Source organism: Peromyscus leucopus, chromosome 6, assembly GCF_004664715.2.
Source record: "Peromyscus leucopus breed LL Stock chromosome 6, UCI_PerLeu_2.1, whole genome shotgun sequence".
Lineage (NCBI taxonomy): Eukaryota > Metazoa > Chordata > Mammalia > Rodentia > Cricetidae > Peromyscus > Peromyscus leucopus.
In genome coordinates, this window is record NC_051068.1 from 64,242,445 (window position 1) to 64,386,623 (window position 144,179).

Consider the following 144,179-nt stretch of genomic DNA (forward strand, 5'->3'; position numbering starts at 1 on the left):
AAAGTAGAACTCTTATGACACATAGCCTTTTATGCTACTTTACCTGAAGCATTTCCCACCTGCTCTTGAATGATACTCTTTTCTTTCCTTTCTTTTTTTGGTTATGATTTTCTCTAAATCATATGTTACAAACTCTAGCTGCTATGATAATGCAGCTGAGGTCCACATTATTTTTCTTTTAATCCATGATGTTTAATGTAGTCATGAGGAATTCCTTAACAACCTTTCTTAGAATTTTTGTTTCTTCTCTGTAGTTGAGCACAATCATCCTGTAGCTATGTGGTGATGTCTAAGCCTTCCACTAGAATCTTCATTGATGTGCAAGCTTAGAAATAGATTCTCCTAAGGACATGGGTCACCCCATTGGAACCTGAACTCTGAGGCAGACTGAGGTAAGTGTGTCCACGTGACCTTGAGAAACCTTTCACTGTCTCACATTCTTTGATTTTAGTCTCCTTGTTCCAAAAGGTTTAGCAACTGGGAGAAGCCAGAACCTGATCCCTGATTTCCACAATGGTAGTTATGCATGGCTCAGCTTAGGACTTCTAGGATGATGTGGCTGTGATGTCAGCTACTCCACACTTCTGCCTCTATGCAGGACAACACCCAGGTCTTCAGCTGACCTCTTGTACACAGACAGATGGGTATCAGTAGTATGCTATCTAGTAGAAGAATAGTGTCAGCCTAAAATGTGAGCTCTGGAGACTTAGGCTGCAAGACAACATAAATGTTTTGACCAAAATTTGTTGACATTCTGAAGGTTTCAGTTTTCAGAAATGGGGGGTGATTTGGGGGAAATGCTGGGGGGTGGGAGGAGGGAGGACAGGGGAATCTGTGGTTGGTACGTAAAATGAATAGAAAATCTCTTAATGAAAAAGTAAAAAAAAAGATATTTCTCTTTTATAAGACCATATTTTATTTATCCTGGAATATCCTGAAAACTCTAATCAGAAGTAATTCAAATAAAAAATGTTCATTTCTCTGCAACACATAGGCTGAATCAAGAGAATTCAATGCTGTTTTCTGAGATGTTTGTTCTTGTCTACTTGTTAACAATTACACATGATGCATCAATACTCCCAAAGTATAAAATCTATAAATCACTTAACTTTAAATAACATCTTTTAAAATAATTCTATTTGATGTTGCTGGTAGTATAATTTTAATGTATAGATGACATGAAAAACATTCAAAACTCTCATTATTTTAAACTTTTTTAGAAGAATTCTTAAAAATGATAAAACATATTACAAAATCATTATGCTTTCCCCACCTCTTTCTTTTTCTTTCTCTCTCTCATTTCTCTCTCTTTCTCTTCCAATGTGTGTGTGTGTGCATGTGTGTGTGTATGCTCTTGTATGTAATCCAGGTAACAACTTTGAGTGGTTCACTTCCTTATTCTACTTTTATCAATAAATAGGTCATAAAAACTAAAAATAAACTGTGAAGCTTTAAATAAAACTTCACCCTAGATCAAGTTGATTCAACACACATGGACAAAACTTCACAATCACCAGATACAAAGTGTACTTTATTCTCAGTAGCCATGAGAACCCTCTTAAAAATAGATCACATTTTGACCATAAAAAATTTTAAAACATGATAGGATTAAAATAATTTTTATCTTATCAGACCAGAAATCAATAGTAATGAAAAAATAAGAAGCCATATAAAGCAATAAACTCTAAATGACTAGTGTGTGATAGAATAATTAAGGAAAAATTTTAATTCCTAAAATCAAAAACAAATATGAATACAAGAAATGCAATGTTTTTTTCTAAGTTTTCATTTTAATTGAGAATAATTTTTTGCAGAATATATTCTGATCAAGTTCCCTCCTCTTCCAGATACTCCCAGATACTCCCCACCTCCCCAGCCTTCCAATTTTATGACTTCTTTCTCTCTTTCTCTCTTTAGAAATGAAACAGGCAAATAAAAAACAAACCAGAATAAAACTTAATAAAAAAATAGGAAAAGGAAAAACACTAGAAATGCATATATATGTAGAGATCCCAACATTTACTCAGACTCAAAACTCGTGTAAAACAATATTGCAAACTATAATATATAAGCAAAAGACGACAATATATAAACAAAAGACCATTAAGGTAAAAAAAACAAAAACAAACAAACAAACAAACAACTAAAACACTGTGAGACAAAAGATTTCCAAAAATACCATTGAGCTCAGTGCTGGTGATTATCTATTGCTGGGCATGCAGCCTGCCCTTAAGTGTGATTTGTATATCCTATGATACTCCATTGGAGAAAATCAATTTTTCCTTTTCCAGCAACTGATGCTTAGAGAGGGCTCCTGGGAAAAAGATGGGGACTTGGTCTGTTGGGTCCACCCAACAAATAGGAGCGCTGGTGACAATGTTCTGAGCAGAAAGACCCTGATCAGGTAGAAAAATTCTTATTGGATGAACAAAAGCCTAATACCAGCATTCCTTGGGAATCTGATAAAACACATTTCTGTTTACTAGAAACCTCATTTCATCTGCCCTCAAAGGTCAGCTACCTCAGGCAAGGGCAGCTAGTGCCTGGCTAATCCACATTTCCTTCTTTCTTCACAAGAACTCTTCTGCTGCCACTGGTGTTTGCAAACAGCAGAGACCACTACATTCTAGATTAGTCACTCCTCAGATGTTATCAGAACATTTTTTTGTGTCATTGACAATGGTTAATTCAGTGCATCACAACTGATCAAAGTTCAGAGAATAAGTGCCAGCATATTGATCAGCCAATAATGATATATCTATGTCACACCCATCCCAAAACACATGGAATATTACAGAGGAGGTTGTGAAAAGATTGTAAGAGTCATAGGTCAAGCAAGATCAAAGCAAAACATTGTCTTCTGGATGTGACAAGACTGGTTCATTCATAAGTCACAGCAGCTGTGATTGCCTGCATGCTGAGTAGATGTAGACAGTTAATCACTCCTGGTATAAGGGACTCAGTTTTATATAAGTGTGTGGCCACTCCTAGGTGGGCCGTGCTCCAGAGAAGGTCTCTACACTCAGCAGTTTATGGGCAGCACAGACATTCTTAGTTATAAAACAAAACCAAAAGGAGGGCTTGAATTTGGAAAAAGACATACAAGATATCTTGTAGGTCTTAGTAGGAGGAAAAGGGGTGAATATCAACAAACTACAGGACAACATGTAAGAAAATTAATGAATTAATAAATATTTTATTAAAACATTGAGAATGGAGCACATTAAATAAATAGTTTACCATGATGGTTGGTATGATTTCATGGATGCAAGCATGGTTGAGCAATTACTAATCAGTAAATGCAATAGAGTATATGAATATACCTAGGGACAGGAACGTGATAATCATCTCCATTGGTTCCAAAATGATGTTGAGAAAAATCAAACATCATGCATGATTAAAGCACTGAAGAAACTAGGGTTAGAAAGGTTATATCAAACATGACCTTATTGGGAGAATGTACAATTATTTCCTTTATAATTGGGACTGAAACAAGGGTGTCCACTTTCTTCATTCTTAAAATCTTAGCTAGAGCTCTGGGAGAAAAAGACAGAAAAGGGATGCAGGCAGAAAAGAAAGAAGACAAATTATCTCTGTGAGCAGACAGTAGTATTTCTATATGTGAAATGCCCTAAAATTCTACCAGAAAAAAAAATCTTAGCTACAATGTTCAGCAATGTGGCAGGCTACAAAATCAATCTTCCAAGTTCAGTCACATTTCTGTAAGCCAACACTGGAAATCCAGACAGAGAAATGAAGAAAAGTCACATTAAAGGTAGCATAAAAAAGAGAAAACCTTGGAAAAACAGGAGCAAGGAGGTTAAAGAGTTCCACAATGAAAACTGAAGAAAGAAATTTGAAAACACAATAAAAGATGGGAACGTATGTTTTCACATATAGGTAGATTTAATATTATGAAAATAACTATATTGCATAAAGAAATCTCAAAATTCAGTTCAATCTTTATCAAATACAATACAATAGTAATTTTTACAGAAATATAAAATGCAATCTTAAAACTTACATGGTACTTGAGTTTTGTAATTAAATCCTACTTCTCTTTGAACTATTGAGAAGCTAATAAAGATTTTACTTTGATGGAAAAAAAAATAAAGAGCTCATGCCAGCAGAAGAAAAAAACAACCAAACACAGAAAGTACAATGTCAAAAGCATCAAAATACTAACTTTCAAGTATATTCCAAAACAGAATTATTATATTAAATAGCAAAAACTGTTGCATACTGCCAGAAAATAGATGTGTACACCAGTAAAATAGACTTCAGGACCCAGAGATAAACCTACACAGATGCAGCCACAAGATCTTTAATGAAAGTATCACTAAAATATTGAATAGGAGAGCACCCCTTCAGTGCTAGTGCTGAGAAAGCTGGATATCATCATACACAGGAAAAAACTCAATCTATTTCTCTCACCCAGTGTAAAATCAACTCAAATGGGTCAAAGACTCAAACCTAAGTCTGACATCTACTTGAGACAATCAAGGATAAAAGACTTCAGGGTATAAGAAGGAATAAGTACTTCCTAAAATGCTCTTCATTTTTTGGGAAAGAGAATTGTGAAGATTTCCAAGACCTTGAAAAGTTCATTCTCAGGAAAGGTAAGAATCAGTAAAGAGACAACTTGCAGAATGGGAGATAATTGTGGAGAACTATATATTTGATGTTTAATAGGTACCTAGACTAAACAAAGAAGTAAAACGTTAGCATAAAAATCATGCAAATAATGAAAGGGAAATGAAATGAGCTGCCAGTATACAAAAGAGAAGTGTCCAGCAATATATGGAAAATATTTATTTTTATTAGCTATCAGGGTAATGGAAATGAAACTGACACTGAGATTCCAGCTCACAGCAGACATCGTGGCCACCATCAAAAACACCTGTGGAAAATAATGATGGTGAGGATGTTGGAGAAAAGGAACCTCAAAATTGAAACTAGAATTACCTTGGGATCTAGCTCCAACAATTCCAGGTACATGCCCGAAGTCATCAAGTCAGCATCCCACAGAGACCCCTACAGACTGACATGTGTCACTGCATTGTTGAAAACAGCCACCATATAGAACCAACCTAGATGACCATCACATGTGGACAAAGAAATGTGGTGTGCGTGATCAATGGAATTGTACTGAGTTCTAATGAGTAAGTTAAGTCATTTACAGTTGAAGGTATGAACCTAGCCATAACATTATGTTAAAATCATCAGACACAGAAGGAAAGGTATTGTCCATTTCCTATCATTTATGGATTATAGAATGAAATACCAGTGCATGCTCATAACATGTAATATGCATCATATGTTGCATACTTGAAATCTTCTATCAGTTCAATGGTGATTTCTACAACATGTAATGAATTTTATTAAAATTATGTTCATCAGTCATTTCATGTAAATGTTATAGGAGGGCAATTCTGTTTTACAATTTATTCATATAACATGTGACAAGTTCTCAGCCATATTCACAGTGAGTACATTATTTCTTGAGGCATGCACCTCTAAATATTTTTGAAAGAATAATTAAACTTTACATTTAAATTAATGAATTTTATTGTGTTTAATTCATATATAGCACTGGGATTAAAGTGTGATAAGACATTTTTCTAGCATATTTATATACATATGTGTATATAAACTTAAGCAGGAGGTAGACAGGATGAATGAGAGCATCTGGGGGTCACTCCAGTGTGAAGTAACAGTGGGACAATGATGAAAAAGCCTGTTTCCTACAATGACAGAGGACAGCCTTAGAGACTTGAAGGAGACCACAGTTCAATGAAGCCATTGTCTGAGTTCCATTGCAGAGACTTAATTTGAAAAACAATTCACAGAAGTATGGAGAGGCACATGCAAAGATGGCCACACATCCACTCTGAATACTGGTCTCATCAGTGTCAAGATTTCAGCAGTCACCAGCAGAGGGGAAGGAATGAGACCACTGTCATTGGTCAGCTGTATGGAAGTTCCCACATTATAACAACTCAGTTATAGCCACAAAGTAAAGTGATGGAAACTGTGTAACTCCTGCAGTTGAGAGTCGAATTTTGTCTGAGAAAGAGTAACAGAAAATGAAATTGAAGACAAGAGACTGACTGATTGGCTGATTGTCCTTGTTTAATCTAAGTATTGAATCTTCGACCTTCTAATGAGTGTCTAATAGTGAACATTCACCTTGACACTGGATTTGTCCCCAGGTTATATTATTGTGAGGAGTGACTGTCATTTCTAAGTTATCAAGTCTGGATATTATTGAAAGAACCACCTTAGTTCTTCCAGATGCAGTGGAACAGTTGGTACAAAGTCATAGGAAACACAGATGCATCTAGGAGGGGACAAGAACTGTGAGTGCCACTCTCTGTGTGCAGGAAAAGATGACTAAGGGAGAGGATGAGGATGGTGCTGAGAAGATGAGCAAGAGTCTGGTCAGGACTGGTTGGCAAGGCTTTTTATTTGTAACAAAGAGGTAGAGGGACATTGTCATGTGGTGAGTGGAATGCAGAGCCTTTCACAGGAGATTTCAGCATCTCGAGGGCAGGACAAGGAGGGATTCAGGAGGAGAGAGAGCAGCTGCATGGACAGTCTTCTGAGCATGCCTTCCTCCTGCAACACTTGTCTGAAGTCTTCCTCACCAGGTCAGCAACAGCCACCAGACTGTTGGCTACTGCCACAGCTGCTGCCACCACTGCTGCCACAGCATCCACTGCTGCTGCCACTGCTGCCACAGCAGCCACTGCTGCCACCACTGCTACAGCATCCAGAGCTCTGGTGTCTGTGTCGGAGAGATCTGCGGGGCCTGTGGTGGCTCAGGCAGCAGCCACCACCCCCAGAGCTGCAGCAGCCCCCAGAACTGGAGCCACAGCCTCCCCCAGAGCTGGAGCCACAGCAGCCCCCAGATCCCAGGCTACAGCAGGAAGTCACAGGGGGGCACTTGGGAGGACACTTGGGGGACACTTGGGGGGACACTTTGGTGTCTGGCACTTGGGAGGGCACTTGGGGGCACACTTGGGAGGGGGTTGGCACTGCTGCTGGCTCTGCTGGCAGGACATCTCGGCCTGTGGGTGTTCAGAAGCTGCAAGAGAATCCCACACATGTCACACAACAGACACTGTGGCCACCTGACACATTCTGCCCACCCCCAAATTTCACCGATAATCAAGGCAACATCATTTACACTGTCATACCATGTTCATCATGAATTTAGAAACTTAGAAATCCATGCCAGTGAGATAATTATTGTCATCTGGTATCCAGCCACACTGAATGAATATCTAGTGACCTTGTAAAACATCTGTTGGTCTTAGTCCTTTTACATGTGTCCGTACATGGATTATTTCAGAGAAAAGTGGTTGTAATGGAAAAGATTAACCATTACTCGAAGCTGTTTTTAGTTTAAGGTCAGTATTCCAAAGCACCTTGTATGTCACTGAGGGAGTAAGCTGAGCCTCTGACAGAAAAATATGTAAACTCTCTCAGGCTGCCTTGGAACAGTAGGGCCTATTGTGAGGTCAGAGTTCAGAGGTATCCAAATCATCAACTGCTCAGCTAAGGGTGACAAGGTCAGTATCAGCCTTGTGGTGTCCTATTGATCTAAGTAGTGTGTGAACAGATCCCAGAACCAGGAATCTCTTTCTTTCCACAGTCAAAGGAAGAGACTGCTGTTCATTCCTGACTGGAAGTCTTCTTAGGAAATGAGGGGAAGCAACTCCTCCCTGAAACCTGTCCAGATGCATATACTTCTCATTGCTCACTCTCTTTTCTTGAGGGTTCCTAAACACTGAAGTTACTATGTACTCTCCAGAGCCAGAATGCCCCAAGCACTCCAGTGTCTCTCAGAACTGTGGCTTCTGTATGTCCATGTTGTCATTGTCTCACACCTCTCTCTTCTCACATTTAATGATCTACCAATATGTGCTCTAGTCCCCCCTCCAGATCTAGACTAGCAACCCCTCTGGAAAAGTCTCTGCCCTTGTCTCCCATGCACACTTACCAAGGTGAATGGCAGCTCAGGATCTGTGGGTATCTCTGGAGGTGAGTGGATGGAGTTGCCCTGTGCTTCAACCCTTTTATTCTGATCCTGGGCTCTGCCTCAGCCTGTCAGATAGTGTCTGGACAGGGAGGCCCTGCCTCCTGACACCACATGCTCATGTGACAGGTGATGACCAGGTGTTCCTCAGCCAGCTCTCCTCCATGACGCCAAGCATGCTGCATGTATCTTAGACAATGGCTTAGGAATGAAGGGAGGAAGTGGATTCCTGGATCCTTAACCCTGACATACCTCCAGAGTACCTGAATGGGAACCAATCATTTCTCCATCTTTTTAAATTTCTATTCCTTCTTAATGTGATACATGCAGCATGTGGCCCATATTGAGCTAGTATAACCTTGAATTTCTTCCATGTTTGCTTCAATCTCTGCATTTTCCCAACTGTGCCTATGTAAGTCCAATTTAAACATCTACACCAGTAAAATCCTGCATGAGAGATGCAGGACAACAACAAAATATGTTGAGGTGTGTTTCTGAATGTCTGTTTAGGCTGTGTCATTACCCAGTTTTACTAAGACAATATAATATTAGGGATAATGTAAGACAGTTATGAAAAAAAAAACAACATCAACTGATCACATAGAATATTCACATAAGCCACCTGTGCAAACTGCTAAATACAGAGTGAGGATGCTTTTCTTTAATCACAGTACTTGAGAAAAGGCTCATCAGTGAATAATGCATGCTGTTCTTATAGAGGATTTCAGTTTAATTTTAGCACCTAAATGGGGCATCTTACCACCACCTTCAGAGAACCTAACACCTTCTTCTTAAATCCAAAGTTGTATGTAGTAATGTACACAAATACACACAGAAACATGCACGGATACACACAGATATTCAACCACACACACAATTTAAGATAAAAATATAATCTTTAAAAATAGCAATTGAAAGAAGAAAAAGTGGTTCAGTAAACTAAATGTATGAAAATGTCCCAAGGAAGCCCAATATTTGTCAAAATTTATATGCATTAATAATTACACACAGTCAGTTGTGTCCCAAGAGAGTGGACATCCTTATTTTATCAGTTTGTTTACATTTGTCTCAGTATATATTTTTATATCATATATTTCATGTAATTCTTATTCAGGAATATGCCACCTTTTTTTACTGTTTCAATATTGCTGGATATTCTGTACAAGCCAGCACATCTCTTTCATGAAAATGGCATGCTATTAGTAGTGAGGTAAGATGGCACATTAGTAAGGAGAAAATCAGGAAGAAGCTTCACGTGAGGTCAAGGGAATGATATATTTCACCTATAAAATAAAAGGAACAGAGTCAGTCTACTCCTAAATGTGCCACAGAGGAATAATGGCTATATCTCTGACTGACAAAGGAAGGTTATTTAACATAGAATTACTCCTTAGTAATTCACAAAAATGTGTTTCTGTGGTCATTAGACCTCTGTTCTCTCTGTATGCCTGGTTTTCATTTATATTCTACATGTTCATAGAATATATATGAACATATTATTTAGAAATTTTTCTTTTTTTCAGATTTAGTAGAAGTAGTTGTGATTTATCATAGATGGATATGGTTGTAAAGAGTCATGATGTAAGATTACCCTAAATCTACAAAGATCAGTGAGATGAGGCAAAGAAATATACAAACTAAATTGGCAAAAACTCTTCCCCTAAATGCTGGTGGGCTCTGGAATTTCCAAGCCTTGGGAATAACATGAGCCTGGGACACAAGAACATGATAAACACTAAGAAAATAAGGTAGATAAACAGATGTATTTATAATTGTATAGAGTGTCTTCATATAGTGAGATGCACTTGCCCCTGTCTTCGGTCACATATTTTCATCTATCTATCATTTGTCTCCATTTCTTTTAAAAAATACATTTAACATTTACACATATCCAAAGTTATAATTCAATATGGCCCATAAATCCCATTGGTCTTTCATTTACTATGTTGCAGCATCAGATCCATACACTCACAATGATACCTACTACAAAGTCATTAGTAAAGACTTGTTCAGGATTGTATACCACTTAACAGAAGTAGAAATTCATATGACAAACAGCCTTTTAGCTACTTTTCCTGAAGTATATCCCACCTGCTCTCAAATTTGTTCTTAGATGAATGGTGTTATCTTCTTTTCTTTGGTTATGGTTTTCTCTAAATTATATGTTACAAACTGTAGCTGCTATGATAATGCACCTGAGGTCCACATTATTTTTTTAATCCATGATGTTTAATATAGTCATGAGGAATTCCTTAAAAACCTTTCTTAGGATTTGTGTTTCTCCTCAGCAGTTGAGCACAATCATTCTGTAGCTGTGTGGTGATGCCTAAGCCTTCCACTAGAATCTTCATTGATGTGCAAGCTTAGAAATAGATTCTCCTAAGGACGGGTCACCCCAGTGGAACCTGAACTCTGAGGCAGACTGAGGTAAGTGTGTCCACGTGACCTCAAAAATTCTTTCACTGTCTCACCTGCTTTGATTTTAGTCTCCTCCTCAGTTGTTCCAAAAGGTTTAGCAACAGGGAGAGGCCAGAACCAGATCCCTGATTTCCACAATGGTAGTTATGCATGGCTCAGCTTAGGACTTCTAGGATGATGTGGCTGTGATGTCAGCTACTCCACACTTCTGCCTCTATGCAGGGCAACACCTCAGCTGAGCACCTGTGCTATAGCTGTGTATGAGTGTCATGCTCGCTGGGGGAAGACTAGAGTCAGCCTTGACTGTGAGCTCTGGACACTTAGGCTGCAAGACAATATGAATATATTGACCAAAATCTGTTGACATTCTGAGGGTTTCAGTTGTCAGATATTTCTCTTTTATAAGCCATATTTTCCTTATCCTGGAATATAAGAGAACACTAAAAATTCTAATCAGAAATATTTCAAATAAAAAAAGTTTTTTCTCTGCACCTCAGAGGCTGAATCAAGAAAATTCAATGTTGCTTTTGAGATATTCATTCTTGTCTACTTATTTAACAATTGCACATGACACATATACTCTCAAAGTATAAAGTCTATAAATCACTTAATTTTAATTAACATCTTATTACATAATACTTTTTGAGTGTTAGTGGTATAATTTTAATATATAGATGACATATAGTAAAACAATTCAAAACTCTCATTATTTTAAACTGTTTTTTCCCTTGTTCTCTCCCCTATCGCCCACCCCCTCCCCGCCTTTCCCCCATCCCAGCACCCATTTCCATCTCCTCCAGGGCAAAGAATTCCCTAAGCATTGAGTTCAACCTGGTAGATTCAGTCCAGGCAGGTCCAGTCCCCTCCTCCCAGGATGAGCCAAGTGTCCCTGTAAAAGCCCCAAGTTGATTAGCTTGATCTGTTTGGGAGGCATCCAGGCAGTGGGACTGTGTCCTGTACTCAGTGCATGACTTGACTATTTTAAACTCTTTTAGAAAGAAATCTTCAAAAAAAATACTAAAACATGGTACACAATTAATAAAATTTTACCATCTATATCTCTCTCCCCATATGTGTGAATGTGCATGTGCGTGTGCGTGTGTGTGTGTGTGTGTGTGATTTTATGTGTAATCCAGATGTCAACTTTGAGAGGTTCACTTCTCTCTATATATATACTTTTATCAGTAGATAGCCTATAAAAACTAAAAATAAACAATGAACTGTCTAAGAAAAACTTCACCATAGGTCAAATGGATTCAAAACACATGGAAAAAACTTCACAATTACCAGAAGCAAAGTGTTTTTCATCTTCAGTAACTATGAGAACTCTCTTTAAAACATCACATTTTGACCATAAAAAATCTTAACAAACATGAGAGCATTAAAATAATTTTCCCTTATCAGACTAGAAATCATTAGTAATGACAAATAAGGAAACATATGAAAGCTTTTGAGACTAAACAATAAACACTCCAATGACTAGTGTATGATAGAATAATTCAAGAAGGAAATTGTTTAAATTACTAAAATCAAATACGGATACCACAAAGACAGTATATTTCTTAGCTTTCATTTTAATTGAGAATAATTTTTTTTACAGAATATATTCTGATCATGTTTATTCCTGCTTCATATACTCCCAGAGACTCCTCATCTCCTAACTCTTCCAGTTTTATGACTTTTTCCCTCTCTCTTTAGAAATGAAGCAGGCAAACAAAAAACAAACAAATGAGAATAAACTAAGTAAACATATTGAAAAAAGTAAAAACACTAGAATTGCTTGTACATGTAGAGACACCAACATTTGCACAAATGCAGAACTCAAATAAACTGAATATCAGAAACCATAATGTATAAGAAAAGACGACTGAGATTTTAAAAAAAGCCTGACTACAGCATTGGGAGATAAAAATTTTCCAAAAATACCTTTTATTTCATTGATGTAATAGTTATCGACTGCTGGGCATGCGGCCTGCCCTTAAGTGAGGTTTGTATATACAGTGATACTCCATGGCAGAAAACAAATTTTTCCTTTGCTGGCAGTTGATGCTTAGAGATGGATCCTGGGAGGAGGATGGCGGCTTGGCCTGTTAGATCCAAAGGGGAGTGCTGGTGACAATGTGCTGAACCGGAGGACAATGACTAGATAGAATAATTTTTATTGAGTGAAGAAAAGCCTATATCCAGCTTTCCATGGGAATCTGATAAAGCACATTTCTGTTTACCAGACACCTCATTTAATCAGCTCTCAAAGGTCAGCTACCTCAGGGGAAGGGCATCTAGTTCCTGGCCAATCCACACAACACACTCATATTTTCTTCTTGCTTCACAAAGATCTATATTCTGCTGTCCCTGGGATTTGCAGATTCCAGAGACTACTATACTCTAGAGCAGTCAGTCCTCACACTGTATCATAACAATAATTACTTTGTGCCATCAACAATGTTTAATGCAGTGCATCACAACTGATCAAAGTTCAGAGGACAAGTATTGATCAGCCAAGAATGAAACATCTATGTCACACCCCTCCCAAGACACATGGATCATTGCAGAGGAGGTTGTTAAAAGATTGTAAGAGTCAGAGGTGAGGTGAGACCAAAGCAAAACAGAATTGGTTCATTCATAAAAATCACAGCAGCTGTGGTTGCTTTCAAAGTGAATACATATGAATAATTGATGGCATCTGATATAATAGATTCAGTTTTCTGTAAGTATGTGGCCATTCCTTGGCTGGCCTTGCTCCAGAGTCTCCACACTCAGGTGTTTATGGGCGGCACAGATGGGACTTTCCTAGGTATAAAAACAAAACCAAGAAGAGGACTTGAATTGGGAAGAAGACAAGGAAGTGTATCTTACAGGTCTTATTAAGAGGAAAAGGTGTGAATATCATTAAACTACAGGATATTGTGTTAGAAAATTAATAAATTAATAAATATATTATTAAATCATTGAAAATGGAGCACACTAAATAAAGTTTACAATGGTGGTTGGTATGATTTCATAGATACTAGGATGGTTGAGTAATTAATTACTAATCAGTAAATGCAATAAAATATATTAATAGACTTAGGGACAAGAATGTGATAACCATCTGTATTGGTGTCCAAATGGCATACAGAAAAATCAAACATCATTCATGATTAAAGCCCTGAAGAAACTAGGAATAGAAAAGATATGTCAAATATAACCTAAATGGAGTGAACATAAAACTGCTTCCATTTTAATTGGTACCAAGACAAGGGTATCCATTTTGTGCATTCTTAAAATCTTAGCTGGAGCACTGTGAGAGAAAGACAGAATAGGAATGCAAACAGAAAAGGAAGAAGACAAATTATCTGTGTTTTCAGACAGTAGTATCCTAAATATTAAACACCCTAAAATTCTACCAGAAAAATATCTTACATACAATGTTCAGCAAAGTGGAGGGCTACAAAGTCAATATTTCAAGTTAAGTGGCATTTTTGTAAGCCAACAATGAAAGTACTAAAAAATAAACAAATAACAGCAAAACATCCCATTCATGGTAGCATTTTTTTAAAAGAAAACTTTGGAATACACAGGAGCCAGGAAGTAAGTGTTCCAAAATGAAAACTGTATAAAATTGAAGAAAGAAATTTGAAAAAACAAAAGATGAGAAAAATCTCCCATTCTCATAACTAGGTAGATTTTATATTTTAAAAATAACTGCATTACAAAGAGCAATCTCCAAGTTCCATTCAACCCCTTATCAAATACAATAAAATATGAATTTTTACTGAAATAGAAAAATGTACATGATATTTAGAAGAACACAACCTGCAAGATAATAATAAAATACAGAAAAGACAATGTCAAGAGCATCAAAATATCTACTAAAATTATATTTCAGAACAAAATTATTATATTAAATTGCAAAGAGTGCTATGTATTGCCAGAAAATAGATGTGCACACCAGTAAATTAGACTTCAGGACCCAGAGATGAACCTACACAGATACAGCCACGTGGTCTTTGATGACAGTGTCACTAACACACACTGGATAAGAGTGTGCCCCTCAGTCAATGGTGCTGAGAGCGCTGGATGTCCTCACACACAAGAACAACTAGATCCACTCATCTTATCCTGCACAACATCAGCTCAAATGTCCCAAGTCTAAGTCTCACAACTACTCCAGACCATCAAGGAGAAAAGACTTCAAGGTAAAGGAAGCTGAAAGGACTTTCTAAAATGATCTTCATTTTTGGGAAATGAATTATGTACATATACATGACTTGAAAAGTGCATACTCTATGCCTTCCAATGGGAGGCCTTGCCTTCTTGTGGCGAGTGTAGGGAGTGAGCCTTGGATTCTAAGGGAGAGGCTGGGGAGATGGAAGAAAGTAAGAGGAGAATCTTTGGTGTGTAAAATGAATGAAAAAAATTTCTTAATAAGAATAAAAGAAAAGTGCATATTCAAAAATTTAAGAGTCAATAAACAGCTTACAGGAGGAGAGAAAAATATGGAACACTATACATTTGTTGGAGAATTAATACCTAGAAGACATAAAGAATTAAAACATTACCAGAAAAACCATGCAATTAATAAGAGAAATGAAATGAACAGCCAGTGCCTGAAAGAGAAACGTTCAGCAATGTATGGAAAATATTTATTTTTATTAGCTATCACAGTGACGGAAATGAAACTGATACTGAGATTCAGCTCACAGTAGACATCATGGCCACCATCAAAAGCACCTGTGAAAAATAATGCTAGTGAGGATGTTGGAGAAAATGAAGCCCAAAACTAAAACTAGAATTACCTTGGGATCTAGCTCCAACAATTCCAGGTACATGCTCAAAGTCATCAAAGTCAGAATCCCACAAAGGCCTCTATAGACGGACATGTGTCATTGCATAGTTGATAACAGCCACCATATAGAACCAAGCTAGATGACCATCACAAGTGGACAAAGAAATGTGGTGTGCATGATCAATGAAACTGTATTCATTTGTAAAAATTAGTTAAGTCCTTTGCAGGAGAATAAATGTACTCAGCTATCAGGTCAAGTTAAAAATTTATACACAGAAAGACAAATATTGCACATTTCCTGTCACATATGAAGTTTAGAATGCATAAATATGTAATATGCATTATACTATTCTAACCTGAGATTTTCAACCAGTTCACTGGTGCTACCACATATAATTTAAATTATTGAAAATAAGTTCACCACATTTTCATTTATATATATTAGGGAGGCTCTGCTGTTTATATATTGTTCATATAGCATGGGAATAGGTCTCAATAATGTTCAGTGTGCACATTTCAATTTGCAACATATAATTCTAAATGTTTTTCCAAATAATGATATTTTACATGTAAATTAATGAAAATTATTGTGTATAATTTATAAATAGATTGGTATTTAAATGTTATGACATTTTCAAGCATATTTATACACATATGTGTATATAAACTTAAGCAGGAGGTGGACAGGGTGAATGAGAGCACTCCAGTGTGAAGTAACAGTGGGACAATGATGACAAAGCCTGTTTCCTACAATGACAGAGGACAGTCTTAGGGACCTGAAGGAGACCAGAGTTCAATGAAACCATTGTCTTAGTTCCAGTGCAGAGACTTGATTTGAAAAACAAATCACAGAAGTATGGAGAGGCATATGCAAAGATGGCCACACATCCACTCTAGAATACTGATCTCATCAGTGTCAAGATTTCAGCAGCCATCAGCAGAGGGGAAGGAATGAGACCACTGTCATTGGTCAGCTGTATGGAAGTTCCCACATTAAAACAACTCAGTTATAGCCACAAAATAAAGTGATGGAAACTATGTAACTCCTGCAGTTGAGGGTCAAATTTTGTCTGAGAAATGGTAACAAAAAAATGAAGTTGAGCCGGGCAGTGGTGGCACACACCTTTAATCCCAGCATTCGGGAGACAAAGGCAGGCAGATCTCTGTGAGTTTGAGTCTAGCCTGGGCTACCAAGTGAGCTCCAGGAAAGGTGCAAAGCTACGCAGAGAAACCCTGTCTCGAAATCCCCCCCCCCAAAAAAAAATGAAGTTGAAGAGAAGAGACTGACTGATGTACTGATTGTCCTTGTTTAATCTGAGTATTGAATCTTCGAACTTTTAAAGAATGTCTAAAGGTGAACATTCACCTTGACACTGGATTTGTCCCCAGGTTTTATTATTGTGAGGAGTGACTGTCATTTCTAAGTTATCAAGTCTGGTTACTATTGAAAAGGCCACCTTAGTTCTTACAGATGCAGTGGAACAGTTGGTACAAAGTCATAGGAAACACAGATGCGTCTAGGAGGGGACAAGAGCTGTGAGTGCCACTCTCTGTGTGCAGGAAAAGATGACTAAGGGAGAGGATGAGGATGGTGCTGAGAAGATAAACAAGAGTCTGGTCAGGACTGGTTGGCAAGGCTTTTTTATTTGTAACAAAGAGGTAGAGGGACATTGTCATCTGGTGAGTGGAATGCAGAGCCTTTCATAGGAGACTTCATCATCTTCAAGGGCAGGGAAAGGAGGGATTCAGGAAGAGAGAGAGCAGCTGCATGGGCAGTCTTCTGGACATGGCTTCCTCCTGCAACAATTGCCTGAAGACTTCCTCACCAGGTCAGCAACAGCCACCAGACTGTTGGCTACTGCCACAGCTGCTGCCACCACTGCTGCCACAGCATCCACTGCTGCTGCCACAGCATCCACTGCTGCCACCACTGCTACAGCAGCCACTGCTGCCACCACTGCTACAGCATCCAGAGCTCTGGTGTCTGTGTCGGAGAGATCTGCGGGGCCTGTGGTGGCTCAGGCAGCAGCCACCACCCCCAGAGCTGCAGCAGCCCCCAGAGCTGGAGCCACAGCCTCCCCCAGAGCTGGAGCCACAGCAGCCCCCAGAACCCAGGCTACAGCAGGAAGACACAGGGGGGCACTTGGGAGGACACTTGGGAGGACACTTGGGGGGACACTTTGGTGTCTGGCACTTGGGAGGGCACTTGGGGGCACACTTGGGAGGGGGCTGGCACTGTTGCTGGCTCTGCTGGCAGGACATCTCGGCCTGTGGGTGTTCAGAAGCTGCAAGAGAATGCCACACATGTCACACAACAGACACTGTGGCCACCTGACACATTCTGCCTACCCCAAAATTTCACTGATAATCAAGGCAACATCATTTACACTGTCATACCATGTTCATCATGAATTTAGAAACTTAGAAATCCGTGCCAATGAGGTACGTATTGTCCCCTGGTATCCAGCCACACTGAATGAATATCTAGTGACCTTGTAAAACATCTGTTGGTCTTAGTACTTCTACATGTGCCAGTACATTGATTATTTCAGAGATAAGTGGTTGTAATGGAAAGATTAACCATGACTTGAAGCTGTTTTTAGTTTAAGGTCAGTATTCCAAAGTACCTTGTATGTCACTGAGGGAGTAAGCTGAGCCTCTGACAGAAAAATATGTAAGCCCTCTCAAGGCTGACTTGGAACAGTAGGGCCTATTGTGAGGTCAGAGTTCAGAGGTATCCAAATCATCAACTGCTCAGCTAAGGGTGACAAGGTCAGTATCAGCCTTGTGGTGTCCTATTGATCTAAGTAGTGTGTGAACAGATCCCAGAACCAGGAATCTCTCTCTTTCTTTCCACAGTCAAAGGAAGAGACTGCTGTTCATTCCTGACTGGAAGTCTTCTTAGGAAATGAGGAGAACTAACTCCTCCCTGAAACCTGTCCAGATGCATATACTTCTCATTGCTCACTCTCTTTTCTTGAGGGTTCCTAAACACTGAAGTTACTATGTACTCTCCAGAGCCAGAATGTCCCAAGCATTCCATTTTCTCTCAGAACTGTTACTTCTGTATGTCCATGTTGTCATTGTCTCACACCTCACTTTTCACCACATTCAATATACCAATATGTCCTCTAGGCAGGAAGACCCCTCCCAGTCCCCTCTCCAGATCTAAAATAGCAACACCTCTGGAAAAGTCTTTGCTCTTGTCTCCCATGCACACTTACCAAGATGATGGGCAGCTCAGGATCTGTGGGTATCTCTGGAGGTAAGTGGATGGAGGTGCCCTGTGCTTCAACCCTTTTATTCTGATCCTGGGCTCTGCCTCAGCCTATCAGACAGTGTCTGGACAGGGGAGGCCCCGCCTCCTGACACCCACAAGGTCATGTGGCAGCTGATGACCAGATGTTCCTCACCAACCTTCCTCCATGAGGCCAGGCATGCTGCATCTCTCTTAGACCATAGCTTAGGCATGAAGGGAGGAAGTGGATTCCTGGATCCTTAACCCTGGCATACCTGCAGAGTACCTGCCTGGGTACCAGTCACTTCCCTGTCTTTTTTCTTTTCTGTTCCTTCTTAATTTTGTATGTACAGCATGTAGCCCATATTGAGCTAACAAAACCTCGACATTTCTTCCGTAATTGCTTCAATACTTGCACTTTTCCAACTGTGCCTATGTAAGTCCATTTTAAACATCTACACCAGTAAAATCCTGCATGATGGATTTGGAACACCACCAAAACTTGAGTTGTGTTGAATGTCTGTTTAGGCTGTGTCCGTTTCCATATTTACTAAGATAGTGCAATATTAAGAATAATGTAAGACTGTTATGAAAATAAAACATCATCAAATGATCACATAACCTGTATGTAACACATCTGTGCAAATTGCTAAATACAGATGAGGATGCTTTTCTTTAATCATAGCAATTGGGAGAACACTCATCAGTGAACAATGTATGCTATTCTTAAAGAGGATCTGAGTTTGGTTTTAGCACCTAAGTGGGGCAGCTCACAACCACTGTAACTCCAGCTTCAGAGCATCTAACACCCTCATCTTACCTCTTACCAAAGGTACATGCAGTCATGTACACATACCCACACACAGAGATACACACAGATACACACACAGACACCACAGTTTAAGATAAAATTATTACCTTTTAAAATAGCAATTGAAAGATAGAGGCTCAATAAATAAAATGTATGAAAATGTCACAAGGAAGCCCAATATTTGTCAAATTTATATACATTAATAATTGTACAGAGGTGATAGTGTCCAGAGAGAGTGGACATCCTTATTTTATCTGTTTCTTTATATTTGTCTCAGTATACATTTTCATATCATATATTTCATGAATTTTCAGGTAATCCTTATTCAGGAATATACTACCTTTTCTTTACTGTTTCAATATTGCTGGATATTCTGAACAAGCAAGCACATCTCCTTCATGAAAACTGCATGCTACCACTAGTGTGGTCAGATGGCATATTAGTAAGGAGAAAATCAGAAAGAGGGCTCATTGAGTTCAAGGGAAGTGACAAAGACATATACAAACTAAATTGGCAAAATCTCTTCTTCTTAAATACTGGTGAACTCTGGAATTTCAAGCCCTGGGAATATCATGAGCTTGGGACACAAGAGCAGGGTGAGCACCAAGAAAATATGATAGAGAAACAGGGCTATTTATAATTGTTTAGAGACTATTCCTATATATAGTTGTGTAAGTCCTTGTCTCCTGTCATATATTTTCATCTATCATTTGTCCCCATGTCTTTTTAAAAATACATGTAATATTTACACATACCTGAGGGTATAACTCTATATGGCCCCTAAAGCCCATTGGTCTTTCATTTACTATGTTTCAGGGTCAGATCCATAGAAGACCCTAACACTCTCAATGATACCTACCACAAAGTCATTAGCAAAGACTTGTTCAGGAATGTATACCACTTAACAGAAGTAGAAAGTCTTACGATGCACAGCCTTAGCTAAAAGGCTTTACCTGAAGCATTTCCCACCGGCTCTCAAATTTGTTCTCAGATCAATGATGGTATTTTCTTTCTTTCTTTCTTTTTTTTGGTTAAGATTTTCTCTAAGTTATATGTTTATGAATTTTAGCTGCTATGATAATGCAGCTGAGGTCCACATTATTTTTCTTTTAAACTATGATGTTTAATGTAGTCATAAGGAATTCCTTAACAACCTGTCTTAGGGTTTGAGTTTTCCTTCAGTAGTTGAACACTCATTCTGTAGCTATTTGTTGATGCCTATGCCTTTCACTGGAATCTTCATTGATGTGCAAGCTTAGAAATAGACACTCCTAAGGACTTGGCTCACCCCAATGGAACCTGAACTCTGAGGCAGACTGAGGTAAATAGTCTCCTCCTCAGTTGTTCCGAAAGGCTTAGCAACTGGGAGAGGTCAGGACACGATCCATGATTTCCACAATGGTAGTTATGCATGGCTCAGTTTAGGACTTGTAGGATGATGTGGCTGTGACTCCAGCTACTCCACACTTCTGCCCTTTTGCAGGGTAACTCCCAGGTCCTCAGCTGAGCACCTGTGCATAGTTGTGTATGAGTGCCATTCTCGCTGGGGGAAGACTAGAGTCAGCCTTGACTGTGAGCTCTGGAAACTTAGGCTGCAAGACAATATGAATATTTTGACCAAATGCTGTTGACATTCTAAGGGTTTCAGTTGTCAGAGATTTTTCTTTTATAAGACCATATTTTCCTTATCCTAGAATATAAGAAAACACTGAAAACTCTAACCAGAAGTAATTAAAATAAAAAAATAATGTTTTCTCCACACCCCGGAGTCCAAATCAAGAAAATTCAATGCTGTTTTTTAGGATGTTCATTCTTGTCTGTTTCTTTTTTTTTTCAGTCTTTTTTTTCTTTTATTTTACAATACTATTCAGTTCTACATTACTATTCAGTTCTACATAACAGCCACAGATTCCCTTGTTCTCCCCCTTCCTGCCCCTCCCCTTCCCCCTAGCCCACCCCCTATTCCCACCACCTCCAGATCAAGGACACTCCCGAGGATTGAGATCGACAAGGTTGGATAAAGCACAGGGACAAATAGCCGAACGAATGGAAACACATGAACTATGAACCAAAGGCTGAGGGGCCCCCAACTGGATCTTGTCTACCTGTTTAACAATTACACATGATATATAAATACTCTCAAGTTATAAAGTCTGTAAATCACTTAATTTTAATTACTTTCTTATTAAAGAATACTATCTGATTGTTGTTAGTGGTATAATTTTACTATATAGATGACATGTAATAAAACCATTCAAAACTCATTATTTTAAACTCTTTTAAAAAAATTCTTCAAAAAATTATAAAACATATTACACAAATAGTAACATTTTTCACTTCTCTATCTCTCTCCTCATATGTGTGTATGGGCGTGTGTGTGTGTGTGTGTGTGTGTGTGTGTGTGTGTATGTGTGTGTGTGCATCTCTGTGTGTATGTATATATGTTATGCTTTTGTGTGTAATCTAGATGTCAACTTTAAGTGGTTCACTTCCATATTCTACTTTTATCAATAGATAGGTCATAAAAACTAAAAATAAACAATGAACTTCCAAAGAAAAACTTCACCCTAGGTCAAGTGGATTCAACACACATGGATGAAACTTCAAAATTACCAGATGCAAAGTGTACTTCACCCTCTGTAGCCATGAGAACTCTCTTAAAAATAGATCACATTTTGACTGTAAAAGTCCTAACAAATATGAAAGAATTAAAATAATTCTCTCTTTATCAGACTAGAAACCATTAGGAATGACAAATAAGAAAAGAAACCATATAAAAACTATTGAGACTAAAAAATATACTCTTTAGTGACTAGTGTGTGATAGAATAATTCAGGAAGGACATTGTTTAAATTCCTAAAAAATCAAATAAAAACAAATATGTATGCAACAAAGGCAATGCTTTTTTTCTTAGCTTTTGTTTTAATAGGAATAATTATTTTTACAGAATATATTCTGATCATGTTTCCTCTTCCTTTATATACTCCCAGATACCCTTACCTCCTCACCCTTCCAATTCTATGACTTCTTTCTCTCTCTCTCTTTAGAAATGAAGCAGGCAAACAAAAACAAATCAGAATAAACCAAATAAACAAATAGACAAAAGGGGAAAACACTAGAAATGCATGTGTATGTAGAGACATTAACATTTGCACAAACACAGAACTCATAAACAAAATATTGAAAGCCATAATGTATAAGCAAAGGACCACCGAGGTTTAAAAAAAATCCTGACTACAGCATTGTGAGACAAAAAATTTTCAAAAATACCATTGATTTTGTTGATAGTTATCTACTGCTGGGCATGCAGCCTGCCCTTAAGTGTGGTTTGTAAATACAGTGATACTCCATTGGAGAAAACCATTCTTTCTTTTGCTGGCAGTCGATGCTTGGAGATGGATCCTGGGAAAAGGATGGGGACTTGGCCTGTTAGATACAAAGTGTTTCCCCAAAAGAGGAGTGATGGTAACAATATTCTAAACAGGAGGACAATGAACAGGCAGAATAATTCTTATGGGGTGAACATAATCTTATATCTAGCATTCCTTGGGAATCTGATAAAGCACATTTCTGTTTACCAGACGACACCTCATTTAATCAGTTCTCAAAAGTCAGCTACCTCAAGGCAAGGACATCTAGTTCCTGGCCAATCTACACCCACACACTTTCATATTTCCTTCTTGCTTCACAAAGATCTATATTCCACTGTCCCTGGGGGTTTGCAAATTGCAGGGACTACTACACTCTAGAGCAGTCAGTCCTCACACTTTATCATAACAATAATTATTTTGTGCCATCGACAATGGTTAATGCAGTGCATCACAACTGATCAAAGTTCAGAGAACAAGTATCAGCATATTGATCAGCCAACAATGAGATAATCTATGTCACACACCTCCAAAGACACATGGATCATTGCAGAGGAGGTTGTGAAAAGACTATAAGTTTCAGAGGTGAGGTGAGACCAAAGCAAAACAGGATTGGTTCACTCATAAAAATCACAGCAGCTGTGGTTGCCTACAAAATGAATACATATGAACAATTGGTGGCTTCTGGTATAAGAGACTCAGTTTTCTATAAGTATGTGGCCACTCCTCGGCTGGCCTTGCTCCAGGGGATGTCTCCACACTCAGGTGTTTATGGGCAGCACAGATGGGACTTTCTTGGTTATAAAACAAAACCAAGAAGAGGACTTGAATTGGGAAGAAGACAAGGAAGTGTATCTTACAGGTCTTATTAGTAGGAAAAGGTGTGAATATCCTCAAACTACAGGACATTGTGTTAAAAAAATTAATGAATTGATAAATATTTTATTAAAACATTAAAAATTAAGCACATTAAAGAAATAGATTACCAGGGTGCTTGGTATGATTTCATAGATATTAGAATGGTTGAGTAATTACTGATCAGTAAATGCAATTAAGTATATGAATAGAGTTTGTGACAGGAATGTGATAGACCATCTCCATTGGTGCCAAAATAGCATACAGAAAAATCAAACATCATTCATGATTAAATCCCTGAAGAATCTAGGAATAAAAAAGATATAGCCAACTTAACATAATGGAGTAAAAACAAAATTACTTCCTTTATAATTGGTACCAAGGCAAGGGTGCCCACTTTCTGCATTCTTAAAATCTTAGCTAGAGCACTGTCAGATAAAGGCAAAATAGAAATGCAATCAGAAAAGGAAGAAGACAAATTATCTGTGTTTGCAAACAGTAGTATCCTAAATGTGAAATGCCCTAAAATTCTACCAGAAAAAAAAAAAAAAACCTTAGATAAAATGATCAGCTAAATGGCAGGCTACAAAATCAATATTTCAAGTTCAGTAGCATTTTTGTAAGCCAAAAAAGTACAAAAGTAAAAAGTCCCATTCAAGATAGCCTTAAAAAAAAGAAAGCCTTGAAATAAACAGGAGCAAGGAAGTAAAAGAGTTCCACAATGAAAACTGTATAAACTGAAGAAAGAATTTTGAAAAAACAAAAGATAGGCAGACCACTCATTCTCACATATAGATAGATTTAATGTTGTAAAAACAACTGCCTTACAGAAAGCAATCTCCAAGTTCAATGCAACCCTTATCAAATACAATAAAATATGAATTTTTACTGAAATAGAAAAATGTACATGGTATTTAAAAGACCACACATGAGTAAAATAATAAAATATGGAAAGGACAATGTCAAAAGCATCAAAATATCTACTAAAATTATATTTCAGAACAAAATTATTATATTACATTGCAAAGACTGCTGCATACAGCCAGAAAATAGATGTGTACACCAGTGAATTAGACTTCAGGACCCAGAGATAAACCTACACAGATACATCCATGTGGTCTTTGATGACAGTGTCACTAACACACACTGGATAAGAGTGTGTCCCTCAGTAAATGGTGCTGAGAGTGCTGGATATGCTCACACACAAGAAACAACTAGATCCACTCATCTTACCCTGCCCAACATCAGCTCAAATGAGTTCAAGTCCCAAATCTAAGTCTCACAACTACTCTATACCATCATGGAGAAAAGACTTCAGGGTAAAGGAAGCTGCAAGAATTTTCTAAATGATCTTCATTTTTGGGAAAGAGAATTGTGGAGGTTTATGACATTGAAAAGTGTATACTTCAAAAGGTAAGAGTTAGTAAATAGATAGTTTACAGGATGAGAGAAATATGTGGAAAACTATACATTTGTTGGGGGAATTAATACCTAGAAAACAAAAAGAATTAAAATATTCCCAGAAAAATCATTCAATTAATAAGACGAGAAATGAAATGAACAGCCAGTGCTAGAAAGAGTAATGTCTAGCAATATATGAAAAATATTTATTTTTATTAGCCATCAGAGTGATGGAAATGAAACTGATACTGAGATTCAGCTCACAGCAGACATTGTGGCCATCATCAAAAACACTTGTGGCAAATAATGCTGGTGAAAATGTTAGTGAAAAAGAATCTGAAAACTAAAACTAGAATTATCTTGGGATCTAGCTCCAACAATTCCAGGTACACGCCTAAAGTCTTCAAAGTCAGAATCCCACAGAGACCCCTACAGATGGACATGTCACTGCATTGTTGATAACAGCCACCATATAGAACCAACCTAGATGATCATCACATGTGGACAAAGAGATGTGGTGTGCGTGATCAATGGAATTGTATTCATTTGTAAAAATTAGTTAAGTCCTTTGCAGGAGAATGGATGGACTCAGCTATCAGGTCAAGTTAAAAACTCAGATACAGAAAGACAAATATTGCACATTTTTCTATCACACATGAAGTTTAGAGTAAAATAGACGAGCATACACATAAATGTATAGTATGCATTATACTTTTCTAACTTGAAATTTTCAACCAGTTCAGTGGTGCTTTCTACCACATAAAATTTAATTTATTGAAAATATGGTCACCACATTATATATTACAGTGAGGCTCTGCTGTTTATATATTGTCCATATAGCAAGTGAATAGGTCTTCATAATGTTCAGTGTGCATATTACACTTTGCGGCATACAACCCTAAATATTTTACCAAATAATGAACTTTTACATGTGAATTAATGAATTTTATTGTGTTTAATTCATATATAGCACTGGGATTAAAATGTTATAAGATATTTTTCAAACATATTTATATACATATGTGGATATAAATTTAAGCAGGAGGAAGACAGGATGAATGAGAGCATCTGGGGGTCACTCCAGTGTGAAGAAACAGTGGTACAATGATGACAAAGCCTGTTTCCTACAATGACAGAGGACAGCATTAGAGACCTGAAGGAGACCACAGTTCAATGAAGTCATTGTCTTAGTTCCACTGCAGAGACTTAATTTGAAAAGCAAATCACAGAAGTATGGAGAGGCACATACAAAGATGGCCACACATCCACTCTAGAATACTGGTCTCATCAGTGTCAAGATTTCAGCAGCCACCAGCAGAGGGGAAGGAATGAGACCACTGTCATTGGTCAGCTGTATGGGAGTTCCCACATTATAACAACTCAGTTACAGCTGCAAAATAAAGTGATGGAAACTATGTAAGTTCTTGCAGTTGTAGGTCAAATTTTGTCTGAGAAAGAGTAACAAAAAATGAAGTTGAAGAGAAGAGACTGACTGATATACTGAATATCCTTCTTTAATCAGAATATTGAATCTTCATCCTTTTTTAAATTTAATTTTATTTTATTTTACAATATAATTTAATTCTACATATCAGCCACCGATTCCTTTATTCTCCCCCCTCTAACCTCTTCCCTTCCCCTCAGCCCACCCCTCATTCCCTTTTAATCTAGGGCAAAGACTCCCCCGAGGATTGAGATAAACCTAGTAGACCCAGTCCAGGCAGGTCCAGTCCCCTCTTCCCAGGCTGAGCCAAGCATCACTGCATAAGCCCCAGGTTTCAAACAGCCAACTCATGCAATGAGCACAGGACCCGGTCCCACTGCCTGGATGCCTCCCAAACAGATCAAGCCAATCAACTGTCTCACCTATTCAGAGGGCCTGATACAGTTGGGGGCCCCTCAGCCATTGGTTCATAGTTCATGTGTTTCCATTCGTTTGGCTATTTGTCCCTGTGCTTTATCCAACCTTGGTCTCAACAATTCTCACTCATATAAACCCTCCTCTTTCTCCCTAAAGCTCTACCCGGGGCCTAGCCGTGGATCTCTGCATCCAGATCCCTCGGTCATTGGATGGAGTTTTTAGCACAACAATTAGGGTATTTGGCCATCCTATCACCAGTGTAGGTCAGTTCTGGCTTTCTCTCCACCATTGCCAGCAGTCTATTGTGCAGGTATCTTTGTGGATTTCTGTGGGCCTCTCTAGCACTTTGCTTCTTCCTATTCTCATGTGGTCTTCATTTACCATGGTCTCCTATTCCTTGTTCTCCCTCTCTGTTCTTGATCCAGCTGGGATCTCCCGCTCCCCCAAGCTCTCTTTCCCTCGACCCTCGCCTTTCATTACCCCCACTCATGTCCAGGCTGTTCATGTAGATCTCATCCTTTCCTCGTCATTGGGCAATTCCCGTGTCTTTCTTGGGGTCCTGTTTTCCAGGTAGCCTCCCTGGTGTTGTGCATAGCAGTCCAGTCATCCTTGCTCCACATCTAGTATCCTCCAATGAGTGAGTACATACCATATTTGTCTTTCTGAGTCTGGGTTACCTCACTCAGGATGATTTTTTTCTAGATCCATCCATTTGCCTGCAAACCTCATGATGTCATTGTTTTTCTCTGCTGAGTAGTATTCCATTGTGTATATGTACCACATTTTATTTATCCTTCTTCAGTTGAAGGGCATCTAGGTTGTTTCCAGGTTTTGGCTATTACAAACAATGCTGATAAGAACATAGCTGAGCAAGTGCCCTTATGGTATGACTGAGCATTCCTTGGGTATATGCCCAAGAGTGGTATAGCTAGATCTTGAGGTAGATTGATTCCCAATTTTCTAAGAAAATGCCATATGATTTCCAAAGTGGTTGTACAAGCTTGCATTCCCACCAGCAGTGGAGGAGAGTTCCCCTAGTTCCACATCCTCTCCAGCATAAAGTGTCTTCAGTGTTTTTGATCTTAGCCATTCTGACAGGCGTAAGGTGGTATCTCAGAGTTGTTTTGATTTGCATTTCCCTGATGATTAGGGATGTTGAGCAATTCCTTAAATGTCTTTCAGCCATTTGAATTTCCTCTGTTGAGAATTGTGTTTAGTTGTATAGCCCAATTCTTAACTGGACTGTTGGTATTCTCCTTCTTCTATCCCAAGTCTTAATTGGACTGTTGGGCATTTTGATGTCTAATTTCTTGAGTTCCTTATATATTCTGGATATCAGTCCTTTGTCAGATGTGGGGTTGGTGAGGACCTTTTCCCATTCTGTAGGCTGTCGCTTTGCCTTGTTGACTGTATCCTTCGCTCTACAAAAGCTTCTCAGTTTCAAGAGGTCCCATTGATTGATTGTTTCTCTCAGTGTCTGAGCTACTGGTGTTATATTTAGGAAGTGATCTCCTATGCCAATGCGTTCAAGACTACTTCCTACTTTTTCTTCTATCAGGTTCAGAGTAGCTGGGTTTATGTTGAAGTCTTTGATCCACTTGGACTTAAGTTTTGTGCATGGTGATAGATATGGATCTATTTGCAGCCTTCTACATGTTGATATCCAGTTATGCCAGCACCATTCGTTGAAGATGCTTTCTTTTTTCCATTGTAAACTTTTGGTTTCTTTGTCAAAAATTATATGTTTATAGGTGTGTGGGTTAATGTCAGGGTCTTCAATTCGATTCCATTGGTCTATATGTCAGTTTTTATGCCAGTACCAAGCTGTTATTATTACTGAAGCTCTATAGTAGAGCTTGAAGTCAGGGATTGTGATGCCTCCAGAGGTTGTTTTATTGTACAGGATTCTTTTGGCTATCCTGGGTTTTTTGTTTTTCCATATGAAGTTGAATATTATTCTTTCCAGGTCTGTGAAGAATTGTGTTGGTATTTTGATGGGGATTGCTTTGAATTTGTAGGTTGCTTTTGGTAAAATTGCCATTTTTACAATGTTAGTCCTGCCTATCCATGAGCATGGGAGATCTTTCCATTTTCTGACATCTTCTTTAATTTCTTTTTTCAGGGATTTACAATTCTTGTCATATAGGTCCTTCACTTGCTTGGTTAGTGTTACCCCAAAGCATTTTATATCATTTGTGGCCATTGTAAAGGGTGATGTATCTCTGATTTCCTTCTCAGCCTGTTTATCAATTGTATATAGGAGGGCTACTGATTTTTTTGAGTTGATCTTGTATTCTGCTATGTTGCTGAATTTGTTTATACGCTGTATCAGTTCCTTGGTTGAATTTTTGTGGTCACTCAAGTATACTATCATGTCATCTGCAAATAGGGAAAGCTTGACTTCTTCCTTTCCAATTTGTATCCCCTTAATCTCCTTCTGTTTTCTTATTGCTCTGGCTAGAACTTCAAGTACTATATTGAATAAGTATGGGGAGAGCGAACAGCCTTGCCTCGTTCCTGATTTTAGTGGAATAGCTTTGAGTTTCTCTCCATTTAATTTGCTGTTGGCTGTTGGCTTGCTGTAAATTGCCTTTATTATGTTTAGGTATGTTCCCTGTATTCCAGATTGCTCCAAGACCTTTATCATGAAGGGGTGTTGGATTTTGTAAAATGTCTTTTCTCCATCTAGTGAGATGATCATGTGGTTTTTTTCTTTGAGTTTGTTTATATGATGTATTACATTGACAGACTTTCGTATGTTGAACCACCCTTGAATCCCTGGGATAAAGCCTACTTGATCATGGTGGATAATTGTTTTGATGTGTTCTTGGAGTCTGTTTGCCAGTATTTAATTGAGTATTTTTGCATCCATGTTCATGAGGAAGTTTGGTCTGTAGTTCTCTTTCTTTGTTGTATCCTTGTTTGGTTTAGGAATCAGGGTAATTGTAGCTTCATAGAAGGAGTTTGGTAATGTTCCTTCTGTTTCTATTGTGTGGAACAATTTAGAGAGTATTGGTATTAACTCTTCTTTGATGATCTGGTAGAATTCTGTGCTGAAGCCATCTGGTCCTGGGCTTTTTTTTTTTTTTTTTTTTTTTTTTTTGGTTGGGAGACTTTTAATGACTGTTTCTATTTCCTTAGGGGTTATTGAACTATTTAAATAGTTTATTTGGTCTTGATTTAGCTTAGGTATGTGGTACCTATCCAGAAAATTATCCATTTCTTTTAGATTTTCCAGTTTTGTGGACTAGAGGTTTTTGAAGTATGACCTGATAATTCTCTGGATTTCCTCAATGTCTGTTGTTATGTCCCCCTTTTCATCTCTGATTTTGTTAATTTGAATGCTCTCTCTCTGTCTTTTGGTTAGTTTGGATAAGGGCTTGTCTATCTTGTTGATTTTCTCAAAGAACCAACTCTTTGTTTCATTAGTTATTTGTATTGTTCTCCTTGTTTCTATTTTATTGATTTCACCTCTCACTTTGATAATTTCCTGGTGTCTATTCTTCCTGGGAGACTTTGCTTCTTCTTGTCCTAGGGCTTTCAGGTGTGCTGTTAAGTCACTAGTGTGAGATTTCTCCAACTTCTTTATGTGGGCATTTAGTGCTATGAATTTCCCTCTTAGCACTGCTTTCATAGTGTCCCATTAGTTTGGGTATGTGGTGTCTTCATTTTTGTTGATCTCTAGGAAGTCTTTAATTTCTTTCATTATTTCTTCCTTAACCCATTGGTGATTCACTTGAGCATTATTCAGTTTCCATGAGATTGTAGGTTTTCTGTCCCAGCCAGCAGGGTCTTCAGCAGAGACCCTAGAAGGGGGAATGGTGAATGAAGGCACAAGAGACACAAAGAATTAACAGCAAGAAAATATTCTGATAAAGCTGCAAAATTTTATTTTTCTCAGGTGGGTTTTATAGTAAGCAGACCAAAAAACTTTCTCTGGGGAAAGATCAGGGGACTGTTGAGTTGACAAGCAACTCAACCAAGCAACCTAACCACAAAACATTTTTACTAATGGTCACTGTAGCAGAAAGATAAGGAAATGTTAAGTTATTTTCTAATAAATCAGGACTTGTCCAGGCATGTCAAAAGTTTCTGGTTAGTGGCTCAATACTGGACAACAGAAACTTAACTCAGGCAGGCAATATGGCATGGCTCTTAAAATTGCCCTCGGCAGTTTTCTGTAGATTTTGTTGTTGAAATCTAACTTTTTAAACCATGGTGGTCTGATAGAACACAGGAGGTTATTCCAATTGTTTTGTATCTGTTGAGATTTGCTTTGTGGCCAAGTATGTGGTCGATTTTAGAGAAGGTTCCATAGGGTGCTGAGAAGAAGGTATATTCTTTCTTGTTAGGATGGAATGTTCTGTAGATATCGATTAAGTCCATTTGAGTCATGACATCAGTTAAGTCCTTTATTTCTCTGTTAAGTTTCGATTTGGGAGATCTCTCCAGTGGTGAAAGTGGGGTGTTGAAGTCTGCCACTATTAATGTGTGGGGACTTATATGTGGCTTAAGCTTTAGTAATGTTTCTTTTACATATGTTGGTGCCCTTGTGTTTGGGGCATAAATGTTCAGAATTGAAACTTCATCTTGGTGGATCTTTCCTGTGATGAGTATGTAATGCCCTTCTTGATCTCTTTTGATTGATTTTACTTTGAAGTCTATTTTGCTGGACATCAGGATGGCTACACCCTCTTGTTTCTTAAGACCATTTGATTGGAAAGTCTTTTCCCAGCCTTTTATTCTTAGGTAGTGTCTGTCTTTGAATTTGAGGTGTGTTTCTTGTATGCAGCAGAAAGATGGGTCCTGCTTTCGTATCCATTCTGTAAGCCTGGGTCTTTTTATGGTGAATTGAGTCCATTGACATTAAGGAATATTAATGACCAATGATTGTTCATCCCTGTTATTTTTTGGTGGTAGTGTGTGTGTGTACTTCTCTTCTTTGGGGTTTATTGCTGTGGCTTTATCTATTGCCTGTGTTTTTGAGGGTGTATCTGACTTCCTTAGGTTGGAATTTTTCTTCTAGTGCTTTCTGTAGGGCTGGGTTTGTGGGTAAGTATTGTTTACATCTGGCTTTGTGTTGGAATGTCTTGTTCATTCTGTCTATGATGATTGAAAGTTTTTCTGGGTATATTAGTCTAGGCTGGCATCCATGGTCTCTTAGTGTCTGCATTACAACTGTCCAGGTCTTTCTGGTTTTCAAAGTCTCCTTTGAGAAGACTCCTTTGGATGTTATTTTGATGGGTTTGCCTTTATAAGTCACTTGGGTTTTTCCTTTGCTGCTCTTAATATTCCTTCTTTATTCTCTACATTTAGTTGTTTAATTATTATGTGACAAGGGGACTTTTTTGGAGGGCTAGTCTGTTTGGTGTTCTATAGGCTTCTTGTATCTTCATAGGCATTTCCTTCTTTAAGTTGGGAAAGTTTTCTTCTATGATCTTGTTGAATATACTTTCTGTGCCTTTGAGTTGGTATTCTTCTCCTTCTTCTATCCCTATTATTCATAGGTTTGGTCTTTTCATGGTGTCCCAAATTTCTTGGACATTTTGGGTCATGACTTTGTTGGCTTTAGTGTTTTCTGTGACTGATGAATCTATTTCTTCTACCGTATCTTCAACGCCAGAGATCCTCTCTTCCATCTCTTGCATTCTGTTGGTTATACTTGCATCTGAAGTTCCCATTCGTTTACTCAGATTTTCTATTTCTAGCATTCCCTCTGTTTGTGTCTTCTTCATTTTTTCTATTTCCCTTTTCAGGTCTTGGACTGTTTCCTTCATCTGTTTCATTGCTTTTTCATGATTTTCTTTCAGGGCTTTATTGTTTTCTTCCAGGACTTTATTGTTTTCTTCTAATTTATTTGTCCTTTCCTCTACTTTTTTATAGCATTCTTCCCATTTTTTGTTTGTCTTTTCCTCTATATAAGCTTCTACCTTCTTCATGATGTTATGCATAAGGCTGTTTTCTTCTGCTTCTTTCAATTTTTGATGTTCAGGTCTAGATGTTGGAGGAGGGCTAGGTTCTGGTGATGCTGTATTGCTCTTCATTTTGTTGTATGTACTTCTGCCTTGATGTCTGCCCATCTCCTTGTGGTTCATTCTTGGTCTTATCAGTGCACTTGGTCCAGAAAGAGCTGACAGATTCAGGAAGTCTCTCTCTCTTGTCCAGATGGGAGCTCTCTTCTCCAGATGGGAGCTCTTGTCCAGACAGGAAGTCCGGGGCAGGATGGGAGCTGGGGGCTAGTCTCTAAGTCTCAAGAAGTGGCTGGGGTCTAGAGTGATGATGGGCGTGGGGGCAGGGCATGGAAATTGCAGGGTCTGCCAGGGGTCTTGTAGAAGGGGAGCCTTCCCAGTAGGGGTGGGGGTAGAAGGGATCCTGCCCGGTGGCCAGAACCTGGGGCCCAGTTGTGAAGGTCTTCCCCGGAGTGGCTGGTGCCCAGGGATGGGATCTAGGCTGAGCCCAGGCACTCAGCTCTTGTCCAGATGGGAAGTCTGGGGCAGGATGGGAATCTTCATCCTTCTAATGATGTCTAATAGTGAACATTCACCTTTAACCCCCTTGACACTGGGTTTGTCCCCAGGTTTTATTATTGTGAGGAGTGACTGCCATTTCTAAATTCTCACATCAGGTTACAATTAAAAAGACCAACTTAGTTCTTACAGATGCAGTGGAACAGTTGGTACAAAGTCATAGGAAACACATCCATGTGTAGGAGGGGACAAGAGCTATGAGTGCCACTCTCTGTGTGCAGGAAAAGATGACTAAGGGAGAGGATGAGGATGGTGCTGAGAAGATGAGCAAGAGTCTGGTCAGGACTGGTTGGCAAGGCTTTTTTATTTGTAACCAAGAGGTAGAGGGACATTGTCATCTGGTGAGTGTAATGCAGAGCCTTTCTCAGGAGATTTTAGCATCTCTGAAGGCAGGACAAGGAGGGATTCAGGAAGAGAGAGAGCAGCTGCATGGGCAGTCTGCTGAGCATGCCTTCCTCCTGCAACACTTGTCTGGAGTCTTCCTCACCAGGTCAGCAACAGCCACCAGACTGTTGGCTACTGCCACAGCTGCTGCCGCCACTGCTGCCACAGCATCCACTGCTGCTGCCACTGCTACAGCATCCACTGCTGCCACCACTGCTACAGCATCCAGAGCTGTGATGATGGCGATGGAGAGATCTGCGGGGCCTGTGGTGGCTCAGGCAGCAGCCACCACCCCCAGAGCTGCAGCAGCCCCCAGAACTGGAGCCACAGCCTCCCCCAGAGCTGGAGCCACAGCAGCCCCCAGAACCCAGGCTACAGCAGGAAGACACAGGGGGGCACTTAGGAGGACACTTTGGGGGACACTTGGGGGGACACTTTGGTGTCTGACACTTGGGAGGGCACTTGGGGGCACACTTGGGAGGGGGCTGGCACTGTTGCTGGCTCTGCTGGCAGGACATCTCAGCCTGTGGGTGTTCAGAAGCTGCAAGAGATTCACACACCTGTCAGAATCACTCATGTCAAAACACCATCCACAGTCCTCTCATTTGTAACATACTCATGTCATCACAGTGTGTTTTTCATGAATTCAGAACCTCAGAAACCCATGCAAGGGAGACACTAATGGTCCCCTGGTATCCAGCAGCACAGAATGAATACCTAGACACTGTAAAATTTCTTCTGGTTCCCGTCCTCATACACATGCCAGGACATTGATTGTTTAAGGGAAATATAATTGTCAAAGGACAGAGTATTCATGGCTCTTTGCTGTCTTTAGTTTAAGGTCAGTATTCCAAAGCACCTTCTATGCCACTGAGGGAGTAAGCTGAGCAACTGACAGAAAAATATGTAAACCCTCTCAAGACTGCCGTAGAACTGTAGGGCCTGTTGTGAGTTCAGAGTTCACAGGTATCCAAATCATCACCTGCTCAAGCTAAGGGTGACTAGGTCAGTGTCGGCCTGGTGGTGTCAGGTTCATCAGAGACGTGTGTGAACAGATCTCTGAACTAGGGGGCTCTAGTTTCCCAAGTCAAAGTGACAGCCTGTTGCCCTTTCCTGACTGGAAGTCTTAGGAAATGAAGTCAAGCATTTTCTTCACAGGCCACCTCCCCCTGAAACCAGCCCAAATGAACACAGTTCCCTGTGCTTAGTGTCCCGTCCTGAGGGTTCCTATACACTGAAGGTACATTGTTCTCTCCAGAAATCCCCAAGCATTCCAATGTCTCCAGAACTGTAACTTGTGTGTTTCAATGTCGTCATTGCCTCACCCCTCACTCTTCACCACATTCAATGATCTAATTATATGTCCCCTAGGCAGAGACACCCTTCCCAGTCCCCTCTCCAGCTCTAGACTGGAAACTTCTCTCAAAAAGTCTCTGCTCTTTGCCGGGCGTTGGTGGCACACGCCTTTAATCCCAGCACTCGGGAGGCAGAACCAGGCAGATATCTGTGAGTTCAAGGCCAGCCTGGGCTACCAAGTGAGCTCCAGGAAAGGCACAAAGCTACACAGAGAAACCCGGTCTCAAAAAAAAAACAAAAACAAAAACAAAAACAAAAACAAAAACAAAACAAAACAAAAAGTCTCTGCTCTTGCCTCCCATGCCCACTTACCAAAGTGACAGGCTGCTCAGGATCTGTGGGTATCTCTGGAGGTGAATGGATGGAAGTGCCCTGTGCTTTGGCTCTTTTATTCTGATCCTGGCTCTGCCTCAGTCTGTCAGATAGCATCTGGACAGGGGAGGCCCTGCCTCCTGACACCCACATGGTCATGTGACAGGTGATGACCAGATGTTCCTCACCAACCTTCCTCCATGAGGCCAGGCATGCTCCATCTCTCTTAGACCATGGCTTAGGCATGAAGAGAGGAAGTGGATTCCTGGATCCTTAACCCTGGCATACCTCCAGAGTACCTGAATGGAAAACAGTCACTTCTCCATCTTTTTTTCTTTTCTGTTCCTTCTTAATGTGATATGTGAAGTATATAGACCACATCAAGGTAGTAAAATTTGAAGTTTCTTCCAAACCCTCTTCCCTCTCTGCACTTTCCCAACTGTGCCTGTGTTAGTCCAGCTTAAACATCTACACCAGTAATATCCTACAGGATAGATCCCCAACAGTGCCAAGATTTGTTGCGGTGTGGTTCTGAAAGTCTGTTTATGCTGTGTCATTTTTCATTTTAACTAAGGCAGTACAATATTGAGGATAATGCAAGACTGTTATGAAAATAAATGAAATATCAAATGATTATGTAGACTGTTCACAAAAGACACATGCAAACTTCTAAATACAAGGTGAAAATACTGCTCTTTGAACATAGCAAGTGAGAGCTGGCACATGCGTGAAGAATGCATCCTGCTCTTGTAGAGGATCCAAGTTTGGGTCCTAGAACTAAGTGGAGCAGCTCACAACCACCTGTAACTCCAGCTTCAGAGCATCTAACACCCTCTTCTTACCTCCGAAGGTACATGCAGTCACGTATACATACCCACACAGAGACAAACACAGAGAGATACACAAGATATAAAGACATACACAGACACACAATTTAAAATAACAATATCATCTTAAAAAGGCAATTTGAAAGAAGATAAAGAGATTCAATGAATAATATTAATGAAAAGAAAGCCCAATTATGGCCAAATTTATATGCATTAATAATTACAGAGGTGATTGTGTCCAGAGAGTGTGGACATCCTTATTTTATTGTTTATTCACATTTGTCTCAGTACATATTTTTATATCATGTATTTCATGAATTTACATGTAATCCTCATTTAGGAACATACTAACTGTTCTTTACTATTTCAATATTGCTGGATGCTCTGTAGAAGCCAGCACATCTCTGTCATGAAAACTGAGGTCAGATGGCACATTAATAAGAAGAAAATCAGGAAAAAGGTTCACATGACATTGAGGGAATGATATTGTTCACCTATAAGAAATGAAGAATAGAGTCAGTCTATTTTTGCATATGAAACAAAGGGCTGATGGGCCATATGCCTGACTGAAGAAGACAGTTTATTTAAAAAAAGAATAACTCCATAGTAATTCAGAAGAATGTGTTTTTGTGGCCATTAGATCTCTGTTCTCTCTATGTGACTGATTTCACTTATATTCTACATGTCCATAGGATATATATAAACATATTATTTAGAACTTTTTTCTTTTCAAGATTTAGTAGAAATAGCTGCGGTTGATCAAGAAAGATATGGTTGTAAAGAGTTGTGTTTTAAGATTATACTAAATCTGAAAAAAAAAGTCAGTGAGAAGAGGCAAAGAAATATACAAACCAAATTGACAAAAATCACTTCTCCTTAAATGCTGGTGGACTCTTGACTTTCTAAATCTTGAAAATAATATGAGGTTGGGACACAGGAGCAAGGTGAGCAAAAAAAATATGGTAGAAAAACATGGGTACTTATAAACATATAAAGAGTTCAATATAGAGAGATGTGTACCTGTCTGTCTTCTGTCATTTATTTTCATCTATCATCTGTCTCCAAGTCTTCTTCAAAATGCATCTAATATTTAACATTCCCATTGATCTTCCATTTACTATGTTGCAGCATAAGACCCATAGAAGACTGTAACACTCCCAATGATAACTACTCCAAATCCATTTGCAAAGACTTACTCAGAACTGTATAACACTTAACAGAAGTAGAAAATCTTACGACACACAGCCTTTTGTGCTACATTGTCTGACATTTCCCACCTGCTCTCAAATTTGTTTTTAGGTGAATGATGATTTTTCTGTTGGTTACGATTTTTCTCAAAATTATATGTTACAAACTTTAGCTGCATTGATAATGCAACTGAAGTCCACATTATTTTTTTTTAATCCATGATGTTTAATGTAGTCATGAGGAATTCCTTAACAACCTTTCTTAGAATTTGTATTTTTCTTCAGTAGTTGAGCACAATCATCCTATAGCTATTTGGTGATGCCTAAGCCTTTCACTGGAATCTTCAATGATGTGTAAGCTTGAATATAGATACTCCTAAGGACTTGGCTCACCCCAATGGAACCTGAACTCTGAAGCAGACAGAGGTAAGTGTGTCCACATGACCTCAAGAAATCTTTTACTGTCTCACATGCTTTGATTTTATTCTCCTCCTCAGTTGTTCCAAAAGGTTTAGCAACAGGGCGAGGTCAGAACCTGATCCCTGATTTCCACAATGGTAGTTAAGCATGACTCTGCTTGGGACTTCTAGGATGATGTGGGTGTGATGTCAGCTCCTCCATACTTCTGCCCCTCTGCAGGGCAACACCCAGGTTGTGAGCTGACCTTTTATACACAGAGAGGTGTGCATGAGTAGCATGCTGTCCAGTAGAAGACTGCAAGACAATATGAACATTTTGACGACATTCTGAGGGTTTTGATTGTCAGATATTTTTCTTTTATAAGGCCATATAAGAAAATATAAAAAAAAACACTGAAAATTCTAGTCACAAGTAATTCAAATAAAAAAAAAGTTCTTTTCTCTGCACATCAGATGCTGAATCATGAGAATTCAACGTTGTTTTATGAGATGTTCATTCTTGTCTACCTGTTTAACAACTACACATGATGCATCAACTCTCTCAAAGTATAATGTCCACAAATCACTTAATTTTAATTAACATTTTTAAATAATACTATTTGATTATTGCTAGTGGTATAATTTTAATATATAGATGTAGTAAACATTCAAAACTCTCATTATTTTATAGTAATTTTTGAAGAATTCCTCAAAAACTGATAAAATATATTACACAAATAATAATGCTTATTGCATCTCTCTCTGTCTCTCTCCTTATATGGTGTATGTATATGTGTTTGTGAGTGTGTGTATGTATATGTGTGTGTGTGTGTGTGTGCTTTTGTGTGTAATCCATGTGTCAAATGTTGAGTGGTTTCTTCAATATTCCTCTTTTGTCAATGGATAGGTCATGAAAACTAAAAATAAACAATGAAGCTTCAAAGTAAAACTTCACTATGGGTAAAGTTGATTCAACACACATGGACAAAACTTCATAATCACCAGATGCAAAGTGAACTTATTTTTGTAGCCATGAAAACCCTAAAAAATAGATCACATTTTGACCATAATATGACCATAAATCTTAACAAATATGAAAACATTAAAATATTTTTCCTTATCAGACCAGAAATCAATAGTAATGAAAAAAATAAGAAGCCATATAGGTATAATTGAGACTAAACAATAAACTCTGAATGCCTGATGTGTCATGGAATAAATCAGGGAGGAAAATTTTAAATTTCTTAAATCAAATATGCATACAACAAAGGTAATGTTTTTTCTTCACTTTCATTTTAATTGAGATTAATTTTTTCATAGAATATATTCTGATCAGGTTCCCTCCTCCTTCATATATTCCAGATACTCCCTACCTCCTCACCCTTCCAATTCTATGACTTCTTTCTCTCTTTCTTTAGAAAAGAAATAGGAAATAAGAAAAACAAACAAAAACAAAAAAACAAATAAAACAAAATAAAAAACAGGAAAACAGGAAAAACATACGTTGAGACTGGTTACCTCATACATCATAGCAGCTGTTGTTGCCTGCAAGCTGAGTAGATGTAGACAGTCACTGACTTCTCGTATAAAAGACTCTTTTTTCTGCAAGTGTGTGGCCACTCCTAGGCTGGCCTTGCTCTAGAGAAGGTCTCCACACTCAGGAGATTATAGGCAGCACAGATTTTCTTTGTTATGAAACAAAATCAAGAAGAGAACTTGAATTTGGAAGAAGACATAAAAAGGTATCCTGTAGGTCTTACTAGGATGAATAAGCAGCAACTATCATCACACTATAGTAAATCATGTAATAAAAATAATGAATTAATAAATATTTTATTAAAACATTGAAAATGGTGTACATTAAAGAAATAGTTTACCCTGGTGGTTGGTATGATTTCATGGATGCAAGGATGGCTGAGCTATAACTAATTAGTACATGCAATAGAGTATGTGAATAGACCTAGGGACAGGAATGTGATAATCATCTCCATTGGTGCCAAAATGGCATGCAGAAATGTCAAGTACTATTCATGATTAAATCCTTGAAGAAACTAGGAATAGAAAAAGATATATCAAACTTTATCTAAATGGGGTGAGCATAAAATTATTTCCTTTATAATTGGGACCAAGACAAGGGTGTCCACTTTCTCCATTCTTAAAATCTTAGCTAGAGCTCTGGGAGAGAAAGACAGAAAAGGAGGGCAAGCAGAAAAGGAAGAACACAATTATCTCTGTGCAGACAGTAGTATCTTATATGTGAAATGCCATAAAATTAACCAAAAAATAAAAATGAAAAATAAAAACTTAGGTACAATGTTCAGCAAAGTGTCAGGCTACAAAATCAATCTTCCAAGTTCAGTCACATTTCTGTGAGCCAACATTGAAAGTCTTAACAGAGAAAGAAGGATAAAATCCATTTATGGCAGAATAAAAAGAAAAGAAAACCTTGGAATAAAGAGAAGCAAGGAAGAAAGAGTTCCACAATGAAAACTTTATAAAACTGAAGAAAGAAATTTGAAAAAGCAATGGAAGATAGGAACACCTATTTTTACATTATTAGTAGATTTAATATTATGAAAATAATTATCTTACAGAACACAACCTCAAAATTCAATTCAAAACTTACCAAATACAATACAATAGAAACTTTTACTGAAATATAAAATGCAATCTTAATATGTACATGATATTTAAAAGACCACACACCAGCAAAAATTGTCAAGCACAGAAAGGAAAATGTCAAAAGTATCAAATATGTACTGAAATTATATTTCAGAACAAAATTATTATATTAAATAGCAAAAAAAAAAAAAAACTGGTGCATACTGCCAGAAAATAGTTACATACTCCAGTAAAATAAACTTCAGGACCCAGAGATAAACCTACACAGATCCAGCCATGCAATTTTTGATGAAAGTGTCACTAACGCACATTGAAGAAGAGAGTTCCTTATCTATAAATGGTGTTAAGATAGCTGGATATGCTCATACAGAAAAAAAAAAAACTAGATCCATTTCTCTTAGCCTATACAAAATTAACTCAAATGAGTCAAAGTCAGAAGCTAAGACAGACAACTACTCAAGACAAACAAGGAGAAAAGATTCAGGGTATAAAAAGTGGCAAGGACTTTCTAAAAGGATCTTCATTCTCAGGAAAGAGAATTGTGAAGATTTACATGACCTTGAAAAGTGAATACTCAAAAAGTTGAGAGTCAGTAAATATCCACCTTACAGGATGAGAGAAAAATTTGGAGAACCATACATTTGTTAGTGAATTAATCACTACAAGATAAAAAGAAATAAAAATTTACCATAAAAATCATGCAATTAACAAAAGGAAAAATAAAAAAGTCAGTACTCAAAAGAGAAATGAAAAGCAATATAAGGAAAATATTTATGTTGTAGCCATCAGGTAAGTGGAAATGAAATTTATTGAAATTGTAGCACATTGAAGTAAGTCATCAAGGCCAGTGTCAGGAGGAACAATGGTAACTAATGTTGTTGAGGATTGTGGAAAAAGGAAACTCAAAGCTAAAAGGAGAATTATATTAGGATTCAGCTACACCATTTTCAGGTCTACATCCAAAGTCTCAAAGTGAGCATCCAACAGAGACACCTACAGACTGGTATGTGTCACTACATTGTTGATAACAGCCCCCATATAGAACCAGCCTAGATGACCATCACATGTGGACAAAGAAAATATGGTGTGCATGATCAATGGATTTGCATTGAGTCCTAATGAAAAGTTAAGTCCTTTGTAGTTGAATATATGAACCCAGCCGTAACATCGTCCTAAAATCATTAGACACAGAAGGAAAAGTTTTGCCCATTTTCATCATTTATGGAGTTTAGATCAAAATACCTGTACACATGCATAAATGTTTAATGTGGATTATACTCTTCTAAACTAAAATCTTCTATCAGCTCGATGGTTCTTTCTACTACATGTAATTAATTTTATTGAAATTATGTTCATCTGCTTTTTCATTTATATTTGTTATAGGCGGGTTATTCTGTTTTATACATTGTTCAAAGAGTAAGTGAAAATATCAAAACAACATTCAATATGTACACTACTCTTTGTGGCATACATCCCTAAATATTTTTGCAAGAATAACTGAACTTTACATTTAAATTAAAGAATTTTATTGTATTTACATTATATATATATATATATATATATATATATATATATCACTGGGATTTAAATATTAATGGACATTTTCAAATAATTTACATGTGTATATAAACTTAAAGCACGAGGTGAACAGGGTGAATGAGTGCATTTGGGGGGCAACCTGAGTGTTGTGGGACAGTGATGACAAAGCCTGTTTCCTACAGTGAGAGAGGACAGTGTTAGAAACCTGAAGGAGACCACAGTTCAATGAAACCATTGTCTTAGTGCCACTGCAGAAACTTGATTTGAAAAGCAAATCACAAACGTATGGAGAGGCACATGCAAAGATGGCCACATATCCACTCTTTTTTTTTTTTTTTCCGAGACAGAGATCTGCCTGCCTCTGTCTCTCGAGTCCTGGGATTAAAGGCATGCACTACCACTGCCTGGCCACACATCCACTCTTGAATACTGATTTAATCATTGTCAAGATTTCAGCAGCCACCAGCAGAGGGGAAGGAATGAGACCACTGTCATTGGTCAGCTGTATGGAAGTTCCCACATTATTATAATTCAGTTACAGCAGCAAAATAAAGTGATAGAAACAAAGCAAGTTCCTGCAGTTCTAGGTCAAGTTTTGTCTGAGAAAGAGTAACAAAAAATGAAATTGAAGAGAAGAGACTGACTGATGTGCTGATTGTCCTTGTTTAATCAGAATATTGAATCTTCATCTTTCTAATGATGTCTAATAGTGAACATTCACCTTCAACCCCCTTGAAAATGGGTTTTTTCCCAGGTTTTATTATTGTGAGGAGTGACTGTCATTTCTAAGCTATCAAGTCTGGTTACTATTGAAAGGACCACCTTAGTTCTTACAGATGCAGTGGAACAGTTGGTACAAAGTCATAGGAAACACAGATGCATTTAGGAGGGGACAAGAGCTGTGAGTGTCACTCTCTGTGTGCAGGAAAAGATGACTAAGGGAGAGGATGAGGATGGTGCTGAGAAGATGAGCAAGAGTCTGGTCAAGACTGGTTGGCAAGGCTTTTTTATTTGTAACAAAGGGGTAGAGGGACAATGTCATGTGGTGAGTGGAATGGAGAGCCTTTCATAGGGGACTTCATCATCTTCAAGGGCACGACAAGGAGGGATTCAGGAGGAGAGAGAGCAGCTGCATGGGCAGTCTGCTGAACATGGCTTCCTCCTGCAACACTTGTCTGAAGTCTTCCTCACCAGGTCAGCAACAGCCACCAGACTGTTGGCTACTGCCACAGCTGCTGCCACCACTGCTGCCACAGCATCCACTGCTGCTGCCACTGCTGCCACAGCATCCACCACTGCCACCACTGCTACAGCATCCACTGCTGCCACCACTGCTACAGCATCCAGAGCTCTGGTGTCTGTGGCGGAGAGATCTTCGGGGCCTGTGGTGGCTCAGGCAGCAGCCACCACCCCCAGAGCTGCAGCAGCCCCCAGAACTGGAGCCACAGCCTCCCCCAGAGCTGGAGCCACAGCAGCCCCCAGATCCCAGGCTACAGCAGGAAGACACAGGGGGGCACTTGGGAGGACACTTGGGGGGACACTTAGGGGGACACTTTGGTGTCTGGCACTTGGGAGGGCACTTGGGGGCACACTTGGGAGGGGGTTGACACTGTTGCTGGCTCTGCTGGTAGGACATCTCGGCCTGTGGATGTTCAGAAGCTGCAAGAGAATCACACACCTGTCAGAATCACTCATGTCCAAACACCATTCACAGTCCTCTCATTTGTAACATACTCATGTCATCACAGTGTGTTCTTCATGAATTCAGAACCTCAGAAACCCATGCAAGGGAGACACTAATGTTTCCCTGGTATCCAGCAGCACTGGATGAATACCTAGTGACACTGTAAAATTTCTTCTGGTTCTCATCCTCATACTCATGCCAGGACATTGATTGTTTAAGGGAAAAGTGGTTGTCAAAGGGCAGAGTATTCATGGCTCTTAGCTCTCTTTAGTTTAAGGTCAGTATTCCAAAGCACCTTCTATGCCACTGAGGGAGTAAGCTGAGCACCCGACAGAAAAATATGTAAACCTTCTCAAGACTGCCGTGGAACTTTAAGGCCTGTTGTGAGTTCAGAGTTCAGATGTATCCAAATCATCACCTGCTCAGGCTAAGTGTGACAAGGTCAGTGTCGGCCTGGTGGTGTCCTGTTCATCAGAGAGGTGTGTGAACAGATCTCTACACTAGGGCGCTCTAGTTTCCAAAGTCAAAGTGACAGCCTGTTGCCCTTTCCTGACTGGAAGTCTTCGGAAATGAAGTCAAGCATTTTCTTCACAGGCCACCTCCTCTTGAAACCAGCCCAAATGAACACAGTTCCCAGTGCTTAGTGCCCCGTCCTGAGGGTTCCTATACACTGAAGTTATATTGTTCTCTCTAGAATTCCCCAAGCATTCCAATGTCTCCAGAACTGTAACTTGTGTGTTTCGATGTCACCATTGCCTCACCCCTCAGTCTTCACTATATTTAATGACCTAATTATATGTCCCCTAGGCAGAGAGACCCTTCCCAGTCCCCTCTCCAGCTCTAGACTGGAAACCTCCCTCAAAAAGTCTCTGCTCTTGTCTCCCATGCACACTTACCAAGATGACAGGCAGCTCAGGATATGTGGGTATCTCTGGAGGTGAATGAATGGAAGTGCCCTGTGCCTTGGATCTTTTATTCTGATCCTGGGCTCTGCCTCAGCCTGTCAGACACTCTCTGGACAGGGGAGGCCCTGCCTCCTGACACCCACATGGTCATGTGACAGTGATGACCAGATGTTCCTCACCAACCTTCCTCCATGAGTCCAGGCATGCTGCATCTCTCTTAGACCATGGCTTAGGCATGAAGGGAGGAAGTGGATTCCTGGATCCTTAACCCTGGCATACCTGCAGTGTACCTGAATGGGAACCAGTCATTTCTCCATCTTTTTTCTTTTCTGTTCCTTCTTAATGTGATATGTGAAGTATATAGACCACATCAAGGTAGTAAAATTTGAAGTTTCTTCCAAACCCTCTTCCCTCTCTGCACTTTCCCAACTGTGCCTGTGTTAGTCCAGCTTAAACATCTACACCAGTAATATCCTACAGGATAGATCCCCAACAGTGCCAAGATTTGTTGCGGTGTGGTTCTGAAAGTCTGTTTATGCTGTGTCATTTTTCATTTTAACTAAGGCAGTACAATATTAAGGATATTGCAAGACTGTTATGAAAATAAATGAAACATCAAATATTATGTCGACTTTTCACAAAAGACACATGCAAACTTCTAAATACAAGGTGAAAATATTGCTCTTTGAACATAGCAAGTGAGAGCTGGCACATCCTTGAAGAATGTATCCTGCTCTTGTAGAGGATTCGAGTTTGGATCCTAGAACTAAGTGGGGCAGCTCACAACCACCTGTAACTCCAGCTTCAGAGCATCTAACTCCCTCTTCTTACCTCCAAAGGTACATGCAGTCAGGTACACATACCCACACAGAGACACACACAGAGAGATACACAAGATATAAAGACATACACAGACACACAATTTAAAATAACAATATCATCTTTAAAAAGGCAATTTGAAAGAAGATAAAGAGATTCAATGATTCATATTAATGAAAAGAAAGCCCAATATTGGCCAAATTTATATGCATTAATAATTACAGAGGTAATTGTGTCCAGAGAGTGTGGACATCCTTATTTTATTGTTTACTCACATTTGTCTCAGTACATATATTTATACCATGTATTTCATGAATTTACATGTAATTCTCTTTTAGGAACATATTAACTGTTCTTTACTATTTCAATATTGCTGGATACTCTGTAGAAGCCAGCACATCTCTGTCATGAAAACTGAGGTCAGATGGCACATTAATAAGAAGAAAATCAGGAAAAAGGATCACATGACATTGAGGGAATGATATTGTTCACCTATAAGAAATAAAGAATAGAGTCAGTCTATTCTTGCATATGAAACAAAGGGCTGATGGACCATATCCCTGACTGAAGAAGAAAGTTTATTTTAAAAAAGAATAACTCCTTAGTAATTCAGAAGAATGTGTTTTTGTGGCCATTAGATTTCTGTTCTCTCTATGTGCCTGATTTCACTTATATTCTACATGTCCATAGGATATATATATATAAATATATAATATATATATATATATATTATATATATATATATATAATTTAGAACTCTTTTCTTTTCAAGATTTAGTATAAATAGCTGTGGTTGATAAGAAAGATATGGTTGTAAAGAGTTGTGTTTTAAGATTATACTAAATCTGAAAAAAAAAGTCAGTGAGAAGAGGCAAAGAAATACACAAACCAAATTGACAAAAATCTCTTCTCCTTAAATGCTGGTGGACTCTTGACTTTCTAAATCTTGAGAATAATATGAGGTTGGGACACAGGAGCAAGGTGAGCAAAAAAAAATATGGTAGAAAAACATGGGTACTTATAAACATATAAAGAGTCCAATATAGAGAGATGTGTACCTGTCTGTCTTCGGTCATTTATTTTCATCTATCATCTGTCTCCAAGTCTTCTTCAAAATACTTCTAATATTTAACATTCCCATTGATCTTTCATTTACTTTGTTGCAGCATAAGACCCATAGAAGACAATAACACTCCCAATGATAAATACTCTAAATCCATTTGCAAAGACTTACTCAGAATTGTATAACACTTAACAGAAGTAGAAACTCTTATGACATAGTGCTACATAGTCTGAAGCATTTCCCACCTGCTCTCAAATTTGTTTTTAGGTGAATGATAATTTTTTTTGGTTATGATTTTTCTCTAAATTATATGTTACAAACTTTAGCTGCATTGATAATGCAACTGAAGTCCACATTATTTTTTTTTAACCCATGATGTTTAATGTAGTCATGAGGAATTCCTTAACAACCTTTCTTAGAATTTGTATTTTTCTTCAGTAGTTGAGCATAATCATCCTATAGCTATTTGGTGATGCCTAAGCCTTTCACTGGAATCTTCAATGATGTGTAAGCTTAGAAATAGATTCTCCTAATGACTTGGCTCACCCCAGTGGAACCTGAACTCTGAGGCAGACTGAGGTAAGTGTGTCCACATGACCTCAAGAAATTTTTACTGTCTCACATGCTTTGATTTTAGTCTCCTCCTCAGTTGTTCCAAAAGGTTTAGCAACAGGGCGAGGTCAGAACCTGATCCCTGATTTCCACTATGGTAGTTATGCATGGCTCAGCTTGAGACTTCTAGGATGATGTGGGTGTGATGTCAGCTCCTCCATACTTCTGCCCCTCTGCAGGGCAACACCCAGGTTGTCAGCTGACCTTTTGTACACAGAGAGTTGTGCATGAGTAGCATGCTGTCCAGTAGAAGAATAGCGTCAGCCTAAAGTGTGAGCCCTGGAGATTGAGACTGCAAGACAATATGAACATTTTGATGACATTCTGAGGGGTTCGTTTGTCAGATATTTTTCTTTTATAAGGCCATATAAGAGAATATAAAAAATCACTGAAAATTCTAATCAGAAGTAATTCAAATAAAAAAAAGTTCTTTTCTCTGCACATCAGATGCGGAATCAAGAGAATTCAACATTGTTTTTTGAGATGTTCATTCTTGTCTACCTTTTTAACAACTACACATGATGCATCAATTCTCTCAAAGTATAATGTCCACAAATCACTTAATTTTTAATTAACATTTTTAAATAATACTATTTGATTATTGCTAGTGGTATAATTTTTATATATAGATGTAGTAAACTTTTAAAACTCTCATTATTTTATAGTAATTTTTGAAGAATTCCTCAAAAACTGATAAAATATATTACACAAATAATAATGCTTATTGCATCTCTCTCTGTCTCTCTCCTCATATGGTGTATGTATATGTGTTTGTGAGTGTGTGTATGTATATGTGTGTGTGTGTGTGTGTGTGTGTGTGTGTGTGTGTGCTTTTTTGTGTAATCCATGAGTCAAATGTTGAGTGGTTCTTTCAGTATTCCTCTTTTGTCAATGGATAGGTCATGAAAACTAAAAATAAACAATGAAGCTTCAAAGTAAAACTTCACCATGGGTAAAGTTGATTCAACACACATGGACAAAACTTCATAATCACCAGATGCAAAGTGAACTTATTTCTGTAGCCATGAAAACCCTAAAAAATAGATCACATATTGACCATAATATGACCATAAATCTTAACAAATATGAAAATATTAAAATATTTTTCCTTATCAGACCAGAAATCAATAGTAACGAAAAAATAAGAAGCCATATAGATATAATTGAGACTAAACAATAAACTCTGAATGCCTGATGTGTCATGGAATAAATCCGGGAGGAAAATTTTTAATTTCTTAAATCAAATATGTATACAACAAAGGTAATGTTTTTTCTTCACTTTCATTTTAATTGAGAATAATTTTTTCATAGAATATATTCTGATCAGGTTCCTTCCTCCTTCATATATTCCCAGATATTCTCTACCTCCTCACCCTTCCAATTCTATGACTTCTTTCTCTCTGTCTTTAGAAAAGAAATAGTCAAATAAGAAAAACAAACAGAAACAAAAAACAAATAAAACAAAATAAATATAGGAAAAAAGGAAAAACATACGTTGAGACTGGTTAACTCATACATCATAGAGCTGTGGTTGCCTGCAAGCTGAGTAGATATAGACAGTCAATGGCTTCTGGTATAAAAGACTCTTTTTTCTGTAAGTGTATGGCACTACTAGGCTGGCCTTGCTCTAGAGAAGGTGTCTACACTCAGGAGATTATAGGCAGCACAGACTTTCTTTGTTATAAAACAAAATCAAGAAGAGAACTTGAATTTGGAAGAAGACATAAAAGAGTATCCTGTAGGTCTTACTAGGATGAATAAGGGGCAACTATCATCAAATTACAGTAAATCATGTAAGAAAAATAATGAATTATAAATATTTTATTAAAATATTGAAAATGGAGTACATTAAAGAAATAGTTTACCATGATGGTTAGGTATGATTTCATGGATGCAAGGATGACTGAGCAATAACTAATTAGTACATGCAATAGAGTATGTGAATAGACCTAGGGACAGGAATGTGATAATCATCTCCATTGGTGCCAAAATGGCATGCAGAAATGTCACGCACTATTCATGATTAAATCCTTGTGAAACTAGGAATAGAAAATATATATCAAACTTTATCTAAATGAGGTGAGCATAAAATCATTTCCTTTATAATTGGGACCGAGACAAGGGTGTCCACTTTCTCCATTCTTAAAATCTTAGCTAGAGCTCTGGGAGAGAAAGACAGAAAAGGAGGGCAAGCAGAAAAGGAAGAACACAATTATCTCTGTGTGCAGACAGTAGTATCTTATATGTGAAATGCCATAAAATTAACCAAAAAAATAAAAACTTACATACAATGTTCAGCAAAGTGGCAGGTTACAAAATCAATCTTCCAAGTTCAGTCACAGTTCTGTGAGCCAACATTGAAAGTCTTAACAGAGAAAGAATGATAAGACCCATTTATGGCAGAATAGAACGAAAAAAAAAAAAAACCTTGGAATAAAGAGGAGCAAGGAAGAAAGAGTTCCACAATGAAAACTTTATAAAACTGAAGAAAGAAATTTGAAAAAGCAATGGAAGATAGGAACACCTATTTTTACATATTAGTAGATTTAATATTATGAAAATAATTATATTACACAATACAAACTCAAAATTCAATTCAAAACTTACCAAATTCAATACAATAGGAACTTTTACTGAAATAGAAAATGCAATCTTAATATGTACATGATATTTAAAAGACCACACACCAGCAAAAAAAATATCAAAAACAGAAAGGACAATGTCAAAAGTATCAAATATGTACTGAAATTATATTTCAGAACAAAATATTATATTAAAAAGCAAAAAAAAAAAAACTGGTGCACACTGCCAGAAAATAGTTACATACTCCAGTAAAATAAACTTCAGGACCTAGAGATAAACCTACACAGATCTAGGCATGCAATTTTTGATGAAAGTGTCACTAACGCACACTGAAGAAGAGAGTTCCTTATCTATAAATGGTGTTAAGATAGCTTGATATTCTTATACAGAAAAAAAAATAACTAGATCCATTTCTCTTAGCCTATACAAAATCAACTCAAATGAGTCAAAGTCAGAAGCTAAGACAGACAACTGCTCAAGACAAACAAGGAGAAAAGATTCAGGATATACAAAGTGGAAAGGACTTTCTAAAATGATCTTCATTCTCAGGAAAGAGAATTGTGAAGATTTACATGACCTTGTAAAGTGAATACTCAAAAAGGTGAGAGTCAGTAAATATACAGCTTACAGGATGAGAGAAAAATTTGGAGAACTATACATTTGTTAGTGAATTAATCACTACAAGATAAAAAGAAATAAAAATTTACCATAAAAATCATGCAGTTAATAAAAGGAAAAATAAAAAGTCAGTACTCAAAAGAGAAATGAAAAGCAATATAAGGAAAATATTTATGTTGTAGCCATCAGGTAAGTGGAAATGAAATTTATTGAAATTCTAGCACATTGAAGTAAGTCATCAAGGCCAGTGTCAGGAGGAACAATGGTAACTAATGTTGTTGAGGATTGTGGAAAAAGGAAACTCAAAGCTAAAAGGAGAATTATATTAGGATTCAGCTACACCATTTTCAGGTCTACATCCAAAGTCTCAAAGTCAGCATCCAACAGAGACACCTACAGACTGGTATGTGTCACTACATTGTTGATAATAGCCCCCATATAGAACCAGCCTAGATGACCATCACATGTGGACAAAGAAAATGTGGTGTGCATGATCAATGGAATTGTATTGAGTCCTAATGAGAAGTTAAGTCATTTGTAGTTGAATATATGAACCCAGCCGTAACATCGTCCTAAAATCATTAGACACAGAAGGAAAAGTTTTGCCCATTTTCTATCATTTATGGAGTTTAGATCAAAATACCTGTGCACATGCATAAATGTTTAATGTGCATTATACTCTTCTAAACTAAAATCTTCTATCAGTTCAATGGTGCTTTCTATTACATGTAATTAATTTTATTGAAATTATGTTCATCTGCTTTTTCATTTATGTGTTATAGGTGGGTTATTCTGTTTTATACATAGTTCAAAGAGTAAGTGACAATATCAAAACAACATTCAATATGTACACTACTCTTTGTGGCATACATCCCTAAATATTTTTACAAGAATAACTGAACTTTACATTTAAATTAAATAATTTTATTGCATTTTCATTATATATATATGTATATATATCACTGGGATTTAAATATTAATGGACATTTTCAAATAATTTACATGTGTATATAAACTTAAAGCAGGAGGTGAACAGGGTGAATGAGTGCATTTAGGGGACAACTTGAGTGTAAAGTGACAGTGGGACAATGATGACAAAGCCTGATTCCTACAGTGACAGAGGACAGCGTTAGAGACCTGAAGGAGACCACAGTTCAATGAAACCATTGTCTTAGTGCCACTGCAGAGACTTGATTTGAAAAGCAAACCACAGAAGTATGGAGAGGCACATGAAAAGATGGCCACATATCCACACTTTTTTTTTTTTTTTCAAGACCGAGATCTGCCTGCCTCTGTCTCTCCAGTCCTGGGATTAAAGGCATGCACCACCACTGCCTGGCCACACATCCACTCTTGAATACTGATTTAATCATTGTCAAGATTTCAGCAGCCACCAGCAGAGGGGAAGGAATGAGACCACTGTCATTGGTCAGCTGTATGGAAGTTCCCACATTATTATAATTCAGTTACAGCAGCAAAATAAAGTGATAGAAACAAAGCAAGTTCCTGCAGTTCTAGGTCAAGTTTTGTCTGAGAAAGAGTAACAAAAAATGGAGTTGAAGAGAAGAGACTGACTGATGTGCTGATTGTCCTTGTTTAATCAGAATATTGAATCTTCATCTTTCTAATGATGTCTAATAGTGAACATTCACCTTCAACCCCCTTGAAAATGGGTTTTCCCCCAGGTTTTATTATTGTGAGGAGCGACTGTCATTTCTAAGTTATCAAGTCTGGTTACTATTGAAAGGACCACCTTAGTTCTTACAGATGCAGTGGAACAGTTGGTCCAAAGTCATAGGAAACACAGATGTGTCTAGGAGGGGACAAGAGCTGTGAGTGTCAGTCTCTGTGTGCAGGAAAAGATGACTGAGGGAGAGGATGAGGATGGTGCTGAGAAGATGAGCAAGAGTCTGGTCAGGACTGGTTGGCAAGGCTTTTTTATTTGTAACAAAGGGGTAGAGGGACATTGTCATCTGGTGAGTGGAGTGCAGAGCCTTTCACATGAGATTTCAGCATTTTCAATGGCAGGACAAGGAGGGATTCAGGAAGAGAGAGAGCAGCTGCATGGGCAGTCTGCTGAACATGGCTTCCTCCTGCAACACTTGTCTGGAGTCTTCCTCACCAGGTCAGCAACAGCCACCAGACTGTTGGCTACTGCCACAGCTGCTGCCACCACTGCTGCCACAGCATCCACTGCTGCTGCCACTGCTGCCACAGCATCCGCTGCTGCCACCACTGCTACAGCATCCAGAGCTCTGGTGTCTGTGGCGGAGAGATCTGCGGGGCCTGTGGTGGCTCAGGCAGCAGCCACCACCCCCAGAGCTGCAGCAGCCCCCAGAACTGGAGCCACAGCCTCCCCCAGAGCTGGAGCCACAGCAGCCCCCAGATCCCAGGCTACAGCAGGAAGACACAGGGGGGCACTTGGGAGGACACTTGGGGGGACACTTAGGGGGGCACTTTGGAGTCTGGCACTTGGGAGGGCACTTGGGGGCACACTTGGGAGGGGGCTGGCACTGCTGCTGGCTCTGCTGGCAGGACATCTCGGCCTGTGGGTGTTCAGAAGCTGCAAGAGAATCACACACCTGTCAGAATCACTCATGTCCAAACACCATTCACAGTCCTCTCATTTGTAACATACTCATGTCATCACAGTATGTTCTTCATGAATTCAGAACCTCAGAAACCCATGCAAGGGAGACACTAATGGTCACCTGGTATCCAGCAGCACTGAATGAATACCTAGACACTGTAAAATTTCTACTGGTTCCCGTCCTCATACACATGCCAGGACATTGATTGTTTAAGGGAAAAGTGATTGTCAAAGGACAGAGTAGTCATGGCTTGAAGCTGTCTTTAGTTTAAGGTCAGTATTCCAAAGCACCTTCTATGCCACTGAGGGAGTAAGCTGAGCACCCGACAGAAAAATATGTAAACCCTCTCATGGCTGCCTTGGAACTTTAAGGCCTGTTGTGAGTTCAGAGTTCAGAGGTATCCAAATCATCACCTGCTCAGGCTAAGTGTGACAAGGTCAGTGTCGGCCTGGTGGTGTCCTGTTCATCAGAGAGGTGTGTGAACAGATCTCTGAACTAGGGCTCTCTAGTTTCCCAAGTCAAAGTGACAGCCTATTGCTCTTTCCTAACTGGATATCTTCATAAACGAGGGAATGCATTTTCTTCACAGCCCAACCATCCTCTGAAAATTATCCAAATGCACTCAATTCTCTGTGCGCACTGTCCTGTCCTGAGGGTTCCTTACACTGAAGTTACTTTTTTCTCCAGAGACAGAGTGCCCCAAGCATTCCAATGTCTCTCAGAACTGTAGCTTGTGTTGGCCAATTTTGCCATTTCCTCACCCCTCACTCTTCCCTATATTTAATGACCTACCAATATGTTGTCTAGGTTGAGAGTCCCTTCCCAGTCCCCTCTCCAGCTCTAGACTGGAAACCTCTCTCAAAAAGTCTCTGCTCTTGCCTCCCACGCACACTTACCAAGATGATAGGCAGCTCAGGATCTGTGGGTATCTCTGGAGGTGAATGGATGGAAGTACCCTGTGCCTTGGATCTTTTATTCTGATCCTGGCTCTGCCTCAGCCTGTCAGACACTCTCTGGACAGGGGAGGCCCTGCCTCCTGACACCCACATGGTCAGGTGACAGGTGATGACCAGATGTTCCTCACCAACCTTCCTCCATGAGTCCAGGCATGCTGCATCTCTCTTAGACAATGGCTTAGGCATGAAGGGAGGAAATGGATTCCTGGGTCCTTAACTCTGGCATACCTGCAGTGTACCTGAATGGGAACCAGTCACTTCTCCATCTTTTTTCATTTCTGTTACTTCTTAATGTGGCATGTGCAGCTTGGAACAGGTAGAGTTCATACAACCTTCAAGTTTCTTGCATGTTGCTTCCATCCCTGCACTTTCCCAGCTGTGCCCATCTGGATGCAGTTTAGACATGCACCTCAATAAAGCCCTGTGTGATGTATGATTCAGCACCAAGGTATATGTTGAGGTGTGGTTCTGAAAACCTTTTATCCTGATTCATTTCTCATGCCCACTATTGCAGTGGAATGTTAAGGAGGATATTTAAGAATATTATGAAAATTAATGAATTTCAAAACAGTTAAAAAGTGGTTCACAGAAAAAAGAGTAAATTGTTATATACAGTTTACAAGAGACATATGTGCAAACTGCTAAATACAGGATCAAGATACTTCCATTAAAATATAGCAACTGAAAGATGGTTCATCAGTGAAAAATGTGTACTGCATTTGTAGAGGATCTGAGTTTGATTCCTAGTACCTACAACTGGGCAGCTCACAACCACTTGCAATCCCAGCTTCCAGACATCTAACACCCTCTTCTTACCTCCAAAGGTACATGTTATCATGTACACATACACACACATAGACATACACATAAATATGTAATTTAAAATGTAAACAAAATATTTACAAACAATATTTGAAGGAAAGTGGAAATGTTCAGTACATATCACTTGTACGAAAATGACAAGATAAGCTTTTATTTTGTAACATTAATGTACAGTAATAATAATAATAAATGCAGTGCTGCATTCCCTAGTGTGACTCTTCTTAATTTTGTTGTTTGTGTCTTTAAATTTGTCTTCATCTGTGTGCTTATACTGGATGCTTTGTTTTCATATGAATAGTACTATACTAGTATGGTCTTTACTGCTTCAGTATTCCTAGATATTCCATAGAAGCCAGCACACCTCTGTCATGGAAAGTGCCAGCTATTTCTAATGACATTGCAGTTGTGGAAGAAGTAAGAGGAGAATGAGATACAAATAATGGTGCTCACAGACGAGAAATAGAGGAAAAGCATATCCTATGACATACTGTCAATCTATTCCTGCATGTAAAACAAAATAGCTAATTGGGCCATATCCCCACCTCTAGGGCAGCAAGTGGTTTTAAAAGAAGCAGTCATTGTGCTGGTTAGTAGTATGGTCTCTGATGGTGTTTTGAGGCAGCCATACTGTTACTTTGCCCTGGTCTCCCATTCTGTACGCTCTGCCTCCCCCTTTCCTAATTTGAGCTCACTCTTTTCCTATTTATCAGATCACTTGCACCCTGTTATTTCTTTCTCTAGTGCTCCCCCACACTAGAACAGAGGTGTGTTGGCTTCTACAGAATATCTAGTAATACTGAAGCAGTAAAGACAATACTAGTGGTCTCTTTACTTTCCTGGTTTCTGAAGTTACTCTAGGATATGTACTCAGATCTGAAGATTTAGATCTAAGAGCCTGTGACAAGAGAGAACATGTGACTTTTGCTTCTTTGGATCTGAGTTACCACATTTGCTATGATCTTTCCTATTTTCATTCATTTACATGTAAAGTTCTTTTTATTTTTCTTTTCAGCTGAATGCATTTCTATAATGTGTATATGTATAATGCTTTTATTATCCATTTGTCCTTTGAAGGGCTTTTCAGTTGTTTCTATTTCCTACCTTTTTTTTACTAGAGCAGCAATGAACATGACTGAGCAACTATCTGTAGCGTAGGGTGGGGAGGAGAAAGCCTTCTTTTGAGTTGTTGGTCAGAGTTGTCTGTTGTTGGTTGATTTTTTTTATGCTTTGGCTCTTCGGGAGCCCACCACCCAGCTCCCAAATAAATATACAGAGGTTTATTCTTTCTTATGAATGCCCAGTTTTAGCTTGGTATGGTGATATTTTATTTGTGCTGAAATGTGATTTTATTTGTATGTTAATAAATAAAGTTGTCTGGGGATCAGAGCTAAATCAAGCCATTTAGCATAAGTCCAGCATTGGTGGCACACGCTCTTGATCCAATCACATAGTAAGCAGAGTCTCTGTGTGGTCAAGGACACAGCCAAGCAGTGACCCAAACCTTTAATCCCAGTACCAACCATAGAGACCTGGAAGTCTGTATAGACAGGCAGTGACGATGAAGTCATGTGGTTGGATTTAGAGCCAATGAGAAGGCAGAACAGAAAGGCAATAAAAAGACAGGACACAGGAAGAAGGACTCTCTCTCAGGGGAAGGATGGCAGTGAATGGTAAGCTAAAGGCTAATCACTAGTGCTCTGATCTCTTGAGCTTTTAACACTGTATTTGGCACTGTGTTTCTTTTTATTTTATTTTATTTTATTTTTTTATTTATTTTACAATACTATTCAGTTCTACATAATAGCCACAGATTCCCTTGTTCTCTCCCTTCCTGCCCCCGTTCCCTTCCCCCCAGCACACCCCCCATTCCCACCTCCTCCAGATCAAGGTCTCCTCCGAGGACTGGGATCGACCTGATAGACTCAGTCCAGGCAGGTCCAGTCCCCTCCTCCCAGATTGAGCCAAGCGTCCCTGCATAAGTCCCAGGTTTCAAACAGGTAACTCATGCAATGAGCCCAGGACCTGGTACCACTGCCTAGATGTCTCCCAAACAGATCAAGCCAATCAACTGTCTCACCTGTTCAGGGGGCCTGATCCAGTTGGGGGCCCCTCAGCCTTTGGTTCATAGTTCATGTGTTTCCATTCATTTGGTTATTTGTCCCTGTGCTTTATCCAACCTTGGTTTCAACCATTCTCGCTCATATAAACCCTCCTCTTTCTCACTAATTAGACTCCCAGAGCTCCACCAGGGGCCTAGCCGTGGATGTCTGCATCCAGATTCCTCAGTCCTTGGATGGGGTTTGTGGCACAACTATTAGGGTGCTTGGCCATCCCATCACCAGAGTAGGTCAGTCCCGGCTGTCTCTCAACCATTGCCAGCAGTATTTTGTGGGGGTATATTTAATAAGACCATTTAGAATTTCGACTATAGGTTGGCTTATTTCTAGCCAGCTTTTCTTATCTTAGATGGTCTTGTCTATCTTTTGTCTCTGGGCTTTTATCTTTCTCTATTTCTGTAAACCTTTCTTTACTTCTTTCTCCATGGCTTGCTGTGTAGCTAGGTGGCTGGCCCCTTGAGTCCTCCTCCCTCTTTTTCTAGTTCCTTGATCCTTCTCTCCCCAGATTTCTCCTCCTATTTATTCTCTCTGCCTACCAGCCCTGCCTATCCTTTCTCCTGCCTTACTATTAGCCACTCAGCTCTTTATTAGACCATCAGGTGTTTTAGAGAGGCAAAGTAACACAGCTTCACAGTTAAACAAATGCAACATGAAAGAATGCAACACATCTTTGTATCATTAAACAAATGTTCCACAGCATAAATGTAACACACCTTAAAATAATATTCTACAACAGTTGTCCAAGAGACTCCCAAAACATTGCAGACTGTCTGTGTTGCTCCTGGTTGTCTCCCAAAAGTGGAAGTTAAACCCCCTTTGCTGAAGACACTATGCACTTCAGACAATGGGTCCAGAGGACCATGAGCTAGAAATTTCAGGTGAAGGTACCATGCAAGCTTCCATAGGAGGGAAGCCACTAACAGTCCTATCCATCCATGATGCCTATGATACACAACAGCAGCAAGCATGGCATGATATCCATTAGGATGCAGTACTGGTGTACATATCTTGGCAGTAACCAACAATTCTCTAAGACCTGATAGACAAGGGGGAAATCATATCTCTTAGTGGAAACCTAGTGAACTACCCTGACTAATGAGGTCATGGATCTCGGAGGAGGAGACTCTACAACCAAAGCTTTATCAAACCAGCACTATCCCTAACTGCATTCTAAATATTTATCCTTATATCCACAGATAAATGTAGTTTTTATTCTTCATCAAAGGAACTTCTCTCTGTAACAGATGGAAACCATTACAGAAAACCACAATTAATCAAAATGCAGAGTTGTGGAGCCCAGACCCAACTGATACATCCACAATACTACTCCCACCCCTTAAGGCTCAGGGATCATTGTGGAAGAGGGGACAGGAAGATTTAAAATCCAGAGGAACAGTGTGTTTGTCATGAAGTTATGTCTCCTAGGACTGTCAAAAGCTAATTCAAAAAGTCTCACCAACATGATTGTTTAAGCATGAGCAAACAAGAACAACTGTAGATATGCTGACATGGATTGGGAAAGCCCATGATGCCTCAGTGCTGCACAAAGAACTATAGGCCACTAAGGAATGCTGTGAATGGAAGAAATAGTCTTTCCCAGTGAAGAGAACACCAATTGGTTTTCCAATACCAAGTGGTCAGTTCTTAAAACATACATACAATTAACATTATACAAACTGCATTGGGTAGGTTGTATTTAAGAGCACACACACACACACACACACAGATGTGTGCATATGTATGTGTATATATATATATGTATATCTATGATATGTATGTATAATATATATGTGTATATGTACATGTAACAACAGTTATTGAAAAAAGAAGCCATAGATTTGAAGATTTGAATGAGTGTTTACATAGGGTTACACAGGAGATTTTGGAGGGAGGAAAGGAAAGAAATAAATGATGTAATTATATTATAATCTCAAAAATAAAGAAATAATAAAAAATTAATCCTTAGTAATTCACAGGAATGTGTCTGTGCTGTTATTAGGCCTCTGTGTTCTTTCTCTGTCTCTCTGGTTTTCATTAGTTTTCTTCATACACATAGGCTGTACATGAAGGTTCTATTTTGAACTTGTACTTTGTTAGAATTTTAATGGAAATAGTCTGTATTTATTTTAGAGGAGGATGGTTGTAGAGAATCATATTTTAACATTACTCCAACCAACAGTTAAAAAACATATCAATGAGGTGTAGAGACACAAAATTTTCCATGAATACTTGTTGACTCTGGAATTGCCAAACCTTGGGGGGAAATGAAGCTGGGTCACTTGAAAAGGATAAGATCAAATGGAATGTGGTAGAGATTCATGGATGTTTATAAACATTTGTAGAGAGTCTATATAGAGAGATGCATATCTTCTATCAACTATCTATCATCTATCTACCACCTTCCTTTTTCTAAATGCATCTATTCTACACATATCCAAAATCCTGTGTCAAAATACAGCACTCAGATCTCCTTTGTCTATCAATGTCTATCTATGATTCTGTTGCAACATCAGACCCAATTAAAAAATAAAAACCCTTTACACTCCCTATAATAACTAACATTAAGTCATTAACAAAGACTTGTTGAGGACTGTGTACCACCTAATGAGAGTAAAACCCTATGACATACAGCCTTTCATGTTACCTCTACCTAGAGCATTTCCACCTGCTCTCAAAACTGTTTTTAGGTCAGTGATGGTCTTTTTCTTACTTTGGTTATGATTTTCCCATAAACACATGCCACACCCTTTGCCTGTCAGGATAATGTAGCTGGGTTCCACTTTTGTTCTTTTAATCATCATATTTAATGCAGTTATCATTCATTCCTTGACAACAGTTGTTAGTTTGTGTTTTTTCTTATCTACAGCACTACGCATGCAGTAGATACTTTATGATGTCTAAGCCTCTCACTAGCATCATCATTGATGTCTTAACTTATAAATAGCTATTCCTTATGACTCAGGTCACCTCATAGGAACCAGAGCTCTGAGACAGGCTGAGGCGTGTGTTTCCAAATGACCTTGAGAGACCTGCAAGTGTCACACTTGTACTGATATCTGCTCTCCATTCAGGTTGTTCCAAAGTGATTAGTAATGGGGAGAGGTCAGGAATTGATTCCTGGTTTCCACAATGACATCTCTGCTCTGCTCAGCTCCTGACTTCTAAGATGACTGAGATAAAATGCATCTGGTTCACACTTCTGCCTCTGTACATGACAACACCCAGGTACTCAGCTGGCATGCATGGGTGTAGGTGTGTGATGTGTGAGTAGCATGCTTGCTGAATGAAGAGTAGGGCTCTGTGGACTTAGGCTTCAAGACAATATTAACATCATGGCTAACTAGCAGTTGGCATACTTAGGGTTTTCAGCTATCAAGGTGTTTCCTATAACTAAAACAAAGGTAAATTTTCTCCGTCATATAGAATACAAGTGAACACTGAGAGTTCTAAGCAAGAAGCAATTCAAATGAAAATTTTTCTTCATTAAATAAATACAGTGTTGATATAGGATTTTTATTGCTTTGCTTTGTTAAAATATTTCACAATTACAAACCATGAAACAATACTCTCACAGTACATTCAGATTTTTTAGTTCATTATGTATTTTGTATATTAGCCCTCTATCAGATGTGTATTTGGTTAAAAAAAAAAAAAAGAAATCGTTTTCCATTCTATAGAATGCCACTTTGTTGAAATGATTGCGTTGTTTGCCCTGCAGAAGCTTGTCAGTTTCATGAGGTCTGGGTGGTTGTTAGGTTGGTCAGCCCTCCAGCTCTCCTTCATTCTCAACACCAGGGTGAGCTCTCCTGTGCATTGTGCTCAAGGCTATTCCCCACTTTTTCTTCTGTTGGATTTGGTGTATTTAGTTTTATGTTGAGGTCTTTGCTCCATTTGGAGTCCAGTTTTGTGCAGGGTGATAAGTATGGATCTATTTATATTTTTCTACATCAGTGGTTTTCAACTTTCCTAATGCTTTGACCCTTAAACATAATTCCTCATGCTGTGCTGACCCTCAACCATAAAATCAGTTTTGTTGTTACTTCATAACTACAATTTTGCTACTGTTATAAATCATACTGTAAATATTTTTGAAGATAGATGTTTGCCAAAGGGGTTGCAACCTACAGTTTGAGAACCACTGTTTTACATGCAGACATCCAAATTGACTGGCACCATTTGTTGAAGATACTTTTTTTAAATTTAACTTTTATTGTTTCTTTGTGGGTTTCACGTCATGAATCTCAATCCCACTCATCTCCTCGTCCCTTCCTATCTGCTCTCTAACCTTGCACCGCAATGATCCCCAGGATAAAACAAGATAAAACTTAAAAGGAAAAAGAAAAGAAAAGCTAAATCTCCTACAAAAGAGAAGCTTCTTGCAGAAGCTGTAACGTGACACAATGAGTCACACAGTCCTTTAGTCCATATGTTGTTGCTTGCAAGTGTTCATTGCATTCATTCATTGGTCTGGTTTGAGGGTTCTGGTTTTTGCTACATCATTCAACACTGGGCCCTCACTGGGGTTCCTCTTGGATATCCTGTTGTTGTTCTGTGTCATGGAGATCCTGTATCTCTGGGTTTGCAGCACCAGCCCCTTCACATGCTCCAGCAGATCATAGATGGGGTAGATGATGTGTCAACTCATAGCTCTGGTTCTGGGTCTGGGTGGTTGCTAGGTTGGTCAGTCCATCACTTCTCCATCCTCAACACCAGGGTGAGCTCTCTTCAGTACCGTCCTGGCTAGCTCACCCTATATGGTAAGCAGCAAGAGGCAGGGCCAGTTCTCCTGTTCTCATGTCCTGGGGTCAACTCACCCACACTTAAACCACCAGAGCCAGTTCTACTGTGTTGCCCTAGTTGAGGTGTTGAGACCACTCTGCCTAGTGCTGCAGCTGGTGAGGGGCAGGGCCAGCTCTCTTGCTCTAGTGACCTCAGGGGCAAGTTCTCCAACCTATCATAGGCCTTGAGGAGCATGGGGGCGGGGCTTCTCTCCCTTGCCCACACCACCATGTGGTCGATGAGGGGTGGGACTGAGTCTCTCACACTCACCTCCATCAGCAGGGTCAGCTCTATTGTGTTGCCCAAGTGAGGTGCAGGGCCCTCTCTCCCTAGTTCTGTATCTGGTGAGGGGGCAGGGTCAGCTCTGTCATCTGCTGCAGGTGACAATTCTATTCCTTTTATTAATATGTCTTTCCCTCTCCCTCACAACCACATGCCAGACAAGGGGTGCAGGACCAGCTCTCCTACTATGAAGACCTCAGGGTAGGCTTACCTGTGCCCTCACCAGCAGAGTCAGCACTACTGTGGTGCACCCCAGGTGAGGTTCAGAGCCTGCTTTCCTGAGTGCTGTATGCAGCGAGGGGTCAGGGGCAAGGGGAGCACTTCTCTCCTACCCACACTGCATGACAAATGAGAAGGGGGCTAGCTCTCCCACACTTATGCCCTTGGGGTCGGCTCACCCGCACCATCACCATCAGCATCAATCAGCTCCACTGAGTTGCCCAGGTAAGGTGCAGGGCTTGCTTTTTGGAGTGCTGCAGTCAGTGAGATGTTGGGCCAGCCAGCTCACTGGTTCTCCTGACCTCAGGGCTGGCTCTCCCACCTGCCACAGGTGGTGAGGGGTTGGGGAGGGAAAAACATCTCCCTTTTGTTCATACCACCATGGGGCGGATGAGGGCATGGCCAGATCTTCCATGCTCACATTCTTGGGGCCAGCTCGCCTGCATCCCTGTCAACAGGGTCAGCTCCAGTGCTGACTAGGTGAGGTGTAGAGCCTGCTTTTCCTAATGCTGCACTTGGTGAGAGGCTAGATCAGCTCTCCTGCCTGCCACAGGTGGCAAGGGGTGGGGGCAGGGAGGTTTGAAGATATTTTTTTTCAGTGTATATTTTTATTTTTAATCAAAAAAATCAGGTGTCCATAGGTGTGTGAATTTATGCCTGGGTCTTCACTTCTATTCCATTCATTGACATGTCTGGTGTTTGTGAAAATGTCATGCTGGTTTTTTTTGTTTTTGTTTTTGTTGTTTTTGTTTGTATGTTTTTGCTTTTGTTTTCCAGAGCTGAGGACCGAACCCAGGGCTTTGTACTTGCTAGGCAAGCGCTCTACCACTAAGCTAAATTTCCAACCCCGTCATGCTGTTTTTAATCACTATAGTTCTGTAGTATAACCTTGAGCTACAGGGTTATAATTGAGTATGAGCCTTCCAGCAGTTCTTTTATTAAAGATTATTTTAGTTATCCTGGTTTGTGTGTGTGTGTGTGTGTGTGTGTGTGTGTGTGTGTGTGTGTGTGTGTGTATTTCTATATGAAGCTTAAAATAATCCTTTCAATTTCTATGAAGAATTGTCTTGGAATTTTGATGGGAATTGCATTGAATCTGTAAATTCATCCCAGATTCATCCTACCTTTTGGTAAGATGGCTATTTTTACTACATTAATCTGACAGATCCATGAGTATGGGAGAGCTTTCCATATTCTCATATCTTCTTCAGTTTCTTTCCTCAATGTCTTAAAGTTTTTATCATATAATTCTTTTACTTACTTGGTAAGAGATACCCCAAGATATTTTTAATTATTTGAAGCTATGGTGAAAAGTGTTGTTTCTATGATTTCTTTCTCAGACCATTTGTCATTTTTCTATAGGAGGGATATATATACAACTACTTTGCTGAAAGTGTTTATCAGTTGTGGGAGTTTCCTGGTGGAATTTTTCAGGCAACTTTTGTATACTATAATATCATCTGCAAATAAAGATACTTTGACTTCTTCCTTTCCAATTTGTATCCTTGATGTCATTCAGCTGTCTTATTGTTCTAGCTAAGACTTCAAGTCCTATATTGAATAGGTATAGAGAGAGTAGAAAACCTGCCTTCTCCTGATTTCAGTGGAATTGCTTTGAGTTTCTATTTAAGTTGATGTTGGCTATGGCCTCACTGTCTTTATTATATTGAGGTATGCCCATTGAATTCCTATTCCCTCTAGGACTTTTATCAAGAAAGGATGCTAGATATTATCAAAGGCCTTCTCTACATCTAACAAGATGATCATGTGGTTTTTGTCTTTCAGTTTGTTTTTATGGTGGATTATGATCATCTATTTTTGTATATTGAACCACCCATGCATCTCTCTGATGAAGCCTGCTTAGTCAAGGTAGATGATCTTTTTGATGTGTTCAGTTTACAAGCATTTTATTTGAATTTTCACATCTATGTTTATAAGGGAAATTGGTCTGTAATTCTCTTTCTTTATTGGGTCTCTATGTGGTTTTGATATCAGGGTAACTGCAGAATTTGGACAATGTTCCTTCTGTTTCTGTTTTGTAAAATAATCTGGGGAGTGCTGGAATTAGCTCTTCTTTGAAAGTCTGGTAGAACCCTGCACTGGGGGTTATAGGTCTGCTTAAACTGCTTATCAGATTTTGACTTAGCTTTGGTAAATGGTATACATAGAGAAAATTATCCATTTTTAAAGACTTTCCAGTTTGGTGGAGAACAGGTTATTAAAGCACGCTCTTATGAATCTCTGAATTTCCTCAGTGTCTGTTGCTATGCCCCCCTTTTCTTCTCTAGTTTTGTCTATTTTGATTTCTCTCTCTCTGTCTTTTAGTTAATTTAGGTAAGTATTTGTCAAGCTAATTGGCTTTCCCAAAGAAGAAACTACTTATTTCATTAATTTTTGTATTGGTCTATTTTTTCTCCTATTTCTATTTTAACCCTGAGTTTGATTATTTTGTATTTTCTACTCCTTCTGGACATTATTTATTTTTGCTCTAGAACTTTCAGGAGTTTTGTTAAGATATTAGTAGGAGATATCTCCAATTTTTAAAATGTAGGCACTTAGTGCGATGAACTTGCCTACTAGGATTACTTTCATTGTGTCCCATATGTATAAGTATATTGTGTATTCATTTTTTCCCCAGTGGTAATGAGAATATTTTAAGTGGAACATGAAGAATTAAAGTACCGCCTTAAGGTTTCAGTTTTGCACTTTGAATATCAAGAAAGCAATTACTTCAAAAATCACAGAAACATGTTGAACTAACTAAACAGAAAAGAAAGTGGGTATTTAAGTCGTTGCATTTATCACCATTAGTGGAAACAGATTCCTGACAACTCTAGTCTACAGACAGCATACTTTATAATATCATTATTCATTTAAAACACTACAAATGTTTATAAAGAAAATTTGAATTTTACAATTGCTTACAGAATATCTTATAGTATTAAAAACACGGTGCTTTATATGAAAACCAATAAAGACAATTTAATCTTTCTCAGCAAAAAAAGATTCAGTATCACAAATTTAATGTGTAAATGTATATATGAATTCAAAAAAGAATACGTTTAAACCTCACATTGCCACATAATTACCTATTTTGTAAACTGATAAACACAATGTACTTTTTGGAAACATGTCCATCAAAACCAAAAGGTTAATGTTTACGTTTTCCTTTATTAGCAACGTTTGATGTGTTTTTCCGTTTTGGTTCCCAGAGCACATTTTTGACAAATCTCGAGGCAGCACCTCTGTTCAGCGTGGCAGCCTTTTTCTTGTCTTGTTATTTCTTTGACTCTGTTCATGTAATCTCTGATTCTTTCCAATTCTTGCTTCACTAGATGTTCCTTTAGATTAACTCCTTGGGTTACCAAATAAACCCAAAACATTGAGTTTAATTTGTATGCAAAGACTAAATCCACCTTTGCTTGCTCCAGTGGGTCCAAATTCTGCAACAACTCGTTTCTAGAGACAGGCATCATGGTCTTCAGCATGTCATCCACAGCACCCAGGGAGCTCTCTCGGTCTGAAAAGATTCATGAATTTCTACTGGACAGTCTTCATTCATTTCTTCACCTGCCATTTCAACAACTCAATACCGTGTTCACTCGTCTCTGGAAAGAGGCACGGTGATGACATCATGACAGCGCCTCTGTGTACTCATTTTTCATTCAATACTAGAGAGTCTTTAATCTCTTCCTTAATTTCTGTCTTGACCAATTTTTCACTAAGTAGTGAGTTGTTCAGTTTCCATGAGTCTGTAAGCTTTCTGTTGTTGTTGATATCCAGCTTTAATTTGTGGCAGTCATATAGGATACATGGTATTATTTCAGTTTTTTTTTTGTATATTTGATGAAACTTGTTTTGTGTTCAAGCATGTGGTCAATTTTGGAGAAAGTCCTATGAGTTGCTGAGAAGGAGGTATATTCTTTTGTGTTTGAGTGAAATGTTCTGTAGATATCTGTTAGGTCCACTTGGTTTATAACTAGTAAGTTAGCTCCAGCATTTCTCTGATTAATTTTTGTCTGGATGAGCTGTCTATTTGTGAGAGTGAGGTTTTGAAGTCTCTCACTATCAAGGTGTGAGGGTCAATATATGATTTAAGCTAGTAATATTTATTTTATGGACTTGGGTGCCCTTGTATTGGATGCATAGGTGTTAAGAATTACAATGTCCTTGTAGATGTAATCAACCATCTTATTAAATAAGAAACACAGAACCAATGTAAAAGAGAAAGCCAAGAGGTCAGAGCTCAGAGCTAAAATCTCACCCTTCCTCCTGTGGTGGTCCTACCTCTCTGAAAGAGACCTATTTCCTGTGTGTATGTCTTTAAATAATCTTTCTGTTCTGCCTTCTCATTGGTTGTAAACGCAAACACATGACTGCCTCATCACTGCCTGTAAGTACAGCCCTCTAGGTCTTAAAGGCGTATGTCTCTAATGCTGGCTGTATCCCTGAATACACAGAGATCTATGGGATTAAAGGCGTGCGCCACCACTGCCATGCTCTTTCTATGGCTCTAATAGCTCTGACCCCCAGGCAACTTTATTTATTAACATACAATGAAAATCACATTTCAGTACAAATAAAATACCACCATAGTCCTTTCAGTGGATTTTTCCTTTGATGAATAAGTAGTATCCTTCCCTATCTCTTCTGAATAGTTTTGATTTGAAGTCTATTTTGTCAGATTTTAAAATGGCTACATCAACTTGTTTCTTAGGTCCATTTGCTTGGAATATCTTTTCCATCCTTTTATCCTGAGGTGATGTCTGTCCTTGATGTTAAAATGTGTTTTATTGGATGCAGAAAAAGAATGGGTCCTGTTTTCACATCCATCCCATTAGTCTGTTTCTTTTTATTGGGGAATTGAGTTCAGTGATATCAATGAACAGTTTTTGTTGATTCCTGCTATTTTGCGGTGGTGGTGGTGGTGGCAGTGGCAGCAGTGGTGGTAGTGTGTGTGTATGTGTATATGTTTCCCCTCTTTTTGTTTGCTGCTCTGGGATTACTTATTCTCTGTGTTCTCTTGGGCATGATTGACCTTTTTAGGTTGGAGCTTTTCTTGTAGTACCTTTTATAGGACTGGATTTGTGGAAAGATATGTAAGCTGAGTTTTCTGTCTCAAGAACTACTTCCAAATTACCACACTGAGGCTTATATTATTTATAAATGCTTGGCCAATCACTCAGGCTTGTTACTAGCTAACTCTTACATTTAAATTAACCAATTTCTATTAATCTATGTAGTTCCATGTGGCTCGTGGCTTTACCTGTCTTCTAGCATGCCTATTTTCCTGGGCAGCTGGCTAACAACTTCTCAGAATCCACTCTCCTTCTTCACATTGTTCTCTTTTTGGCTTTCCTGCCTAACTTCTTGCCTACTACTAGCCTGTCATCTTCTTATTAGCCAATGAGATAATACATATTCACAGTGCACAGAAGGATTATTCCACAACACAGATATTGTTTAAATTTGGTTTTATTGTGGGATGTCTTATTTTCTCCATCTATTGTGATTGAAAGTTTTGCTTGGTATAGTAGCAGTCTGGTCTGACATTTGTGGTCTTTCAGAGTTTGTAGATCATCTTTCCAGCCCCTTCTGGCTTTTAGAGTCTCCGTCGAGAAGTCAGGTGTTTTGTTAGTAGGTTTGCCTTTATATGTTACTTGGCCTTAATCCCTTGTAACTTTCATTGTTCCTTCTTTGTTCTGTATATTTAGTATTTTAATTATTGTGTGCCAAGGGGAAAATTTTTTCTTGATTATTATGTGCTGAGGGATATTTCTCTTCTGGTCTGGTTTATTTAATGTTCTATATTCTTCTTATACCTTGATAGGTATTTTTATGTTAGGGAAATTTTCTTCTGTGATTTTTTGAAAACATTTTCCGTGTCTCTAACCTGAGTTTCTTCTCCTTCCACTATTCTTATATTGTTGTACATCATGTCCCAGATTTCCTGGATGTTTTGTGCCAGGAGTTTTTTTTAGCTTTAACATTTTCTAGGACTGAGATATCAATTTCTTTTATCGTGTCTTCAGTGCCTGAGATTCTTTCTTTCTTCTCTTGTGTTCTGATGGTCGAACTTAGCTTTAAGGTTCCTGTTCAAGTTTCTAAATTTTTCATTTCCAGATTTCCCTAAGTTTGGAATTTCTTTATTAACTCTGTTTCTACTTTCAGATCTTAAGCTGTTTTATTCATTTCCTTCCATTATTTGTGTTTTCGTATATTTATTTAAGAGATTTATTCATTATCTCCTTAAGGACATCTGTGATATTCATAAAGGCTATTTGAGGTCTTTTTCTCATGCTTCAGCTATGCTGCAGTTCTCAGGGCCTACTGTGGTAGAGTGGCTGAACTCTGGTGGAGACATATTGTCCTGGTGTATTGATTGTGTCTTTATGCTGCCATCTGGACATTTGGATTTGGAATGGTTGTAATTCTAGGTCCTGATATCTGGTCTTGTCTTGTTAGATGGATTTGCTTTGCTCCTTGATTTTTGTTGCCTTCTCTGGTTCTTAGAAATGTATGGTGGCTGTGTATTGCCTGGTAGAGAATTTTTCCGGGATCCTGCTTGATTTAGATAAAATATGTTTGTAGGTATTGAGAGTTGACACTTAGGAATGAGGATTGGTTAAGAGGATGTTGATAGAGTCCACAGGAGGGAGGAAAGCAAAGTGCTCCACCAGGATCTGCTTAATTCCCCGAAAGTCTGTAGATTGCCAAGAGGCCGCAGCAGGTAGTCTGCAACAGAGCCAGGATAAACTGGCTGGGGGCTGGGGGAGAGGGAGGAGAAGGAGGGAGAGTGAAATCAAGCTCCCCTACTTGTTTCCCTGGCCTGTTTGAATGGACAGTTCCTAGGGAGTGCATCCTGGTGCTGGGTCCTGGGATAATGGGATAAGGAGTGTGAGAGGAAGAAGGTTTGAGAGAAGGTCTGAAGGATCCACAGTCAGAGAGGACAGAGAGGTAAAGGCAGGTGGTCTGTTACAGATATAGATTTAAGACTGGGAGATTAGATTTGGGAGAGAAAGGAAGAGGTAAAGATCTATAGTTAGCCTACTTGAGAACTCAAAAAACTAAACATCAAGATATGAATAACACAAATTGGATTTGTTTTTGTCTATTTGTTTGTTTTAATTTTTTATTTTTTTTGGTAGGGGAGATCACAAGGGTTAAGGGGTGGGTATACATAAAAGGACTAGGTAGTGCATGTGATTTCGGTGCATAATGTGAAAGTCCCAAAGAATCAATAAAAATATTATGTTAAAAAAGAAACTTCCTTACATGTCTGCCAAAAAAGGAAACAGATAACCTAACTTAAAAATGGGGTACTAAATGGGGTACAGATCTAAACAAAGAATTCTCTAAAGAAGAGGAAACTTGAATAGCTGAAAAATGCCAAAAGAAATGTTCAACATCCTTAGTCATCAAGGAAATGCAAATCAAAACTACTTTGAGATTTCATCTTACACCCATCAGAATGGCTAAGATCAATAAAACAAATGGCAGTTCATGCTGGTGAGGATGTGGAGTAAGGGGAACACTGGCTCATTATGGTGGTACTTCAAACTTATACAGCCACAATGGAAATCAGTATGGTGGTTCATCAGGAAGATGAGAATCAATCTCCCTCAAGATCCATCTATACTACCCTTGGACATATACCTAAAAGATGTTTCATCAACAAAGATGTTGCTCAATCATGTTCACTGCAGCTCTATTCATAATAGTCAGAAATTGGAAGCAACCTAAGTGTCACTCAACAGATGAATGAATAAAGAAAATGTGGTACATTTACACAAGGGAATATTACTCAGCTATTAAAAAAGGAAATCATGAAATTCATGGGTAAAAAATAGAAAAAAAACCCATCCTGTATGAGGTAACCACAACCCAGAAAGACAAATATGTTATGTATTCACTTATATGTGGATATTAGCTGTTAAATGAATAATAAGCTATAACTGATAGAACTGCAGAAGTTAGGTATGGAGTAAGGGATTTGGGGGGATAGATATATCTCCCTAGGAAAGAGAAATAGAACAGATAGTTACAGATTTAATGGGAGGGTCTGTAATAGAAGGGTCAGGTGAGAAGGGAAGAGGAGCAGGAGGGAGAAGGGAATATGGGAGGGGAAGACATCTAAAATTAAAGGCATTTGAGGGGTAGTATGGAAACTAAAACAGTATAAGCTTCCTAAACTATATACACATACAAAGGCAATCTAAATGAAATCACAAAACAATGGGAGAAGCAGTGCCCCCTGAGCTATCTCTTGTAACCAAATGAAGCTTCTAGTATGGAGGATAGGTTGCATCTAATTGAGTTGTTGGCCAAAGAGGTCCACAGAAATCCCCAAACAAACCAGCCAAGATTGTAGGTTTCTCTCCACAAAGGCCCCCTTACTGAAGACAATACTTACACAACTCATTGCATATGGAGAGGTTGAGCTGAATGCCTACATAGAATCTTCACCCCTACATGTAATCTTCTTTAGTACAAGAAGGTATTCTACATGCTATCAAAGGAGAAACATAAATCTCAACCCAGCCTCAGTGCTTTGATCTACAATGATGTCCTGCCTGCAAGATACGATAGGGCAATGGTGGCACAAAGCTCACGGGAATAGTCTGATTTGACTTAAGGTCCACTCCACAAGATGGAACCTATACCTGACACCGTTTCAGGGACCAAGAACCTAAGACTAGTATTATCCCCGGGATCTAGGATAGAACTAAATACTAGTGTTCTAAAAGGTAAAAAAGCATAGCAATAAAATGGCTCCTAATGACATTCTGCTATACTCATAGATCAGTGTCCCACTAAGCCATCATGAGAGGCTTCTCCCTGCAGCAGATGGGAACAAATACAGCAACCCACAGCCATATAATATACAGAGAGTGAGAGTGATGTTGGAACACTAAGCCCTACAACAGGATGTCTCCATCAAATCCCTTCCCTCAGGGCTCAGGAAATCTTAAACAAGAGGTGGTAGGAAGAATATAAAAGCCAGAGGAGATGGAGAGCACCAAGGAAACATGGCCTCTAAGTCAACAGGATTGAAGAAATTATGAACTCCTCACAGAGACTGAGCTGCATGCACAGGACTTGCACAGGTCTGCACCAGAGTCCTAGAGCTTGAAGGAGTAGACACATGCCCCCCATTCCAAACTGTGAAACTGTCTCCTACTGATAACCACTTGCAAATGGAAATTTAGTTTTCTCTAGGTCCCACTGGGGAAACAAACTACTCTAAAGGGTAGACTGCATGACCAGCAGTGATGGCCAACAAAAAACAAACTCAATGACTCCTTCCTTGTCTCATAATGTCATGTCAGGACTTTTAAAAATTTTATCTTTTTTATTTTTATTTCAGAACATATATGAACCAAAATATCACATTGTGTCTCATGGTTGTTGATAAATAAGCATCATTTGAAATTGACAAACACCACCAAAGTCATGGAGAAAATTATGGAATTAGATATCTATGCTTCACTAGTATGAAAATAGGTTGATACAATAATCTTGCATGACATGTGATAAATTATTCAACACATATTGCCTTGTGTGCACAAGAATTAAAACAAAAAATGAGAGTACTCTTTTGCAGTGTTGGAATATCTGGGACTTTCATCTAAGGCATGAAAAGAATGCCAGGGATGTATAAAAGGTATAAAAACACCCCAGTAGCAAACTAGAAATAGTTAGCTCAGCCAATATTCTTACATCATTTGAAAAGAAAAAAGTTGATGAAAAAATAATTGATGACTAGGGGAGAGCAATGGGGAGCAAAAGTACAGGATCTTATTGCAGGGTGAATATGATCAAGATTTTTCTATACATGTGAGGAAATGTCATGATGAAATCCATTAGTTTGTATAATTAAAAGTGTTAGTGAAAGGAGAGACTTAAAGATGCATTTTTAGTAGCAACAAAGTACATGTATAGTAATGCATATTGTAAACAACTTTTATTCCAGAAAACAAATAATACAGCAATAATGAGAAAGTTATAAACAATGTAATCACATAAGCATCTAATGTTAGAAAAAGTTCCTAGGATGCGGAGCAACAGGCAACTCCTTTACATTAATGGTGTGTAAATTACACTACAGTATATACCACATTGCAAAGTTAAATGGATGCATGTCCAGAACTCAGGATTTAATTCCTCACCATACTGCCTAGAGAAGGTATCCTATATGTGGACAAGATAAAGGAAACTTATAATGAGGAAAACTGCAAGACAATTGAAAAGGTCATAAGTAGTCCTAGAACTGCTGAAATGCCTATAAGTGTGGTTGTGGTAAGGTAACTATAGCATACAGATAAATATAATATTTTATAAGTGATTCCATAATAGGAAAACAAGTGTGCATCAGGTTCATCAAGCGTACAATGTTTAGAACCAGGATATGTAAATTATAGCACACATTTTTAAATACCTACCCTGTAAAAGACATTATATTTTAATGAGATGGAGAAGATGGACATTGAGTATATGAAAATGCTTATGTTGTATTTGGTTAATGAGCAAAAATTTAGTCATGTAATAAATATAAGTTTTGAGTATAAATGTCCCATGACAATTTACAAATATCTTAGTGTAACCTAAAAAAATTCAAACCAAGATATTCTAATTTAAAACTTTAATTTTTGTGAATTATCATTAAATAATTTAAAAATCTGATTTTAACATTTTCAGTGAAGTGTAATGCTTGCATAACTAATATATACTTTGTGTAAAATGCTACTCATTGAAAACCATTCAGAAAATTCAGCCCTTGAGTGTAGGGAGACATTTTTCTATCTGTTCACTGATGCTTTTCTATTATTTTATAGATATAAGCATTTACTGATTATTTTATAGTGGGTATTTTGACACTTCTATTTTTGCTTTGTTTTTATTATTTGGATTTATTGGAAATTTTATCTAAATAGAAATGTGTTCACCAGAATTTTCATAAATATTATTTCTGTTTCTTTTGTGCAGTGAACATAGTTTGTCCAGCCTGGGTCGTGCTTTTTGATTACTTCAAAATTTCATTCTTTACTGGAAATTATTTTTATGTAATATATTGTTTTCCCTTTTAATTTTACTTTTTTAAGTTTAGCTTTTTGTGTCTTATTTATTTATTATTTGGATCTTTTCTGCCCACCCTTCCAGGAGAAGTTAGAGAGGAGAAAGTGTCACCAGAATATATTGTATAATTTTTTAAATTTTTATTTATTAAGCAACTCCACTAACACATGATACCCCAGTTAACATATTTGATATTACTTCACACAATGGGTGTCTTTCTGAGTAATCTATTCACTCCCTTTGCCTCTGTTCTTGGTTTTTGGGGGTTTTGTTTTTTGTTTTGTTTTGTTTGTTTGTTTTTTCGGGAATAAGATCTAGTTTTTTCACTTAAAGGAATTGCACTTTACTAGACTGAAAGTCAAAAGGACTTTAAAACAACCCTCCTTATCTGGTCGGATCTGTCGAAGTGAAGTGTTATCCTTGGGTTTCAAAGAAGCAAGGAGCAGGAATAGAATCTCAAGGATTTATCAAGGTCCTTAATTGTGCTTCCGCAACTTCCACCACAAGAAGAGCTGCCGTGGGTCAGCCATGACAGTTATTATGACAGCATATATCAGTCATGGCAGATATCTTGACAACTCTAAACCCCTCTGGCCTCTGTTTGATTTTTGAGAGTAGACGGGACAGGGTCTCGTCTTCACAGATATTTTAAGTACTAGGTGGTGTGCATTGAGGGCCTCGTGGCTCATGAGCCTGCTTGTTTGGAACTACCCAGTTAGGGGCGCCCTTGTAACAATTCACAGTCAGCATGCAGAGAACAGGACAAGGAGCAGTCTTCAGGGAATGAGCAGATGGGTGTCCTATCCCACCCCTCTGGACCATGCTCTGGAAACCGCGCACCCCGGGGATCCTCCTTCCAGTAAACAGAGTCTGAAGCAGGGAATGGTGTTCACAGAGAGGATCAGGAGCTTCCTGTATTGTTCAGATATGTTAAGATCCTGGACTCCAAAACAGACGGGAATTGTGGGGAATTCCCTGTTTGAGAAGGAGGCATTCTCATGAAGGAGGGAGAAAAATAAATCACACCCAGTCGCTACTGCATAACACTGAGTCAAAGATTCACCAGAGAGCCAAAAGGAAAAGACAAGAGAAGTTCACAAGGACCCCATACTTAAGGAGTCCTGGGCCATAAAGGATCTGCTAGTCCCCATAAAAGTGTCTTAGCCCAGGGGGACTGGAAAAGAACAACAAAGAGACACATTTTCGTCTCCAAGGTGAGTATTGTGTGGTTGCTTATCCTCCCTGGAGGAACTCACCCATGTTAAAACATACGTTTCCCTGACATAGGTTTTCCCAAGTAAGGAGAGAGCCTGGCCTTTGGCATCTGGGCTCACAACATGCTGTCAGTACATTGCTGATGCATCCTTGCCAAGGGAGACCTCTGGGGATGCAAAACAAAGAAGAGTCTGGTAAGGATCATGGGGGAAGTCTTTATTCCTATGTAACACAGAAGGGAGGCAGCAATCCAAGAACAAATTTAGAACCTCCACAGTTAGACTTCAGTACTGTAGTGATCTGGACGTGCAGGACAGGAGGAGAAGGACAGGACAGCAAGTGGGGCTAGGTCTCCTGAACACGGCTGCCTCTTGCACAGCTCTTCAGGTGTCCTCACAGCCAAAGTCAGCAGCAGCCCCCAGACTGCTGGCTACTGCCGCCACTGCTGCCACAGCAGCCACCGCTGCCACCACTGCTGCCACAGCATCCACTGCTGCCACTGCTGCCACAGCATCCACCGCTGCCACCACTGCTACAGCATCCACTGCTGCCACCACTGCTACAGCATCCAGAGCTGTGATGATGGCGATGGAGAGATCTGCGGGGCCTGTGGTGGCTCAGGCAGCAGCCACCACCCCCAGAGCTGCAGCAGCCCCCAGAGCTGGAGCCACAGCAGCCCCCAGATCCCAGGCTACAGCAGGAAGACACAGGGGGGCACTTGGGAGGACACTTGGGAGGACACTTTGGTGTCTGGCACTTGGGAGGGCACTTGGGGGCGCACTTGGGAGGGGGTTGACACTGTTGCTGGTTCTGCTGGCAGGACATCTCGGCTGGTGAGTGCTCAGGAGCTGTGGGAGAGTCACACACATGTCAGACCCGAGTTCCAAGACCACCTTGTCTACTCTTGTCTTTTCAGCTTCATTTCTAGTTCCCTCGTAAGTCTTCCAATCAGACACAGGAAAAGCATGTTATGAGGTTTTGATTGTCTTCATTGTTTACTGAGCGCTGTGTTTCAGTACCACAGGCCAAACTCCATTTAGAATGTGTTAAGCAACAGTTTCCTGATATACCAAGGAAGTTAATCACTAAAATCTCCTGAATGTCCAGTCAGTAAACTCACTCCATCACATCAGCCAAAATTCTGAAAATACTCAAAACAGTTTCAAGTTGAAAAGCTCTTTCAAAAAAGAGCAAAAACACTCCTCTAGAGAAATTTCAGAAATACTTGATTTGGCACAAATGTAGCAAACACTAAGTGCAAAAGGGTCGATTTGTAACCATCAATTTATACATGAAGAAACTAAAGAGAAGTACCACTGCTGGCCCTGAGATGGTCCCCAGGCAGCCTCTTGAGGTGTTTCCAGACCTGCTGGCTCCCCACTCAAGGCTCCCCACAGCAATCTTCCTGCTGACTAATCAGGCAGCTCTTCTTTCTTCCACCTAATATCAGGGTCCTCAGTGCATCTTTCCACAAAATGAGCATGGCTGGCTTTCAAGACTGTATCCCAGTGCCCCCTACATAATCTAGTAACCCACTTTCCACAAAGCCAGAGAGACACACCAAACAACAGAATGTAATTGAATTTCTTTGAAAATGTAGCACACATCTCAAATCCTCTTTAATTACACCTCATTCTCTGCTTTGAAATACCCACTCCCCTACTTCTCTCTCATCACAATTTAATGCTTCTTACAGCATATATGGCCTCCCTCCTGCTCTGACCTGGAGAAGCACCTGCTCCTGTTCTCTGGACACTTACCTGGTGACACACAGCACAGGCTCTGTAGACACTTCAAGAGGTGAGGAGATGGAAGTATTCTGGCCACCAGCCTTTTTATCCTGCTCTTAAGTTCTTCCCTCAGCACATGAGACAGGGCTTGGGCATGGAGGGTTGCCTTCTAAGGCCCACGTGACTGTGACAAGTCATGACTGGATGTTCCTCACCTGCCACTGTGCACTAGGCTCAGGCTGCCTGCTCCCATCTAGGAATGTGTTTGCTTGATATGGAATGCTTAGAGAGAAGCTGTGGATGAGCCATTCCAGGAGGCCTCTTCACCCTTCATTCCAGTGTTTTCCTCCACCCTGGTAATGTGCTAATACTTAAATATTCTGGTCCTCCCAATTCCTTCTTTCTGTCCATGCTAGATAAAAGTAATTATTCATCTAAACCTTTGATTCTAGTGGCTTCATGTGAAAATGCACTTTTGAGGTGTGTGTGTGTGTGTGTGTGTGTGTGTGTGTGTGTGTGTGTAAAGCAGTTACACTACTTGGTGATAATGCTTCTCCCAAGAGCCCATGGACTCCCTAAAAAAAAAAAAAACATCTCAGTACCACATATGAGAAATGTTTTCTTGAGTTGTCAGTCAGGGGAGTCCAAGGACCGTCTCTCAAAGCAATGTGGGCTATTACCATTGCCTTTAGTTGCCTTCCAGAATTTGAAGGTAAGATGCTGTTCCTGAAGGCATGATGCATTTTGTACACAGGGCTTGGAGGAATCAAGCTGGAGCCCACTTGGAAGCCTCTTCCCAGAGGAGTGGTTTTAATAGTCTCAGAAGCTGCCAAGGTAGAGGAACAACTGGTTGTCCTACCCAGCTGTACAGTGACTAGACTGACAAGATATCCACAGTGGTGAAATAGTGGCTTTTTTATCTTGTGGACAACCAATAACTGTCTAATTGGACATAAGGCCCACTCAGTAGGAGGGAAGTCATGCTCAGGCTTGTAAACTACCTGTGTCTGGAGAAGCCATAGACCCAAGAGGAGAACCTACTACTGCTAAGTTCCTAAACCAATATAATGTATATCTGTTTTCTAAATAACTTATCCTTATACCCACAGAGAAGTGTGGTTCTCATTTTTCATCAAAGAAGCTTCTTTGTACAACAGATGGAGCCCATTAAAGATACACAATTGGTGGAATTGCAGAAAATGTGTAACTACAGAATGCCTATCTCCAACGGATACTTTTGCAATGCAATTGCTAAACCTAAGCTTGGGGAAATTATGAAAGAGAGGGCTGAAAGATTCTATGAACCAGAAGCCCAGAAAGTCCTCTGGAAATGACAGAGAAAATGCACCCAGGAACTCTCAATAATATGATTGCCTGAATAAGAACACCACCATGATGACGACCAGCTGACAGGCCAGTGGGGACAAGGGGAATTCCACTTGGTCTCCCCCAGAGATAAAGGTGGTCAGGGGCTGTTGAGAGAAGGAGCATCAGTTGCCCTCAGGTCTAATCCCAAGTGGTCAGTCCTGGACACATGCACATATAAGCAAAGCTAAACTGATTCAGGAGAGAGAGAGAGAGAGAGAGAGAGAGAGAGAGAGAGAGAGAGAGAGAGAGAGAGAGAGAGAACATATAATAATGATATATTTTTTAAGAGATCATGAATTTGGGAGAGGAAGGAAGAGTTGGAAGGAAGATGAAGGGGCAGGAGTAATAAACGTGGTGCTCATAAAAACTGATTTTATAAAATAATTCAGTTGAATCTACTACTGCCAATCTGTTAGACCAGCAAAATTCCTTAACTAAATCCTAAATCTTATCCTTACACCCACAGATTATTGTAGCAATCGTCCTTCATCAAATCAGCTTCTTTCTGTAGCAAATGGACACCATTGCTGAAAACCACAACTAGACACAGTGCAAAGATCAATGGAATGCTGGAAACCCAGTCCCAGTACACTTGTGTGTGTGTGTGTGTGTGTGTGTGTGTGTGTGTGTGTGTGTGTGTGCATCTGCAGTAGAGCTTCTGCATGTATGTCTTTGGGGACATCATGGGAGAAGGGTGGAAAGATTGTAAGAGCCAGAATACCAGGAAGTTTGCTATGTGACTGTCTCTCTTAGAAACGACTACATAAACAAGACCTGGATAATGACACTATCAATGCACCTGCTAACAAAGAAGGAGACAATCTCCAGGGATCCCACCCCCAGACTAAGAACTACAGGCAACTAATGACTACTGAGAGGGGGAGAATTGACTTTTCCAGGGATGAGGCCCCTGATTGGTTATCCAAAACAAAATGGTAGGCCTAAAGCCATATACACACAAATGCAAAAATTGAAGAAAATAACCTGATGTATATTATTGTGTGTGTGTGTGTGTGTGTGTGTGTGTGTGTGTGTGTGTAAACATAATTTAAAAAGAAGCAGTCAATTTGAGAGTAAGGGAGCACATAGGAGAGTTTGGTGGGAGGAAAGGAAAGGGAGGATGTTGTGTAATTGTATTTTAATCATGTAAAGATAATTTTAAAGAAAAAAGATTTCAAGCTAGCATTCACATATGGAAAAGACATGTGGCATTTGCCTTTCTAAGTCTGGGTTATCTCATTCAGTATAGTGTTTTCCAGCTCCATCCATTTACCTGTGAATTTCACTATTTTGTTTTTTTTTTTTTCAATTGTGTAAATTTACCACATCTTTATTATCTACTTATCAACTGATAGATGTCTAGGGTTTTTCCATTTCTTGGAGACTGTGAATAGAGCAATAATGAACACGGATGAACAAGTTACCTCTGCAGTACAATACACAGTTATTTTGTCTATATGCTCAAGAGTTATATAGCTGGATCATGCCTTCATTTTTAACTAAAGGTAATGAATGTAAGCATGTATAATAATCTACTATAAAATAATCTATCATTCTATGATAAGCCTGAAGCTTCCTTGGATTAAAAACAAATGCCTTCTGTAGATTCCTAACTCTTTAACTACATATTTGTATTTAATGTATTGCTGTTTACATTTTAGAGCCTTTTTATTTTGGAGGTTTGGATGGGAAAGAAGAAAGTTCAAGACTTGACTCTTTGGCATTGAACAACTTGGAGACATATTTGGTCATTATAGCTGTCATCTTTGGGATCAGAGATTCTCCTAAACACTGTGCCAGGCACCAGAAATCCATCCCATAGCAGGATATCAGAGGGCCATTATAGGGCCAGTTTATACTTAGACAATATAGTGCTGGTACAGCTATCTGGCATGGGCCAAGATGACTAATAAGGTAGATAGGTATGAGTCAGCACAAAATGATTGGCATTGAATGTCTGGGGAACCCAAGAATAAACAACAACATAGTCTGTTAGACAGCTATTCCTGGCAAAAATGCCCCATTTGTGAGATTCTGTAGAGGCCTTCAAGCCTACCAGCCTAACAGTGCGTGTTTGTCTTTGGGCCTGTGTACCAGTGGTCCCTGAGTGTGTTTGTATCTATCTGTGTGTGGCCCACATGTGCCATTCTAAAGCTTGGGTGCCAGTAAATAAAGTGTGCCATGTTTATTTATCTGCCATGCCTTGAAATTTTTTCAGCCTCCCAAGCTCCTGAGACCCTCCCCCATTCTTGGTATCAGAGCTTAGACCCTATGAGCTGAAATGAGAAGCTGTGCATTGCTGTGAGAGGAATGAGATGATGCACACTGGAAGCAGCTCCAATGTTACTAATAGAACAAAACAAGCCTCTGAAGAATGCTAGTGAGATCAATGGGAGTGGATGATTAGCATTGCTAAGCCCTGCCTTTTCCTCTAGGCCATGTAAAGCCAGGATACCTGCCTGATTAAGGATCCAACCCAGGTGCAACACTAAATAGTGTTCCTAATTGACCACAAGGCCTCCACTGTGGTATTTTGTCTCCTTTAGCTGATCCAGAGAACCATTCTAATGGCAAAGTTGCTAAGCAAGACCAAAGTGCAGATGAACATTCACAATCCCCCCCCCCTTTAACATTGAGCACTCAGGAAAGCACTTGAACTTCCTGCCCCATGAATCATTTATTGTTCCTAGACCTGGAGTTTTCCTAAGCTGTGTTCCACACCAACTCACTCATCCCTGTTCTTCTCAACAAACTTTCAACCCTTAAATTCTTCCTCCTTGGAGCTTCTCTCAATCCTCATATCTACATCCCTTTAACTCACTCAGGCTCTGCTTGTGGCAGGGCTTGGCTTCCCTCGGTGGCCAGCCTCCCCTATCCAACCTACATTTCTCCAAGCATTGCTTCTTTCCTCTTCTTCTCCTCAGAGGGGTAATATTTCATTGCCAGAAGCAAAAATATATTTAGTGTTTGATAATATGTGAAATATTTTAAATTATATTCATTTCATCTTCACTGTGATCCAGACCAAAAGTACAGCTTGTTAGCCACATTTTATAAATCAGAAATTGAGTATTAGGAAAATCACCAACACCAAGACCTCTCAACGTTTGAGGGTGGTGCTGAGTTCAAACCTGTACTTTAGGACACCATACCCACTGCTTCTGGTTCACAGTTCTGTCTTCCTGTGAGCCCCTCTGTCCCACACATTTGGTTTGGTCTTTACATTTTTATGATTTCTTGATTTCTTACTCATCATCCCCAATGCTATATTGCTAAATTATCTTTAGTTCCAATGCAGCTTGTATATTTAATCTGTTATATAATTTAACAATGTGTCTATTTATTATGCATTTTCCTATGCTATACATTCAATTCCTTGATAACCAGAATCTGTGTTTTGTTCACTGGTCTATCCCAGGCTATCATTATCTATCCTATTATAGGAATAATGAGTGGCACAAAATAAAATTCAATATTTATATGCATGGATAAATGACACATTCCATTTCCAAATTCTTCTCTCCCACTGCCCCGATTTCTAACTAGAATCTTCCTTTGCTGGTTTATTTTCGTAGAATTTAATTCCTCAAGTTTTACCTGGTGGCTGATTTGTTTTCTGAATGGAAGCTAATTTGAATAACAGAAACTATAAATATATTATTCCTTTGAGAATATAACAGTAGTTTTCCTTTCATGGGAAGCAGACCAAATTTGAGAGCATAATAATCATAAGCTTGGACTCTAGCAGTGACAGCTCTTAGATGTGTGTTCAGAGATATCAATCAACTTCTCCATCTGTTCAGTGGAGTAATTACTAGCACAGTTTCAAGTTACTGGAAATATGAGGAAGGATTCCAATTTCATGTGATGTTTAGTGCACACTGGCCTAGGCTAAACACAGGGCCCAAGAAGCATTGCCAGAGCCAAGAAGAACAACTTCATCAGGCTTAGCATAGCTGTTAAGAACAAAGGCCCATCGTCGTGTAGCACAGGCAATTCCACCGTTGGCTTTTACTAAGATTATAATCAACCAAGCTTTCTTCATTCATGCAACTGTATACAGAGTGACTCATAAATAAGTGCAGTTAGCCTCAACCTTAAATTGGGTTTTCATATTGAACTTAATCTTTCTTTTTCTTTCACATCATTTCTATGATTCTAATCCACATTGGGTCAGCAGTTTACACCTCAGTCCTCTCTCATAACTTGAAGACACCTAGAATCTAGATCACTTCCCCTTACAGTGTATCCTCAACTTTCTGATAAAAAGATTGTTGGGGCAGGACTGGAAACTGAGTCCTGAAACCATCAGGACATCTCCATACAGTATTAGGCATCAGGAAAGATGTTTCTCCAATAAGGAGCCATATCTCCCTCCCTGGTCCGCCTGTCTTTAAATCATGCTGACAGTATGACTGTTGTTACACCTTCCTGGAGCAGTTTCCTCCTTCCTCGCTCACCAAACTCAGCTTCCATCTATGATGTGCAGTTGCTTCCTGAACACTTGGTCTACTACATTCTCCTCCCATTGGACACCCCATGCCTCCCATTCTAAAGCTCGGATCATATATGTTATCTACATTGCTCACCATTGCACCTCCAAGATCAATCACTTTCTGGCAGTTAGCCAAGTGCCAGTAAATATTTGTTACATGAGTGGATGTGTTGATGCAAGGTCTTAGTGAGCATAACTCTGGAGAACAGGGGAAAGACATTAAGATTCCTATGACAGAGCATGAGGAACATGACAGGTAGATTAGGCAAAGCCTGTTTCTTCCTGAGTCTATACATCTAGTTTCACTTCCCAGATTAGGAAACCTCATATTTAGAGAAATAAACTTATGATGGTCCCTGACTATGGGAAACACAAAAATCACCAATCACCCACCATGTTCCTGGTTCATCTCAGTCACCACATTGTGGATCCTCTGTACCATGGAGTCATGCCACAACACAGGACTAGCCTGTGGCCATGTACCAAGTCTGATCACCATCCAACTATTCCACCACTTAGCAACAAGGTTTCCGCATGCACATTGTCTTTTGGTTACTACATCATCTGAATATAAACAGCTAAGCTGTTCTCTATGCATGGCAGGCATGTTTATGTATCCAAGGATACTTAGTTGATAGAACAAATTGTAGAATGTGAAATTTCTCCCTCTGAATGTCTGTGCAATGTCTGGGTAAAGGGCAGATATTTCACAGCTAGGCTCTTATCTACCAGTAAGAGCATCTCTAACAAACCACACTCCACATCACCCATCTATGCATATAGCCTGGTTCTGAGCATTTGGGAAGTAGTGGCTGAGGAAAGCAAAATCTAACTCCACATATGGGTAATTACATAAACTTCTCATAAAACCAAACTGTCCTTACAGTACTTTTTGTTATACTTGTAGATTAGAGGAGTTTTCAGCCCTCATCAGAGATACTTCCTTTTGTAGTCAATGGTGATCAATAAGAGATATGTAACTGGTTAAAGTGCAGTGACTAAGACACTGTGGAGTGCTCAGCCCAGACATTTGTATCAGACCTTCCACCCACAGGTCTTACAGATCATCACAGAGGAGAGGGTGGAAAGATTATAGAGGGCAGAGGTGGTGGATACTGCTGTGGGACAGCCTTGGAAGGGCAGAGGTAGTGGGAGACTGCTGTGGAATAATCCCTTTGTACACTGTGAAGATTTGTAGCTGTGATTTGTTTAATAAAGAAGCTGACTGGCCAATAGCTGAACGCAATAAAGTTAGGCAGGAGAGCCAAACTGAGAATGATGGGAAGAAGAAGGGCAGAGTCAGGGTAGTTGCAAACAGAAGCAGGGCAAAGCAAGATGGGCATGCCGTACTGAGAAAAGGTACATGGCAGAGCATAGATAAGAAATATGGGTTAATTTAAATGTAAGAGTTAGCTAGCAACAAGCCTTGAGCTATTGGCCGAGCATTTATAATTAATATAAGCCTCAGTGTGTTTGTTCAGAGCTGCTGGCAGGACAGAAACTTCTGCCTACAGGGGGCTGCTGTGAGACAGTAGGTAAATGCCAGAGGTGGTGGGGACTGCTGTGAGACAGTGTGTAAAGGACAGAGGTAGTGGGGACTGCTGTGGACAGTGTGTAAAGGACAGAGGTGGTGGGGACTGCTGTGAGACAGTGTGTAAATGCCAGAGGTGGTGGGGACTGCTGTGAGACAGTGTGTAAGGACAGAGGTGGTGGGGACTGCTGTGGACAGTGTGTAAGGACAGAGGTGGTGGGGACTGCTGTGGACAGTGTGTAAGGACAGAGGTGGTGGGGACTGCTGTGGACAGTGTGTAAGGACAGAGGTGGTGGGGACTGCTGTGGACAGTGTGTAAGGACAGAGGTAGTGGGGACTGCTGTGAGACAGTGTGTAAATGCCAGAGGTAGTGGGGGACTGCTGTGAGACAGTGTGTAAAGGACAGAGGTAGTGGGGACTGCTGTGGACAGTGTGTAAAGGACAGAGGTAGTGAGGGACTGCTGTGGACAGTGTGTAAAGGACAGAGGTAGTGGGGACTGCTGTGGGACAGTGTGTAAAGGACAGAGGTGGTGGGGACTGCTGTGGACAGTGTGTAAAGGACAGAGGTAGTGGGGACTGCTGTGGGACAGTGTGTAAAGGACAGAGGTGGTGGGGACTGCTGTGGACAGTGTGTAAAGGACAGAGGTAGTGAGGGACTGCTGTGAGACAGTGTTTAAAGGACAGAGGTAGTGGGGACTGCTGTGAGACAGTGTGTAAAGGACAGAGGTAGTGGGGGTCTGCTGTGGACAGTGTGTAAAGGACAGAGGTAGTGGGGACTGCTGTGGGACAGTGTGTAAAGGACAGAGGTGGTGGGGACTGCTGTGGACAGTGTGTAAAGGACAGAGGTAGTGGGGACTGCTGTGGGACAGTGTGTAAAGGACAGAGGTGGTGGGGACTGCTGTGGACAGTGTGTAAAGGACAGAGGTAGTGAGGGACTGCTGTGAGACAGTGTGTAAAGGACAGAGGTAGTGGGGGATGCTGTGGACAGTGTGTAAAGGACAGAGGTAGTGAGGGACTGCTGTGGACAGTGTGTAAAGGACAGAGGTAGTGAGGGACTGCTGTGGACAGTGTGTAAAGGACAGAGGTAGTGGGGACTGCTATGGACAGTGTGTAAAGGACAGAGGTAGTGGGGACTGCTATGGACAGTGTGTAAAGGACAGAGGTAGTGAGGACTGCTGTGGACAGTGTGTAAAGGACAGAGGTAGTGGGGGACACTGTGTGGACAAGTGTGTAAAGGACAGAGGTAGTGAGGGACTGCTGTGGACAGTGTGTAAGGACAGAGGTAGTGAGGGACTGCTGTGAGACAGTGTGTAAAGGACAGAGGTAGTGGGGACTGCTGTGGACAGTGTGTAAAGGACAGAGGTAGTGAGGGACTGCTGTGAGACAGTGTGTAAAGGACAGAGGTAGTGGGGGTCTGCTGTGAGACAGTGTTTAAAGGACAGAGGTAGTGAGGGACTGCTGTGAGACAGTGTGTAAAGGACAGAGGTAGTGAGGGACTGCTGTGAGAAGGTGTGTAAAGGACAGAGGTAGTGGGGACTGCTGTGGGACAGTGAGTAAAGGACAGAGGTAGTGGGGACTGCTGTGGACAGTGTGTAAGGACAGAGGTAGTGGGGACTGCTGTGGACAGTGTGTAAAGACAGAGGTAGTGGGGACTGCTGTGGACAGTGTGTAAATGCCAGAGGTAGTGGGGACTGCTGTGGACAGTGTGTAAAGGACAGAGGTAGTGAGGGACTGCTGTGAGACAGTGTGTAAAGGACAGAGGTAGTGAGGGACTGCTGTGGACAGTGTGTAAAGGACAGAGGTAGTGGGGACTGCTGTGGACAGTGTGTAAAGGACAGAGGTGGTGGGGACTGCTGTGGACAGTGTGTAAAGGACAGGGTAGTGGGGACTGCTGTGGACAGTGTGTAAAGACAGAGGTAGTGGGGACTGCTGTGGACAGTGAGTAAAGGACAGAGGTAGTGGGGACTGCTGTGGACAGTGTGTAAAGGACAGAGGTAGTGAGGGACTGCTGTGGACAGTGTGTAAAGGACAGAGGTAGTGAGGGACTGCTGTGGACAGTGTGTAAAGGACAGAGGTAGTGAGGGACTGCTGTGGGACAGTGTGTAAAGGACAGGGTAGTGGGGACTGCTGTGGGACAGTGTGTAAAGGACAGAGGTAGTGGGGACTGCTGTGGACAGTGTGAAAAGGACAGGTAGTGGGGGACTTCTGTGGACAGTGTGTAAAGGACAGAGGTAGTGGGGACTGCTGTAGGACAGTGTGTAAATGCCAGAGGTAGTGGGGGACTGCTGTGGACAGTGTGTAAGGACAGAGGTAGTGGGGACTGCTGTGGGACAGTATGTAAAGGACAGAGGTAGTGGGGACTGCTGTGGACAGTGTGTAAAAGACAGAGGTAGTGGGGGACTGCTGTGGGACAGTATTTTCTGGACATGACAGGAGACAAGGAGAATTACCACTGCGATCAGAGATTTCTCCTTTCTACCGTTGTCTAACATCTTCCCACATCGAATCCCAGAAAGTCTGGGATCTCATCTGGCTTGAACTTGTGTGGGCCCTATGCATGCTGCTAGAGTCTTGTTGAGTTCATATGTGTGTCAGTCCTGTGTGTCTGGAAGACACGGTTTCTTTGGCATCACCCATCCCCTCTGGCTCTTACAAACTTTCTGCTTCCTCTTCTGCATAGCTCCCTGAGTCCTCACGGGAGGGATTTTATGAAAACTCCTCATTTAGGACTGAGTGCTCCAAAATTTCTCACCCTCTGTACATGGTCCAGTTGTGGGTGTCTGTGTTAGCTCACATCTTTTGCAAAAAGAAGCTTCTCCAATGATGGCTGAGCAAGGCACTGATCTGGAATGCCATTAGGAGGATTTGATTGCTCTTCTCCTTTAGCAGACCATGTTATCTGGTTTCCCCCTAGGTCCATGACCTATCTAGTCTCAGGGACTTGGCTGACGAAGCAATGTCGTACATAGATTCAATTTCATGGGGTAGGATTTACATCCAATCAGACAGTGGCTGGTTACGCCTCCAACTTTTTTTGTGCCACTATTGTGCCAGCATATCATGTAGGCAGGTCACTGCTGTAAATCTCATCGTTTGGAGCTGGGCTGGTGTTAACATTTCTCTTCTGGTAGAGTGTAGTACCATGAATACTAGTTAGTAGGGATGAAGGCTTAGTTAGTTACCACCATGACTTCTCTGTGTTCAGTGAGATATGTAGGTATTGTCTTCAGCAACAGGGCTTACCACTGAGTTGTGGAGAGACATCAATAGGCTTGGCAATCGCTTGAGATGGAAAGTTTCCATACGGTCTCTTTGACCAATGACTCAACTAGATGTTACCCATTCCTGGCACCAAATGTTTCATTTGGTGGTGAAAGATGTCTGCATAGGGCATTGTCTCTCCTATTACTTGGTGACTCCATTTAGATTTCTTTCAAATGTGTATATATTTTAAGAAGCTTCTACAGTAGACGATTGTAATATGACCCTTCAAATGACCCTTAGTGTAAGTTGCTTCTCCACGTACTCCCTCTCATAACCCTTTCTTCCATCCTCTCCCTATTTAATCCTCCTGCTCCAGTCTCGCCCTTCTCCATTCATAGCTATATATCCTATTTCTCATTCACAAGAGATCCCCCCTGTGCTGGATAGTTTTATGTCAACTTGACCAGCTAGAGTTATTGGAGGTAGGGAAGCCTAAATTGAGAAAAACCCCTTAATAGGATTGATTGGGCCGTAATCAAGTCTGTAGGGCATTTACTCAATAAGTGATTTGTGTGGGAGATCCCAGGCCATTGTGGGTGGGGCCACCCCTGAACTGGTGGTCCTGGGTTCTATAAGAAAGCAGGCTGAGCAAGCCATGTGGACCAAGCTGGTAAGCAGTTCACTTCCTTTGCATCAGCTCCTGCCTCCAGGTTCCTACTCTGACTTTCTACAAGTACCTGGGATATGTATGTATAATGCAAATAAACACTTTCCTCTTCAACTTGCTTTTGGTCATGGTATTTCATCACAGAAATAGTAACCATAATTAAGACACTCCCTTCCCTTACCCCTAACTCAATGCCTAACTTCTGTGGTTATATGTATTATAGCACTCTTATCAAAGGCTTAAAGATCCAGATATAAGAGAAAACATACAATATGTGTCCTTTATTGGTCTGGGTTATCTCACTCAGAATGATTCTTTTTCTAGCTCTATCCATTTACCTGAAAATTTCATTATTTAACTTTTCTTAACTGTAGTCGAAAGTTTTCTTCAGTCCCACCCAGCCCTGTAGTCTCGCAGCCCTGCAATCCCGCAGCCACTTATAAAATAATTATTCAGAGGCTTAATATTATTTACAAACTGTTTGGCCTATGGTAGGCCTCTTGCTAGCTAGCCCTTATATCTTAAATTAACCCATTTCTATTAATCTATGTTTTGCTACATGTTCCATAGCTTTACTGGTCTGCTGGCATGTTGTTCCTTGGGCGGCAGGCTGGTGTCTATCTCTAGACTACGCCTTTCTCTTTTCTTGGATTTCCCACCATGGATTTCCCATGGGCCAAAGCAGCTTATTTATTAACCAATGGGAACAACATTTATTCACAGCTTATGCAAAGACATCCCCCAGCACTTCCCCTTTTCTATCTAATCAAAAAGGGAGGTTTTAGCTTTAATATAGTAAAATTATATATAGCAAAGAGTTATGAAGAAAGAATTAAAGTCACAATATCTAGTCTATCTGTATTTGACAAAATTAAAGAAAATATTTTACCATCTATCCTATATTTATGAGTCTAAAGTTTCATATCTAATTTATCTTTTAGCATAACCAAGGAAAATTATAACCATCAGGTCTTCAACTACATCAAAGACCTCAGAAGGATATGATATCACCTAAGTAGACAGGAAGTACTTTGTAAGCAACTTCCAAAAATCTAGAATGACAGAGACAGCTGGCTGCCTGGACAGTTACCCAAAGTTCTTCTGTAACATTGGGGCATCATCAGCCTATCAGTTTAGCGTTTCTCAGTTGTTTCTCCCTGTGTCCTGCAGAATACCTAGAAGTCTTCTCTGCAAAGCAGGAATGTGAAGGACCATTTCACCTTGTTTTGGCAAAATTTAGTGGTCATTTTCCCATGGTTCTGCATGTACAGTCAATATAACATTTTATCAAGCAGTCCTGGCAAGAACAGTTTCTTGCCCAAATGGCTAACTTTTGCCGTAAGGAAAGCAAACCCCATATAGAGAGTCTTCGATGCCCATCACCTTCTTTGAAGTAAATCGGTGTTTCCAGGAGCAGACATGTCTCACTGTCCAGAAAGTTTAAGTTTTTAAAACATTTTTAATGCCATATTCTGTAAGTCTTTGAAGTATTTGAAGATTACCTACCTAATTGAAATATATCTATGTATACTTAGAAAATTTACCTAACATGACCGTAAGTGTGGTTATCATAGATGACTAATTATTAATCTGTATTTTTTAATTATACATTACAATTTTAAAATCTCTTTTTAAGTTTTCTCAGGTTTTAGGTGGAAACTCTTGCTCTATGTTGAGCAGCAAAATGTAGCCAGAAGGTTTCTTCGGTACTGCCCAGCCCATGGTCCCTCAGCCGCTTATAAAATAATCACTCAGAGGCTTAATATTAATTATCAACTGCATGGCCTATGGCAGGCCTCTAGCTAGCTCTTACAGTTTAATTCAACCCATAGCTATTAATCTATATATCGCTACATGTTTTGTAGCTTTACTTGCATCCCATTACATGTGGCTCCTAGGATGGCTGTCTGGCCCCTCCCCCACTCTACCTTTTGTAGCTGGAACATTTCACTAGTCCCACTTGTCTCCACAGTTCCACAGTCACTTATAAATATAATATAATCATTCAGAGGCTTAATATTATTTACAAACTGTATGGTCTATGCCAGGCCTCTTGCTAGCTAGCTCTTATGTCTTAAATTAACCCATTTCTATTTATCTATGTTTTGCCATGTGTTCCTTGGTTTTACCAGTCTGCTAGCATATTGCTCCTTGGGTGGCAAGCTGGCATCTCTCTCTAGACTCTGCCTTTCTCTTTCCTCTTTCCTTGGATTTCCCATCTGCCTCTAAGCTGCTTTGGCCAAAGCAGCTTACTTATTAACCAATGGGAACAGCATATATTCACAGCATACGGAAAGACACTCCCCAGCATTTTATAGCTGAGTAATATTCCACTTTTTCACTATCAGTTCACCAATTGATGGACATCTAGGTTGTTTCCAGTTTCTAGTTGTTATGAATGAAGCAACAATGAACATGGATGAGCAAGTATGTCTACAGTGGAAGGTAGAGTCCTTTTTGTCCATGCCCAAGAGTGGTATACATAGATTTTGAGGTAGATCAATTCTCAAATCAGAGCACTGATTTCCATACTAGTTTTATGTTTGTACTCTCATCAGCAATGGCTAAGGGGCCCCCTTTCTCACATCCTCTCCAGCATGAGCTGTCAATTGTTTTATGGAGCTTGGCCATTCTCACTAGTATAAGATGAAGTCTCAAAGTAGTTTTGATTTATATTTCCCTGATAACTAAGGATGTTTAACATTTTAGTGTTTCTCAGCCATTGTGTTTCATCTTTTGAGAATATTATGTTTAGTTCTGCATCCCAGTTTTTAATAGGGTTATTTATTTTCTTGATGAACACCTTTGCTGTTGTTTTCATTCCTTATATATTTTCTGTATGAATCCTCTGTTGGATGAGTAATTGTTAAAAATTTTTTCCCATTGTGTAGTCTGCACTTTGTCTGAATGATGGTGTACTTTATCATGCAGAAGCATCTCAGTTTCACCAAGTCCCATTTACTAACTGTTGATTCTTAGTGCCTGTGCTATTGGTGTCTGTTGCCAATGAGTTCAGGACTATTAATCACTTACTCTTCTGTAAGATTCAGAATATCCAGTCTTATGTTAAGGTCCTTGTTCTAGTTGGAGTTGAGTTTTGTGCAGGGCAATAAATATGGAAGTATTTACATTTTTCTATATGAAATCATCCAGTTTGACCAGCAACATTTGTTCAAGATGCTGTCTTTATTCCAGTGTATATTTCTGACTTCTTCATAGAAAATCAGGTATTCATAGGTCTTTGGACTTATATCTGGGTCTTTAACTAGATTTCATGGATCAATGTGTCTGTTTTTATGCTAACATCATGGTATTCTTGCTTACTATAGCTCTGTAGTACAACTTGAGATCAGAGATGATGATACCTCCAGCAGTACTTTGAATATTATGAATTGCTTTAGCTATCCTGTTTGGAGTTTTTTTGTTTGCTTGTTTGTTTTGTTTTGTTTATTTGTGTATGTTCCTACATGAAGCTGAAAATTGGCATTTCAAGATCTGTAAAGTATTGTGTTGAGATTTTGATAGGGATTGTTTTGAATCCATAGATTGCTTTTGGTAGGATGGCTGTTTTTATAATATTAATCCTACCAATCCATTAAGTATGGGCTTGTTTCCATCTTCTGATATCTTTTTCAGTTTCTTTATTCAATCTCTTAAAGTTGTCAATATAAAAGCCTTTCACTTGCTTGTCTAGAGTTACCCAAGTGTTCTGTTGTTATTGTTTTTTTTTTTAAAGCTATTATGAAAAGTATCATTTCTTTGATTTCTTTGTCAGTTCTTTTGTCAGTTATATATTACAAAGGCTAACTGGGTTTTGTATTCTGACTTTGTTCTCTACTATTTTGCTGAAAGTGTTTATCAGTAGCTTGTAGAAGTTTCCTGCTAATTTTTTAGGGTCTTTTATGTATAAAATCATATTGTCTGTAGAGAAAGATACGTTGAATTCTTCTTTTCCTATTTGTATCTCCTTGATCCTCTTTCAGTGTCTTATTGCTCTAGCTAAGATTTCAAGTAGTATATTGAAAAAATATGGAGAGTGGATATCCTTGTTTTGTTCCTGATTTTAGTAGAACTCCTCTGAGTTTCTCTCTAGTTAGGTTAATGTTAGCTGAGGGCTTGTTATAAATTGCCTTTATTATGCTGAGGTATTGTTATGCCCATGTCACGAGCCCACAGAGACCACCAAGAATCTGAGTTCATATGCAAGAGCAAAGAGCCTTTATTGCAAGCTAGAGCTTGGGCTCTCTGTCTGTTTTGACACAGCAGTTGGATCAGGGAGAGCCCTGAACTCAGTTATGGCAGTTTTTAAGCAGTCAAGGATTGATGGAGAAATTCCAGAATCAGGTGAGGGCTGAGCTCCTGACTGGGCAGGAGTGAGGTAACAGTTTTGTCAAACAGTGATTCGTACTGGTATTGCTGCAAGGAAATTGGCAACCTATATACAAGTTATGTACAATAAGCTTAATGTTCTGGAGCATCTAGTACTTGTTTGTCTCAATTCTGACTGGTCCCCCACAGGGCACAGTTTGTGGGTTTTCCTGGTTATTATAATGGTGAGGCCTAGTCCCAGTATTGTTAGTCTGCAGCCTGTCATGGCTGCAATAATGTTAAGTTAGGCCTCTTCAGCATGTCCCTTGTATCCCCTAGTTTCTTTAGAACCTGTAAAATGAAGGGATGTTAAAAAATTGTCAATGATGTTTTCTGCATTTAATGTGGTTTTTTGTAGTTTTTGTATTTAGGTATGCTTATGTGGTGGGCTACATTTATTGATGTTCATAAGTTGAACCATTCCTGCCTCTCTGAGATGAAGTCTACTCGATCATATTGGATAACCTTTTTGATTGTTCTTGTATTTGTGATACAGGGCTGTGGATAAGATAGGACGGATCATAATGGAGGCTCAAAAGGAGACTGAAAATTGCATACCTGATTCCCAGGCCAGTGTGGCCACTGGGGATCTCAGAAAGAGTATTTCTAGGTATTGTTGGCTGACCCAAAGGAATGGGGATGAGCTATAAGGGAGAGCTGAGAGGGTCAACAGGAGGGAGGAAAGCCAGTTCTGCATTAAGGTTCCACAGAGTCCCTCGGGAATGATTTTAGGGAGGTAGGAGGGGAACCTGTAAACAGCAGTCTGGATTTTTAAGAGAAGAGGCAAATGTGAAACTGATTGAAGTTGCTTGTTTTATCAAGAAAACTCCAGGAGTATGTTAAAGAGAAAAGTGATCGATATTGGAAAGATCTCTGGAAGAGGATGGCAATGTTGCTAAGATTAATGTTACCATGTTAACAAGTATAAAGACTGTAGGCCAAGCCTGCTCAAAAGGCTTTGGCAAGTCACTTAAAATATACATGCTTAGGTTTCCTCTCGAAAGTAACACAATAATAATTCCCATCTATTGTGAGAATTAGAATACAGATAGTAAAATAAGTAAGGTGATGCATAGACACGTGTGCTTATACACACATGCACACTATCCACCTATAGTGTGTGTGTGTGTGTGTGTGTGTGTGTGTGTGTGTGTGTGTGTGTGTACCTGCACAGGGTGTTTCACTGATTCAATGATGACCAAATGTTATTAGGCAACAGAAACACTGGAGGACTAGTTAGAACAGAGCCCATTGATGTCTCTGCTTTGGTAAGTTCATAAGATGTGTTTGAATTTATAACAAGGGCCTCATTGACACTTGTGGAATGCCAGACTCTAACCATGATATAGCTGGTGTCCTCTTGAGCTCTCAGCAACTGTGATTATGCACAAGCCCTGAATAAAATTTGCTTGGCTAGAGGTCAGGCAAGGATATAGGCAGTCAATATTATTCTCTCTGAGGATTTGTGATTGATTCACTATTGTTAGGAGAGAGGAATTTTCTTCAGTGCTCTAGCCAATCATAAGTTGCCTATATTCCTATAAGTAGCCCCTCATCCATGCTAATCATAGTGAACTCATTGGCTAACCAAGTTATATGTATGTGGGATCATCTTTGATCTGCTGCTGATGCCATATTTAAAGTGAATAAATGTTTGTTTGTGTTTTCAGGTAAAGTTCACATAACACTTTTTGCCCAGCATGGGAAGTGACAGAAATAAAGATCAGTTTGGGAGAAGCTCTTGGAGTGTCTCTCTCTGCTGAAGCTAAGCTGTCTAATAGTGGGGCATCTGTAGAAGCAATCTCAATATGGTCATCCTTCCCTGTGTGATATAGAAGGTCATGACATAGGAGTTGCTATGGGGAAAACACATGCAACTAAATGCCACCTCGTCTGAAGGGTGGCTGTCTTCAGCTGTGTGGCATAGAATGACAAGCCTCCTTCATGAATGTTGCCCCACCATATGAACATAAGTGTGTCTTTAAAACAGCAGATGGGCTACAGAACATATTACAGTCCCTGAAAGTAGCACGCATATGACAGGGTCTTATTGGGCAGGCTGTTAGTTATATCAGTTGCATGGCCCTTGCTCTGGGCATACAACTGAAGCTGAACTGCCCCAGAAAGAGCTTGCCTGGATAAAGGAGAAATAACAATTACAAAAAAGACAGATAGACACCAACCTCTGGTTAGCCTTAGAATTGGCAGGAAAAGTGAAAAAGAGGGAGGAGAAAAAGATAGTGTTGGCTTACTATTTCTTATGGTAGGATTGGGGAACATAAAGGAAAGAATACAAATTAGATTTATGCTAAATAACCATGTATTAATCAGGGTTCTCTAGGAGATGAGAATTGATAGAATGAATATAAACATTCACATTTATATATGATTTAGTACAGTGGCTTACAGGCTGTGGCCTGGCTAGTGCAACAGTGTCGTCGTGGTGTTGTGCCCCCCCCTTCCCCCGCCGCTGCCGCCCCGTGAAAAAGCCAGGAATCTATCTGTTCAGTCCACAAGGATGGATGTCGCAGCTGGTCTTCAGTCCACATTGGAATCCCAAAGAAGTAGGTTCTAGTGCCAGTAAAGAAATGCAACAGGATGGATGAACTTGCCAGGGAGAGTGAGGACAAGTAGTAGAAACTTCCTTATTCTATGTCATCTTGAGTGGGTGTCCACGAGAAGGTAGATACCAGATTTAGGATGGAACTTTCCACCTCAAATGACCCTGTCAAGAAAATCTCTCACAGGAGTTTCCAGTTGTTTGGGTTTTAGCTGATTCTAGATGCAGTCAACTTGACAAACAAGATTGGCCATCACAAGTCTCTTCTTGAAAATTCGAATCCATGTAGAAAATGTGATAGTGAAGAGGGAGAGCATAAGGTAGAAGTTACAGATTGTGCCTCTCATGTCTGACTTTTAATATATAGGAAGGTAAAATCTATCCATAATAGGGGTTATAGTAGGGAACTGTACAGGAAACTGATAATCAGAGAATATTATGCCCATGAACTGCTTAAACTAGAAAAGAAGCAAGAAATAGGAGACTCTCACAGCACAGCTCACGAGCTTGTGGGTCTTGGGAGGAGATGGGATCAGTCTGAGTGGTGAAGTGTGGAAATTGGATAAGACAAAGATATCATAATCTGAGACAACATGAGGGATACTTGGTTATTTCCAGCTGAGGTATCTATGGATATCAGGTACTAGGGGTCAATAGAGGAAGAACCGGTGTCTCTGAGAGAGTTGAGCATGAGTGAGGCAGTGTCTGAAGCCCAGTTCACTGGGCCAAGTAGGACTGTGTTCCCAGAAGGGTTAAGAAAGTGGCTGATTCAACAAGGACCAGGTATGGGGCTTCTGTGGCTTTGCTGAATCCCATAATAAGAAATGGTCTTTATGAGATAGGAAAGGTCCTGTTTGGGTTATCAAAAATCAAATATGACAAGATTTGTGTAAGGCCAGAGTTCTAACATAGCAGTGCATGTGAAAAAGACTGAGCTTGTCCCAAGAGTAAGGCCTTGTCACCACCACCATTGCCTGCACGCCCACCCCCACCCCCGAGAAGTATGTGTACATTTCTTGCCTTCAAGACAATATACTACAGTTGGAAATCATGTCCAGGCCAAGGATCTCTCAGTAAGCAGGTATAGCTGATTGAGAGGTAGTAGTAACCCAAAGATGCTCCCAGAAGTCACAAAGTGATTTAGATAAAACTCCCAACATCAGGAGTGGTCTACCTTCCTACAAATAATTAACCAAGGTGGCCTCTGAGGACCCCTCCCCAATACAGGCTATTAATTTTGTTGTTGGTTGCCCACTAGAACTAGACAATAAGACCTTATTAATAAAGACATTGAAGACTTTGGTTACAGGACACAGGGAAATGAAGCTGAGGTTGAGGCAGAAGCTTCTCTACCTGCTGGCTAGTTTTCATAGTGTCAGAAACTGCTGGGAAAGAATTTCCATCAACAATCCTACCCAGCTAGAGATTCTGCATGGTACTCTACCAACATTCCAGGCAAGATGCTTCTGCTTGTACAGTCATGACTTTTATGGGTATAACTGACTACATTCTCACTGGTCTTAAGGCTCAATCTCACATCTGATACTCAAGAGTCCAGTCAAAAGCTAATGACTAGGAAGGTCATAGGTCCTAGTGGGGAAACAATTATCACTGTTTTGCTAAATGTATGTGATGTGTCTGTCAAATTGTTCTAAGCATTTATGTTTACATTCATAGATATCACTGCTGTCATCCTTGGACAAGTAAACTTCTACATGCAGTGGGCACCAGTTACTACAGAGACTCACAACTGGTCAAAAAATACTGTGAAAATGAGACTGCTGAACACTCACCTATAAAAGTGATATCTAAATCATCCCCTCCAATCTCAGGGAATATTACAGAAAAGGGGCTGAAATGATGTAAGAACAGGAGGAAGAGGGAAGAGTGCTGTGAATGCTGTCCTCCAAGAATGACATGCCATTGCCTTTTTGAACTTTCAGGAGCCATGATTACCTGTATGAGATTCACTGAAGATTGGGCCCATTAATGTCTGTCATGAAGAAAGGAGTACTGATCCCTTCCTGAATAAATAAAGCTGGTTAATGGTTGCTGAGCAAGACATTTTCTTTGACTGTTCGGGCACTCATAAGTTGCCCCTACTTCTGTATATAACACCTCACTCATGCTCCTGTAAGTGACTCTAATTAAGGTTACTGATTCACCAAACTAGATTTAAATGGAATCATTTCTCTGACCTGCCATTGGTGCCATATCCTGGATGGGTAGATGTTTGTTTGTTTCCTTAGAAAAGTCCACATAACAATGTTGACATTTCTACTCCAGGTACCACCATGAAGCATTTGCTAAGTTGTTTAGTGATAGCAAACAGGAGTTATGTCCCTTTTATCAGTGTCTTGCTAGCAGGTAAACAATGGATGTTTGGCCATAGTACATAAAGGAGTGGGCCCCACACAAAGGCCCCAGTTTTCCTTTAAACCACACAGGGTTTTGATGTATAGCCTCTAGATATCCAAAGCTGACATTGCAAACCTAGGTCCCTGGGACAAGGGAATAACATGTTTAGAGCCAAGATTTGACTCTGTCTTCTCAGGTCTGGCCTTGCAGTTTGGAGGTTGTTTGGGATGTGTGAGGAGAGGGGGGCACTGCAACAGACATTCCAAAGGCCATGTCAGAACCTGTCCCCCCTGTCATTCTCCTCAGAGGAGTTTGTCATTCTCTGTATATAACCGTGACCTTCAGATACCACCTCACACTGGGGCAAAGTCTGTCCCCCAATATCCTCATCCTCCAGGCCCACATGGGGACATAACTCACCTCATCTGCAGGGAATAGGAGAAAAAGACTTCTATATCTTCTGCCCCTTGGATTCCATCCCCGCAGAGGGCACACAGTATCATGCATAATAGGATTTTAAAGCAATTGATTCATTCTGAATCTGCATCAGTCTTTGATTTCTATATAATAAAATAATAGATAAATAAGTGAAAACTGTGGGGACCTGCCCCACTGGGAACTTAGGTCATCTGTGAAGAGGTGGCCTGGAACCGAGGAAAGGTAAGTGCACACTGATGACAGGTTCCCCAGCCTCCCTCTTACCTGGAGATAATTAGGCACACTGGGGAGTCAAGTCAAGCAAGGACTCCTTTATTGATAGGCAGTGAGCCTCTTTTATAGCAGAAAACCTCAGAACCCTAGGAGGGGGTGAAGGAACCAACCAATCATTTTAAAGGTCACCCTATTTACAAGTTGTTTATATCCTGACATCATCTCCTGTTTTTAGTATCTTATCTTAGCATAAATAACTTGAGCTAACTTCCTTTCTCACTATTCGTCTTTAATCTCCATACAAACAACCCAAGCTAACTTCCTCTTAGCCATCCTTTGTATCTATTCTCTGTACAAACAGCTTAAACTAACTTCCTCTGGTACCATTTGTATCCATTCTCTGAGAAAACAGCTTAAAGCTTAATAAGCTCTGTTTATCTAAATTTCTCTCCACACCCTCTTTGCAGCCCATGTATGCCCCACAGAAAATAATTTAATGCAAAAGAAAACTTATCTCCAGAGAGCCTCCATGTGTCCTCCCTCCACATCCCTGCATCCAGAGGTATCATGGCTCTGACTATAGCCATAGTACTACAGCCAGGCAACTAGCAATGCAGAGCTGAACACACTTATGCCTAGCTTGGGAGTCATCCTCCCTGCTCCTTCATTCATCCAGGGACAAAGTCATGAAGGAGAGACAGAAAACCCATAAGTCAAGCTAATTCTGCTAGATTGAGGAATGCTCATGCAATGGACACAATAAACTTAAGACCAAAATAATACATTACAATGAAATCCATACCACATCATATTGGGATGGTTGGTATTTAAGGAAAGCACAGAAACTAACAAAAGTTGACAAGAATGTGGAGATATTAGGACCTGCACACTGGGGTGGGGCTGTGGATGCTGCTGCTGGGTGGAACTGTGGATGATATTGCTGGGGGTGGGACTGTGAATGATGCTGCTGGGGTGGGACTGTGGATAATGTCACCACTGTGGAAAGCAACGTAGAAGCATCTGTCTTAGCATATGATATAGGAACTCCATTTCTTGATATCTACTCAAAATAATTGAAATCATACATTCAAAGAAGTATTTTATACCCGTGTTGGTCGGACCATTACTGACTGTAGCCAGATGATGGAAGTGACTCAAGTGCTTAGCCATTCATTGCTGAACAAATTGAAATGGTATCTACAGTCCATGCAATATCATGCTGCCTCAATAGCTGTCACATACTACAGCAAAGATGAACCTGGAGAACACTATGCTAAGTGAATAACAAAAGTACAAATACCATTTGAGTCTACCTGTGACACACGTAGTGTCAAATTTTAAAAGGTAGATAATGGAATGGTAGTGTTTAGAGGCTAAAGGGAAGTGGGAAATGAGGTACTGAGTGTTTGTCCTGCAGGATGGATGAATAGTGGTGATGGTAATACAACAATGCAAGTATAATTAAGTCCATTGAACTGTACACTCTGATATGGCTGTGTTAATACACCTTGTTGTATGTATTTTCATCATGGTTTAAAAAGACACCATCTCAGCAGGCTGGCATCAAATAAAGAGCAGACATTACTCAGGACTCAAAGTGTAAACACATCCAGTTTTTATTATTATGCATCCTCCTCTTGCCCCAGGACAGAACATGGCTCAGGTTGACAACCACAACCTTGATCAACTATTACCTGACCTAAGATAGGCACAGAGATTTAAGGATATACTGACCCCACTTGGATGAAAGTTTACAATGTAGTTGGGCAGAAAAGGCAGTAACTGCAAAGAGAAATTAATTCAGGAGTGCTGCCAAAGTCTTGCTAAATGGATGGTGTTATGGGCAATGAATTCTAGGAAGTCAGAATAGGCTCCTATGGGTGGGAACAGACAACAGCAACAACAAAAGTCTTCAAGGAAGAGGTATTGAAAGACATGTACAATTTTGGATCCTGGGAAATAGGTGAGAAATTGTTCAAACCAAGGGAGACTCTGCTGAGGCAAGAGCACCTGGAGAATGTCAGGAGGAACACCCAAGGAGTGCCCTGGTGGCCAAGCTGGTCTAGTTAGAATTAAAGCTGAGTGCACGGGAGGAGTGAGACATAAGGCTGGAATGGTGTCTGAGACTTAGGTGTGGAACCTGAGATGACATACAAGAAGTTTGGATAACAGCTTGGAAGCAGAGAGCACCTCAGTGTCTGTGGAGAGATGTCAACCAGATGAGACAGGAAAATATTCTAAAGAACCCGAGGCAGGGGCATTTGAGCTACATTTTGTTTAAAAATAAGCACCCTTTGCTCCTGCATAAGCCCCACCTTTCACTCCACCATGGGTGCTTCCTTGGTCTCCACAGCCACCTAGATCCTGTGGCCCTGGGAAAACATCATCAGGTCTACAGTTGCTGTTACTCTCTTGCCCCTGATTGCAGCTGTATGGGCTTGGGCCTTCAGTATCCAGGCGGCATGGGTTAGATTCATGACAACCTAGTTCTTGGTGGTGGGGAACTGGATTAGGGCCTGAGCAGGGACTGGGACAGCGAAGGGGCTCCCCACAAGGCTCTGGGCTGGAGCAGCGTGCAGGATACGGCATTGGCTCTGGATATGGACAGGGCTGTGGGCACGGACGTGGTTCTGGATTCTCACAGCGAACCGGGCGCGGGCGTGGCACTGGACGTGGTGCTGGTTGAGGAGCTGAACATGGTTCTGGATACAAACACGGTTCTGAAAATCGCCGCAGAGGAGGACATGGGCGGGGTTCTGGACTTGGGCATGGCTCTGGACGTGGACGTGGACGTGGTGCAGGAACTGGGCACCGCTGCCATGTTGGTTCTGGAGACCGGTCACGACGCTGTGGCTCTGGACATGGACGTGGTGCAGGAACTGGGCACCGCTGCCATGATGGTTCTGGAGACCAGTCACGACGCTGTGGCCCGCAAGACCTTGGGAATGGCTGTGACTCTGCACGTGGCCTCAGATCCGGGCAGGAAACACCCCAAGAGGGCTGCCGGCCACAGCTCTGGGATCTTCCTCTCATGGGAGGAATCTGGACAGGACACCTCTGCGGGGGAACCTGCCTGGGGCAGCAGGGTGATGAAATCTCTACCCTGCACTTGGGTCCACATCTTTGAGAACAACCTGAAGGGCGGCCCCGAGGAGGACAGTGGCTACCATAGATGGGCTCTGAGCGGCGGGGTGGGGTGCAATAGTTGTAGGAGCCTGAAGAACATCGGGATGGCAGACAGCTGCTGTAATAGGGCTCAGAACGCCTTGGTGGAGAGCAGCTTCGATAAGCAGGCTGCAGCTGACGAGGAGGGAGGCATCGACTGGTGCTCTGAGACCGACGCTGCTGTGATGTGAAGCTGCCATAGGAGCCCTGGGCCTGGCACTGAGGTGCACAGGTGCTAAATGAAGCCCCGGACCGTCGCTGGGAGGAGCAGTTGCTGTAGGATACTCGAGACTGGAATTGGGAGGCACAGCCACCATAGGAAGCCTGTGACTGGCGCTGGGGGCCGCAGCTGGTGTAGGAGGGCCCGGACTGGAATTGGGGTACACAGCGACTGTTGGAAGCCTGGGACTGAGGCTGTGGACCACAGTTGCTGTAAGAACCTCGTGACTGTGATTGAGAGGTACAGCTACCGTAGGAGCCCTGATACTGGCACTGATTGGAGAAACTTCCCTGACCCTGACCTGACCCTGGCCCACTGAGGGACATTCTACATAGGTATGGACAGGCCGAGGAGCTGGAGCAGGCACGTAGGTCGGAACCGGATATTCCACATAACTAGTTTCTGTATAATACACTGGGGCACATTCTACGTAGTAGGTCTGAAGAGGTTGTGGTACTTGCACATAGGAAACCTGAGACTGGCATGGAGCCTGGCACTGAACGCAGGAAACCTGAGTCTGGCAGGGAGCTTGGCACTTTACCTCAGTGGCCTTAGACTGGCATTTCACCTGGGTGGCCTTTGATTGGCATGGAGCCTGACATTTAACCTTGGTGGTCTTAGTTGAGCATGGAGCCTGACTCTTCACTTCAGTTGTACTGGACTGGCACGGAGTCTGGGAAACTTGAACTGGACATGGGGCCGCATATTCCAGAACTTGCACCTCACATGGAGCTTGGACCAGCACCTGGTTGTTGGCATAGGGAAACTGTGAGGGACCAAAGGCGGAACCCTTGACACAGCACTGGGGTACCGGCACACAACACTGAATCTGCTGCTGGTCACACATGGTCCTGATGCAGGTGGGTGAGCAAGACCTGAGGGTAGAGAAACCAGGGTCAAGAGGCTGGAGAGTTGGGAGGGAGGAACTAGGATCTACAGCCAGGAGCCTGGCGTCTTCTCTGGCTTGTCTTCATATGGCCTCAACCTTCACCCAAGAGACCTTACTGATACGGACTTAGCTGAAGCCCGTGCTAGTCACCATTGTCTATGAGACCTGCCCTGGATTCTGGACAGCTGGATATAAAGGTAGGCTTACCAATGTCTGCCACCAGAGAGCGCTGATGACAAGCAGATTCTCCACACTTAAAAAGTCTGGTGGTGGAAATAGTCCTACAGGCAGAACAGGTAACAGCTTACTTACAAAGCAGAGCCCAAAATGAGGCTTCCACACCCATGAAAGCCTGGGTTTCCCCACACATGTATAAAAACAAAAACACAGGCATCATCTAGATTCATATTACATCAGAGTCCACTGAAAAGCAAAGGATTCAGGCAGATTCCAGACCTCTCAGGTCCAGAGTTTAATATTTGCTGCCTTGCATTCAATCTTTTTAGGTGAATTCATTTAAATGGACCCTCATAGAAATATGCAAATCCATTTATGCTACCCTCACAGAAATATGCAAATCCATTTATGCTTCATATACAAAACAAACTAGCCTTGGGATCAACATGAGCACTTGCCCAGGCAGGCTGCTGTTATTAGTCATCTGGCGGGTAACAGCCTGCTGTCTTCCAAAAGATTTTCTCCTCAGACCCTCTGAGATACAGGATAGAGTTAATTAAGCTGAGGTAAGGCAGAGACTGCCAGATCCTTTGTCACATTCAAGGCTTTGTGTAAGAACATTGAGGCGGACTTATGGATCTACATAGCAAGGTCATAACAGCAACACCTAAAATATTCAGGCATACATTCCCATGTTACCCTTAGCTAACAAGAAAAAAAAAAACATCAGCTCCCACCCATTTGTTCTCCCCAGAGCCACCTGTCTGTGTTCCAGCAGCCCAGTGAGCAGCACAGCATAAGACTAATTTGGCAATTGAATCATATAGCACAGCACCTCTCACAATCTCCTAAAATACCAAAAATGCTTCCATTGGAAAGCAGAGCTAGACATTTTCCTTTTGTAGCAAGTGTCTAAGTGCCTGGAGCCATTCCCCTGTGGTGGATGGGTCCTGCAGAGGATGTAAGGACTCAGCGGGAGAAGGAAGTGAGCCAGGCCGCCATTCCATTCAGATATGGCTGTGCCATCTAAGTTTGTGTTCCCTGGAGAGGGTGATCCATCCTCATTTGTCTTTACTCACACAAAATAAATAACTAAGGTATCTTCTCCACAAAAGAAAATGGTACCTGGGGAAGAAACCAGGGCTGTCAAAGATAAGTACACTTTACAGCCCATCTCTTCTCATAAGTTCCACATGTTTTATATTTCTTATGCAGTTTTTCTCCTCAGACTGATGTACCTCAGTCCCAGCTTCTCCTTTAGTCATGCCTCATTCTTTTGAGTCTGAGAACCCCCTGAATGTCACCCCCAGCATAATCCCAGGACCCAGCTTCCAGACTCACCCTCCTCAGCAGGCACAAAGTCATCCAGGCTAAGACATCTGGGCAGAGGACTGTGTTTATATAAAGAGTCGTGGGTCTGGCTCAGACCATGAGACAGCTGGTTGGCATCTGCCCAAGGTAACATTCCACCAGCCAATTCCCTCCCAGTGCGCTGTCCATCTAGTCACCTACAGAGCTGGGAGTGTCTTGTTTTAGTGCTGAAGCTTCCAGGCTATGAAGAAGCTAGTTATTGTTTTCTTCCTCTCCTTTACCCTGTCAATTTCTTCTCCATCCCAGCAGGACCCAGTGGTGAAGGTGGTGAGAAAACGTGGAGGTATCATCTCTCCTGGAAAATGATTCTATGCCCTACCTTCTCCTTCTCTCAGATTCTCACAAGATAGAGGTAACAACAGAAGCATTCCTAACTTAAAGCAATCAAGTCTAAAGTCTAAACTCAAGTCAACTTTAGAACGACAAAAAGGTGGAGTCAGAGCTGGATCTAGTGTCTCCTGTTGATGACTTACAGCTTGGGGACCTTAACTGAACTATATATTAATTTACTCTTCTGTAAAATATATAAAATTCAGTCTCTTTTCTACAGTTGTCATAGAGACTACAGCAAATTCTTTCATATGAAACCGTCTTATCAAGAATGATCTTCAAAATATCCAACACCCTCTCAAGAGTAAGCATGTCACAGGCAACAGATGCAGCTGGGTCAATGGGTATCTGCTCCAACCCAGTCTGAAGCTGAGGAGAGAGGCTGCTGCACAGCAGATGCTTGGAGGATGCTATAGAGCAGCCTTACAAAGCAGTGTAAGCCACTTAATGTGATGGAGTAGCCTTTGGAGACAGCACAGTTCAGAACAGAATTAACAAGGTGGTACCCTGAGCCACATGAACACAGATTGGGTATCTTCTATGTTTCTCTGCATCTTGTTAAAAGTAGTAACTAATATTTATAAATAAAGAGACTTTAGTTAAGATTCTAGATCTCCAGGTTTTCTTTTTAAAACACAATCTGTCTTGGGAAGCCTGCCTCTCATCGGCCTGACAAGAGCTAGCTACCTTCCATAAGTAGGGCATACAATTTCCTATTTTACAAAGCTTTGTCATTTTTCATTCCATATATGCAATGCAATCTAAAGTACAGATCTCCTTATATTATTTTGCTTGTGTTCTTTTTATGGTTAAAAAGAAAGCAACCATTGGACTAGAGAGATGTTCAGTGGTTAATAGCACTTGCTCTGCAATCCTGAGGACCAGCATTCAGATCCCAGCAGTCACCTAACAACCTTGAAGGCATCCCCTGCAATAGCCCATAACTCCAGCTTTTGGGGGAACCAAGCCAGGAGGATCCCTGGGGCAAACATGCTGGCTTCCAGCCTAGTCCAGCTGTGAAGACCCAGGTTCAAGAAGAGACTTTGCCTTAGAAGAACATGTGATGAGTAATGGAAGAGTACACCTGACATCTTCTTCCAGCTTTCCCATGCAGGTCTAGACTTAAGCACCCACATACACACATCCATAAATACTCACATAGACACCCCCTTGTACACATAAATAAATAATGGGTGGGAAGGAAGAGTAAGTATGAAAGGTCTTAAGATTATTGTGTGAATGAATTAAACAAGAAAGTTAGCATAAAATACTACAGTCATTTCACTCTCTGTGCTTCATTTTCTTCATGAAATGATGGGAATGATAACACCTTAGAGGCTCTCCTTGGGACAAAAGCTCTTAGTGACCTACAGTGCACATGCCAATCATGTCTCCGAAGTCTCTCCCAAGATGAAGTCCGCCCAGTTCACTAGAACTTCAGAGTCTTCGCTCTCATTCCCATCGCTCTTTCCAAAGGGCACCTAGATTTCAGTAGGATTATAGACTTTCAGAATGTCATAGCAACCAAAATCTTCAAAAGTTTCCAGGTCCTACCCTGCCCTTCTATAGATGAGGATCCTAAAGCCCAGGCAGAGGAAATCTTTCTGGGTTCCATATGCTAATGACTGCTGTGGAGAGATGAAATCCTAGGTAGATCCAGTACAAGGCCAATGATCTTTCTGCTGTGAGTTATTTCTCTAATCACATACTTTAGCCAAGATTCCCTTGGATAATCATATGAGTAGCCTGGAAAATAGCAAAGAAGGAAAACTGAGAATACCCCAGGATGTGAACTGTTGAGTACTAGCATCTGTCACCTCCAACTTTTTGTGGACTCTGTAATTTTGAAGAGAAATACAGCTCTGGTGTTCCTGTTTGTCTGTATCCTGACTTCAGGTGAATCTGTTAAAAGATTCATGATGGATGAGTAGAAGATTGGGCAAGAACTTAGGCTTGGCTCACATATCTCAGATCACTAGAGAATGAGCTGATAAACAAGAGGAACACTATAAGCTTTGTTACTTCTTGGAACTTACAGTGAGAAATGGAGGGAAAATGGTGGTAGGGAAAGCTATAATTTAGAGTTAGACATATGGTTTTCAATAATACAGTTTCATACACTAGTAATTGACTAAAAGAAAAATGTTAAACTCCTGACACTCTTCCTCCTGCTATTTGTATCCTAGAAATTGGAGGTTGTCATTGCTGAGGCCAGGGAATGGCTCACTCAGTAACATACTTCCCACACAAGCAATAAGATCAGAGTTCTGATTCCCAACATTCTCATATCAAAAGCTAAGCATTGTTGTTTGATTCTTTCATCTCAACAGTAGGAAGGCAAAGACAGGATATTCCTGAAGTTTGTAGGACAATCAGCCTGGCTTAAGTGGTGAGCTCCAGGGTGAGTGAGAGATCCTGTCTCCAAAAAATATGTAGGTATAGAGTGATTGTGGAAGATACTTATGTTGACCTCTGTCACATACACACACTCACACAAACACCTAAACACAAATACAACACACATACAAATTGTCAATGGTTAAGAACTAGAATTAGTGCTGCAATTGTCTGAAGATAAATGTGGCATATTAGATATTTTTTTCAACAAGGTTTAGAGTTCTTCCAAAGGGCATTCCTTATCTGGCAGCATCTTCAAACTAAGTGGTTCCAGGACAGGGGAGATGGTTCAATGGGTATAATGTGGGCCACATAAGCATGAGGACATGCTTTCAGACTAGCACGCACATAAAAAGCCAGGTGTGATATTGCATGCCTGTAACCCTAGTGCTGAAGGAAGATACAGAAGGACCCTGAGGACTCACTGGCCAGCCAGCCTAACTAACTGTGAGCCTGGGTTTCAGTGAGAAACCCTATATCAAGAGGAAAAGCAATAGGAGAAAGCACCCCAAGAACAACTTCTGATCTCCACAGGTGCCTGTTGACACATAGCAGCACACACACACACACACACACACACACACACACATACACACACACACACACACACACACACACACACACACACACACACCAAGATTTTGTGCTCCTATGTGGTACAATGGTCTCACTATTTTCTCTGCATCCAGACTTTATTTGAAAGTAGTCATAAGAGTGATTTTCCTAAAGTAATAAGATAAAAGTTTCTTATGTTTAGTTTATTTTCCATTGTCTACTTTAAAAACATCCAAATTCCCTAGCAGGGAATATGAGCCCCTTCATGAGCTGGCTCTGTTCTACCTTTCTAAGCTCACGTCCCTCTCAGCATCACTAACTCCCACTCACTTTCCATGCCACAGAACTACAAACAAACACAAGTAAAGCAGTTTTCACCCTCCTCACATGCCTTGATATTCCATATTGGCAGACCTTTGTGGGTATCTTTTCTTCTTCCTGGAACACCCTTTCATCTCTTTCTACATGTGAACTATTGCTCATTGCTTGAGACAGCTCTAACTGGCAGTCTTTGGTAATGATTCTGACTCTAGAACCACGATAGCCATGATTCACCTGGCACTCTGGCAGCACTTGAAGCACGTCTGTCATTGAGATTATCATGTGCTCTGATCATTTACATTCCTGTCTTCCACACCAACTGCAGTTTTCACAAGGAAACAGGTTGTGATTTTTAAAACTTTGTATCCAAGAAATAGACACAATGTCACTGCATATGGTGCACTTCCCCTTGTACATTAAACCATTTCATTTTGATGTATTCAAATGAACACATGTACACATAAGTCTAGTGTACATGTCTTGTATTAGTTTATGGACTGGTTTGTTTCATTACATGTTGAAATGCCACATATGAACACATGATAATGTATTAAGACCATACTGAAAACAATAGTTCCTAAGAGATGAAGGATGCAATCGATAGATTTTGGGGGGTGGGTTGGGGGAGAAGGCTGGGAGGTGGGAGGAGGGAGGACAGGGGATCCCTTGGCTGATATGTAAAATTAAATTAATTATAAAATGAAAATATTTAAATAAAAAATAAATGACAAGCAAGGGCTACTTTCAGGAAGAAGTCATTAATTGGTTTAAAAAAATCTCTTTGTGGTGAAGATCATTATTTTATAACTGAGATAACATAGGCTCAAAAGCAAAGTAGTATTTTTGAGATCCCAGTCTTGGGAATGTCAGAACAGGAGTTCATTGCCACATTATCTGGCAAGAAGCCTCCAGAAGCAAATCTATTACTTGAGCTAAAGATATATAGAAATTCTCTCTATTTCATTCTAGACTCTTTTGGGGACTTGCAATCCTTTGGGACTCTGGGCTGTCAATCCTCGAAAGGATTCAGTGGCAACTTAGTGATCCTGATAGCCGGGTAGACTTGCTCCACGCTGCAAAGACATGTGCTTTAAACACATTTTATGTGTTATTCATACAAGATATAGTATGTTTTGATCAAATTTCCCCCATTCCCCTCTTTTGATTGTTCCCCTATCACCACCACCCCCACACACACACACTTTTCCTTCCCAAGTTCATGTTCTCTCTCTCTCTTTTTTTTTTTCCATCACAGGCAATTTATTTTTTTCTATTCATTCACAGTTAATACAGAAAATACTTGGAAACATTTCCATATAATGTTGTTCTCTCTCTTTTTTAAAAAAGGAAATTTTAATACAGACATTTACTGGAGAAGGCCAACCCCTCAGGACCTACATCTCTGAAGAAAGCTGGCTCTCCTATCTCCGCAGCTGTCAAATGCTAATAGCATCTTAGATGGGGTGTGACTTCATGAGCCTCTCCAAAACCATGCTGGAGTTTTGGCCGATCTTGTGCATACAGCCCCAACTGCTCTGAGTTCATGTGTGCAACTAACTGTGCTGTTGTGTCTGGCAAGTACTGTTTCTTTTGTTTTTGTTTTTGTTTTTTCCTGAGGCCAGCTACTCCCTAAGGCTCTTACAGTCTTTCTGCCCTCTCTTCCAAGAAGATTTCTGAGCCTTGGTGGGAGGGGATATGACATACTTGTCCCATTTGGAACTGAGCACTTGACCACCTCTTATTCTCTGCATGCTGAACAGTGTGGGTCTCCATAATAAAGATTGTTCTTTTATAGTGATGTCATTGCATGGTCTTCCTGTTTCAGCTTCTTGTCCATCACTGTAATCGCAAGGGGCAGTGGGCCTCTGAACTGAAATGGAGATTGTATCAGTCACTTTCATTATCTTTCAATATTTTCACACAAATTCTCGAGTCTTTTGATATTCATCCATTGAAGAATTCCAGGTATTTAGACTGATACAAGAGTACCATTGAGCCTTCTGACCCAAGTCCATTTTCATCAGCTCAATTGCGTACCTCTAACTGTTCCAAACCTACATGACAGCTAAGGTGGAGGCAAAGGTAAAAACACAGCATCATGGGTTTCTGACATATGACTAAATAGCTGAAGAAACATGACCATCCAAGGGCTAGGATAATGATGCAAAGAAAGGATGGTACTTAATGGAGCAGAAGAATTTCTCGGTTCTGTTTCCTGCTCAGCAATGCAAGCAGCAGGGAACACCAAATGGACATGAGAAGGGATGGCTACAGACCGGGGATGATGTTTGACACTAATAATCAGAGACCACATAAAAAAAGGATGATTTGGGTGTGAAAACTAAAAGTATGCTTCAAACTTAACACCTTTCTGTTTTGCACATTTAATAATATTGCCACAGCTAAATAGAGTTATATACATGTTTTATTAGCAGAATAAAAACTAATTGAAAAGGTGACTGCCTTGCTATATCCCTTTCACAAAAGCAGTAATATTTGCAGCCTAATATGGGGCTGAATCAACTACTTTTTAATATAAAAATTATTATTATACATTTATTTTATATGTAATACTTGATTGCATAAAGACAATTTCATAGAAGTAGGTCATGTACTTTGGCCATATGCAACCCTGAACACCCCTTTGAGTCAAATGATTTTTAAATAATAGTAAATTCTCGGTCATCACAATTAGTGTGTGTCCTAGTTTGATCTTTGTTGCTGTGATAAACACAGATCAAAAGCAACTTAGGGGAGGAAAGGGTTTATTTGACTTTATACTTCCAGGTCACAATACATCATCGAGGGAAGCCAGGGCAGAAACTCAAACAGAAACTAAATGAGAAACCATGGAAAAATGATGCTTGCTGCCTTTCTCGCTCACTCGTGCTTAAATAATTTTCTTACATAAACTAAGAAAACCTGCTCAGGGATAGCACCAGGTCAGTCTGATAGAGATGATTCTTGAGTTAAGGTTCCCACTTCTCAGGTGACTCTAGGTATGTCACGTTGACATATAATCTAAACAGCATCATGAGCCATGTGCATTCAGATCCTTGGCTTCAGTGAATGATACTAAATAGCCATCCTAGGATAGCAATACCCCCAAATCTAGAAAGCAACGAAGAAGGATGTATTGTTTCTAATAAGCCTGAAGCTATATGCAAGTCTTCACATTGGTCCTATGGTAGGCTGATGCATCATTTGCTGCCATTTCTCAGAACACTTCCTCTACCTAGAGCACTCTCCCATTCCTCATCCACTTCTAATTTTTGTGCTAAACAACTACCAATTGGTGTTCTACTTTCACCATCATCCTAGGTGGAGGGTAGAGTGGGCCACTTCAGGACTCCCAAGAGTTCTCTTCATGGGACCAACAAATGCTGTGTGTCTTCGTTGTTGTGTTTAGCTCCTTTACTCGATGACCAGCATTCTAATAGCATATTAATAACTACTTAAAATAGCCTATTAAAGCCAATATTGTAAAAACTCTTAGAGGAAAACATGGAGCCAAGTCTCTGTAGAATTGAGTAGGATGTTACTTTCTCAGATATAATATCAAATAACATAAAGAATAAAAGAAAAATATGGGGGAAAAAACTGAAAACATTTTGATGGAAAGACTTTCTGTTTTGTTGTCATATGCATGTCATATTACATACACACACACACACACATATATATATATATATACATAATATATATATTATGTATTGTGTTGCCGGGGTATCAAACTCAGGGTTTCCACATCCTAGTAGGTACTATACCACTGAATTAAATGCACAATCAAAAACTGAATTTTTTATGCTATAAATTTTGCATCTAAAATGTGTAAATTATTTATCTGAACAAGAAACTTACAGCTAGAATATATAAATAATTCTTAGAACCCCATTAACAAAGAATAATGCAATTTACATGTGAGCAATGAATTTGAACAAGTGTTTCTTCAAAGCAGCTATACAAATGGTCAAGAAATGTATGGAAGATAATCAGCATGGTTAGTCTTTCAGGAAATGTAAACCAAAGCCATAATGACATATTTCACAGTCACTGGCATGACTATAATAAAACAGAAAATAACAGGTGCTATGAGGACACAGAAAAATTGGAACCTTCAATAAAGTTCAGTTGGGACATTTATAGTCACTGAGGAAAATAGTTTGGCAGTTCTCCAAATAATTAACTGAGAGTTACTCTATGAACCATCAGTTTCATTTCCAGTAAAATGAAAAGCCCACTCAAGTTCAGCGAAAACACATGTACACTCACAGACCTGTACTCACAAACCTGTATATGGAGGTGTCACAATAGTAAAATTTGCAGTATGCAAAAGGCAGGAACAATCTACATAGATGCCAACTGGTGGATGTGTGTTCTTATGCGGTTTTCCCATAAAATGGAATATTAATGGACAACGACGAAAAGGAATGAGATTATGCACTCTGTAACATAGCTGGACTTCACTGATGGTAGGGAAATTAGTCAATCACAAGAAAGCACATGCTGTGTACCATAGAAAGGCAGACTTGAAGGAACCTAACTGTGGATGGCCACTGTCTGGGGTATTTCACCACACAGCAACTAAAATACTCTAAAGTTATATTGTGGTGATAATTACATGGTTCTGTGAAAACACTAAGCCACTGAATTTTATATATTAAATGGATTGATTTTATGGTCTATGAATTATAATATCAATAACAATTATATACATATTTACATGCATAATATATGTATTATATACAAATATGTTGTATACATACATATACTCAGATAAAAAAGATCGATAATAATCATACCCGTGTGCCCTAGAGAAACCTAAATCATATTCTTGAAACAGCACAAACTTCCTGAGACCCACCTTCTCAGGCACATGCCCATCTTCCACCTTCCTATGACTCAGTCTCTCTTGAGGTCCAGTGGATCTCCCCCAAGCATCTGACATGTTCACTGGAAGCCAATTTATGATCTGAGGCAACAGCTCAGTGACCCTGAAGACAGTCATCTTTAAAAGTTCTTCACAACCAATAGTCATTATCTCACATGCTGGATACGATCTTCATTTATCTGGTGGATCTTCCTAAGTCCAGTTCACTCACCAAGTACAAACTAACCACCATTAATTCTGGCATTAGATTAAGAACGGTCACCATCTCTTCATCCAACAAATACTCAGAGCACCAACTCAAAGAATTTGCCTCGAGGATCTGAGAGTCCAACAAGGAAAATGAAAAAGTAAATGGAGGAGAAGTGGTTTTGTCTTTTAAACAATTACAGATTTGTATTTATTTTTTAAAGGTAAATAGCAAGCATGATGACTTCTTCTGGAGACACGGGTACAGAGTAAAAGCCTGGAGCACAAGAACCCAGAAGCAGCAGCATCCTGAGGCAAAGACTCCAACACTGTTACTTTCCTCTATGGAGGAAAACATTCACAATTACCACCAGGAAGAGGATGGGACCATAAGCCTCCCACCATGAAATGGGTTTGTCCAGGCCACAGAGAAAGCTAGTACCTGAGGTAGAGTTACCTAGCAAATGAAAATACAGATGTTCATCCAAACTTAAATTTTAGATAAATTACAACGATTTTAATACTCTTTGTATTAGTTCTTTGAGAACTTCATGTGATGCATTTTGATAATCTCTCATCCCTCAACTAATCCCAGATCTACTCCCACCTCTGCATGTACCCAACTTTCTGTGGTTCTTCCATTTTTTAAAATTCCATCATATATGTGGTTCCATGGGGCTGCAACAGTTAAAAAAATATTTCCAGGCCAACACAATAAGAAGAATGATAGCTATGAGGGTAATTATGCTGATTCATTCATCCATGCATGCATTTATTCACCCAGCAAATATGTATTCAACTCTGAGTAGGTAAAAAGAATGGTACTGTGATCTGACGACAGAGGAAAGACATAAAACCGTGTACATACAGCTCTAGTGTTTCATATAATTTGACTGAGTGGAGAAAAATACTATAAAAAATGGCTACAAGTTAAATATCCAGTGATCCTGACTGGTATTTGGTGGAATTCATCTACAAAGCAATGAAGGTTTCCAAGACCAGCGTCCACAGGGAAAACAGAAGGGCTGACCTGAGTAGGGAGACCAGAAAAGGCTCTTATGACACAGAAATGTGAGACATAAAACCCACAGGGATGAGAAGAACTTGCAGGCACAAAAGAGATTTTGCAGAAGAACAGCAGATGTCCTGGGGGGTTGCAGTACTTTAATGGAACTGAAACCATCTAGTGATGTCAGAACAGGAGGAAGGGGCTGCTTTGTGAGTAGATGTAAAGACCTTAGAATGTGGCCAACTGTTTTAAGAAGAGGTGGGATGTGGTCTGACTCTGTGTACCCTGGAGGGATGGCTTGGGGAGCGAGAGCAGAACCAGGGAGATGGGTGACCATTTGTCTCAATCAATTAAACTTACCATGGGACTGTACTAATGCTGCACACCATCAGGCACAATCTGCAGCCTCTCAATTAATCTCAAGAAATAGAGAACCATAGTAGGAGGCTGAAACGTGCCAAGGAAGTGACAAGCCCTCCCTGCTCAGACATCTGAACTACTTCTGTGACTCCTGCCAATTAACTGTGTGGCAGAACAAGTCCTTTACTGTCTCGAGCCCTGGTAAGTTTCATCACATATACAAGGTAAGTAATATCCATCCTATAGGTTGCAGAAAAGGCATACAAAGAGGCAAGCCATGAATCAGCCCTGAATGAAGATAATTATCTGGTTAGCATCAGTAAATTAGTATTACTTAACATTATAGATGTTTATTGCATTGTGACCTCAACTCATAGAAAATAATAATTTTCAAACAGTTTCCAATGAGCCAAAACCATTTGGAAACTGAAATCACCAAGGCTGATAATGTGACATGTGATATAATGAAAGAGTAACAGACTGAAGTTCAAGATGGCAAACACTCTATCCAGGTAGGTCTGTGAATAGCATATCAGTCTCCCCATTTCTCAACACAGTTAGTTATATTGTTCTTGCTTACATTCCACAGAACATAAAAATAACATGTACAAACACTTAACTGTTTATTCGATTGACATAAATCTCAGTGTCATTTCTGGTCCCCAACCTTGGAGCTTGCAGAAGGTTGATTTTCTTCATTAAATGGTGAGTTCATTAAGTTTCTTTAGGCCTATATCTTGTGGGGAGTCACAGTCTACTTCCTAGAGTGTACAGAACCCAAACGGGCCCATATTGCTAGAAGAACTGTAATAATCCACTAGAGAAATATCCAGACAACCACACTGATTAAGCCTATTAAAAGTGTGTGAATCCTTTGTTAGCCAGCGAAGAAGAGCCAACTCATGCCTCAACATCCCTTAGTGCAGAAGCTCAGGGTACAGCATTTTAAAGGCGAAAACCACAAAGAGCATAATTTATACCAAAGTTAGATGAAGGTCAGAGTTACTTGGAAACATTCATTTCTGGCAGAATATAGTAAATATCTTAGACATAATTATTTTTGCTTATGCCTTCCTCAGTTATATCAGTTTATATTGTTGATAGAAACATTAATTATTTTGGTTACTACATCTGGAGCACGGTCAAGTTTGTGGAAATCTCAATGTGTTGCCAAGGCAGATGTGACTGTTGGGAAGTGGGGTAGAGGGCCTTGAACTGTTTATGTAAACACAAAATGGAGTCAGGACAAGATGTCATCAGAACAATGATTAGTACTGCCTGTCAGGAATATGAAGGAGGAATTTGTGGGTTTGCATGTGTGTGTGCATGTGTTCATGTGGTGGGTGCAAGATTGAGCCACAGTTATTTAGAGCCTGGGGTCACAAGTGGGATTGCAGGGGTATGGGGCTCGGAAGAGTTTATATGTAACATAGAGATAAGCCCTCTGAGAAGGATTTTTTTTCAGCTCCCAGATTCTTAGATGGAGGAATGTAAGGGAAGGGAAAATTCAGAAGCAGGAGGAAACTGGCATCTTCCTACTGCTTTTCCATGCAGAAAGGGCATCATCACTCCCTGGAGCCATGGCAGTATCAGGGAGTGGCCTGATGGTTCACACAAACATTGTCCAAGGTTCTGGACCAGACATACTAGAGAGAACACAGGACCTGAGGTAGCCCAGGCAACAGTTACCGGCCCTGAAGCTTTTGTGAATTTCAAAGCTGAAGACATGGTAAACAGCTTGGGTAGGCATTTGGCTGAGCACTGGTGTGGGTGCTTTAGATCATGCTTTGGGGGGACTTGAAGAGGTGCTAATGCTGTTGATGATCCTGCTAGCAGGAGATGCTAGATAAAATTCAGTCAACTTGAGAAATGGAAAGAAATCAATTCGCCACTCCAAGGATGGAGTCTTGTTCTCTTGTTCCCGTACGTCATAGAAAAGTACCCTCTCCAAAGAGCTGGCTGATGGTCCACCTTCTACAACTAATTTGGAACAAAGTAAGTCTTAATATTTTCTTCTTTTCCTTCCATGTTGCCTACACTGGAATATTCTGTCTAAATGGATTCCAAAGCTAGCCTTCTATTGGAAGGTAACAGATGGTTTGTTCATTTTCTAGTCTCTAATATCAAGGTGGTGGTTGTATGTCATATCCTAGAACATTAGTTTTCTAATGGCCAAATAGCAAAGAGTGATTCTGAAAACCAGGACTTTTCAAGTGTAACATCTTTAACATCTCTCAGCCTCTAATTACGCCTTCCTCTTTCTACATCCTATTTTGTCCACCTCTTCCTTGTCAAACATTCACTTGGCTTAGTGGAGGAATAGGAGCAATACGTGACATGCCTGAAGATCAAGGAGCCTAGCACTGAAGCCCTTTATTTGGACCCTATTGTCTTCCCAGGAATGAGACACAGCCTGTATATGTCACTTTCACAGCTGGAATGAGGCCAACTCTTCTCTGTTCCCAGCACAGGACCTTCTGGAAGCCCCTTGAGGCCAAGAGAGATCCTGGTAGACAGGGATGCCAAGATATCTATTCACAGGTCTATTGTGGTCATCCATTCCACAATCATGTATACCTTTATTCACTAATTCAATAAATATGCATTCTCTATTTTGGTCCTGGGTTTTGCAAGTTGCTTTTGTCATGATTTTAGCTAAGCTGCCTTGGGAACATAATGTGTAAACAATTCACCGTAAAACATTCTGCTAAGCGCTGTAGCAAGGCACCATAACCTAGGTGTGAACTCCTAAGAGGCCATTATACCAGGACAATGCCATTCCTACTTGTATTCCTTTCTGTTTTTCCAAATGGAAACCTGCTTAGAGCAGAATGATTGCTGGAAGACATTCATCTTTATTCACCTGGTGTTGACACACAAAAAAACACAGCTCTTAGCACAGAGGGAGCAAGAGTTAGATTTTTCTGGCTGCAGTAGAATTTGAGTGACCACGCACAGCCCAGACACATGGATTTAGGTTGTTTCAATTTCCATATTCCAATGTGGAAGCAGTTTCACAGAATTTTTGTAGTAACAGAACAAAGAAAGTTATAAATCAAGGATTTTTTAAAATATATTGGTTGAAATACTAGAAGTAGGTTACAGTCAGACAGAGAGGCCTCAAACTTCATCTGACAATATTCTTCTCCCTTTGATTGGTAGAGAATAGAGTTTCCTTAAGCTAATTTATTTCAAATGGTTTTATCTGTTTATCAGGGTGTTAGGTCTGACACAGAGGTGGATAAGCAATGGTTCCTTAGGGAGCTCTGGGACTGGTGCTGTCTAAACTATCCAGGGACATTTGAAGTTTAATCTGCCAACATTTGTAGACACAGCTTCCTTTCAGGAATTCTTACTCTAGTAACCTTAAAGAACTGATTAATTAATTGAATAAAAGCATGAATGATTTGGACTTTTTAGACCAATGGGTGAGGCCAGTGTCTTGGGACACTATTATTTGAGATTTAGGAATTCCCTGAAGGAGGGCACACAACAGGTTCAATGCAACATGATCTTTGGATGTTATCTCATCTTGGTGTTCCCATAATGTTACCTTAACTGCCTAAGGGGATCATATTTGGGTGGAGAGTAGGGTAAACAAGCAGGTCATGAAGAGAGGTGAAACTAAGGTCATTGACAAGGAAGAAGGACTCAAGGATAGACCAGAAGACAGCCTAAGGCATTGTAGGATGATGGTAGAGTCAGCATTGTGAGGGGTTGTAGGGGTTGAAAATGGAAGGAGATACTGACAAATGCACTTTAGTTACCAGACCCTGTTGGACTTAGTTTTCAAACAAGGTAAAATGGCAGATAATGTTAAAATGCATGTCTTTATACCTCACTGATAAATAAGATATTAGAAAGAAAGAACTTAATTAGTCAGAAAGTAAATTTTCCTACCTTATAACGAGCACTCTGCTAAGTAAAATATAAAGAAACCTCTTGTGCTGAAGAATTCAAGAGTCAGTAAGTATTTATTTGATTTCCCAATTAGACAAGTCCTGGGTGCTACTAGTTTTGTTAGAGGACACATAATTGGGAGCCACAAAGAACTTAAGGACCTATGAGATGCTAAGAGCAAGGAGGAAGCCAGCAAGACCATCAGGATCAAATACAAGCTGGCATTCTTGGCTTTTGTATATGGATATCAGATGATGAAAGAAAAAAGATAAAGTACAGTAAGGTTGGAATTCACCTAAGACAAGAAAATGAGAGAGGAGTTATTCAAGCAGAGAAGATTTAAGAATGATCCAAGGAACAAGCCTCTTCATTCAGCTTCTTAGACATTAACTCTATTTCTGAAGAAATTGATTTTAAGATGAAAGAAAGACAAAAGTCATTATTTTACCTATCAATTAATGAATTGGCTTAAGAAAATGGTAAATAATCAAGAAGAAAAAAAACTTTATAAAGAATTATGAAGGATGAGTATATAACAATTATGGAACCAAAAATTTCATTGGAATGTAATGTAGTATCCAACTGAGTGTCAGCACTGTGGAATTTATTGCAGAGATCTCAGGTGTTTAGAAAGAAAAGGGATAATAAGGACTGAATTAAAGGTGGTTTGCTCAACGAATGAAGGTCATTGTTGGGAGTGATGTTGTTCTCATTAATGATGAATATAGTTTGACCTCGATGGCATTGACAAAAGAACCATACTCCATGGAATAAATTCATTCCAGTAGGTTTTTGTTTTAATATTTGTCCCTGGTCCTTGGCACAAAGCTTCAAAATCCCTGGCTTTTCCTTAAGATCTGGGGTACCCTTTGTTATTCACAGAAAGTCCCTTTAGAGTCTTAAGTTTAGACCATGTCTGAGTATATATTTAAAAGATGATGAGAAGTATAAATAACTTTAGGAGCAGGAGCTGGAACATGATTAGAGAGTTGGAAGTTTCAGCCTCACCAAGATAGTTGACCTACATCAAAAGCCTGAAAGAATATCATTCACCAGCTTCTAGGTTCGTAAATATATTAATCTTGTGGGAAATGAGTGGGTTCCATGGAAAGAACTAAAAATTTCTGTCTCCCTTCCCTCTATACATGACTTTATGCATCTTCCACAATTTTTCTAAGTCTCATCCCAAAGGATGAATTCCTGAAGACTTGGTCCCTACCCTGTGATGCTTTGGGGAAGTGGTGGAACCTTTAGGGTGTGAGACTTAAAGTGGAGAAGAGAAATTCCTGACAGCATTCCTTGAAAGGAATATTGGGCCCCAACCTTTTATCTTGCTCCACAGATTACTTTGACCATGAAATGGGGGCTTCTTCCATCATGCAATCCCTCATTCTGTACTGCCTTAATACAAGCCCAAGTAAGAATGGATTGAAAGTTCCAAAAGGTTGAGCCAAAATAAACCCTTCCTCTTTATAATAGCTCGAGTATTTTGTCATGATGACACAAGTGACTAACACAGCATCTCTCCCATTAGACTATTATGCAGTTGTAACTCTAATAACAAACACGTCATCACGGGTGAACCCTTTCCTGAGTTCTGTGAATTGTGTCTGAACTCAGGAGGAAGTTTGTAGTCGTCCAGGCAGAAGAATGAGTACACCAGGAACCACTTTACAGTGGGAAGATGAAGTAAGAAGAATGGTAGCAGGTCTGAGCCTTAGCCTGTGGGGTCTATGCTAACTCTGGGAGTAGAGTCAGATTTAAATTGAATTACTAAAAGCCAGTGGTTGTTAGAAAATTGTGGAATTGGCTTAGAAAGCTGCCATATATGTGATGTTAAAAATCACTCACACATATTGACTCAATCTTCCCAACAGTCTAGAACATAGACAATCGGTTTTCTCTCCTCTTTGCAAGGGCAATATTAAAGCACTGTTGAATTAATAACTTACTTCAAGTCATACACTTATTTACTAAATAATATATAGCTCTATGATTGATACACATCACTGATGAAAATGTTTCAGTGACACAATAGAACACTCAAGACAACATGTGTAAAAGGGTATAGTAATTATTTGGTATAAAAATATTCTTAAACAGTGGCTTGAGGGTTATTTGGGTTTAGGGACATTGTAGACTCTCATTGCACAAAGCATGCAACAGAGGTGGCAGAAAGAAGCCCTGACTCTGGCATCCCTGAAAGCGAATACAGCATTGTAATAGCATGGCTAGAATTCTATCTTTGGAAAAGAGGTGGGCCATCACTGGGAGCCAAATAGACAGTAGGCTGTAGAACTAAAGGTCTCCTGAAGTAACTTGCTGACTTGTGTCCTGGGACATTTTGACAAAGAGACAGATAACACTCAAACTATGTCTCTAAAGGTTGTACCATCCAACTTCTCAGAGTTACGTCTATTGGGGCCCCTGAGTCTCTGAGCAAGAACCAGTAGTAATCTAAGTGTTTCCTAGAAGAGCAATAAACCCCAGGGTCCCCATGGAGCAGATAAGAGTCAAAAGAAAAGAACGCAAAGGTGTTATTACCTTGGACAACTGAGAGTTGTAAAGCTGCATTCAGATTTTCATTACAAAGATTATCGGGGTCTCAATATGGAGAACAGACTAGAAAAGTGTAGTACAAGTTCAGCAGGCGGTGCTAAGAAACCAAAGTTGGTACTCATTAAAATTGAGAACATGGAGAAAAGCAGATAATTTCAAGAGAGGTGGAAGCAGTAGGATTTGGTGAAGACTGGTTACAAGAGGAAGAATAATTTGATGTTTTTCTTTTCTCCAGTGGGAAGGTAATGATGCCTCTCACTCGGATGAGAGAGATCTATTGAGCGGAGACAGATGCTGAATCTCATTTTGTAAACTTGAACTTTGTTAAAATAGAACCCCTGACTGATGAGATCTCTTAATAATCTTATAACTATCAATCAGAAGCTCAGGAACAAGATGTAGACTCACATGTGGACTTGGAATTTGTGTTCGCAACACAAATCAAGCACAGTCTAGGTGCAGGAGATGCCACGGTGGGCCAGAAAACAAGCCCCCTTCACCCTTGCAGTGTACGTTAGAGTGGAGAGACACAGACAACAGAAAAGCATGTAAATAAGAGTCGCTTTCCCAGGATGAGGAAGTTCTGAAAACAAAGTGAAGTCATTGCATTCAGGGAGGAACCTACACTGGATTCAGGGGTCACCAAAACATCACTAATGACAGCTTCATAGCCATCAACACGCACTTCCCTGCTGGGGAAGGGTGGAAGAGCAGTGTCTGGGAGAGAAGAGAATGAACAGATGAGCACATGTGGAGGCAGACACGGACAGCAGCCCATGCTCTTGCTGTGTGAACGTGGGCAAATTCAACTTATGAAGTATAGTTTCTGATTTCAAAAATTAACGGCGTTTCAAAATCATGTATTTAAAGAACTACTGAAAATAACTTGAAATCACTAAATGTTTATACAAAGAAAACACTTTGAGCTGATAAGGAGGATCTTAGGTACCCAGAACTGCAGCAAACAGCTCTTATAGCTCAAGACCTTCTATCATTGCTCTGCGGAAGTGTGGCCTGTGATGGTTAATCTTTATTTTCAACTTAGAATTTAGGATCACCATGGAAGCACACCCCTGGATGTGTCTAAGTGTTTAACAGAAGAGGGATGACCCACCCTGAATATGGGTGATGCCATTACATGGTCTAGGGTCCTCAACAAGAATGATAGAAGATGAGCTGAGACCCAGCATCCTCTTTCTTGCTTCATTATAGCATGTGCAGTGTGAACAGTCACCTCAAGTTCCCTTCCCCATCATGGTGGACTGTAGCCACAAACTGTGAGGCAAATATACCCTTTCTTCCTTAACTGGCTTTTTCAGGTATTTTTTAAAGCAACAAAAACGTAACTAATACAGTCTCTTAAATTTTCTAGTTTCTTGATTCTCCTGTTTCTCATTTATTTGAAAAAATTTAACCATGTTTAAACAAAAACAAACAAACATGAAAGTTTGGGTTCCTGGCAGTAACCTGCCTCTAGCTACATGCCTAGCCCCTCCCCTCTCCTGTTTCTCCACACCAAATGGAGTCTACTACTGTAAAACAAATTTCCATACATGTTTTCTTTGCATATGGCCTTTATTAACTACGTGCACACCAACATCAAAAGATATATTTGCTAACGTGAAACTTATAGCCAGGATACTATGTTTTACCTTCTGTTTGAAAATGGTTTGGCTCATCAGCCACACTTTGCATAATGGCTTCATCCACATTACTGAATTAGGCTTATATTCCAAAAAGGGCAATACTGAACCCCAGTTGCAACAATTACTCTTGGGGAGAACGCTGGGGAAAGTAAGCAAGAGACCAATGAAGACTGGTAGGAAAGATTTTATTTTGAATCACAGCAGGGGGTATGGCTAGGGGGGCACAATTTGAAACTTCGCATAAAATTTCATCATCTCAGAGTCCAGAACATGAAAGACGGGAAGAGATGAGATGAATAGCAGGCAGGAGCAGGTCCTCTGAGCATGGTCTCCTCCTTTACTGTTGGTCGGCAGTCTTCGAGACCCAGGTCAGCAGCAGCCCCCAGACTGCTGGCTACTGCCACTGCTGCCACAGCATCCACTGCTGCCACCACTGCTGCCACAGCAACCACTGCTGCCACCACTGCTACATCCAGAGCTGTGACGATGGCGACGGAGAGATCTGCGGGGCTTGTGGTGGCTCAGGCAGCAGCCACCACCCCCAGAGCTGCAGCAGCCCCCAGAGCTGGAGCCACAGCAGCCCCCAGAACCCAGGCTACAGCAGGAAGACACAGGGGGGCACTTGGGAGGACACTTGGGGGGACACTTTGGAGTCTGGCACTTGGGAGGGCACTTGGGGGCACACTTGGGAGGGGGCTGGCACTGCTGTTGGCTTTGCTGGCAGGACATTTTTTTAGAGGATGTCTGTAAACCTAAAGAGAAATATAAAAGCCATCAGCACAGGTGTCAAGTAGATATAACAATCTCCGTCCCTTAGATGCCGATTCCAAGACAAGCTATTCCATGAACAAGGCCTATAACTGGAATTGGGGGACTGACACAAAGTGAAATTTGGCTCAGTAAAAGCTCTCTCATAGTCCCTTTGCACCAGTGAGTGGCTCCGACCATCTTCTGACATAGTCCTTAATACATATTCCATATAGGATCCCTAGGCTCTGAGACAGAGCTCCTTGGCATTCAAGAATCTCACTGTGATGGACTTATCTTTCTTACATGTCAGTGAGACCCTGTCCTCTCTAAGAACATTTCCTTGAAGAGGATTGGAGGGGAAGATGTTAAAGACCCAGACACCAGACACCAGACACCCAGCTCTCACAACTCTCCTGGTTTGTTGCACTCTCCCGTTGCCATTTTCCTGCTTGCTCTCCTGTCCCAAACTGTAACAGTTACAGCCCAGTGCTTGTTTATCCAGGTATAGACCAGACCAAGAGAGGTCAGGAGATGTCACAGGCCTAGGTCAGGATGAGACTGAAGAACCAACCTTTGCCCTAGTCCTAAGCACACACGAGGAGGGGGTCTCGTTAAGTTCCAGGCCTTCTTCTATCCTCCTCCCCTCCAGTTAGTTCTGCCCTTCCCTCCCCAACCTTCCTTGTTAAGCACTCACCTGTTCAGCAGAAGGAGCACGTTCTGAACCTGGTAAGGCTGAGGACTGGTGAGCCTGGCATCGGAGCCCTTTTATGCTAGGCCCTCGATCTTCCTAGAGGTGAGACACAGCCTGTGTATGTGGAGCAGCCACTTTCACAGATTGGAATGAGGATGACCCTTCTCGCACTCCCTACTCTGGAACTCTAGGATCTCTCTGGGAACAGTTCAAGAGGAATCTTCTGAGTTAGAGACTCTTCAGGTATCTGTTCACCAAGTCCATTGCAGGCCAGCCATTCCACTTGCAAGCATTCATTCACTTACTAATTCAGTAAATGGGGATCATCTCTATTACGTAGGCCCATCATTTTGCAAGATATTAATGACAAAAAGATGACATGATTGCCATGAGGAACTTACAGTCTTAGATCATGAATATACAATCAATGGTTCTCAAGTAAGTGTGTCATGTGATATAGATCTTTTGTTTGGATCCTTATAGCTCTACCTATCGGTGGTTTCTCAGTCTTTCTAACCGTTTGAAAGTAGGATATATTTTAGTCACCCATGGATTCCACATATATCGTATAGTGCTTGGCACAGCAAACTTAGGAAGAGGATTAGCCATCAAGAAAGAGGAAGGCTGATGTTCATGCATCACTGAGACAGAAACTCAGCTAGTAGTTCAGCAAACTTTGGGGTTCAGAATCCATTGAGGCAAGACAGAATTCCAGAAAGGTGGAGTGTTGCCTCTACTAATACCAGGTATTAATTCTTGAGATTAATTACCTGAATGCATAACACTCTAGGAATGAGACTGGGTTGGCAATGAATGAATCCAAAGGAATCCATGAGATGTAGAGGCTAAAGCTCAAAGAGCTATGGACCTGGTTTCACAGAGCACAAGGAAGAGCTGTCATAAGGAGGGGCTAGGAAAGAAGCAAATATTAATCTTTTGCTTCAAGAGTGAGCTGAAACTTCTTAAGAATTAGCACTGTTGTGTTAGTGAGAATCTCCCAGGAACCCACAGGGGTGAACCCAGCTAAGACTCCAAGCAGTAGTGAAGAGGGTCCTTGAACTGGCCTTCCCCTGTAATCAGATCGATGACTACCCTAATTGTCATCATAGAACCTTCATCCAGTAACCGAAGCAGATGCAAAAATCCACAGCTAAGCATGGGGTGGAACTCCTGGAGTCCAGTCGAAGAGAGGGAGGAGGGATTATTTGAGCAAAGGGGTCAAGATCATGATGGGGAAACCCACAGGGACAGCTGACCCGAGCTAGTTTGAACTCACTGACTCTGGACTGACCCCTGGGGAACCTGCCTGGGACCAAACCAGGCCGCTGAATGTGTGTGACAGTTGTGTGACTTGAGTAGTATGTGAGACCACTGGTAGTGGGACCAGGATTTATCTATCCCTAGTGTATGAACTTGCTTTTTGGAGCCCACTCCCTATGTAGAGACGCCTTGCTCAGCCTAGATACGGGGGAGGATCTTGGTCCTGCCTCAGTCTGATATGCCAGACTTTGTTGACTCCCCATGGGAGACCTTACCCTCTCTCAGGAGTGGATGGGAGAGTGAGGTGGAGGAAGATGAGGGTGTGCAGGAGGAATGGAGGGAGGTAAAACTGAGGTTGGTATGTAGAATGGAAAAAGAACTTTTTAAGAAAAAAAAAAAGAAAAGGAAATGATGACTTTCTGTTAACCCTGTGAAATATAATAATGACCACCCTAGCAAAATACAATAGTGATGTTAATGTTATGGGGATAATCAACTACTTTCTAACAGGATTTAGGCCCCTGCTCCATGGGAGAAAACTCGAGCTTTGTACTACAAATTTGACCAGGAACCTGTAGCTTCAGAGCTCATAGGCCCCAGGAGTGAACTTATTATTGTGTTGCTGCTTTGCTAAAATGAAATAGAATTAAATTGCTTTCCAAATGTATATCTGTATACCCATAGGTTAGTGCAGCTCTCAGTTCTTTGTGTAGTGGACAGCAGTTAATAAAAAGGTTAGCAACTGGATAGAGTGAAGAGGACACATATTTGTGGAGTGTTCAACCATAAATGGGTCATCTATATCACATCTCACTCTGCAAGGCTCAGGGAACATGCAGAAGAGGGGATGAAAACTGGTAAGAGTCAGAGTTTGTGGAGGACTGCTTCAAGACAGTGTCTTCTGGACATGATAGGGCCATTACACCAACAAGCTCCTGGCAACTGTAGTTACCTGCATATGGCCAATACAAGATCAAGTTGGTCAACATTCCAGCATGGGTGGAGAAAGGGCATGTAATTCCCACTCCTATCTGTGGAACTATTGACAGTTGATGGCTACTAGGGGAGGTGACTTGGTAGGTTGACCAGGATCCTGTGAATAACCCCATCCCCATGTGCACTTGGGAATTAATTGGATTCAATAAACTAATAAAACATGAAATTGGGACGGGGTTATCTAGAAGAAGTAGGAGGAAGTAATGGAGGTGGATATGATCAGAATACATTATATGCATGTATGGAATTTTATTTATTCTCACAGAATAAATAAAAATTGTTTTAAAAGGAAGAGCTGAATGAAAAGAAGAGAAGGTGTTTCAGAATACTAGTTTAAAGGGACAGTTTTCTAACTAGCAGGGAGGACCCTAGCAAGGACGCATGGATTGCCCAGTGAAGGAGAAATAGATGAGATCTACATGAGTAGATCACCCCCTCACTGGGGGTGAGGAGGGTAATGGAAGGCAAGGGGAATGGGAGGTTTGAGCTGGAACAGAGACAGAATGGTAAAGCAGGGAAAGAGATACCATGATAAATGAAGACATCATGTAAATAGGAAGAAACAGAGCCCTAGGGAAGTTCCCAGTTTTGGAATAAAGAAAACTTAATTGTCATTGCTGCTTCCCCCAAGACAAGCTGTGAAAATGTAAGTTACACATTTTCCTAAGATGAAGTTTCATCATTTCCCCCCAAAAAACGTGCTTATAATTCTGTTCATCTACAAAAACAGCTGGCACTGTTGATAAAGCTCTGAGTGCAGGTTCCCAAGTGTGGCTGGGACTCCAGGGCAGCAGCTGCTTCCACAGTTACAAGAGCTACTACTCTGCAGCTGATTGTTATCATTTCCCATGCTTTGGTATTTAAATGAGTACTATTCTGCCCAGCAAGACTCTTTTACCTCAGAGGGAAACTGATGTGATTAAGTGTGTTGTTTTGTCCTACTTTTCTTGGTGCTTTCAATTAAGACCATTGGCTGATATTTATGATGATAGCAAACGAATGGGAGTGAGGCATGACTCATTCTAAAGCATCTGTTAAAGTATCACGTTAGATGTATGCAGTATTGGGAGATACTGGAAAACACGCTTATCTTCAAAGATGCATCTACAAAACTTTCCATCTAGAAGTCCAAACAAGTACTTAACACAAGTCAGAAAGTAATAATTACAGAGAAGGTTGTTCTTGAAACCAAGGTGTGACTGTCTGTAGATAAAGACTGCATGGTGAAAATGTACAAAGATGTATGCAGAAATATGAATATCTAAGTGTGTAAAAATGGGTAAAATAAGAGTTGAACTAAGTTTCTGCATAGTTCAAAGAGCAATTACACCAAATAGTGAAGAGATTATGATATAAAGTGGTATGATGAATATATATATTTCTGATCTTAACATGAAACAAATGGACCACACCTGAGTTTTGAATTGAATGAGTGATTCTATGGATTGTATGAATAAAGAGAAGAAAATTATTCTTATGGGCTTGAAAAAAACATGTTTTACACTTATAACTAACAGAAATTATGATGGGATTGATATTTATGGTGGTTGCATGTTTTAATTTTAACTTTAAAACACTGGATTCAATCCCTAACACTGCAAAAAACCTGGCATGGGGGCACCTGCCTGCAATCGAAGCACTCAGGAGCTGAAAGCAGGAAGATCATCTGTAGATCAAGTTCAAAGTCATCTTATACTGCATGAGGCTCTGTCAAAAAAATGTGATTTTAAAATACAATTATGGGGCTGGAGAGATGGCTCCACAGTTAAGAGTGCTTGCTGCTCTGCCAGAAACCTGCAGTTGAGTTCTCAGCTCCCACGTGGAGCAAATCACAACTGGCTATAAGTCCAGCTCCTAGGGTCTTGATGCTTCTTGCTTTCTGGGGCTCCTGCAGTCATATGCACATATCTAGCCCTAACACACAAACACATAATTAACAAAAAAATTAAAATACAATTATGACAAAACTTCTCATTGTAACTAAAAAATTTTGTTTTCCTTGGTGCCATGAGACCTAACATTCTTCATCAGACTTCTCTTCGCCTCACTCTGAATCATGAAGAAGATGTGATTCTCTTAAGATATCTGCAGCCACGAATATCTGTGTCAGATGCAAGTATGCAGGGGAAGAGGGGAGGGACACAGAGCATTTTACTATCAGTTCACACGGAGGCACCTGTTTCTCAATGTAGATGTGGCTCCACCCAGCAATTAAGAATACAAATTCATTTTCCACAGACTTATTCATTCATAAGCAGACATCTGGGAGGAATAAAATGTTAATAAGTAAATAATATGTCCTGGCTTGCTGATACAGGTTTATAATAGGGGAGAGCACAGATCTATTGAATCCTGCTTTACAGAGAGGCTGGACCTAGAGGGAGGTAGATAGAGATCTATATGATAGAGGAAAGAGATAGGTCCTAGGCTTTTCTTCCACATCCATCTGTATCTGGATCAATAGATGGTTGGACTTTTTGCCTTTATGTTTTCCAACCCAGACAGCAGTAATTAACTCAGAGGACTCTCTAACACTCTGCATGCTATATTTCACCTAACCCTTACAGTGACACAGATAAAATGATAATTATGATTATTCAGATTTTGAATATGGAAACTACAGAGCCTGAGACTTAAACAGAGGTGTTCTAACTTAAAAGCCATATGAAGTAAAATATTGCACACCTAACCTCTTTCCTGCAGATTTCTTCCTTTGAAATCTATGTGGAGGAAGACTTATTTGCTAGGCATGGCAATTTTTCATAAACAAAGACTGATAGGCCCTTTACTGACATAAATCAAATAGATGGGGAACACACAAATATCCAAGACTCATCTTTGGGAAGGTTCCCTGATTCACCATGAAGTGTTCATGAACTTTCTGACTCCCTCCAGTCTAGCACTTGACTCATTGCCTCAAATCCTTCTGCCTGCACTCTCCCCACCTTCAAACTGTGCCCACTGGTTTCAGATGGTCTCTTTATCTCAGCTCAGGTTGTAGAAGTATAAAAACATTTATATAAGCCATGTATACATGCATAGCACAAGAGCACTGTCCGGGGAGCCTCAGGTACAGAGCAGGCCTGCTGATCTGTGATGGAAAGGGGATAGATGGTTGGAATGGCATGAGAATGAGATGGGAGGGAGTCACCCCATCCCTCAGAGGAGGAGGCTTGCCAATCTCTTCCAGGAAACTCCTTTACCAATCTTAGTACCATGATGAAAACCTTGACAAGTCTGCAGAGCTTGAATCTCAGGAAAATTCTGTATGACTTTTTGTCCAGATCTCTCTCTCTCTCTCTCTCTCTCTCTCTCTCTCTCTCTCTCTCTCTCTCTCTCTCTCTCTGTCTGTCTCTCTCTCTCTCTCTCTCACACACACACACACACAAACACACACTCACACTCACACTTCTTTTTCAGTGAGTTTATAATGCTCAAGTTATACACACTGCCACATTTCTGGAACTTTCAGCATTTCCCAAAGAGAATTGTCTTTCTTGGCCTTTGCTGAGTGGAGCTCAGCATATTTTCAAATGCTTGATGATATCTTCACTTTCTTTCATCTTTTGTAGAAATTCTCATATTGTTTTCTCCATCCTTTTTTAACCCCTTGGTACTAGAGAATGTGAAAAAAGGATGCATGGCTATAAATTATGTGATGCAGAATAAAGTCTATCTGAAACCTGCATATAATTTGTGATTTTGCCTAAAATTAAATATTAAGCTATTTTGCTCAGTTTTGGACAACCAGTAAGGGTGCTCATCCTTGGGAGAAGCTAATTCTCCTTCCAGTAATTATCTGCATGTAGTTCTTTGTCTAGAAGTGGGATCCCGTGAAACTTTTTCCTTTCCCATTAATATCTATTGATATAGTCCCTGTTCTGGACTTGTTTATGCAACCAGTTCCTGGAAGGACTGTTCCCTAGCAGGCTTACTGATACTCTGACTCTGTTCCTCAATATTCCTTGAGCCATAAATCCATAAATGCAGCAGATGTAAAGCAGATGTATCAGTTGTAGCTGCATTCCTCACAATTTATCAATCACTGCATTATGTCCAGTTGTGGTTTCCTGTGATGGTGTTCGTTTGCTGCATATACATACAAACAACAAAAATGGATTCAGCAGGTTGTGTGTGGTGGGGGAGGTGTAGTATGTGACAATAACAATCAAAAATGCTATCAATTTGAGACCAGGTGGCATGGGAAACCAACTTCATGGACTTGTGGCTGTGCTCCCTTTACCTGCTACCTATGAACTTCATTACTGTTGATCTTAGAAACAATGACATCTGAAGGGTACACCTTCACCCCAAATTTTCAATAATTCCAAAATTTGCATTATTTAGGTAAGAGCCCCATCTTTTGCTAAAGTTCTGCTCATATCTGCCTTGAGTTTCACGATAAGCTTTTCATACAGCCTTTCTTCAATCTAAGTTGAGCATCCTTCTTCTGTGTTCCTATAGTATCTTATTTACTATATTAAATATCTTATCTTTGCTGTTTGCTGTGCTAGTTTAACCAAGACATTGAACTCATCAGAGGCAGAAACCACGCATTCTTTATCTTGATGTTCTCCACACACAGCTCGAAGCACGCAGCATATGTGTTTACACATTTGAGTATTATAAACGCTTTCCAAAAGTGTGAGAACTGAGTGGTAGAGGTCCAGGAACAAACAACAGAGATAACTCCCAAGATGCCAAGACAATGTCTAACTCTGTCTGGGATTTCTAGAAGGGTCTTTGTATAACCTCAGGGTGTGATTCTCTGCTCACAGGTCTTCTGGAAGTTCCATGTGGAGTTACAAAAGACTGGACACAGGTATCTCCAAGAATGCCACTCACTGCCTGCCCTTCTCAGTGCTTGGTGCTGCACACTCTGTTGTCCTTTGAGGGATCAGTCTTGGAAGAGACGAGCTTAATCTGCAGAGCCTTTGAAACATGAAAATGAAAATAAAGGAAGACAAAGAACAGAAGGATGAGAAAGAGAGAAGGACATGGAGAGGAAGGAACCTAGGGGTGAGTCATGTCTATTACTCCTGCCCTGGATCCTGCCTGATCGAGTGCCCATCCTCTGATCTGTTTGAATGCAATTACCATCTCAGACTCCCAGTTTCCTCTGCGGTGAACCCAAAGCATTGATGATATTATTATTTAATTTACTGTTGTGTGTGGCTACTATTTAGTCAGATAATGGATTTAAAGTTGCTTTCTAATTCAGAATGTGTAGAAGCCAGATTTTACCTTGAAGTGTTTGGTTAGCATCGCTGCCAGTACTTGCCAGTTCTCCCCTGGAGAACTAAAAGACACAGTGTGAAGACAGGTTAAAAATGAAGATGCTGATTACTTAACAGGAAGTAGATTCCCAGTGTTATGCACAGGTTTTCTCCATGTGAGACCCCGGGTTCCCGAACAGAGTACACAGCCAGGCAGTGATGAAAACCAAGGCCCTGAAGTAAAGCTGGCTTAAATTCTGAGCTATTGGTGTGACTTCAGGCCAGTTATTTAGCTTTAAGAAGTTCACCAGGCAACTGTGTCTACTCCCTGGGTAATATGTGAAGTCCATTCTTTAGTAAGCAGTGCTGCTTGTTTTGAGTGTTCCACTCCAGACACTGTACTAAGTGTGAGTACACAGATGGTAAACAGGCACTGAGGACACAACAGGAAACGAAATCATCAAGAAGGGAATAAAGTAAGAAAGAGCAAGAAGTGGAGACAGAACTCACTCAGTCCTGTGGTTGCAGGCCAGCAATGTGATGGAGTGCTTGGTGCCATGGCAGACTCACAAGAGCACTCACCCCCTGTATGAAGAAGCCACAGAAGCTGTCTTTTATGGTGTCACTGAGATCATCAGAGCCAGCTTCCCCACAGAACAGACACATAAATAAGAAGAGTCACTATTTTATTTGACAAGAATATATTGAGTGTCATCGAATGTCCATGTTTGATGATTTCAAGCAAATAAGGCCTAGATCTCACTTCAGAGTGCTCAGGCTAGTAAGGTAAGAGGAATTGGTCTTCTGCAGATCCACGTGTGCCGGACACGAGGATGGCCACGTGTACTCTCTGCCTGCCCTTCTCGGCCCGTGGCACTGAACATTCTATTCCACCCCCTCTTTTCCCCCGTGCCACAGCCTACCTCATCACCCATCTGTCTCACCAAGCAGATGTGCAAATCAGGTCACGAGTTGCCATCAGCTGGGTGGAGACACAGGAATGACATCCGATGGTGAGATAGTCTTACCAATTTCTGTCTGATGACCTGGTCCAATTCCCCCTTCTTGCCAAGCACTAACTCAACAGCTCCTTCCCCTTTAAGTGATACTTATAGTTACCAACCAAACCTCTGTTCTGTTTCCATTATCTTAGGAAAATAGTCTCTGTGATGTTTGAGAAAGATTCAGAGATTTATAATCCAGTCTATTCAAACTGCAAAGGCCCTGAGTGACTGTCTCCCCCGAAATCACTCATTTTACAGAAAAAGAAACTTAGTTCCACAGATGTGATTTATTCTATGTTACAACAGGAACTTGTGGAAGAGTTTGGATAAGAACAGAGGTGAAAGAGGCTGGAAAGTGATTCTTGCAATGTTAAATGATTCAGCTTCATCATTTTCAGCAAAAACTTCAACTTTACAGCAAAAACATTCTCTCACCGAGTTTTACTACATAATGAAGGATTTCAAAACATGCTAATGCTTTCATGCTTTTTAGCTGACTATCCTCTTTTTACTCTAAGCTGACACCATATTTATTGGTTGAAGTCCCGGGAGGAAAGATGTAATTACTGTGTTCCTAAGATATTCTAGGTGCTATTGTAGGTGATTTTTTTTACACGGTCACCCTGAACACAGAGGTCATGTTACCTGCCTAGAGTCACAAGGCCTCATTCAAATGTAGACCTCACCATAGGGCCATCTACTGCTCACTTCAGACAGCTAGTGAGTTCAGACCAACTCTCTTAGTGCTCAGGGAAGAGAATGCCACACACATAACCACCACAATGACTGACATATAGAAGACCCTTAGTTATTTGTTGATGACCATTATTTTTTTACTTTTTCCCTTAGGTGTTAAGAATAAACAGATTTGAGGGATTTTTCTTATGGATTCTTTAAAATATTGACCATAGATTTGTGTGTGTGTAAGACTCAGAAATAAACACACACACACACACACACACACACACACACACACACACATACATATATAATATTTTATTGATTTGGGGAACTTTGAATCTGTCTATCTACACTAGTTTTACTTGTTAGAGATTTTTATGGAACCATTATCCTGGGATGGGGGTATGAAAAACTATCCTACTCCAGGCAGTGGAGTTGGGAGTCTACTCAGATGACTTTTCTACTCCAGAAATCTGTGGTGAAGTGACTTGTGTGATTCCACACAGAAACAGCATGGCCTGTCCAAGGAGATACTTCCCACCTCACAGGGATTTGGTTCTATGGTCTGGGTTTGGTGAATCCCTCAAAACTACTTATTGTTAAGTTCCCAGAACATATTGTAGCAGGAATAGTAGTTAGGAAATCAGTTATTTTACATAAGAAATGGAATATGGCAATTTAAGTTATAAATGCAGGCTAGCAATATGATTAGCCTATAAGTTCCAGGAAGCCTAATATTTAGAAGGCTACATTTCTACTCTGCCAGTTTTAGAAACAAGAGTGTCACAATCTTGAGCAAAAGAGGTCCTTCTACCAGAATGTAGCGTCACCTAATATTGGCCCTTACCCCGACCTGTCTCTTTATAGTTGTGCCAACTAGATACAATGATAGAGTTACATTTGGGTCTAGGAGAGAACAAGATAAACTAATGTTTTGTGCAATTGCTTTATGCTATGTTTATTTGTACTCAATATTAGTTTTTTCCAGAAATAAAGTTAAAATATCAAATGCTGTCACCTGTGCCCTGGCATCCTCAGAGCAGTTGCTTAGATCCCTCTGGTGACTCTGGCTGTTCTTATCAGTGCTCTAAGGCCCCCCTGCTGACCACCTGTCCCCTTCTTTTGTCAGTCAGACCCTTGAATGTACCGAAGCCCCTCGGACAGAACCCCACAATATGCCCTCACCTCTGTAGAGAGGAGCTTCCCTCCCAGCTGAGTCCTGTCCCACCTGGAAAAACTATACCTTCTCTGAGACATCCTGCCCATCCTCCTGACCAGGTTAAATTACAAAGTACTTAGAACCCTCCTTCATGGTGATCATGTAGATGAGTATTCACATTCCTTTATTAGAATATGAGTTGTTCATTTTCTCCCCCACCCTCTGCTGTAAACTCCAAAACCACAGAAATATCACCTGGGTCAAAATAGATTTCTGTAGCTAGAGTTTTCCTGCCTTGCCCACAGTCAGGACAAATCTTTGTCACCTGCCAGTCCCACGGCCGCTCAGACCCAACCAAGTAAACACAGAGACTTATATTGCTTACAAACTGTATGGTCGTGGCAGGCTTCTTGCTAACTGTTCTTATATCTTAAATTAATTCATTTCCATAAATCTATACCTTGCCACATGGCTCGTGGCTTACCAACATCTTCACATGCTTCTTGTCATGGTGGTGGCTGGCAGTGTTTCCCTTTCCCTTCCTGTTCCCTTAATTCTCCTCTCTGTTAGTCCCGCCTATACTTCCTGCCTGGCCACTGGCCAATCAGTGTTTTATTTATTGACCAATCAGAGCAACAGATTTGACATACAGATCATCCCACAGCAGATTTCAGTATCTCTATATTGATGAATCCTTGGGAATATGGCATATGTCTTGCCTGTAGTCTTTCCAGAATGTCTGTGTTCCTGAAAGCAGGCAAGCTCTGGCTTATAGCTGTTTGGTCTCCTGAAGTCTGTATAAAACAGGGATCCCATGTTGGGTTCACTGGGAAGAACTCCTAAATACTCAGTTCAGGTGCCTTGGAAGGCTAAACACCCTGCATTTTCGTTTCAATATGTCCATCTAATATATAGCAGGGCTTTTCCTGAAGATGTGGGTTTTGGAAAGAATTTATGTTCTATTCCATCTCGTGTCTTCATGGGGGTTAGGGACTTTACTCTTAAACTGAAAAAACTTTCTTGGATCTAGGATAATTCATGTAATTCATGCACTTTTCTGAAAGTATGCTACATTTCAACGTAAAACTTGAGAACACCTTAGAGGCTTTAATGAAGGAGGAGGACGAGACAGAAAGAGATCTTAAAGTGAGATATAGGAACTCATAGCCTCCCTCTTGTGATTTCAGGACTCAAGAAGGAGGGGCTGGAGAAACAACACTCACTTTAAGTTCAAGGCCAGCCCAGGCTATATACAAGGTCTAAGCCTGCCAGAACAGGTTATGGAAAAGGCCAATAGCAAGGACCTAGTTGGATAACTTGACTAGATATACAATGGAATATTAGAAGACAGCAGTAACAGGATACAATTAGATGCAGTGTCCTAAGTGACATTTATCCTTCGCTCCATTCAGACAGTACATCCTCAGAATTTAAAGGGAAAAATGGATGGGAGGACCTGGAAAAGTATAATATTAAGTGAGGTGAGCCAAATTCAGAAAAAGCCATAAATTCGCTTTCATATATGGATTCTAGCCTGGTCTGTAATGTATAGATGGGTGGACAGATTGATAGATAGTAATGTAAATGTGGGTAAAGCCTAAATACCAGAAAAGAGAGTGCCAGAGCCATGGTTCAGTGGTTAAAAGCACTTGCTCCTCTTGCGGAGGACCCAGGTTTGGTTCCCAGCTACCACATAATAGCAGCTCACAACCATCCATAACTTTAGTTCCAGAGACTTTTTTTTAAGACAGCAAGTTCTTTAGAAAAAAAATCCTGTTGCCTACTATAAGAAACGGAAAAGGGGAATTTAAGAGATAGCTCAACAGTTAAGAGTGCTTACTGCTCTTGCAGAGGACCGGGGTTCAGTTTCTTGCACCCATATAGTGGCTTACAATTGCCTGCAATTCCAGTTCCTGGAGATCCAATTTTTCTTTTGACTTCTGTGGGTACTACACACACATGTACATAAACTCACCCAGGCACACATACATTCATGTAAATTTAAAATATTAAGAAAAAGGAAAATATCATAAATATTGCTTACGCTAGTTACATAATTGTAAACAACCAATACAGAAAAGCATCACATCTTTAACTGCAGAGCAAGCAGTACTCTATCTTCTGGTGTTGCAGGTACCACTTGATGGTGCATGAAGAACACAAGATCCTGGGCAAGACTATTGCTGGCTCTGAGAGGAGCATCCGGTGACTGGAATGCAGGCTTACTGGGGCTGTATGGAGAGATGCCATATGACTTAAGGAGCTTCGGGTCGTTAAGCATCCAAAGACAACAGGGCACTAAAAATAACAAAATAACTTCCTAGCTATATCACACCATTTCTTTCTCTCCCTGTCTGTCTATCTATCTATCTATCTATCTATCTATCTATCTATCTATCTATCTATCTATATATCTGTCTGTCTGTCTCTTATGCATTCACCATCTCCTATATGCTAGTCCTGTGTGGTTCTTATGACTAGAAGTTACCCTTGGTGTATTTTGTATGTGTTTGTCTGTGTGTGTGCTCAGGTGAACAAGTTTGCTTGTGGATACCTTTGGAAGGCAGAATTCAGCCTCAGATGTCCCTTGGTGTGGAATCAACCTTGGTTGTTGTTATAGTTTGTCTGTTTCTTGTTTGTTTATTGTTGTTTTTTAGAAAGGGCCTCTCACTTACTCTCTACTCACTGAGTAGACTCAGCTGGCTGACCTCTCCATTATTGGATTACCATGCAGCATTCATGCCAACATGCCAAACTGTTTTTATGTGGGTTCTGGGGAGTGGACTCTTTTTGCATGAGAAGCATTTTACCAACTAAGATATCTCTCCAGGACCACTCATCACTGATTTATTTTTCATGCATACATTTTAGAGTCTTTGAACCTAAAAGTCATTCAAAATCACCCATAACTGAGTACTAATGAAAATGGGAACCTAGCGTCAGAACTAGGATGCTTGTCAAAGTTCTCCTTCCTCTTGGAGATCTTTCTTACTGTCAGGGCTGACCTAAACACTGTCTACCCACTTCAGGGGAAACCTTGCCTACAGCTTAAGGCTTAAACCCATTGTCCTCAAGAAGAAACCCCTAATAAATGAGAAAATGTTATGCACAAAGCCCACCAGTATCAAACTACTTTCACAGTAGCAGCACTATCCTATGATGCTCCTAAGATTTGATTATGAAAGCCAAAGCCACGCCCCCTTGAGGGCCTGTGGCCAAATCCCTGCAGATTAATCAGAAGAAAGGAAAGAAGCAGACCTAAAACCCAGAGTCTACAGACTCACTCCCTAACCCCAGTGAAACTATTCACAGCATTCTAGAATGTGTGTGGATCCCAGACTGAGAGTTCACCAGCTAAATCTACATGTGCTGTCCTTTTAGAGCTTTTATCTAGTAGCTGAAAATCAGAGCAAGAAAAGGAACATGAGGGTCTCTAATGAGAAACATGAACACCAAGCAAAGAAGTCAACAGGAGCCACTGTGCTTGCATTCGGAACTTTATTCATGCCACAGTTTTGGGGTTATGCTAACTCTGGCAGGATGCCTTGATAAAGGGGTAAAGTAAGGAAGACCAGGGAGGCTGACAGAGGCGGGGGGGGGGGGGGGGGGGTGGGGGGTGTCAGAAGACATAGCAGGAGGTAAATTTTGGAAGCAGGGCTGTCCTTTTGTATTTAACAACAGCAATCATCCCCGTTGTCACAGCATGCAGGACCTCGGGACCTCATGGGAATAATTCCCAAACAGCAGCATCCAGAACCACAGCCACAGCCTCCGCAGCCTCCAGAGCCACAACCTCCAGAGCCGCAGCCTCCAGAGCCGCAGCCTCCACAACCCCCAGAACTGCAGCACCCAGAATCCTCACAGCAGCTAGAAGATCCTGTGTTCCATCCTTGGGGCCGCTGGACCCAGCGTCTCAGAGGACTCACCCCGAAGGTCCGCGGAGCCAAACAGCAGTAGCTCATGGAACAGGGAGCAGAGCATGGGTCAGGGACACCGCCCTGAGAACCCGAGCCACCTGAAGCAGCCTGAGTGTAGTAGGTCTGGCTAGGAGCTGGATACTGGACATAATACGTCTGAGCCTGGCAGGGAGCTGGACATTTGACACAGGTCGTCTGGCATGGGGCTGGACACTTCACATAGGTCGTCTGACATGGAGGTGGGCACTTCACATAAGTCGTCTGGCATGGGGGTGGGCACTTCACATAAGTCGTCTGGCATGGAGCTGGGCATTTCACGTATGTCTGGCAGGGAGCTGGGCATTTCACATAGGTTTTGGTCTGGCATGGAACTTGATATCTCACATAAGTTTGAGCGGGAACTGGAGCTGAGTATCTCACGATGGTTTGAGACTGGCAAGGGGCAGGTCCTGGAACATAAACAGTTTGGGCCTGGCCTGAAGCTTGACCTGAAACCTGGCCTGAAACTTGGCCTGAAACTTGGCCTGAAGCTTGGCCTGAAACCTGGCCCTTTCCAAAGGCACCACCATTGCCACCTTGCCCAGTTCCAAGTCCCGAACCCTTCACACAAGACGGAAGAAACTGTGGCTGCTTCTGCTGGTCACACATCCTGCTGTGGTTTTGAAAATTCTGAAAAGAAAAGATTTATCAAAACTGCAAGGCTAGAAAGATTTCCAGAAAATTCTTCAATGCATCCACCTGGAGGGTAATCTAAAAAGGTCTCCTTTTTGAGGTGGTTAACCCCCAGAGGCTGTCCATCCAGCAGTAAGGTAGGTGGGGAGTCAAGGACTTTAGGTTCACTTCTTGCACCTTTAACTGGCTGTGTGACTTCAGACTCGTCACCATTCACCCCTGAGACTATTTCCACACTAGGAAACAGAGGGCTTGAAACAGCAATTACATTTCCACCAAACTCTCTCTGTTTCCCTCTTTACTTCAGCATCTACATTGTGGATCAGTCTTGCATTACTTTTCAACAAGTTTACCCTCCACCACTACTTCATGGTAAGTGGTCCTTCTTATTTCTTCCAATCTGGGAAGTCCTTGGGGAGGGCAGATGTATGTGCCTGAGCTAACCTGAATCTTAAACTGAAGCTGACAGAGAAAACTCAGGCTCAAGACTTAGTCTCTACCATTTGCCATTGGCACACTTGTGTATTGGTTCACTTTGTTAATAAGTAGAACGGAGAAAAGATGGCATAAACGCCCCCAGAGGAACCCAGTTCTCGGAAATCCCTGTCCACGTAAAACTGCCACTTCCCCTCTCAGCCCAAGTCTCAGCTTTCCACATCAATGGCATCCTCCTTCTTCATAGATGTCCTCAGCGTCTAGTCCTTGCTCATTCTTTATCCCAGAGTACTCCACCCCCACCTCCACCTTGACTCCATTTCTTGCCAAGTCCCTATCTCAGGTAGTAAGACTTACCTTCCTTCCTGGCAGGAGCAACACTGGAAGAAGCCAAGGCTCTGAGGAACTGGCATTTGGTGAGACCTTTTATAGGGTGGCAATGAAGCAATTTGATGCCATTTAAATGAAGCACCTGAGATCACGAGGGCAAGGCTGGTGTTGCATTGGTGAGATTCCTCCCCAGTATGTCTGGCTGTTCAGTCAGAGGCAGAGCATGTCTCTACTTGACACTGAATTTTCCTAAATGTGAGATAAATGGCCACCTTCTTCTTGAAACAAGTCTTTTTCTTTTCCTAGAAGTCATGAGTGCAATCTCACTCTAGTACAGGGTCATTCAGTTGAGACTCTCAATATTTCATACATGGGGCAAAAAGCCACTCTATGTCCTTCCAACTTGACATTTACATTACTTCTGGGGACTTTGATGGTGGTTTCTTGCTGGTCTGGGTTTTGGGGGGAAAGACTTTGCCATGGTAGTCTCTGGCTCAGTATTAATAGGAATAGCACCAAGAACTTGTTTATTCCATGGGCCATAGGTTATTCAAAGTTAATTTGGGAACTAGATGGGTGCTGTATGATCTCAAACCCCAGAGGTTAGATCTGCATTGGTTCATCACAACTTCTCCTGTTCCTCAGCTTATCTTCCTGGACCTCACTCCCAAGAGCAGATTCCAGGAACCTAGGATTGGAGGAATTCCAGTCAAATGAATGTGAGGGATGACAATGATAAAAATCTATCATTTACTTAAATGTTTCTATGTGCCAAGATATTTATGAGGCAGATGTATGCAACAGAGGCCTGAAGGATAGAGGGGGGTCACAAAGTATCCAAAACAAGTAAGTGGGCAAGCCAGAATTCAAGTGCAACCAGTCTGCTGTCATAGGCATGATCTTTATCACTGCCAGATAGTGGCTTTCATGATTGAATTGTCTTTGAACAGCAGCCACATTTTCTTTCCTCAGTAAAGTAGATGTAGAAAGAAAGAGAGGAATAGTATCTCCAGCATTATTGAATATTGTCCCAGTCTGTGTCTGTGCTTAATCTTCCTCACAACTCTATGAAGTAGGCTTTGGAGAAAAATAAGACCCAGGGGTCAAAGTATCTCACCATAGTCATCATTGTAAGTTCGTAACAGAGGACCATCAGAACTCAGACCCATCCAACTTCATAGCCCATACCCTTCTCACTGAGTCTTGAGGGAAGTGGGTGGTATCTGCTACAGGAAGCTATCAAGCCTGTGCCTGGAATTGGCTTCAAATGCCACTACTTCAGATCACCCAGTCAAGGTTTCCCAAGGTCACTGTGGCCTCTTAGGTGGAAGGTGGTTCTAAGTTGGCTCCAAATAGATCCTCAGTTCCCCAGAATCCATAAACTCTTTCCTAGTGAAAATCAAAGTACCACTAGTTCACTGATCCTGCCACTCCGCACTCAGGTCTTACAGGCTTGGAAAGTATCCTGGCTCTTCTCAGCTTCTCCTGTCCCCATGTAGGCTTGTCATACTGTGTAGCATCCCTGTGACTGTCAGGAGGAAGGAAAAGTAAAAGAGATTATTGGCTCAGGCCATTATAGTCCTCAGTTGTATCCTAGAAGGATGGTTCATGGAAAGGAGAAAGAAATGATGTCTTAGGGGCTGGAGTGGGGAGGTGTTTTATTTACTCTTCACATAAATAACTTGTCAGTTTAGTCTTTGTAATAATGGCTCAAATAAAAGAGGACATCCATAGACAACTGTGAAAAATCTCTTAGCTAAAACTAATAGAGCCACAATTTAAAACCAGGCATGAAATAGCTCAGAGCCTGTTATGTCTCCTCACCATGCTGCTTCTGAGTGGTGTCCACCTGCTCAGCTGTACAACCCTCTACATTGCATGTAGTGCCAGAGTCCAGCTCCAGCAGAGTTCTGAAACATAGAATGGAGGTGTGGAGTTGGTGGGAACAAAGACATCGACCACCAGTTGTCCTTCAAGAAAGTGGCCCCGAATAGCTGAAGCTGTCCTTATTTATACAAGTTCTAAAGCATCTGAGCATGAGCAGTTCCATCTCTCTTTGATCCTTATCCAAGACTCATGACATTTACCCAGTTTAGAGTCTTTTCCCTGTCCCCACTCCCTTATCGTCATTAATTAACCTTTACCTCATATCTAAGCATTAATTAACCTTTACCTAGGCATAAATTGACCTTTACCTCGCATCTAAGCCTGAATTTTATATTGCAAGCCAAATGATTATATCTAGCCAGGCTCCTCCTATTCATACTGTGCCCAGGCTGGCAGCAGACACGTGGTTACAAAAATGAAAGACATTCAAACCCTATAGTTAGGTCTTTAAATGTATGGTGTGTTCATATTTTTTCAGTCAGCAGAGGGTATGTACCATTCCTAGAATAATATTTTCCAGGTGAAGGTCTTAATAATTTCTAAATGGTCTACATATCACTTTTATGGGAGCAGCAGTTTTATGATATGGTCCTATTCTTTTTTATACATTCTCAGAATGGTAATGATTGATACCTAACTCTTAACCGTTAGGACCAAGTTTCTATTCTTCCTGGCAGTTTCTACGTGTACTTTTGCTTCTGAGGGAATTGGGAGTTTTAACTGAAACAATATCTAACCATTCATGTCCTGGCACCAGAGAGATGTCTGACCTTTCATGCCCTGGCACTGCAGAGATGTGTGAACTTTCACGCCCTTTATCTTTTCCTTATATGTTCCCATAATTTTTTTTAAATACTATCTCTTAAGAAACCATCTCCTAAACTCCTGGAATGTAGTTACTTCTCTACAGTTAAGTAAGCAAGAGAAATTAACCTTAGTGACTTCTTTCTGCTTTTCATGGTGACAGCAGAGGCATCCACGGTTAGCTTGGGGGAACAGGAAAAAACTCAGAGTTATTATCAATAAACTGCAAAGAGGGCTTAATTCCCCCATGGAAACTTTAGAAACTTAACAAACACTCATCCAAGGGGCTCTTGCTCCACATAAACTCAGCCACAATCTGACTGATAAAGTGAAACTAAAAATTACCTTAAGGGAGGGAGGGGGTGAGGTGAGGTGGGGTGGGAGGAGGGAGAACAGTGGAATCTGTGGCTGATATGTAAAATTAAATTAATTATAAAATTTAAAAAAAAAAGAGTAAACACAGGGAAATCAGTCCTGAAGCACATCTACTCCCTAGAAGCAGCACCGGGGGTCCTTGCCAAGTAGAACATCAAAGGCCTTGCCATGAGGAGCTCCATTTGCAAAACACTCATGTGCCATTCCAGGAGGTTACAGCATGGCTTCTGCCAATGTAGCATGGGGTAGCACTGTTCACAACAATGGCAATGACTTAGAAGGCCACCAGTTACAGAACATGGCCACAGAACAGGACAGAGAGTTTTCAGGACACAATTGAAGAAAACTGACCTCTTGTCCTACAACTCTTCAGCACCTCTAGCTATTCTGGTCTACCGTTTAAGGGTCTGTTCTGCATACAAAATGTATGCTCCCACAGCCTAGCTCCCTGGGGAGTTGTTTGCACTAGTTTGCGATTCTCAGGAGTTGGTACGTATGATTGATCACCATATCTCATCTTAGGGCCTGGGAAATATTAACCAAATAAGTGAAATGAATGAGCAAATGAGTGGGTATTTGTTACAATGAGGGCACAGACCAGATTAATTTCCCTCCTCTTGTGGTTAAAGTGATCCTGCTCTGCTGTTAGCCAATCTGTGTGTCTCATGCCAGCTGTGAGCTCTGATTGGCTCACTTCCTGCTCTGTGGGGTGAGGTTCTCACTAATGGTTTTGACATCTTCAAGTAACACCAACATCACTGGTGAGAGATACTGCATCCATGTGCCATGTGGACAGGTGGGTGAGCTGTGCTCCACCCACTTTGTAGTCTGGAAGGCAAAGCTGGAAGAGTCAGAAGATAGGTGTCAGAGTCAAGATGAGTCATGAGGACATCCCAGAAGTTTCCAGAGCCTCCACCCATTTATCCCTTTGGCAGCTTATAGGATCATGGACTTGTGGGTTTACACAACAACAGTCCAATGGACTCACATGGGAGTAAGTAGAGAGAATCATCTCTGAGAGATGGAGGGACCTAAAACAGGTCATCAGATCTGACCTCTGGTCCTGTTCTATGTAGAAAGTCCTGGTGGGTTTTTTAAGCTCTTTGGAATATCCTGATTAGTGTGATTCATAATTTCCCAGCTGAATAGTCAGGAACTACATATTAGATTATCAGTCTCCAGCATCTATGAATCCTCACCAGTTCATCTCCTTATAGCACCAGCATCTACGAATCCTCACCATCTAGACAGTAATCTTGAGACTGGAACAGGTGGACAGCATGAGGAACAGCACAATTCTTTCCATTGGTATTAACTGTATCTCAGAAAGGGACTGTCACACCAACCTCTAGCCACAGCACCCCTTGACCCTCACCTTTCCCCGCCCAATACATTCCTCTGGCATCGGCAGGACCAGAGTTTCAAATACTGTTCTATACTCTCTTCATACCATGGCTGCTGGTGGGAGCACATCCTGAGCCATCAGAGCTACTTAGCAAGTTCTAAGGCTACAGAAGAGTGTGAGTGGCAGTTGCTCTGTCCCTGATGGTTCCAGACCTCCAACTAAGCCTCAGACTGCTTTGGCTCCATCTGCCCTTCCAAACCTTTTATAATCAACCCATTGTGCCAGACCTCTATTTCAAATAGAGTGGTCTGTTCACATGGCAAGACACTGGCATCCTGAAGCACCTCTATTGTCTAGGTAATACAGAGCACACTCCAGCAAGGAAAAAGATAAATACATTTGATAAGTGAAGGAAATAAATATGTCATTTCAGCTGGTGGCAAGTGGAGGAACAACAATAAGCCAGGTTTATTGTGGTGGCTTCCTAGGAAAGCCCAGGGGAGCCACTCAGATACCCATTTCAGTTCTCACCTTCCCGCAGTGAATTCTGTTGAGGTTCCTGCACAACTACAAAGCGTAGGCAGGTCTGCAAGTTCAGATCTATCATAGTCAATGTTTCTGCCTCTGGAGCCCTTATGAGGTATGAGTATGAGTTATCTCTCCCATTACTGTGACAAAATTCCTTACCAAAGCAACTTATGGAAGGAAAGGTTAATGCTGTTATTGTAATGGCAGAGGGATGGCAGCAGGAGTTCATGCAGCTGGTCACATTGTGTCTGCAGTGAGCAAGCAGAGGGAAATGAATCCTGGTGCTCAGCTTGCTTTCTCTATGACGCCCCCCTTTTCTTTTCATCTGAGACCCCAGCCAAGATGGTGCTACCCACATTCAGGGTGGGTCATTGTTCCTTAGTTACACCTTTCTGTAAACACCTCATGGGCACACCGAGGTGTTTCCACGGTTGGTCTAAATCAATCAGGTTGATGATGAAGAACAGCTATCTCAGAGTAGGAAGTCTGCATCACTCCCTGGCCAAGATCTCCTTGCAGTTAGGAGGGAGGGGGAAGGGGCAGGGCAACACTTCCACAGATTCCAAATTTGACCAGCAGATGACTGTAAATAGACTTGTTTAAAAACTGTCTGGATCACAGTAGTCCTTTAACTAGCCCTTGGGTGCAAAATACAAATAATGAGAGAAGCTGTCAAGATCCAGAAGTTTCCGACTTGCATCCCAGGTAGACATGGGCTGCTCTATTAATTTCTTATTTCATAGCACATATTAATTGTACAAACTAAGGAGTTTCATTATGAATATCCATATGATATACTTTGGTCATCTTTACCCCTTGGTTACTCTTTCTTATCCCCTTCTGCTTCCTACTTCCTTTCCATGTTCCTAAAAGCCCCTTGACTCCCAAGTCCTTTCCACCCCCTACAGTCTGTGCAGACAGAAAACATGGCACATGCCTTTGTGGGATCAGTTTCCTTCGCTTAACA

At 40.6% G+C, this 144,179-nt stretch overlaps 5 protein-coding genes, 2 long non-coding RNA genes and 1 pseudogene across 9 annotated transcripts; all 8 read right to left on the reverse strand.

Moving 5' to 3' along the window:
- Positions 1 to 16,852: 16,852 nt before the first annotated feature.
- Positions 16,853 to 44,578, reverse strand: LOC114683133 (late cornified envelope protein 1C-like). 3 transcript variants are annotated; one of them, XM_037206718.1, is made up of 2 exons: positions 44,494 to 44,571; positions 16,853 to 17,512 (listed from the first exon to the last, which is right to left on the reverse strand). In XM_037206718.1, the coding sequence occupies exon 2, from the start codon at positions 17,487 to 17,489 to the stop codon at positions 17,058 to 17,060; it is 432 nt and encodes a 143-aa protein (XP_037062613.1). In that variant the 5' UTR covers positions 17,490 to 17,512; positions 44,494 to 44,571; the 3' UTR covers positions 16,853 to 17,057. The 3 variants fall into 3 exon arrangements, with proteins under 3 accessions (XP_037062613.1, XP_037062612.1, XP_037062611.1); XM_037206717.1 differs by lacking the exon at positions 44,494 to 44,571 and adding an exon at positions 18,452 to 18,536; XM_037206716.1 differs by lacking the exon at positions 16,853 to 17,512 and adding an exon at positions 42,904 to 43,572 and having other exon boundaries at positions 44,494 to 44,578.
- Positions 33,575 to 35,422, reverse strand: LOC119088181. Its single transcript, XR_005091777.1, has 2 exons — positions 35,341 to 35,422; positions 33,575 to 34,213 (listed from the first exon to the last, which is right to left on the reverse strand). It is a non-coding gene; the product is annotated as an uncharacterized LOC119088181 (long non-coding RNA).
- A 7,540-nt stretch (positions 44,579 to 52,118) lies between the features above and the next one.
- Positions 52,119 to 53,789, reverse strand: LOC119088279 (late cornified envelope protein 1C-like). The gene is made up of 2 exons (XM_037207340.1): positions 53,685 to 53,789; positions 52,119 to 52,760 (listed from the first exon to the last, which is right to left on the reverse strand). The coding sequence occupies exon 2, from the start codon at positions 52,735 to 52,737 to the stop codon at positions 52,324 to 52,326; it is 414 nt and encodes a 137-aa protein (XP_037063235.1). The 5' UTR covers positions 52,738 to 52,760; positions 53,685 to 53,789; the 3' UTR covers positions 52,119 to 52,323.
- Positions 53,790 to 65,114: 11,325 nt separating this feature from the next.
- LOC114683115 lies at positions 65,115 to 65,540 on the reverse strand (annotated as a pseudogene).
- An 8,909-nt stretch (positions 65,541 to 74,449) lies between these two features.
- Positions 74,450 to 76,118, reverse strand: LOC114683134 (late cornified envelope protein 1A-like). Its single transcript, XM_028857308.2, has 2 exons — positions 76,015 to 76,118; positions 74,450 to 75,102 (listed from the first exon to the last, which is right to left on the reverse strand). Exon 2 carries the CDS (start codon positions 75,077 to 75,079, stop codon positions 74,660 to 74,662), a length of 420 nt encoding a protein of 139 aa, XP_028713141.1. The 5' UTR covers positions 75,080 to 75,102; positions 76,015 to 76,118; the 3' UTR covers positions 74,450 to 74,659.
- A 22,660-nt stretch (positions 76,119 to 98,778) lies between these two features.
- Positions 98,779 to 103,051, reverse strand: LOC114683124 (keratinocyte proline rich protein). Its single transcript, XM_028857298.2, is given in 3 exon segments — positions 98,779 to 100,873; positions 100,876 to 101,446; positions 102,979 to 103,051. Coding segments are annotated over 2 exon segments (1,953 nt in total). The 5' UTR covers positions 101,419 to 101,446; positions 102,979 to 103,051; the 3' UTR covers positions 98,779 to 99,463.
- Positions 103,052 to 121,328: 18,277 nt separating this feature from the next.
- Positions 121,329 to 122,693, reverse strand: LOC119088280. The gene is made up of 2 exons (XR_005091903.1): positions 122,607 to 122,693; positions 121,329 to 121,914 (listed from the first exon to the last, which is right to left on the reverse strand). It is a non-coding gene; the product is annotated as an uncharacterized LOC119088280 (long non-coding RNA).
- Positions 122,694 to 136,400: 13,707 nt separating this feature from the next.
- C6H1orf68 (chromosome 6 C1orf68 homolog) lies at positions 136,401 to 138,353 on the reverse strand. The gene is made up of 2 exons (XM_037207342.1): positions 138,301 to 138,353; positions 136,401 to 137,505 (listed from the first exon to the last, which is right to left on the reverse strand). The coding sequence occupies exon 2, from the start codon at positions 137,482 to 137,484 to the stop codon at positions 136,591 to 136,593; it is 894 nt and encodes a 297-aa protein (XP_037063237.1). The 5' UTR covers positions 137,485 to 137,505; positions 138,301 to 138,353; the 3' UTR covers positions 136,401 to 136,590.
- Between the last annotated feature and the right edge of the window lie 5,826 nt (positions 138,354 to 144,179).

Coding starts and splice junctions, on each gene's coding strand:
- C6H1orf68 (XM_037207342.1), bottom strand. CDS start 137,484: ATGTGTGACCAGCAGAAGCAGCCACAGTTTCTTCCGTCTTGTGTGAAG.
- LOC119088279 (XM_037207340.1), bottom strand. CDS start 52,737: ATGTCCTGCCAGCAGAGCCAGCAGCAGTGCCAGCCCCCTCCCAAGTGT.
- LOC114683134 (XM_028857308.2), bottom strand. CDS start 75,079: ATGTCCTGCCAGCAGAACCAGCAACAGTGTCAACCCCCTCCCAAGTGC.
- LOC114683133 (XM_037206716.1), bottom strand. CDS start 43,549: ATGTCCTACCAGCAGAGCCAGCAACAGTGTCAACCCCCTCCCAAGTGT.